Genomic DNA, 144,179 nt, shown 5'->3' with positions numbered 1-144,179 from the left:
GTACCTGAAAACCAATCCCATTTCTCATGTGACAACTGACCAGAACCTCATTTCAGCATATAAAACTACCTTCTGTGGTTTTTTCTCTCATCTCACAGAAACACTTGCAGAATTCACACCATGCATCCTAAACAGAGTTATTTCCACCTTCTTTGTACACTCGATTTTCCGCACAGTTGAATTTACATGTGTAGAGTCTTTGCAAATATAGAGACTTTGTTCACTACACATATGTGCTTTAATCAATTTATTGATCAGTTCAGGGATCCAGTAAGATTAGCAAGAGCAGAGGACATTCGTAGTTGGATAGCCGTGGGTTCAGGGTCATGATTTCCTGGGAGAGAATAAACGATGATTTCGAGGAAAAGGTCTACCGTCTTCATATGGATGATTGGGATACCTTAGTGCTTTGATGCTGCTCCATTCGTGCTTCATTTTTTTTTCTCTTTTAACATGAAAAAAAGTAAAACATTGTTGACCTGATTAGCACTAATATGGTGTTGTCTGAAGCATGATAGAAGCAGTTGCTGATGGAAGCAGTGGGGAAATTTTCCTACAAGACCCATTTCACAGAAGTTCCTCTGTGTGTGTACCCCTGGAGGTTCCATGGAATTACCATGTGGTGAAACTAGCTGTGAGCAGTCTGGTATGAGGTCTGATATCGAGAGACACTAAGTTACATGTTCACAGCTCTTTGAGATGTAGGAGATTATATGCTGTGTGCCCTGTGCCACTTACATCTTCTGTAATATCATTTATCATCACGCATGTGTTGTGGCTGCGGGCCCATTCATTCACAGTGGGACTCCCCAGCGATCATCATCACTCCCAGATCAGGCCTTCACACCACCTCCGTTGTCCTCAAAGCATCTCACAGTGGATTCTACACCAACGTCAGTGTTTAGATATTCTCATCCAAAGACTAAGGAAGCCCAACCCTTTGACACTTGGCAAGGTGAAGGGTTTGGTCATCCCAATCTTTTTTTAAAGTTAACTTTTATTGAAATGTAGTCAATGTTCAATGTTGCATTAGATTCAGGTACAGAGCAAAGTGACTCATTTATACGTTTGCTGCTGCTTTCTCGGCATGTTGTTGCTACTGTGACACTATGCACTATAGCTTCCCAGATTCCTGTGTCCGTTGGAATTTCCAGGCAAGGATACTGGTGTGGGGGTGCCATTTCCTATTCGAAGGACCTTCCTGACCCAGGGATAAATTCACGTTTCCTGTGTCTCCTGCATTGGCAGGCAGATTCTGGAACTCGGAGTCACCTGGGAAGCCCTCACTTACATATATGTGTAGGTAAATGTATACCTTTTTTCATTCTTCTTCTTAAAAGTTATTAGAAGACACTCAGTATAGGTCCCTGTTCTCTCCAGTTGGTCTTTGTCATTTATTTTATATATTTTAGTATCTATCTGCTCATCTGAAACTCAGAATTTCCCGCCTGCCTGCTTCCCCCTTAGTCATCATTCATATTATCTGTGTTTGAGTCGGCCTCCATTCTTTATTGGTTCATTTGAATGCTATTTTAGATTCCACGTGGAAGTGATGGCATATGATATTTGCCTTTCTCTTTCTGAGTTACTTTACTTAGTAACATCATCTCTAACTCCATCCAGGTTGCTGCAAATGGTATTTTTCATTCTTTTTGTTGGCTGAGTAATATTCCATTGTGTATGTACCCCATTCTTAAAGCATTAAAACCCCCTTCCCCCAAAGTGTTAAGCTACTGAGAAAAACAATATGTTGTAAGCGTCATATTTCTACTTACCCAACTGCTCTTCACTGTTCTTATGGAGGACAATTGTCTGTGAAAGAGAATGAATAAGAGGGAAAATGACTATTGACATGCCTCTATTTCAAAGGATTATTTCAAAACAGCTCTTATTCAAGATATCTCTGCCAATAGGTAATTTGAATGGGATGTTCTAGTAATGTGTTTTCATTTTGGAAACCTGTCGTCCTCTGGGGCTTTACCTGTTCCGATGACATTTTGTATATTTTCATTTGGAACCCCCCTTTCACTGTTCAGCTGCTGATACTTCTGAAGTTCTTCTTGAGTGAAACTGGTTCCTTTGGCTGGATTTCATAGCAGACAGGGCAGAAGAGGTGTGTGTTAGAATCCGTTATGGGTTGTAGAGAGTCACCTGGTCCGTACCTGTAGTGATGGGTAAGTCTCAGCAACACCACTGCCCTCCACCATCACCGAAACCCTGCTTTCCAGGTAGTTGTTTACAGAGGCGCCCGAGTGCACACAGGTCTTCAGATGTGTCCGTGGGGGTAGAGTCCACACGGCTAACACGTTATCCCCTTCCAGTTCAGAGAACTAGTCATTGAAGTGCTAACCATTCAGCTGAGACCTTAGGCAGCCCCCTGTGAGATGCAGGCTTTCATGGGACATCACAGAAGGTCATGGCGGTCTGAGACTCGGAATTCCTCCCAACTCCATCTCTTCCTGTCCACTTTGTTGACATTCTAAAAGTCCATTCCTGGTGTTTTCATAAACCCTTGTGAAATGAATGGGCGCGGGAATGATGGGGAAGTTTCGAAACCACACTAATCCTAGTGAGATGGAACAGAACCTTGTGTTCCTTGCCCCACGCACCCTGTTTTTTGGCCTGCCTTTTGTCTGTGAAATATTTAAGTCAAAGGTTAAGTTTAATCAGAGAAATGAGAATGCGGGAAAGCAAAGGGAAACAGTCAAAAGAGACCAAGGAAGAATAATGTAGTCATGAAGCAAAGGCAAGCACCTGTAGTTCCTCTCCAAGGACGATAGATACTGTTCTGGGTCATATCCTGCAAGCTGTTTGTTACCACATGGACTCTAGCCTGCCAGGCTCCTCTGCCCATGGGGATTTTCCAGGCGAGAATACTGGAGTGGGTTGTTATGCCCTCCTCCATGGAATCTTCCCTACCCAGGGATCAATCCCAGCTCTTCCACATGGGATGTGGGTTCTTTCCCAGCTGAGCCATTTGAAGCCCTATCGTAAGGTGTGTGGACCTCTCTCCTTAGCGTAAAAGTACTGATCATAGGAACTCATCTACATAAGCTCCAGTACTTACCAAGACCTTCAGTCATTTTTGTGATCCTCTCCCCATCATAATTTTCAACATAAGTTACCAGCATGCTTTCTGACACATGAATCACTTCCAAAGCATTGGTACCGTCGACTGTGACAGAAAAAAAAAAAAAAAAAAAAATCAAACCTCCGTATGATGAACTTCTTTCCTTTTGAGTTGAACATGTATTATTCTTCTCACTCTCTCTATCGTCTGTTTTCCCTCCGGTGGTAAACTTTGTCTCAAAGACATTTCTAGTGGTGTGTTGTTAGAATCTTTAAGAGAGCTAGTGAAGTAGGAAAGCTCTCTCCACAGCCCCCTCTCCTGAAGATCATCAAGAATCTCAGTCTTCTAAACTGAGCCCTCTGTGGACGATAGCAAAGTTGCTTGTTTGCAATTATAGTATATGTTGAACCTCAGCCATCTCATACCCGCTCACAAGAGCTGACTGTTACACTTTCAGGAATTTTGTGACCCAATTTGCAAGTACCATCGTGGTTAGAAAGCAACTCTAAAAAATTAGATGAATCTTAGTAAAAATGAGAGTTACTACATATCCAGAGTTATTTCCTAGCATAAGAGCTAACAAAAGGGGTATACATTAGTCTACTGTCTAATGTTGGATGTACATACTCTTGAACGATTGCAGATGAGATCCTGTGGCTGCATGTCCACAGTTCAAATTAAAATAGTTGCATCAGACCAAGATCAGAGTGCTCTGTTGTATACGTGGTCAATGGAAATGAAACCCGTGGACCTTGGATCACTTAATGTAATGTTACAGTGTTGATATTAATACTTGAGGATCATTTCCTGTTATTTTCAAATACAGAGATAGAAATCTGTTAGTGCCCCTTTCAGCTTCTGCATTGATATTATATTTGAGAAATATTTCTTGTTATTTCAGACTGTGGAGATAGAAGTCTATGCTAAACTCACTTTCAATACATGGAAAAATTCTTTGAAATTTTTGCTCTTGTTTTGAAGTGAAGTGAAAATCACTCAGTTGTGTCTGACATGTGCGAACCTCGGCCTGTCACCCATCAGACTCCCCTGTCCATGGGATTCTCCAGGCAAGAATACTAGAGTAGGTAGTCATTTTCTTCTCCAGGGTACTTCCAAACCCAGGAATAAAACGTGGGTCTCCTGCATTGCAGAGCTCTTATTTTAGCTGTTCTCATTTTGGGGCTTTAAATTAATCATGTTCTACTTACTACACTTACTAATAAAGAAAGTTAATATTTAAGAAATTTCTTCACTTTAAGCAAATTTGATCATGTAGATGAAATAAGAGGTAAAAACAACTTGGAAAGAGTCTTTATAATCTTAAAATAGTAATATATGCATAATCTTATGCCCTTCACCACGCCCAGGGAACATATATAGTCACCATTCTGGGACTTTTTCTCAGAGACCATCAATGGCCACATTCCATCCTTGGATCTCATGCTGGTGTTGTGGAACAGAATTGATTCCTGAAAAATTACATGGCTTTTCCAAGATTGCATTGGTAATGAGTAGTGGAAGCAGTCCACCCATCCAGACATCTAGTTTTCTTTGATGGAACCGAGGCTATCCAACTGAACATGTTGCATGGTTTTGGGAAGACAGCCCATCGGAAAAGCTGGAATACTCACATTCTATGACGTACACATATCCTTCTTTCCTCTTTGCCACTTCTGTGAGCAACAGACATGTGCCATCGTCCCTGAAAAACCAACAGACAAGACATTCCTTCTCACCATCCATTTCCCAGTGCTTGGGACACCCTTGAATAGAGTTCGCACCCTCAGCTTCACAGCCATGACTCACACCTTTCACTGCACATTGGAGCCCAGACCCTATCTCCAAAGTCAGCAGTCTCCTTGCTTTCCATTAAGGAAGATTGTGCTTACTTGAGATAAAATGTAATGGAGAGATATTCACAGTCATCGATGCATTCAATCCGACGATAGTAATTCCTCAGTGGGCCCCCTTCCACAATCTTGTCCTTGTTATCTGCAGCTGCGTAAATGGTATGCCACTCTCCTGGAATCTAAGAAGGAAGGTCTCCATCAGCATCAGTCAATATCTCTTTTGGTTACTCACCAGTACACGGCACCACCTTTGCTTCTGCCTTTCACACAGAAGAGAAGCAAATTCAACCTTATTAAGCAGAGTTCTACCCCTTACCTTGTTGAATAACATGACATGAATTCATGATTCCTGTTCGACCAGAAAGTGTAGAATTCAGGGTGTTTTTTTTTTTTAAATAAAACATGTCATGATTGGTCATGACTCTCTGAATGATAGCATGATAAATTGTTTCCTTTTTTATTTTTTTTCTTTTAGCCTATAGACTAATAAGATGAAGAAAAAATAAAAGACCAGATAGACAAATGGTTGTATTTTTCTCAGGTAGTTACATGGACCCTGGTATGTATACAATCTGATTCTACATATAAATGAGCTAATCTTTTACATGTACACAAAAACAAGCACACACACACACATGCACACACACACACACACACACACACTCAAACAAGCAAGGCCTTCTAGGAGATCACCTCATTCTGCGTACCTTTGAGGGGTCTATCTCAGCTGGAGTTTCCTGGGCAGCACCAACCAGACCACAGAGGAGAGTCAGGAACACGACCTTCATCTTGGGATTCTCGTGGCCCTTCTTCTAGAGAAGCTGAGGGCGTCCCAGCTGTTGGAGAGGTTGTGAATTGGTTGCACTTTTTATAGGATATGTCTCTTGGCAGAATACATAATGATCAAACAGTGGTCAATCACATCATGCGGTTACATAGATGTCATCTTCCCACATCCTGGATGGAAGCTGAGCTTTTTTCGTGGTTTTCTGTGGATCTTATAAAGCTATTTATTTTTAGACAAGCTGCAGTGGACCTGGACATTAAGTCTTCGCTGTAAATAAGAAATCACAGGACACTTGGGGTATTTCCAGGACAGTGATATTTATATTCTTGTCCATCCTCCAAGCGTCCAAGACACATATCCTCAACCTCTGTGTTATTTCTTTCACATTGAAGGAGTCTGTTTAAGCTTATTTTCTACAAGTGCAGATGGCACTGTCCAGTTTAAGAAGATAAATATGAGTTGTCTCTACCAGGAATCAGTTCTCAGGGCCTTCCTCAGAGGGGTCTGCATGTTTTTTTAATTGAAATTGAAATATAGTTGATGTACAATATTTTTTGTTACAGGTATACCATATAGGTATTCATAATTTTATTGCTCCTTTTGAAGTTACAAGTATGTAGGCTTTTTTTTATTGCCTATGTAGTACAGTATATATTTATACATTATTTATTTTAACATAGTAGTTTGTACCTCTTATTCCACTCCTCCTGTCTGAACCTACCACTTTCCTTCACCCCACTGGTTGCAAATAGTTTCTTCTCTGTATCTTTTTTTTTGGTTATATTCTGGAGTTTGTTTTATTTTTTATTTTGCACATATAATTGGGATGCAACACTTTGTCTCTCCATTCTTTTATTTTTTCTTCATCTTATTTTTCTGTAGGTTTATAAAAAACTTAGGTCACACCTGAATGGTCTGGTGGTTTTCCCTACTTTCTTCAATTTGAGTCTGAATTTGGCAATAAGGAGTTCATGATCTGAGCCACAGTCAGCTCCTGGTCTTGTTTTTGCTGCCTGTATAGAACTTCTCCATCTTTGGCTGCAAAGAATATAGTCAATCTGATTTCAATGTTGACCATCTGGTGATGTCCATGTGTAGAGTCTTCTCTTGTGTTGTTGGAAGAGGGTGTTTGCTAAGACCAGTGCATTCTCTTGGCAGAACTCTATTAGCTGTCAGGAACCAGCGTGAGGAATTCCACCCGTGACAAGGTCATGCGGCAGAGCTCTGATGGCAAGGCTAATCAGACCTCAGGTTTTCCCCCTGGAATTTCCTGAGCATCCACCCCTCCAAAAATAAGAATCTGCCTGCTTTTCCACTCTTCTAATATTCTCTGGAAAAAGTCAAATCAGGGCTTTAGTCTTCTGCATTTGAAAGGGATGTTTCAGTTAAAACCCCCTCTGATAGCTCTATAGCTGGCCTAACAGGTTCCCCCGGACCTCTTACAGCTTGTGAATTGTTTACAGCCCCCCAACTGCGAGAGGCACAAAGCTTAAAAGCATCTTAAAGATACAGAGCCTTTTCTAAAGAGTTAAAAATTATATTCGTAGAGGGTTTTCACTGTTGACTCAACGACTGCTGCCAGGCCTCCATATTCTTTATCTTTTAGGCACCTGGGAGGATGTTAATCAATGTAAACGGGGTATGGAAAAAGATATATAGTAGTTTTGATGTTAGCAACACTAGACTTTTGAGTTAATTACTTTTCTCTTTGTTATATATCACTGCACTCCTCTTGTGCCCTTGCTATGTAAGAATGTAACTTTATTTAGTGCTTTCTGAGAATGGCACCAGACTTTGGGAAGATCAACACAAATAAGTCTTCTGGTTGACAAACCCTTATCAGAAAAAAAGCTGTAAAATGTTAATTTGCCCTTTTTGTCCAGAAGATGATGTAAATCACCTAAGACTTGTGTATACAATTAGGTATGCAGAGAGAAAAGCCTGGTTTTGATAACAGTCTGGACTGCTAATGCTGCATAACTTTGTGTTAACCATTGATCTCCATGTTTTATCAAAAGTATAAAAGGCCTTCTGAACAATAGAGGACGGAGCCAGTGGCTGGACTGGTTTCCCCCGTGTCTCCTCTTTAATTTCTGGCTGAATTCCCATCTGGAGCGGGGCGGCTTGCCATGTCTACTTACTTGCCCTGGCTTTTAAGACCTGCGCAAAAGGGAGCCTAAGGAGGGGCACCCTTAGATATTCAAGTGGGCGCTGGTGGCCCAACGTAGATAGTGCAGGCTCCTTGTCTGGAACTTTATTGGCCTTCCCCGTAAGCCAAGTTATTCAGCCTTCTTTCTCCACTTAATTTTCCTACTATACTATTGTTTCTTAATCTAATCTTATATTAATAAACAAATAAGTCTTTCCTCGCCAACGCCGTCCTCACTTCGAATTCCCTGGATCCACCGGGGCTGGACCCCGGCAATTAGCCTTTGCCTTGCTTCATTCTGTACTTCAAGGCCAACTTTGCCTGTTACTCCATGTGTCTCTTGACTTTCTGCTTTTGCATTCCAGTCCTCTATAATGAAAAGGACATCTTTTTGGGGTGTTAGTTCTTGAAAGTCTATTAGGTCTTCATAGAACCATTCAACTTCGGCCTCTTCAGCATTACTGGTCAGTGCATAGACTTGGATTGCCATGAATTTGAATGGATTGCCTTGGAAACGAACAGAAACCATTTTGATGTTTTTGAACTGCATCCAAGTACTTCATTTGCAACTCTCTTGTTGACGATGATGGCTACTCCATGTCTTCTAAGACGGCAAGACAGTAAGTCTGGCGAGTTCGCATTTAGAATCAAACCCTGTTCCTGCCAGAGACTCTCAGAGGGCCCAAACAAACCTTGTGCTCACCAGGACCCAGAGATCCCACAGAGACTGAGGCAGAACTGTGTTTGGGCATCTCCTGTGGAGGTACATGTCAGCTGTGGTCCACCGCACCGACAGGGGCTCTGGGTGTAGCTATGACATAAATCGTCTTGGAGGAGGTCGCCATTAGCCCCACTATAGAGAAGCCAGAACTTACAAAGACTGGGAAATAGACTCAGAGGACACAACAGAACCTTGTTCACCGGGACCAAGGAGAAATGAACACTGACCCCATAGGAGACATGCCTGTAGGTGTCCGGGAGTCTCTGGCGACGGTGTGGGTCAGTGTTGGCCTGCTGCAGGGTTGGGGGTATGGACTGTGGCAGTGCATGCCTGGGATGTTTTGAGGGAGGTCACCATTTTCTTCATTACCGCCACCATAGTTTGAGTGAAGTGAAGTGAAGCCACTCAGTCGTGTCTGACTCTTTGGGACCCCATGGACTATAGCCCACCAGGCTCACCGGTCCATGGAATTTTCCAAGCAAGCACACTGGTGTGGGTTGCCGTTTCCTTCTCCAGGGGATCTTCCCGACCCAGGGATCGAACCTCGGTCTCCAGCATTGCAGGCGGATTCTTTACCATCTGAGCCACCAGGGAAGCCTCCATAGTTTGGCCCATCGGTTCGGCAGTGGTCACGCACACGGTCAGGGTCTTGGTATGGGAATGGCATTAATCCTCTTGGAGGATGTCACCATTAACCCCACTATAGAGAAGACAAAACTTACATAGGACTGGGAAATATACTCAGAGGGCACAACAGAACCTTGTGCACCAAGACTCAAGAGAAATGAACACTGACCCCATAGGAGACATGCCTGTGGGTGTCTGGGAGTCTCTGGCGATGGCCTGGGTCAGTATTGGCCTGCTTCAGGATTGGGGGCATGGACTGTGGCAGTACATGCCTGGGATGTTTTGAGGGAGGTCACCATTTTCTTTATTACCCCCACCATAGTTTGGCCCCAGGTAAATAGCAGGGAGAATCCCAGGGATGGGGGAGCCTGGTGGGCTGCCATCTATGGGATCGCACAGAGTCGGACATGACTGAAGGGACTTAGCAGCAGCAGCAAATAGCAGGGAGAGAACACAGCTCCACCCACCAACAGAAATTGGATTAAAGGTTTACAGAGCATGGCCCCGCCCGTCAGAGCAAGAGCCAGTATCCCCCTCAGTCAGTCTATGCCATCAGGAAACTTTCATAAGCCTCTTACCTTTCTCCATCAGAGGGCAGACAGACTGAAAACCAGCATCACAGAAAACTAACCCGTGTACTTGCATGGACCACAGCCTTATCTAACTCAGTGTAACTATGAGCCCTGGTGTGTAGGGCCACCCAAGACGGACGGATCATTGTGAAGAGTTCTGACAAAATGTGGTCCCCTGGAGAAGGGAATGGCAAGCCACTTCAGTATTCCTGCCTTGAGAACCCTATGAACAGTATGAAAAGGCAGAAAGATGGGACACTGAAAGAGGAACTCCCCAGGTTGGTAGGTGCCCAATATGCTACTGGAGGTCAGTGGAGAAATAACTCCAGCAAGAATGAAGAGATGTGTCTCTTTCAATTCTGGTTTCCTCGGTGTGTATGCCCAGCAGTGGGATTGCTGGGACATAAGGGAGTTCTATTTGCAACTTTTTGAGGAATCTCCACACTGTTCTCCATAGTGGCTGTACTAGTTTGCATTCCCACCAACAGTGTAGGAGGGTTCCCTTTTCTTCACACCCTCTCCAGCATTTATTGCTTGCAGATTTTTGGATCGCAGCCATTCTGACTGGTGTGAAGTGGTACCAGCACTGTTTATAATAGCCAGGACATGGAAACAACCTAGATGTCCATCAGCAGATGAATGGATAAGAAAGCTGTGGTACATGTACACAATGGAGTATTACTCAGCCGTTAAAAGGAATTCATTTGAATCAGTTCTGATGAGATGGATGAAACTGGAGCCGATTATACAGAGTGAAGTAAGCCAGAAAGAAAAACACCAATACAGTATACTAACACATATATATGGAATTTAGAAAGATGGCAATGACGACCCTGTATGCAAGACAGGAAAAAAGACACAGCTGTGTATAACGGACTTTTGGACTCAGAGGGAGAGGGAGAGGGTGGGATGATTTGGGAGAATGGCATTCTATCATGTATACTATCATGTAAGAATTGAATCGCCAGTCTATGTCTGACGCAGGATACAGCATGCTTGGGGCTGGTGCATGGGGATGACCCACAGAGATGTTATGGGGAGGGAGGTGGGAGGGGGGTTAATGTTTGGGAACACATGTAAGAATTAAAGATTTTAAAATTAAAAAAATAAAAAACTATTAAAAAAAAAAAAAAAAAAGAATGAAGAGATGGAGCCAAAGCAAAAACAACACCCAGTGGTGGATGTGACTGGTGATGGAAGCAAGGTCCGATGCTATAAAGAGCAATATTGCATAGGAACCTGGAATGTTAGGTCCATGAATCAAGGCAAATTGGAAGTGATCAAACAGGAGATGGCAAGAGTGAACGTCGACATTTGAGGAATCAACAAAGTAAAATGCACTGGAATGGATGAATTTAACTCAGATGACCATTATGTCTACTACTGTGGGCAGGAATCCCTCAGAAGAAATGATGATCATGGTAATAATAAAAAAAGCAAATACATGGATCCTGATTAGAGCCGTAAAATACAGAAATTAAACTAGACCTGTGTTACTGAACTGAGCTCTACAGCTGAACTGAAAGAAGAGTTGTTATAACTCTTGGTTGAGATGTAACTGACACAGAACAGAAACTCACATATTTCTGATTGTACAGTGGATAAACTTTGGATGAATAGAGGTGTGAAACCTTTTCCCCGGTTAGTATCTGAGTATATCTGTCAGCTTCAAAACTATCCTTGGGCTCCCTGATGATACCTACTTCTGCCCTTTTCAACCACCTCTCCCAGCCCAGACTTGGGAACCCACTCCTCAGTTTGCTGGCACAATAGGTTAATTGGTATTCTTTAGAATTTTTCAAACATTGAATCTGTGTGTGTGTTTCTGGCTTATTTCCCTCAGCATGTTTGTTTGAGTAAAACCTATATTTTTGTATTCCCATGGGCCCTGCATGGTGTCTTCAGGGTATGTCCCACTGTTATCCTTTGCAGTGTTGATGGATACATGTTCATAGGCAGGTTTTCTAAGGAACTAAGCTGCTCATCGGCTGGGTCATCATTTAGGGGTGGAACTGCTGGGTCTCAGTGACTTCTGAGTCTTGATTCCTGCCAACAGGAGATGAGAGTTGCCTTTGCTCCATCCTTGCCAGCATTCCTTGTGCCCAGTCGTGTTCCGTTTAGATAGTATAATAAGTGTGTGGTGGTATGCAGTTACATTTGTGATTTCCATTTCCTGAATGAATACAGAGGGGCGGCTGCCATTTGTCTATTCTCTTTGTGAAGTGTCTCTGCAAGTCATTTGTTCCTTCCTGAGTTTATTAAGGTTTTATTTTTTATGTAGTTTGTAGGTTTGTTAGATATTCTGGATATGAGTCCCTTTTCAGATAGAGATGTGTCAATATCTCTCCCCCATCGCTGGCTTCTCTTCTGTTTCCTTAAGGTTGTCCCCCAAAGATGCAAATATTTTGACTGAGGCCTGGTTATTAACATAGTGTTCCCAGTGTGGGATCCTGCTTGGTGTATATCCTAATCAGTAACCGTGTAAACTTTGGCCACAGAGTATCCACGTGTGTTTTGCCTCTAGAGTCTTTCTTGCTTTCTGTCTTACACAGGTCTGTGAGTCTCTCTGTGTTACTTGTGAAACATGTAGCAATGCATGGGCTGAAGTGACTATTATTATTATTTTTTTGGTCGTATGAATTTCCAATTTCCCTGACAGTTTTCCCTATACGATAATTATTTTACTGAATTTCCTTTGTTACTGTATCCAAAGTCTATTTGTCTGTACATTCCTGTCCCTTTCCCAGGAGCAGATTTGGTTGTGTTTTGGTTTATCTTTCCCCACTCTAGATTCCTTCTTTTGGGCAAGGTAAAGACAGTCAGAGGATGAAGGTCATATGGCTAGCCTTCAGCAAATCTGTGCCAAGAGCAAAATGTTCACGGTTCACAAGCTTGTGAAAATAGGATTTTCATCCATTTATGCATCTTAGAGTATTGCATGTATGTTTTGATTTTCACAAAGGGTGTCTGAAAGAGCAAGACATTAGTTTTGCTACATTTTGGAGCCAGAAGAAATAATCCTTGAGCTGCAGAGTTTTCAACAGAAGTAGATATTTGCTTTCAAACATAAGGCTTTAATTGACGTAAGTTCTACTTTCTTTCTTTCTTGTTTTTTTTGTATGTGTTTTTCTGTTTACTGTATTATCTGAAGAGCTCATGTGATTTAAAGAAAGATGTAATGAACAGCATGGTGACTATGATGAATAGGATTGCACATACACCTATCCATTGATTACAGCCGAAATTTAAGTGTTTTTATCTCTAACACACACACACACACACACACACACACACACACACGCACACACACATACACACGGGCTTACTACGTGAAGAGACCAATGTATTATTTAACTTGTGTCTTATGTAAATCACCAGCGACATTTTTTCTCTGACTCTACCTTCCTGCTCGTTAACTCCCTGGAAAGTCCTGAGTTCCTATATCCAGCGGATTAAATGTAATGCACTTGTGATAGAGGATCCCTCTTCCCCAGGATTTGCTATAGCCTCAACTGGATAAAGTTCCTTGAAAGTAATTTTTCAGATAAAATTTTTTAATGGTTCATGTTTCTGACCTGATTCCTACTGTTGTTTTCATTATTCAATCTGCACCTTTTACTGGTAGAATTTTTAAGACACTTAATGGTGTGTCTCAGTAGTGATACTGCTTATAACCTCTGCTCAGGTTTTTTTGTTTTTTTAAATTTAAAAACACAGACTGGGCCTCAGCGCTGTGCTCTGCTTTTCTCTATGTGCAGTTTGAGCACTTCTCATGGGGACAGTTCTCTCTTTCCAGCTCTTTAGCACAAACACAAGTCCATGGGCTTGTCATTCAGCACGTGGGATCTTCCCCGATGAGGAATTCAGTCTGTGTCCCCTGCATTGGCAGGTGGATTCTGAACTACTGGACCTCTAGAGAAGTCCCTCTGCTCAGATGTTTTTGTTTGTTTCTTAGAATTAGTTTAATTTTGTTGTTGTTGTTTTATTTTTTACGTTTTTTTTTTAATTTTTATTTTTACTTTATTTTACTTTACAATACTGTATTGGTTTTGCCATACATTGACAAGAATCCACCACGGATGTACATGCGATCCCAAACATGAACCCCCCTTCCACCTCCCTCCCCACAACATCCCTCTGGGTCATCCGCATGCACCAGCCCCAAGCATGCTGTATCCTGCATTTTAGGCTGGCTTCCTTGGGTGAGACCTAAATGAGCATAGCTTCACTCTTCCCAGGGCTATTAGCAGCTGCCTTCCACTCTTCCGCAGTAGCAATACTGGACACCTTCCAACCTGGAGGGCTCATCTTTCACTGTGATATCTGTATGCCATTTGACACAGCTCCTGCGGCTCTCCCAGCAAGAAAACTGGAGTTGGTTTGCCATGCGTTCCTCCGGGGATCACATTCACGTTCTGCCAGAACTCTTCACTGTGACACGTTTGTCATTGGTGGCCCTACACGAAATGGCTCATAGCTTCACTGAGTCATGCCTTTCAGCACACAGGCAGTAGTTCAGGAAGGGGGCACAGCTTATTCGTCAACCACTACTGTTCCATTTTCTGTCGACAACTTGAGTCAATGGACACAAACACCTGGACCTTGGAGAGCCGTGTGCGGTTGTAACATGCATTCAAGGTGCCTGCAGCTTACAGTGAGCCCTGGCAGGGAATATCCCCAGTGCCCTGTTTTGTCTTCCCTGTCACTTCTCAGCCTTTCAGCTGCACCCAGACTTCCACATCCTCAGGAGCCTACCAGGGGGCTCCAGAGTGGTGTAGGACTGCCTCATCTTTCCCATGCCCATTACAGATTTTTCTGATCTCTTGTCTGGTCCAGTGTCATGACCTGTGGGGGTACCCTTGATTCTCCTTTTGCCCATCAGTTGGCAGCAACCCACGCCTATCACTTTGACAAGTGTCTGATGAGGGGCTTTTATGCAGAACTGTAGGTAGCTCAGCACCTGCAGCAGCATCAAGGCCTCTGCCTCCAGGATTTGAGCTGGAGAGTGGCTGCCCCGAGTTAGACACTGCAGAGCCCGTGCTTTGTAAACACCACCCGAGCTCTTTCTCGGTAAACACTGTTCACGTCTGTTGTATGTGTGTGTGTGCTCAGCTGATAAATCAGGTCTGACTCTTGCAACCCCGTGGACTCTAGCCTGCCAGGCTCCTCTGTCCATGGGATTCTCCAGGCGAGAATTCTGGAGGGGGCTACCACTTCCTCTTCCAGTGCATCTCCTTGGCCCAGGGATTGAACCTGCGGCTCAGGTGTCTCCTCTCTTTGTAGGTGTATTTTTTTTTTCCCCACTGCATTTCCTGGAAGCCCATGTAAGACTGCATTCTGTGACATCCTTACCACCCCTGGCAACCCCACAGCAGATGAACGCTGCTTAACACCATAGTTCAGTTTTTATTTCAGGTGCCACTTGGAACAGCTCAGATTCTGTTTATAGTTGTCTGACTAACCAGTTCCATCTCTCACATGACATCTGGTCAGGAACTTATATCACCATATAAAAGTACCATCTGGGGTTTATTCTCCCTTCTCGAAAAGAGACTTGCGTGATTCACACCATGCGTCCTACCTAAACAGAGTTATCACCTCCTTCGTTGTACACTCGATCTTCTGCTTAATTTAATTTACATCTTTTGTGCATTTGCAAATAGAGCTCCTTTGTTCTCTACACATATGGGCGTTTATCAATTTATTGATCAGTTTAGGAATGCAGTAACATCAAGAAGAGCAGAGGACATGCTTAGATGGAAAGCCGTGGGTTCACAGTCTTGATTGCCTAGGAAAGAAGAAACGATGGTTTCAAGGAAAATGTCTCTTATCTTCATCTGGAAGATTGGGACAATATAAAGAAAGCCGAGTGCTGAAGAACTGATGCTTTTGAACTGTGGTGTTGGAGAAGACTGTTGAGAGTCCCTTGGACTGCAAGGAGATCCATCCAGTCCATCCTAAAGGAAATCAGTCCTGACTGTTCATTGGAAGGAGTGAAGCTGAAACTCCAATACTTTGGCCACCTGATACAAAGAGCTGTCTCATTTGAAAAGACCCCGATGCTGGGAAAGATTGAGGGTAGGAGAAGAAAGGGATGACAGAGGAAGAGATGGTTGGATGGCATCACCAACTCAATGGACATGGGTTTGGGTAAACTCTTGGGAGTTGGTGATGGACAGGGCGGCCTGGCATGCTGCGGTTCATGGGGTCGCAAAGATTCGGACATGACTGAGCGACTCAACTGAACTGAAATGAAGTGCTTCGAGGCCGCTCATGTTCTTTTTTTTTTTTTTTTTTCGTTCTTACTTTAAACATGAAAATAATGTAAACCATTGTTGCGCTGATTAGGATTAATACGATATTGGGCAGAGCAAGAAAGAAACTATAGGAGCAGTTGCTGATGGAAACAGTGGAGAACGTTTCTTACAGACCTGTTTCACAGAATTTTTTCTGTGTGTGTACCCCTGTGGGCTTGCATAGAATTTCTACCTGGTGAAACCAGCTGTGAGCAGTCCAGTGCCAGGTCTTCTGTTGAGAGTTACTAAGTTACATACTTCAAAGTCTGAGATGTAGGAAATAATATCCTATGTGCCCTGTGCCACTTACATCTTCTGCAGTCTCATTTATCATCGCGAAGGTGTTTTGGCTGCAAGGTTCTTCATTCACAGTGGGATTCCCCAACGATCATCATAACTCGCAGCTCAGGACTTCACCGTCTCCTCTGTTGTCCTCAAAGCATCTCACTGTGGAGGCTAGACCAGTGTCAGTGTTTTGATATTTAAATCAAAGCCTAAGGAACCCCGGGCCTTTGGCACATGGCAAGGTGAAGCATCTTGTTATCCCATAGTTTGTCAATTAATTTTTATCCTAATTTAGTTGATGAGCAATGCTTGTTCCTTTCAGGTATACAGCAAAGTGATTCGTTTATACTTTGGTTGTTGCTTTGTCACGAATTTGTTTCCAAATCTTCTCTGACGATATGGAGTATAGCTTCCCAGACTCCTCTGTCCTACGGATTTTCCAGAAAAGAATACTGGCATGGGTTACCATTTCCTACTCCAAGGGATCTTCCTGACCCAGGGATAGAACCCGCCTCTCCAGGGTCTCCTAGGAAGCCCTCATATATATATATATATATTATATATATATATATATATATATATATATATATGTAGATAAATGTATACCTTTTTAGATTCTTCCTCGTCAAGTTATTATAAGACGTTGGGTATAGTTCTCTCTGCTCTTCAGTAGGTCTTTGCTGTTTATTTTATATATTTTAGTGTGTATTTGCTGATCTCAACTCCTAATTTACCCCTTGCCTGCTTCCCCTTTGGTAACCATTAGTTTTTTCTCTGTTGAGAGTCTGTTTCTGTTTTATTAATGGTTCATTTGCATCGTAGTTTAGATTCCACATGGAAGTGATAAAATCATGTTTCACTTTCCTCTGTGACTTACTTAGGAAGATCATTTCTAGCTCCATGCATGTTGCTGCAAATGGCGTATTTCATTCCTTTTTTCATGGGTGGGCAATACTCCACTGTGTATGTATCTCATTGTGAAAGCAGTGAACCCCTCCCCCCGCCAAAGTGTTAACCTAGTGAAAAAAGAGCTCAGTGTTATACGTGGTATATTTCTACTCACCCAACTGATTTTCTCTGTTCTCATGGAGAACAACTGTCTGAGAAAGAGAATGAATATGGGGAATAATGACCGTTGACATGCCTTTATTTCCAAGAATTATTTCATAACAGCTCTTTACGAAGATGTCTGTGCCAAGGGGCATTTTGAATTGAATGTCCTAGGGATGTGTTTTCATCTCAGATACCTGTTGTCCTCTGGGGCTTTACCTGTTTCAATGACATTTTCTATATTTTCATTTGGAATCCCTCTTTCATTGTTTAGTTCCTGATACCTTTGAAGTTCTTGTTGAGTGAAACTGTCTCCTTCTGCCAGATTTCATAGCAAACAGGGCGGAAGAGGTGTGCCTTAGAATCTTTCGTAGGTTATAGAGAGTCACCTGGCTCGTACCTGTAGTGATGGGTAAGCCTCACCAACACCGCTGCCCTCCACCATCACCTAGACAGTGCTCTCCAGATAGTTTTCCACAGAGGTGCCCAAGTGTGCACACTGGTCTTCAGATGGGTCCGTGGCGGTAGAGTCCACACAGTTAACATGTTCCACTCCTCACAGCTCCCGAGTGAGCTACAGATCATTCAGCTCTGAGCTTAAGCATGCCCCAGGGAGATGCAGTCTTTTGTGGAACGTCAAAGAAGGCCATGAACAGTCTGAGACTCAGAACTCCCCCCAACTCTAACTCTTCCTGTCCATTTTGTCCACATCCTAGAAGTCCATCCCTGGGTTTTCATGATCCCTCCTGAAATGAATGCGGCAGGGGAATGATTTGCATTTTTCAGAAGCACACGGACCCCATTGAGACAGTGCAGGACCCTGTGATCCTTGCTCCACTCACCATGATATTGGCCTGCCTTTTGTCTGTGAAAGATTCTACTCAAAGAATAAGTTTAAGCAGAGCAGTGAGAACATGGGAAATAAGGAAGCCAGTCAAAGGAGAGCAAACAATGGTGTGTTCGTGAAGCAAAGACAAGGACCTCTATTTCCTCCCCAAGGGGCAATAGATACCGTTTGGGGCCATCCTGTGAGCTGTCTTATAGACAGTGAAAGCTGCACCCAGTGGACAGGTTAACTTCAGGATGACCAGACTGTAACCGTGACATAAGCTGCCACGATGCAGAGAACTGACGTCAAGGAGATGGGATTATAGCGACCCTGGAGCTGTCGATTAACTGTGCTTGAAACAGTCATGATGATGCTGGTCAGACCACTGATCAAGTTCAAAGTGACTGTCTGAGTTGAGTCTGTTGTTTCTGCAAGAAGCCCCTTCCCTCTGTCTATAGAGCTCTAACTTCCTGAATGTCAGTTGTGGGGTGGGGCATTCAGCCTTTGTACAGAAGTCTATCCTCCACCCAGTTGTCGGCATCTGAAAGAAAGAAGACTTTTCTTTCTATGAAGCTGGCATCTTATTTGGCTTTTGAAGGGTGGGCCGCAGGAATCCACTTTTGGTAACCACATCACAGATGCTACTGAGGAAAAAACTCACACTTTGTTATCCTCAAAGACCAGACACAACACCCACCCATCTCCAGTGAGGGTATAATATGAGAAAGGACAGAGGGACATGTCAGTGAATCCAGGGGATTGGCCAGATGGCAGAATGACTGCCATTCCAGACCACACTGCCTCTGCAGTCTTCAATGTGGTCCAGTGGTATATGCAGAGCTTTGGGTTCAGGTTCAGGCAGTACTTTCATGACTGTGATAAAGAAGAAAGTGTTTGTGGTGGAGATGAATGTAGTCATGGCCGGGACCTGTGAGTCTGCTAAACTCCGAGTTAAACCGTGGTTCTTTTTGGTGTCAGGACCCGGCAACTCTGTTGTGTGATACTTGGTGAGAAAGTCATGGAGCATCCTGGAATATTTCATTTGCAGTCTGGAATAAGTGTATCCCATTTTTTTTTTATAGTTCTTGAGCTCTGCTTTTATTTTTAAATTTATTTATTTTTTAATTGAATGAGCTCTGCTGTTATTATTTTTTAATTTTATTTTTTAATTCATTTTTAAAATTATTTTATTATTTTATTTTATTTTTTTTACTTTACAATACTGTATTGGTTTGGGAACTTATGTATCTCATTTTTAAAAGAGCCATCTGATAGAATCCCCAGTGGATACACTTCCTCATTTTTCTAGCAGACAACCTTTCTATATCCCTGACTCATGTCCTGTGAAGTCTGAATTCTCCATGTGAACACACATTTGTTCCAGTGTTTTCCATATAAGGTTCTGTGCTTAGTCACTCAGTCGTGTCCAACTCTTTGTGACCCCATGGACTGTAGCCTACCAGGCTCCTCTTTCCATGGGTATTTTCGAGGCAATAATAGTCGTGTGGGTTCCCATGCCCTCCTCCAGGGAATCTTCCCAACCCAAGGATCAAACCCAGGTGTCCCTCACTGCAGGTGGCTTCTTTCCCATCTGAACCACCAGTCAGGCCCTGATATAAGTTATGTGTGTACCTCTCTCCTTTCTGTAAAAACACTGATTGTATGAACTCATCTAGTTTATATTGGGTAAGCTACAGTAACTACCAGCACCTTCAGTTATTTTTGTGATCTTCTGTCCATCATCATTTTCAAAATAAGTTACCAGCATGTTGTCTGGTACATGAATCAGCTGCAAAACATTTATATCCATGTCTATAACAGAAGGAAAAAAAAATCAAACCTCAATATGATTAACTTCTTTTCTTTTCATTTGAGAGTGTCTTATTCTTCATATCCTCAGATGGTTGACTCTATCTCACTGAGATTTCCAGTGATGTGCTATTAGAACTGGTTAGTGAACTAGTTAGTAAACTAGGAAAGCTTTCTCCGCACCCCCTTCTCCTGAAGAGAATGAAGACTTCCTGTCTTCTAGACTGCGCAGTCGGTGGACGAGTCAAAGTTGCTTATTGCAGCTCTAGTAGGTTTGAATCTCAACCATCTCATGCGAGCTCACAAGAGCTGACTGTTAAATATTCAGGAATTTTGTGACCCAGTTTGCCAGTACAGTGATGGTTAGAAAGGAATTCAAAAATTTTAAATGAATGATATTTAAATCAAAGTTAGTACATCATCCAGAGTTATTTAGTAGTAGAAGAGCTAATTAAAGACGCACAGATGAGTCTATGGCAAAATGTCAGACACATAAACTCTGAAATGATCGCAGATTACTTCCTATGTCTGTGTTTCCACAGCTGAAAAATAAAATAAATGCATCAGACCAAGATTAGAGTGCTCTATTGTACATTTTTTTCCATCATCATGAAACATGGACATTTGATCACTGAATAGAATATTACAGTATTGATTTTAATATTTGAGATTTATTTCCTGTTATTTTATTACAGATAGAAATCTATGTTAATTACCCTTTCAAGTTATGTATTAATATTCATATTTAAGAATTATTTCTCCTTATTTTAAGCTATAGAGATAGAAGTCTATGCTAAAGTCCCTTTCAAATTATGTAAAATTTAGTTTGAAATTTTCTCTCTTATTTTAGCTGTTGTCGTTTTAGGGCTTTAAGTTAATTATGTTCTACGTACTAAACTTGCTAATGAAAAACTTTTAATATTTAAAGAATTTCTTTACTTAAAGCAAAATTCATCATGCAGGTCAAGTAAAAGAAAAAATTGTGAAAAAGTCGTTATTATCCTATGTAGGTTATTGCAGTTCTTCATGCCCAAGAAACGTGAGGAGTCAATGTTCTGGGGCTTTTTCTCAGAGACCATCAATGGCCACATTCGACCCTTCAACCTCATCCTGGTGTTGTGGGAAAGAATTGATTGTTAAAAAATTAAATGGCTTTTCCAAGGTTGCATTGGTAATGAGTAGAAGAAATAGTTCACCAATCTAGACATCTAGTTGTCTTGGATCAAACGGAGACTATCAATCTGAACACGTTCTTTGGTTTGGGGAAGACAAGCTGGAATACTCACATCCTATTTCGTAAACATCTCCTTCTCTCTTTAGCACTTCTGTGAATAACTGGCATCTCCCGTCAATCTTGAAAAGCCAACAGACAAGACATTCCTTCATCACCATTCACTCCCCAGGGCTTGAGGACACCCTTCTGGGAATAGAGTTTGCACACCCAACTTCACAGCCTTGACTCACACCTCTCACTGCACACGGAGACCAGACCCCATGTCAGAAGTCATGTTCTCCGTGGAGGCAGATTGTGCTTACTTGGCATACAATGTAAGGGAGACATATTCACAGTCATTGATACATTCAGTCTGAGGATAGTAACACCTCAGTGGGCCCCCTTCCACAACCTTCTCCTTGTTGTCTGCAGTACATAAATGGTGTGCCACTCTCCTGTAACCTAAGGAGGAAGTTGCTCATAAATGCCAGTCCATCCCTTCTCTGGTTACTCACCAATACACAGCACCACTATGCTCCTGCATTTAGCACAGAAAAGATGTAAATTAAATCTTATTAAGCAAAGAGGAGTTATACCCCCTACCTTGCTGAATACTACTACTACTAAGTCACTTCAGTCATGTCTGACTCTGTGCGACCCCATAGACGGCAGCCCACCAGGCTCCCCCGTCCCTGGGATTCTCCAGGCAAGAACACTGGAGTGGGTTGCCATTTCATCTTTCCTATTGGAGCAGAAAACATCAAATTCAGAGATTTTAGCAGAGAATTCAGAGTTATTTGAAATAAATGAAACAATGACAATAAAGATTGTCACAGTTAATAACTTTCTGAATGATAGCACTTTTTTTTTTTAACATACAGACAAGATTAAAAAAGAAAAAAAAGGAAAGAGCAGATAGACAGAGGGTGGCATTATGCTCATGTAGATAGTGGACCAAGTTATGTATACAAGCTGTTCATATATAGAAGCATATAAAAGAATATCTGTGTCACGTGCACACACAACCTCACAGACACACACATGCAAACACACACTCACACACTCAAACAAGCAAGACCTTCTAGCAGGTCAGCTCATGCTGGGTACCTTTGAGGGGTCTATCTCAGCTGGAGTTTCCTGGGCAGCACAAACCAGGACAAGGACAAGACTCAGCAACAGAACCTTCAACTTCTGACTCTCGTTGTCCTACAGAATCTGAGGGCGCCCAGTTACTGGAGAGAATGTGCATTGCTTCCACTTATTATAGGACCCGTCTCTTGGCAGAGTACATAGTGATCTAACAGTGTTTAATCACAAGATGTAGGTTACACAGATGTGGTCTTCTGACATCCTGGTTGGCAGCGGAGCATTTTGACATTCTGTGCTTCTTATACAACTCCTGTGTTATATCTTTCACATTGAAGAGGTCTGTTTAAGCTTATTTTCTAAAACTAATGATGGCACCTTCAGTTCAAGAAGATAAATATGTGGTGTCTTTCCCAGGAATCAGTTATCAGGGCATTCCTCAGAATGCCCTATATTATTTTAATATTGAAATTGAAATATAGTTGATGTACAATATTTTTTGTTACAGGTGTACCTTATAGGAGGTATTCATAATTTTATTCTATTTTTTAGGCTCTATATATTTTTATAGACTTTGTTCCCATTGCTCCTGAATAGTATCATCAGGATATGTCCCATTTTTATCCATGCCAGTGTGGATGGATGCATGTTCACAGACGAGTCTTTGTACGGAAGTGAGCCATCTTATCTTCTGGGGAGAGACTTGGGTGTGGAATTGCTGGATCTCAATGCTCTCTGATTTTCGATTCCTGCCAACAGGGAATGAGACTTTGCATTGCTCCATCCTTGCCAGGACTCAGTGGGGTCAGCCGTTTTCATTTTATTATTATAATAATGTGAGATTGTATCCAGTTTCCATGGTACTTTCCATTTCCTGAAAGAATAAAGAGGTGGAATTGCTGTTTGTCTATTTTCTCTGTTAAGTGTCTCTGCAAGTCACTTTTCATCACTGAGTGAATTATTTGTTTGTTTTCTATGAAGTTAGTACGTTTTTCAACACATTGTGCACACGAGTCTCTTCTCTTGTGTTTCCTTAAGCTTGTCCCTCAAAGATGTAAATATTTTGATTGAGGATTGATTATTCACGTTCTGTTCCCAGTGTGGGATCCTGGTTGGTGTATATTCTAATCAGTAACAACCTAATCTTTAGTCAGAGATTATCCACCTCTTCACCTCTAGAGTCTTTCTTGCTTTTGCTCTTAAATGTAGGTCTATGAGTTTCTGTGTAAATTGTCAAACATGGAGCAATGAAAGGATTGAGCTCTTGATATCTTTTTTGCATGTGCGTTTCCAATTTCTCCAATAGTTTTCCCTATAAAATTATTATCTTCTTCTGAATCTCCTTTGTATCTGTATCCAAAATCTGTTTGTCTCTATATTCCCGTCCCTTCCCCTAGAGCAGATTTGTTTGTGTTCTGGTTTGTGTTTCCCCATTCTTGCTTCATTTTTGGGGGGCAGTCTTAAAGACAGAATGGTAAAGCGTCTGTCTACAATGCGGAAGACTCGGGTTCAATCCCTGGGTTGAGAAGATCCACTGGAGAAGGAAATGGCAATCCACTCGAGTACTATTGCCTGGAAAATCCCATGTTCAGAGGAGCCTGGGGGTCCAGGCTGGGAGTCCATAGGGTCGCAAAGAGTTGGACATGACTGAGCAACTTCACTTACTTCCTAAAGACAGTTAGAACATGAAGATCACATGTGTGACCTTCAACAAGTTTGTCTCAAAAGCAAAGCTTTCATGGTTCACAAGCTTGAGAAGACAGAATTTCTCATCCATTTATGGATATTCGAAAGTGGAAGTAATTCAGTCACATTCAGCTCTTTGTGACCCCATGGACTATAGAGTCCCTGGAATTCTCTAGGCCAGAATACTGGAGTGGGTAACCATTCTCTTCGCCATGGGATCTTCTTAACCCAAGGACTGAACCCAAGACTCCTACACTGCAGGCAGATTCTTTGCCAGCTGAGGCACAAGGGAAGCCAGAGTAGTGTGTGTTTCATTTTACTGAGGGTGTCCGAAAGGGCAAGACATTAGCTTTGCTACGTTTTGGAGCCAAAATACATAACCTTTGAATAAATGCCAGCTGCAGATAAGGAAATGGCAACCCACTCCCGTGTTCTTGCCTGGAGAAATCCAGGGATGGAGGAGCCTGGTGGGGTACCATCTATGGGGTTGCACAGAGTCAGACACAATACTGAAGCGACTTAGCAGCAGCAGTAGCAGCAGAGTTCTCAACATAAGCAGATACTCGGTTTCAAACGTAAGACTTTAAGTGACTTAAGTTACTGGTTTTTTCCTATGTGTTTTTCTGTTTAGCTATCATTACCTAAAAGGAGGTCGTGTGATTTAAAGAAAGATGTAATGAACAGCATGGTGACGATGACTAGCAGTATTGCACAAATACCTGGTCAGTCGCTTAGAGTAGAACTTTTACGTGTTTTTATCTCACACACACACAGACACACATAATGTGTGAGGAGACAGATGTGTTAGTTTACTTGCGTCTTCAGTTCAGTTCAGTTCAGTCGCTCAGTCGTGTCCGACTCTTTGCGACCCCATGAATCGCAGCACGCCAGGCCTCCCTGTCCATCACCAACTCCCGGAGTTCACTCAGATTCACGTCCATCGAGTCAGTGATGCCATCCAGCCATCTCATCCTCTGTCGTCCCCTTCCCCTCCTGCCCCCAATCCCTCCCAGCATCAGAGTTTTTTCCAATGGGTCAACTCTTTGCATGAGGTGGCCAAAGTACTTGTGTCTTATGTATGTATAAATCACCAGTGACATTCATCCTTTGTCTCTACCTTCCTGCTCCTCAACACTCTGCAAAGTTCTAACAGTTCCTATGTCAACACCGATTCAACTCAGCACACTTGTCATAGATCCCTCTTCCCCAGGATTGGATATATTTTTAACTGGATATAAATGCTTGACAGTAACATTTCACATACATTGTTTTAATGGTTCGTATTTCCTGTCTCGTTTCTGATGTTGCTTTCATGACCCAAACTGCAGTTGTTTCTGTTAGAATTTTTAATACTATTTTGTGGTGTGTCAGAGTGGTCACACGTGTTGTAACTTCTGCTCAGTTTGTGTTGATTTTTTAAATTTTAAAACACACACTGGGTGTTGGTTGCTGTGCTCTGCTTTTCTCGACATGCGGTTGGAGGGCGTCTCATGCTGATGGTTCTGCAGCTGGGGCTCTAGATCTCAAGCACAGTTGATTAGGGATTCCATCTGTGTCCCCTGCATTGGCTGCTGGATTCTGAACCACTGGGCCTGAACGTCAGTTTTCTGTCTCTTTACTTTCCTTGTTTTAGGCAGCATCCTTGGCTGAGACCTAAGTGAGCATAGCCTCATCCTTTCCAGGGCTATTAGGAGGTGCCTTCCACTCTTCCCCAGCAGCAATATTGGACACCTTCCAACCTGGCGGGCTCATCTTTCAGTGTCATATCTGTTTGCCTTTTTATACAGCTCATGGGGTTCCCACAGCAATGATACCAGAGCAGTTGGCCACGCGCTCCTCCAGTGGGTCACATTCTGTCGGAACTCTTCACTATGATCTGTCCTGCCGTGGGTGGCCCTACACGAAAAGTCTCATAGCTTCATTGGGTTATGCCAGCCCCTTCAGCACACAAGACAGTGATCCAGGAGAGGGTATAGCTTAGTCGTCAACCACTATTGTTCCATTTTCTGTCAACAGTTCCAGTTAATGGAGACAAATATCTTGACCTTGGAGACCACAGTGTGGTTGTTACAAGCAATTAAATGCATCTAGCTTACAAAGAGCCCTGGCAAGGTGGGTGCCCGGTGCCCGATTTTGCCTTTCCTCTCACTCCTGCAGCACTTCAGGTGCACCCAGCCTTCCTTATCCTCAGGAGCCTATGACAGACGACTGAGTTGTCTAGGACTGCCTCATCTTTCCCATCTCCTTTAAACATTTTTCCCGGTCTCTTTTCTGGTCCCACCAAAGAATACTCAAACTGTTTTTTTTTTTTTTTTTTTTCTTGCATGGGAGGTCCTCCAAAATCACTGCAGATGGTGACTGCACCCATGAAATAAAAAGATGCTTACTCCTTGAAAGAAAAGTTATGACCAACCTAGACAGCATATTAAAAAGCAGAGACATTACTTTGCCAGCAAAGGTCCATCTAGGCAGGGCTATGGTTTTTCCAGTGGTCATGTACGGATGTGAGAGTTGGACTATAAAGAAAGCTGAGTGCCGAAGAATTGATGCTTTTGAACTGTGGTGTTGGAGAAGACACTTGAGAGTCCCTTGGATTACAAGGAGATCCAAGCAGTCCATCCTAAGGACATCAGTCCTTGGTATTCATTGAAAGGACTGATGCTGAAGCTGAAACTCCAGTCCTTTGGCCACCTGATGCAAAGAGCTGACTCTTTTGAAAAGACCCTGATGCTGGGAAAGATTGAAGGCACGAGGAGAAGGGGATGACAGAGGATGAGATGGTTGGATGGCATCACCGACTCAATGGACATGAGTTTTAGTAAACCCAGGGAGCTGGTGGTGGACAGGGAGGCCTAGAGTGCTGTAGTCCATGGAGTCGCAAAGAGTTGGATAGGACTGAGTGACTGAACTGAACAGAACTGTCTGGTCCAGTTGCATGATCTATTGGGTACCCATGATGCTCTTTTCTTCCCTTCAGTTGGCACCAATCAATGACTATTATTTTGAAAAATGTCTGATGAGGAACTTATATGCAGAGCTTTAGGTAATTCTGCACCTGCATCAGCATAAAGGCCTCTGCTTCTGAGGTTGAGCTGGATAGTAGCACCCCCTAGTTGGACACCACAGACCCCGTGCATTGTAAACACCATCAGGGCTCTTTCTTTAGTAAACACTGTTCAGTTTTGTTGTATGTGTGTGTGTGCTCAGTTGATAAATTGCATCTGACTCTTGCAACCCCATGGACAGTAGCCCACCAGGCTCCTCCATCTATAGGATTCACTGGGCAAGAATCCTGGAGTGGATTACCATTTCCTCCTCTGGGGCATCTTCTTGACTTAGGGATCAAAGTTTATCCTTGTGTCTCCTGCCTTAGTAGGTGTATTCTTTCCCACTGTGCCCCCTGGGAGACTGCATGCTGCAAAATCCTTACCAGCCCCTGCAACCTCACAGCCGATGAACACTGCTTAACCCCATACTTGAGTTGTTTTCATGTGTTACTCAGGACAGCTCAGATTCTTCTTGAAGTTGTCTGACTAAGCAATTCCATCTCTCCCGTGACATCTGATAGGAACCTTATGTCACCATATACAACTACCATCTGTGGGTTTTTCTCTCTTCTCGGAAACACACTTGAAGGACTCACACCATGTGTCCTAAACAGAGTTACCTCCTCCTTTGTTGTACAAAGGACGATTTTCTTCATAGTTGAATTTACATGTTGTGTGCATTTGCCAATGGAAGTTTGTTCACTACACATATATGCAGTAATGAATTTATTGATCAGATTAGGAATCCAGTAACATCAGGAAGAACAGAGGACATTCCTAGTTGGAAAACCGTGGGTTCTGGGTCATGATTTCCTGGGAGAGGAGGAATGATGATTTCAAGGAAAAGGTCTATTATCTTCATACGTATGATTGGGATACATTCCTGCTTCGGTGCTGCTCGTATTCTTCCTTTATTTGTTTCTTTGAGCCTGAAAGGAGAGTAAAAGGTTGTTGAGATTTCTAGGGTTAATATGATATTGCCCAGAGGGGGAATTATAAAAGAAAAACAGTTTCTGATGGAAACAGTGTAGAAATTTTCCTACAAGATTCATTCTGCAGAAGTTCATCTGTGTGTGTTTGCCCCTGTGTGGTTGCATAGAATTACCACCTGGTGAAATTGGTTGTGAGCAGTCTGGTATCAAGTCTTATGTTGAGAGGTACTACATTACGTATTCAGAGCTGTGAAATGTAGGAGATTGTAAACTAAGTGACTTCTGTAGGCTCATATTTCATCAGGGATGTGTAGTGGCTACCAAGTCATTCCCAGTGGGATTCCCCAGCAATCATCGTAACTCACAGCTCAGGGCATCACACCACCCCCGTTGTCCTCAAAGCATCTTTCTGTGGAGTCTAGACCATGTCAGTCTTTAGATATCTAATCCAAATACTTAACGAAGTCTGAGCTTTTGGCCAGTGGCAATGTGAAATGTTCTGTCATCCCATTCTTTTTGAAAATTGATTTTTATTGATGTGTAGTTGATGTGCAACAGGAACAAGAAAGTCACTCAGTCGTGTCCGACTCTTTGCGGCCCCATGGACTGTAGCCTACCAGGCTCCTCTGTCCATGGGATTTTCCAGGCAATAGTACTGGAGTGGATTGCCATTTCCTTCTCCAGGGGATCTTTGTGACCCAGGGATCGAACCCGGGTCTCCCTCATTGTAGACAGATGCTTTATGTTGTATTAGTGTCATGTATAGAGGAAAGTAATTCATCTAAACGTTTGTTGTTTCCGAGTCACTAAGGTGTGTCCCAAACTTTGTGTCTTGTGGACTATATCTTGCCAGACTCCTCTGTTCACTGGATTTTCCAGGCAAGAATATTGGATGGGGTTTCCATTTCCTACTCCAAGGGGTCTTCCTGAGCCACGGATAGAACCAGCCTCTCCTGTGTTTCCTGCATTGGCAGGCAGTTTCTTGACCTCTGAGTCACCTTGGAAACCCTCATTAATATATATATATATGTGTGTGTGTGTGTGTGTGTGTGTGTGTGTGTGTGAGTGTGTGTGTAGGTAAATGTATACCTTTTTATCGATTCTTCTTCTTTTATGTTATTAAAAGACATTGACTATAGTTCGTTGTGCTATCCAGTAGATCTCTTTAGTTTATTTTATATATTTTACTGTGTATCTGCTCATCTGAAACTCCTAATTTACCCTTTGGTAACCATTAATTTTCTCTATGTTTGAGAGTCTGATTCTGTTTTATTAATGGTTCGTTTGCATCATGCTTTAGACTCCGCATAGAAGTGATAGCATATATTTGTGTTTCTCTTTCTGACTTAACTTCTCCCAGTAAGACCATCTCTAGGTCCTTCCACGTTGCTGCAAATGACATTATTTCATTCTTTTTCATGACTGGGTAATATGATATTGTGTATGTATCCCATTCTTAAAGCAGTTAAAAATACCCTCCCGCCCCCCCCCCCCCAAATGTTAACCTACAGAAAAGAAACTCAGCCTTGCTATCTGTCACATGTCTACTCACCCAACTGATGTTCTCTGTTCTTGCAGAGGACAGTTGTCTGTGAAAGAGAATGAATAAGGGGAAAGATGACCACTGACATGCCTCTGTTTCCAAGGATTATTTCAAAGCAGCTTTTATAACAGATGTCTCTGCGAAAGGAAAATTTGATATGAATGTCCTAGTGATGTGTTTTCATTTCAGATACCTGCTGTCCTCTGGGGCTTTACCTGTTTCGATGACATTTTCTATATTTTCATTTGGAATCCCCCTTTTACTGTTCAGCTCCTGATACTTCTGAAGTTCTTCTTGAGTGAAGCTGTCTCCTCTGCCTGGATTTCATAGCAAACAGGGCAGAAGAGGTGTGCATGAGAATCCTTTATCATTATAGAGAGTCACCTGGCTCCTACCTGTAGTGTCCAGTAAGACTCAGCAGCACCATTGCTCTCCCCATCACCTAAACTCTGCTCTCCAGGTAGTGTTCCACAGACGTGCCTGAGTGTGCTCACAGGTCTTCCGGTTTTTCCATGGGGTGGAGTCCGCATGGTTAACATGTTATCATGTTCCCATTCTCACAACTACTGAGTGAGCTGCAGATCATTCACCTGTGAGCTTAAGCTCACAGTGAGATGCAATCCTTCGTGGTACACTGAAGAAGTTCATGGCTAGTCTGAGACTCAGAATTCCTCCCAACTCTAACTCTTCCTGTTCACTTTGTGTACATTCTAGAATTCCATCCCTGGGGTTTTCATGAACCCTCATGCAATGAATGGAGAGGGGAATGATTTGGAATTATCAAAAGCACACTGACCCCCCAATGAGATGGTGCAGGACCTTATGTTCCTTGCCCCACCCCTGACATTTTCTGCCTGCCTTTTGTCTGTGAAAGATATTAGTCAAAGAATACGTTTAATCAGAGAATTGAGGATGTAGATAGCAAAGGAAAACAGACAAAGGAGATGAAATAATAATAATGTAGTCATGAAGCAAAGACAAGGACTTGCGGTTCCTCCGCAAGGGCAGTAGATATTATTCTGGGTCATATCCTGCGAGCTGTCTTACAGACACTGAAACCCCCACCCAGTGGACAAGTTTACTACCTGATAACCAGACTGCAGCCACGACAGCAGCTGCCACGATTTAGAGAACTGACATCCAGGAGATGGGAACATAGCGACCCTGGAATTGAAGATTAACTGTACCGAATACATCAAGATAATGCTGGTCACCCGCTCATGGCCAATTTCAAAACGACTGTCAGAGCTGACTGCTGTTTCTACAAGAAGCCCCCTCCCTCTGTCTACAAGAGCAACTGCCCCACTGGTTGCCAGTTGTGGGGTGGGGCAGTCAGCCTTTGGACAGAAGTCGACCCTCCCACTTTGTTTTCAGCACATGAACGAAAGCAGGCATTCCTTCCTACGGAGCTGGGCTCTTTGTTGGCTTTTGAAAGGCAGGCAGCAAGAACCAAAATTTGGTAAAAACATCACATGGCCCACTCAGGGATTCGTTCAGGCTTTGTCATCCTCAAATGTGACACAGAATAGCCATCCACCTCCGATGCCCATATAATAGCAGAAACGATAATGGGATGTCAGAGAACCCAGGGGATTGCACGGATGGCAGAATGATTGACATGCCTGTCCACACTTCCTCTGCGGGATTCAGTGTCATCGAGAGGTATTTGCAGAGCTTTGCGTTCAAGTTCGGGCAGTATTTTAAATATTGTGACAAAGAAGAAAGAGTTTGTTGTAGAGATGAATGCAGCCATGGGCGTGACCTGTGAGCCAGCTAAACTCAGATGTAAACCTTGGTTCTCTTTGGCGTCAGGACCTGGCAACTCTGTTGTGTGATACTTGGTGAGAAACTCATGGAGCTTCCTGGAATATCTCACTTGGACAAGTGTATCTCATGTTTAAAAATGCCATCTGATAGAACTCCCAGTAGATACATGTCCTCATTTTTCTCGCAGACAAACTTTCTATATCCCTGACTCATGTCACATGAAGTCTGAATTCCCTGTGTAAACATACATCTGTTCTGGGGCTCTTCATATGGTGTGCTACGGTTAGTTGCTCAGCGCTATCTGACTCTCATCCCATGAACTCTTGCCTGCCAGGCTCCTCTGTCCATGGGATTCTCCAGCCAAGAATACTGGAGTGGGTTCATATGCTCTCCTCCAGGGATTTCCTGACCCAGGGAGAGAATCCAAGTGCCCTACATTGCAGGTGAGTTCTTTCCTGCCTGAACAGCAGTGAAGCCATAATATAAAGTATGTGTGTACTTCTCACATTAGTATAAAAATGCTGATCATAGGAACACATCTACTTTGTACTGGATAAACTACAGTATGTACCAACACCTTCAGTTATTTTTGTGATCTTCTCTCCATCGTCGTTTTCAAAATAAGTTACCACCATGTTGTCCGATACATAAATCAATTGCAAAACATTTGTACCCGTGACTGTAACAGAAAAAGAAGAAATCAAGCCTCAATATGATCAACTTCTTTTCTTTTCATTTGACCGCATCTTCTTCTTCACATGCTATCATCAGTCTTCCCTCGGATGGTGAACCTTATCTCACTGACATTTCTAGTGGTGTGTTGCTGAAACCAGTTCAGACAGCTGGTGAACTAGGAAAACTTTCTCCACACCCCTTTCTTCTGAAGATAAAAGACTTCCAGCCTTCTAGACTCAGCAGTCTGTGCACGAGTCAACGTTTCTCATTGCAGCTGTAGTAAGTGTTGCCCTCAGCCGTCTTATACCAGCTCACAAGCTCTAACTGTTAAATTTTCAAGAGTTTTGTGATCCAATATGGAGGCACAGTCATGGTTAGAAAGGAATTCTAATAATTTGAATGAATCATAGTAAAATAAAAGTTAATGCCCAATCCAGAGTTATTTCTAAGTACAAGAGCTTAAAAAGAGAGGTACAAATGAATCTATTGCAAACTGTGGGACATATACACTCTGCAGTGATTTCAGATTAGATCCTGTGGCTGTGTGTCCACAGCTGAAATTAGAAAACATTCATCAGACAGAGATTAGAATCCCCCGTTCTACATTTTTTCCATGAAAGTGAAATATATGGACACTTGATCACTTAATATGTTACAATATTGATATTAATATTTGAGAATTATTTTCTGTTATTTTCAACTACAGAGATAGAATCTCTGTTAATATGGCTTTCAAATTATAGATTGATACTTATATTTGGAATTGTTTCTCCTTATTTTAAGCTATAGAGATAGAAGCCTATGATATAAAGTCCCTTTCAATTCTGTAAAATTAGTTTAAACTTTTGGGCTCTTATTTTAGCGGTTGTAATTTTTGGGCTTTAAGTTAATCATGTTCTACTTACTAAACTTGCTAATGAAGAACCTTTAATATTTAAAGAATTTCTTTAGTTTTTGCAAATTTGATCGTGTAGGTCAAATGAAACTAAAAAATTTTGAGAGAGTTGTTACAGTCCTAAGTAGGTTATCACACTTCTCCATGCCCAAGGAACATGAGGAGTCAGTGTTCTGGAGCTTTTTCTCAGAGACCGTCAGTGGCCACATTCCAACCTTGCACCTCATCCTTGTGTTGTGGGACAGAATTGATTGCTGAAAAGTTAAATGGCTTTTCCAAGGTTGCATTGGTAATAAGTACAGGAAATAGTTCACCCATCCAGACATCTAGTTGTCTTGGATGAAACAGAGACTATCCATCTAAACATGTTCCATGGTTTTCTGTAAGACATCTCTTCTGAAAAGCTCAAACACTCACACTCTATGACGTAAACATCTCCTTCTTGTCTCTTTAGCACTTCTGTGAATAACTGGCATCTCCCGTCATCCCTGAAAACCAAACAGACAAGACATTCCTTCGGACTGTTCATTTCCCAGGGCTTGAGGACACCCTTCCGTGAATAGAGTTCACACACCCAACTTCACAGCCATAACTCACACCTCTCACTGCACATTGGAGACAGGACCCCATGTCAGAAGTCAACAGACTGTTTGTTTTCAGGTGGCTCAGATTGTGCTTACTTGGTGTAAAATGTAAGGGAGGGGTATTTGCAGTCGTTGATACATTCAATCTGATGATAGTAACACCTCAGCGGGCCCCCTTTCACAATCTTCTCCTTGTTATCTGCAGCTGCGTAAATGGTGTGCCACTCTCCTGTAACCTAACAAGGAAGGTGTCTGTTAACATCAGTCAATCTCTTTTCTGGTCCGCCACAAATACACAGCAGTGTCTTGGTTCTGCATTTACCACAGATGAGAAGTACATTGAATCTTATTAAGCACAAGATTGGAAAAGGTCAGTTTTCATTCCAATCCCAAAGAAAGGCAGTGCCAAAGAATGCTCTAACTACTCCACAATTGAACTCATCTCACACGCTAGTAAAGTAATGCTTAAAATTCTCCAAGTCAGGATTCAGCAATACATGAACCATGGAATTTCAGATGTTCAAGCTAGTTTTAGAGAAGGCAGAGGAACCAGAGATCAAATTACCAACATCTGCTGGATCATTGAAAAAGCAAGAGAGTTCCAGAGAAACATCTATTTCTGCTTTATTGACTATGCCAAAGCCTTTGACTTTGTGAATCACAAGAAACTGTGGAAAATTCTGAAAGAGATGGGAATACCAGACCACCTAACCTGCCTCTTGAGAAACCTATATGCAGGTCAGGAAGCAACAGTTAGAACTAGACATGGAACAACAGACTGGTTCCAAATAGGAAAAGGAGTACGTCAAGGTTGTATATTGTCATCCTCCTTATTTAACTTATATGCAGAGTACATCATGAGAAACGCTGGGCTGGAAGAAGCACAAGCTGGAATCAAGATTGCCGGGAGCAATATTAATAACCTCAGGTATGCAGATGACACCACCCTTACGGCAGAAAGTGAAGAAGCACTAAGGAGCCTCTTGATGAGAGTGAAAGAGGAGAGTGAAACAGTTGGCTTAAAGCTCAACATTCAGAAAAGTAAGATCATGGCATCCGGTCCCATCACTTCATGGGAAATAGATGGAGAAACAGTGGAAACAGTGTCAGACTTTATTTTTTTGGACTCCAAAATCACTGCAGATGGTGACTGCACCCATGAAATTAAAAGACACTTACTCCTTTGAAGAAAAGTTATGACCAACCTAGATAGCATATTGAAAATCAGAGACATTTGCCAACAAAGGTCCACCTAGTCATAGCTATTGTTTTTCCAGTAGTATGTATGGATGTGAGAGTTGGGCTATAAAGAACGCTGAGTGCCAAAGAATTAATGCTTTTGAACTGTGGTGTTGGAGAAGACTCTTGAGAGTCCCTTGGACTGCAAGGAGATCCAACCAGTCCCTCCTAAAGGAGATCAGTCCTGAATATTCATTGGAAGGACTGATGCTGAAGCTGAAACTCCAGTGCTTTCACCACATGATGTGGAGAACTGACTCATTGGAAAAGACCCTGATGCTGGGCAAGATTGAAGGTGGGAGGAGAAGGGGACGACAGATGATGATATGGTTGGGAGGCATCACAGACTCGATGGACATGAGTTTGAGCAAACTCTGGGAGTTGGTGATGGACAGGGAAGCTGGCTGTGCTGCAGTCCATGGGACTGCAAAGAGTCAGACACCACTGAGCGACTGAACTAATTGAAGCAAAGAAGAGTTCTACTTCCTACCTTGCTGAATCACACGACATGACATCATGATTTCTGTTGGAACAGAAAGCATAGAATTCATAGGTTTCGCACAGAATTCAGAGTTTTTTGTAATCACTAAAACAATTCCAGTAAAGACCATGATAGTTCTTAACTTTCTGAAGGTTAGCATGTTAGGCTCTTTTTGTTGTTGTTTTATTTTATTTTACCTATAGACAAGAAGAAAAATACCAAGAGCCGATAGACAGAGCATTGCATTGCGTTCATGTATATACGTGAACCATAATGTGTACAATCTGGTTGTACAAGTATGGCAAATGCAATACAATATTGTAAAGTAGTTAACCTCCAATTAAAATAAATAAATTTGTATTAAAAATAAAATAAAATCATAAAAAAAGAATATCTCTGTCATACGCACACACAACATCTGACACACACACATCACACACACACGCACAATAATGCAAGCAAGACCTGCTAGGAGATCAGCTCATTCTGGGTATCTTTGAGGGGTCTATCTCAGTTGCAGTTTCCAGGGCCCCACAAACCAGACCAAGGAGGAGAGTCAGGAATACAACCTTCATCTTTGGACTCTTGTCGTACTTCTAGACAAGCTGAGGGCACCCCAGTTGTTGGAGAGGTTGTGAATTGGTTTCACTTTTTATAGGATATGTCTCTTGGCGGAATACATATTGATCAAACAGTGGTTGATCTCAATACCTTGGATACATAGACGTTGTCTTCTGACATCCTGGTTGGCAGCTGAGCTTTTTGACATTGTGTGCTTCTTACATACACTTCCTGTCTAGATTGCTGGGAGAAATATCAATAACCTCAGATATGCAGATGACACCACCCTTATGGCAGAAAGTGAAGAGGACTAAAAAGCTTCATGATGAAAGTGAAGGAGGAGAGTGAAAATTAACTTAAAGCTCAACATTCAGAAAATGAAGATCATGGCATCTGGTCCCATCACTTCATGGGAAATAGATGGGGAAACAGTGGAAATAGTGTCAGACTTTATTTTTTGGGGCTCCAAAATTACTGCAGATTGTGACTGCAGCCATGAAATTAAAAGATGCTTACTCCTTGGAGGAAAAGTGGTGACCAACCTAGATAGCATATTGAAAAGCAGAGACATTACTTTGCCGACTCAGGTCCGTCTAGTCAAGGCTATGGTTTTTCCTGTGGTCATGTATGGCTGTGAGAGTTGGACCGTGAAGAAGGCTGAGCACCGAAGAATTGATGCTTTTGAACTGTGGTGTTGGAGAAGACTCTTGAGAGTCCCTTGGACTGCAAGGAGATCCAACCAGTCCATTCTGAAGGAGATCAACCCTGGGACTTCTTTGGAGGGAATGATGCTAAAGCTGAAACTCTAGCACTTTGGCCACCTCATGCGAAGAGTTGACTCATTGGAGAAGACCCTGATGCTGGGAGGGATTGGGGGCAGGAGAAGAAAGGGACGACCGAGGATGAGATGGCTGGATGGCATCACTGACTCGATGGACGTGAATCTGAGTGAACTCCGGGAGTTGGTGATGGACAGGGAGGCCTGGCGTGCTGCGATTCATGGGGTCTAAAGAGTCGGATACGACTGAGCGACTGAGCTGAACTGAACTGTGTTATTCCTTTCACACTGAAGAGATCTCTTTAAGTTTATTTTCTAAAACTAAAGATGATACTGTCCTGTTTAAGAAAATAAATATGTGGTATCTCTACCAGGAATCAGTTTTCAGGGAATTCCTCTGAGGGGACTATGTTTTTTTATGTTGAAATTGTAGTATAGTTGATGTACAATATATATTTTTTTTGTTACAGGTATACCGTATAGGTACTCATAATTTTATTTCTCCTTTTGAAGTTATAAAAATATTGGCTTTCCCCTCCTTTGTTGTGGAATCTTTATTTTTCGGACAATCTTTGTCCATTATTTATTTTTTGCATAGTACTGAGTGCGTGTTTCCGACTTCTTTCCCTCAGCATATTTGTTTGAATAAACATCTATATATCTTTATAGACTCCATTACCATTGCCCCTGCAAACTATTGTCAGGATATGTCCCATTGTTATCCATTCCAGTGTTGATGGATACATGTTCATAGACAAGTCTTTGTAAGGAACTGACCGTGTTGTCTCATGGGTAGAGACTTGGGTGTGGAACTGCTCAGTCTCAATGCCTTCTGATTTTCAACCTCTGCCAACAGGAGATGAGACTTTCCATTGCTCCATCCTTGCCAGGACTCAATATGGTCAGTTGTTTTCATTTCAGAGATTATAATAAGGGTGTGACTGTATCCAGTTACGGTAGTGACTTTCATTTCCTGAATGAATAAAGTGGTGGGATTGCCGTGTGTCTATTTTCTCTGTTAAGGATCTCTGCAAATCATCTGTTCATTCCTGAGTGAATTATGTTTTTTTTTTTTTTTTAATTTTTAGGTTTTTAATATACTCTGGATTGAGTCCTTTTTCAGATATGGATGTGCCAACATTTTTCCCCACTTGCTGGCTTCTCTTGTGCTTTCTTAAGGGTGTCTCTCAGGGATGTAAATATTTTGACTGAGGCTTAGTTACTAGCGTACTGTTCCCAGTGTGGGATCCTGGTTGGCATATATTCTAATCAGTAACCACCTAATGTTGGTCACAGAATATCTGCCTGTGTTTTGCCTCTAGAGTCTTTCTTGCTTTTGGTCTTACATACAGGTCTACGAGTCTCTCTGTGTCAGTTGTAAAGCAAGGAGCAGTGGGGGGTCGAAGCTTGTTTTTCTTTTTTTCTATTTGGCATATGAATTCACAATTTCTCCAAAAGTCTTCTCTATATGATTATTATTTTCTACTGAATATCTTTTGTAGGTATTCAGTTCAGTTCCGTCGCTCAGTCGTGTCCAACTCTTTGTGACCCCATGAACCGCAGCACGCCAGGTCTCCCTGTCCACCACCAACTCCTGGAGTCCACCCAAACCCAGGTCCATTGAGTCAGTGATGCCATCCAGCCATCTCATCCTCTGTCATCCCCTTCTCAGCCTGCCATCAATCTTTCCCAGCATCAGGGTCTTTTTAAATGAGTCAGCTGTTCACATGAGGTGGCCAAAGTATTGGAGTTTCAGCTTCAGCATCAGTCCTTCCAATGAACACCCAGAACTGATCTCCATTAGGATGGACTGGTTGGATCTCCTTGCAGTCCAAGGGACTCTCAAGAGTCTTCTCCAACACCACAGTTTGTAAGTATATCCAAAATCTATTTGTATATTCCTGTCCCTTCCACAAGAGCAGATTTGTGTGTGTGTTGGCTTGTGTTTCCCCATTCTTGGTGCCTTTATTTTTGGCAAGGTTAAAGATAGTTGGAACATGAAGATCATATGACTAGCCTTCAACATGTTTGTGTCCTAAACAAAGTGTTCATGGTTCAGAAGCTTGTGAAAATAGAATTTCTCATCCATTTATGGATCATTAGAATATTATATATTCTGTTGATTTTCACAAAGGATGTCTAAAATAGCAAGACATTAGTTTTGTTACATTTTGGAGCCAAAATAAATAATCACTGGGTAAATGCTGGCCACAGAGTCCTCAACATATGCCAATATCACATTAAAACATAAGGCTTTAGTTGACTGAAGTTCTACTGTTTTTTTTTTTCTTTTTGTATGCATTTTTCTGTTCAGTGGTAATTACCTGAAGACCTCCTATGGCTTATAGAAAGATGTAACGAACAGCATTTTGACTATGGAACTGAACTGAATAGTACTTCACACATACATGTCAATCACTTAGAGCAGAAATTTAAGTGTTTTTAATCTCATATACACACAAACACACACACACGTATATGGGATAGCTATGTGAGGAGACAGATGAGTTAGTTCTCTTGTTTCTTATGTCAATCAGCCGTGTCATTCATTCTTTCACTCTTCCTTACTACTCCTTAACCCCCTGCAAACTTCTAAGTGTTTGTACATCCACATTGGTTAAATGTGGTCCACTTGTCATATATCCCTATTCCCCAGGATCTGATATATCGTCAACTGGATAAAGATCCTTGAAAATGATTTTTTAACTGCTCTGTATAATAGGCTCCAGTTTCATCCACCTCATTAGAACTGATTCAAATGTATTCTTTTTAATGGCTGAGTAATACTCCATTGTGTATATGTACCACAGCTTTCTTATCCATTCATCTGCTGATGGACATCTAGGTTGTTTCCATGTCCTGGCTATTATAAACAGTGCTGCGATGAACATTGGGGTACACATGTCTCTTTCAACATTTCAATGTATGGCAAAACCGATACAGTATTGTAAAGCAAAATAAACTGAAAATAAAAATAAAAAAAAAATTTTAACCAAAATTTTTTTAATGGTTCGTATTTCATGCCTGGTTCGTAATGTTGCTTTCATTATTCAAACTGCAGCTTTTTCTGTTAGAAGTTTTAAACTCTTGTAGCGGTGTGGCTCGTGGTGACGGTTCTCTCTTTCAGGCTCTTGGCCTCAAGCACAGCTGATGGAGTGCATGGGTTTGTTTGTCGTACAGCATGAGGAATCTTCCCAGATGAGGAATTCAATCTGTGTCCCCTGCATTGGCAGGTGGATTCTGAACCACTGGACCCCTAGCGAAGTCCCTCTGCTCAGTTACTTTTTTCTGTTTCTTAGTTTTGCTTCTTGTTTTAGGCTGGCTTGCTCGGGTGAGACCTAAGTGAGCATAGCTTCCTTCTTTCCGGGGCTATTAGCAGTTGTCCTCCACACCTTCCCAGTAGCAATATTGGACACCTTCCAACCTGGGTGGGGGTGGGGGGGGCTCACGTTCAGTGTCATATCTCTTTGCCATTTGACGCAGCTCATGGGGATCTCACAGCAAGAATACTGGAGTGGTTTGACACTCTCCTCCTACAGTATAGCATGTTCTGTCAGAACTCTTCACAGTGACACGTTTGTCATTGGTGGCCCTACACGAAATGGCTCATAGCTTCACTGAGGCATGCAAGCCCCTTTAGCACACAAGGCAGTCATCCATGAAGGGAGTATAGCATAGACGTCAACCAACATTTTTCTGTATTCTGTCGACAACTTGAGTCAAAGGACACCAATATATTGACGTTGGAGAGCCGTGTGTGGTTGTAACATGCATTCAAGGTGCGTGCAGCTAACGATGAGCCCTGACAGGGAATGTGCCCAGTGCCTTGTTTTGTCTTCCCTTTCACTCCACAGCCTTTCAGCTGCACCCAGCCTTCCATGTCCTCAGGAGCCTACCAGAGGTCTCCAGAGTGGTCTAGGACTGCCTAACCTTTCCCATCCCCCTTACACATTTTTCCTGGTCTCTTGTCTGTTCGAGTGGCATGACCTATGTGATGCCAAAGATGTTCCTTTTTTAAAATCAGTTGGCACCCATCAATAGCTATTGCTTTGAAAGATGTCTGATGAGGATCTTTTATGCAGAGCTTTAGGTAACTCTGCACCTGCAGCAAGGCCTCTGCTTCTGGGGTTTGAGCTGGAGAATAGCCCCCTTAGTCGGACACCACAGACCCCATGCTTTGTAAACACCATCAGTGCTCTTTCTTTAGTAAACACTGTTCACTTTTGTTGTATGTGTGTGTGTGTGCTTGGTTGATAAATCGTGTCTGACCTTGCGATCCTGACCCCATGAACTGTAGCCCACCAGGCTCCTCTGTCCATAGGATTCTCCAGGCAAGAACACTGCCATTTCCTCCTCCAGGGCCCTTCTTGGCCTCAGGATTAACCTGACTCTCATGCAGCTCTTGCATTTGTAGGTATATTTTCTTTACCACTGCACCCCCAGGTAGCCCATGTAAGACTGCATGCAAAATCCTTTCCACCCCTGCAGCCCCACAGCAGATGAATGCCACTTAACCCCACAGTTGTGCTGTTTTCAGGGGCCACACTGAACAACTCAGATTCTGTTTGTAGTTGTCTTGACTAACCAATCCCGTCTCCCATGCGACATCTGGTTGGAATCTTATACTGCCATATACAACTACCATCCGTGGTATATTCACTCTTCTTGGAAAGACACTTGCATGATTCACACCATGCATCCTAAACAGAGTTATTTCCCCTTTCCTTGAACACTCGATTTGCTGCATAGTTGAAATTACATGTTTTGTGCATTTGGAAATATAGCACCTCTGTTCACTACACATATGTGCTTTAATTGATTTATTGATCAGTTTAGGAATCCAGTAACATCAGCAAGAACAGAGGACATTCATAGTTGGAAAGCTGTGGGTTCAGATTCTTGATTTCCTGGGAGAGAAGAAATGATGATTTCAAGGAAAAGGTCTATTATCTTCATCTGGATGATTGGGACACATTAGTGCTTCGGTGCTGCTGATATACTTATTTCATTTATTTCTTTAAACATAAAAAAAATGTAAAACGTTGTTGAGCTGATTAGGATGAACATGATGTTGGTGATAGCATGAAAGAGAAAAGAGAAGCCGTGTATGGTGGACCCAGTGGAGAATTTTCCCTGCACCTTTCACAGAAGTCCTTCTGTGAGTGGGGCCGTGTAGGATTATCTTACAAGACCCTTTTCACAGAAGTCCCTCTGTGTGTGTCCCTGTGGGCTTGCATACATTACCACCTGATGAAATTAGCGGTGAGCAGTCCTGCATCAGCTCGTCTGCTGAGAGTCGCTAGGTTACATATTCAGAGGCCTGAGATGTAGGAGACGATATCCTGTGTCACCCGTGCGGCTTACATCGTCTGTAGTCTCCTTTATCATCACGGATGTGTTGCAGCTGCAAGGTCCTTCATTCCCAGTGGGATTCACCGGGGGGTCATCACATCTCACAGCCCGGGGCTTCACACCGCCTCCTCCTCTGTCCTCAGAGCATCTCACCGTGGAGTCTAGACTGGTGTGAGTGTTTAGATATTTAATCCAAATACTAAGGAAGCCCGGAGTTGTTGCCACCTGGCAAGGTAGACTTCTTTGTTATCTTATTCTTTTTTTGTAAGTTAATTTTAATTGGCAAGTCCTTGGTTTGCAATACTGTGTTACTTTCTGCCATACAGCAACGTGATTTATTTATACCTTTGTTGTTGTTATTTAGTCACTAAATTGTGTCCCACTGTTTGTGTCCTATCGACTATAGCTTGCCAGACTCGTCTGTCTTTTGGATTTCCCGGGCAAGAATACTGGTGTGGTTTACCATTTCCTGCTCCGTGGGATCTTCCCCTCTCAAGGATAGAACTCACCTCTCCTGTGTCTCTTGCATTGGAAGGATGATTCTTGACCTCTGAGTCACCTGGAAAGCCCTCAGTAAATGCATAAATGTAGGTAAACGTATACCATTGTACATTCTTGTTCTTCTGACTTATTTCAAGACATTGAGTATAGTTCTTTCTGCTTCCCAGCAGGTCTTTGTCATTTATTTTATATATTTTACTGTCTATCTATTCATCTCAAACTCCAAATTTATCCCTTGCTACTTCCCCTTGGTAACTATTAATTTTGCCTGTGTTTGATAGTCTGCTTCTGTTTTATGTATGGTTATTTGCATCATATTTTAGATTCCACATGGAAGTGATAGCATATGATATTTGCCTTTCTTTTTCTGACTTCCTTCACGTAGTAAGATAATTTCTAGATCCATCCATGTTGCTGCAAATGGCATTATGTCATTCTTCTTCATGGCCAGGTAATATTCCACTGTATATGTATACCATTCTTAAAGCAGTACAATCCCACCCCCCACCAAAAAAAAAAAAAGTGTGAACCTAGTGAATAAAAGCTCAGTGTTGTTGGTTCACGTGTCTACTCACCCAACTGATGTTGTCTTTTCTTATGGAGGACAATTGTCTATGAAAGAGAATGAATAAGGGGAAAAGTTACCATTGACATGCCTATATTTCAAAGGATTATTTCAGAACAGCTTTTATAAAACGTGTCTCTGTCAATAGGAAATTTGACTTGAATGTCCTAGAGATGTGTTTCCATTTTGGGTAGCTCCTGTCCTCTGGGGCTTTACCTGTTTCAGTGGCATATTCTGTATTTTCATTTGGAGTCCCCCTTTCACTGTTCCATTCCTGACACTTCTGAAGTTCTTCTTGAGTGAAACTGTCCTCTTTGGATGGATTTCATAGCAAACAGGGCAGAAGAGGTGTGCATTAGAATCTTTTGTAGGTTATAGTTGGCGATGCCATCCAGCCATCTCATCCTCTGTCGTCCCCCTTCTCCTCCTGCCCCCAATCCCTCCCAGCATCAAAGTCTTTTCCAATGAATCTACTCTTCACATGAGGTGGCCAAAGTATTGGAGTTTCAGCCTCAGCATCAGTCCTTCTAATGAACATGCAGGACTGGGCTCCTTCAGAATGGACTTATTGGATCTCCTTGCAGTCCAAGGGACTCTCAAGAGTCTTCTCCAACACCACAGTTCAAAAGCATCAATTCTTCAGCACTCAGCTTTCTTCACAGACCAACTCTCACATCCATACATGACCACTGGAAAAACCATAGGCTTAACTAGACATACCATTGTTGGCAAGGTAATATCTCTGCTTTGGAATATGCTATCTAGGTTGCTCATAACTTTCCTTCCAAGGAGTAAGCGTCTTTTAATTTCATGGCTGCATTCACCATCTGCAGTGATTTTGGAGCCAAAATAAATAAATAAATAAATAAAACCTGACACCATTTCCACTGTTTCCCCATCTATTCACCATGAAGTGATGGGACCGGATGCCATGATCTTAGTTTTCTGAATGTTGAGCTTTAAGCCACCTTTTTCACTCTCCTCTTTCACTTTCATCAAGAGTCTCTAGTTCCTCTTCACTTTCTGCCATAAGGGTGGTGTCATCTTCATATCTGAGCTTATTGATATTTTTCCCGGCAATCTTGATTCCAGCTTGTGCTTCTTCCAGCCCAGTGTTTCTCATGATGTACTCTGCATATAAGATAAATAAGCAGGGTGACAATGTACAGCCTTGATGTCCTCCTTTTCCTATCTGGAACCAGTCTGTTGTTCCATGTTTAGTTCTAAATTTTGCTTCCTGACCTGCATACAGGTTTCTCAAGAAGCAGGTCAGGTGGTCTGGTATTCCCATTTCTTTGAGAAATTTCCACAGTTTATTGTGATCCATGAAGCCAAAGCCTTTGGCATAGTCAATCAAACAGAAATAGATGTTTTTCTGAAACTCTCTTGCTTTTTTGATGATCCAGTGAATGCTGGCCATTTGATCTCTGGTTCCTCTGCCTTTTCTAAAACCAGCTTGAACATCTGGAAGTCCACGTTTCACGTATCACTGAAGCCTGGCTTGGAGGATTTTGAGCATTACTTTACTAGCATGTGAGATGAATGCAGTTGTGTGGTAGTTTGAGCATTCTCTGGCATTGTTTGGCACTGCCTTTCATTTGGAATAAGTGAGCATACCTTCATTCTTTCTGGGATTATTAGTAGGGGTCCTTCACTCTTCCCAGTAGCAATAATGGATACCTTCTGACATGGTGGGGGTGGAACTCATCTTTCAACGTCATAACTTTTTGCCTTTTTATACAGTTCATGCAGTTCTCACTGTACGAATCCTAGAGGGGTTTGCCACTGCCTCCCCCAGTGATCACATTCGGACAGCACTCTCCAGGATGACACGTCTTTCTTGGGTGGCCCTACACGAAATTGCTCATACCTTCAACTAAGTTATGCATAGCCATTTGCCACACACGTCTGGAGAAGGGAATGGCAAATGGCAAACCACTTCAGTATTCTTGCCTTGGGAACCCCATGAACAGTATGGAAAAGGCAAAAAGATGTGACAATGATCACTGAACTTCCCGGGCCAGTAGGTGCCCGATATGCTGCTGGAGACGAGTGGAGAAACATTTCCAGAAAGAAGGAACAGGCGGAGCCAAAGCGAAGACAACGGTCAGTTGTGGATGTGTCTGGTGATGGAAGGCTGGTGTTCTGAGGAATAATATTGCATAGGAACCTGGAATGTTAGATCCGTGAGTCAAGGTAAATGAGAAGTGGTCAGACAGAATATGGCAAGACTGAACATCGACAATCTAGAGATGAGTGAACACGAGGGACCGGATAGGGCGAATTTAATTCAGATGACCCTTATATCTACTGCTGTGGGCAAGAATCCTTTAGACGATGTGGAGTAGCCCTCATAGTCAACAAAAGAGTCCACAAGGCAGTACTTGGATGCAGTCTCAAAAAAGACAGAATGATCTCTGTTCGTTTCCAAGGCAAACCATTCAATATCACAGTAATCCAAGTCTCCTCCCCAAATGCTAATGCTGAAGAAACTGAAGTCGAACACTTTTATAATGACCTAGAAGACCGTCTAGAACTAACACCAAAACAGATGTCCTTTTCCTTATAGGCGACTGGAATGCTAAAGTAGGCAGTCAAGAGATCCCAGGAGTAACAGGCAAGTTTTACTTTAGAGTACAAAATGAATGAGGGCTAAGGCTAACAGAATTTAGCAAAGAGAATGCACTGGTGCTAGCAAACACCCTCTTCCAGCAACACAAGAGACGACTGCATACAGGACATCATTAGATGGTCAATACAAAATGATATTGGTTATATTCTTTGCCACACGAGGCAGTGATCCATGCAGGAGGCATAGGCTAGTAGTCAACCACTATTGTTCCATGTTCTTGGAACAGTTCAAGTGATCAGGCACTAATATCTTATCCTTGGAGAGCTTCGTATGGGTGTAACATGCATTCAAAGTGCATGTAGCTTACAGTAAGCCCTGGGTGACCAGGGCTCTAGTCTGTCTTTCCTGCCCCTCCATTAGCTTTTCAGGTGGACACAGCCTTCCACATCCCCAGAAACCTACCAAATGTCTCCAGAGTGGTCTAGGCCTTCCTCATCTTTCCCATCTCCCTGAGACATTTTTTCACAGTTCCTTGGCTGGTCAGCCGCACGATCATTTTGGGTACCCACAATATTCCTTTTTTTCCCCCTTCAGTTGGCACCAATCAATGAATATTATTTTGAAAACATCCCTGATGAGGCACATTTATGCAGAACTGCAGGTTACTCAGGACCTGCGTCAGCAGCGAGGCCACTGCTTCTGGGGGTGGAGCTGGACTTAGCCGCCCCAAGTTGGACACAACAGACACCGCTCTTTCTAACTACCATCAGTGCTCTTTCTTGAGTAAATACTGTTCACTTTTTGTTGTACATATATCCATGGTCAGTCAGTAAATGGCATCTGACTCTTTGTGACCTCATGCACTGGAGCCCACTGGGCTCCTCTTTCCATGAGATTCTCAGGCAGGAGTACTGGAGTGGGTTGCCATTTCCTCCTCGAGGGGATTTTCCTGACCTAGGGGTCAAAACTGCATTTTTTACGTCTCCTACATTGCCAGGCAGGTTCCTTACCACTGTACCACCTTGCAAGGCCGCGTAACACTGTATTCTGCTAAATCTTTACCACTAGCAGCTCCCCTCATGGTTCTGCTGGTGAAGTATCCGCCTGCAATGCAGGAGACCTGGGCTCGATCCCCTGGAGAAGGGAATGGCTACCCATTCCAGTACTCTGGCCTGGAGAATTCCACGGACTGCATGGTTCATGAGGGTCACAAAAATTGGACACGACCGAGCGACTTTCACTTCACTTCACTTCACCCCGCAGCAGATGAACACTGCTTAACTGCATAATTGACTTGTTTTCAGGTGCCAGTCTGGACAGAACATATTCTATTTTGAAGTTGTTTGACTGACTAGTCCCATCTCTCACGTGACATCTGGTGGGAACCTTACGTCACTTTATAATAAACTACCAAATGTGGCTTATTCTCTCTTTCACCACAACACTTGCAGGATTCACACCGTGTGTCCTAAACAGAGTTATTTCCTCCTTCATTGTATACTTGATTTTCTGCCTGATTGGATTTACATGTTTTGTGCATTTTCAAATATGGCACATTTCCTTACTGACACATATGTATGTCAATCAATTCACTGAATAATTTAAGAATTCAGTAACATCAGCAAGAGCAGAGGAAATTCATTGTTGGAAAGCCATGGGTTGAGGGTCATGATATCCTGGGAGATAAGAAATGATGATTTCAAGGAAAGCGTCTGTTATATTCATATGGATGATTGGGACACATTAGTGCTTCTATGTTGCTCATATTCTTTTTTTTTTTCTTTAAACAAGAGAAAAAGTAAAACATTGTTGAGCTGATTAAAATTAATATGATATTGGCCACAGCATGAGAGGAAAAATAGGAGAGGTTACTGATGGAAGCTGTGGATAAATTTCCCTACAAGACCCATTTCACAGAAGTCCCTCCATGTGAATGCCCCTGTGGGTTTGTATAGAATCACCATCTGGTAGAGGTGAGCAGTTGTGCATCAGGTGTTATGTTGAGAGGCACTAAGTTACATGTGCACGTGTCCAGGATGTAGGAGATGATATAGCAGGTAACTTGTGCCACTTATATCATCTGTAATCTTATTTATCATCATGAAGGTGTTGTGGCTGCAAAGTCCTTCATTCACAGTGGGATTCCCCAGGGATCATCATATTTCCCAGCTCTTCTTCCCAGGTCTTCTCCTTTGACCTCAGAGCATCCCACTGTGGACTGTAGACCAATGTGAGTGATTGGACATTTAAATCCAAAGACTTAAGGAAGCCAGAGACTTTGTCACGTGGCAAGGTGCATGTTTTGTTATCTCAGTCTTTTTTAAAAATTAATTTATATTAAAATGTACATATTGCAGGCAATGTAATTCATTTGTGCATTTTTTGTTATTTAGTTGCTAAGTCACAACCCTTTTTTTGTGTCCCTGTGGACTGGACACTCTGGACTACTCTGTCCTTGGGATTTCCCATGGAAAAATATTGGAGTGGGTTGCCATTTCTTCCATCAGGGTATCTTTATGACCCAGAGATCAAACACATCTCCTGCATTGGAAAGCAGTCTTCACCATTGAGCCACCAGGGAAGCCCTCAGTTATACAGCTGTGTAGCTAAATATATACCTTTTTAGAATCTTTTTGTTTATAGGTGATTACAAGACAACTAGATTTCTGTGTTATATAATAGTTCCTGTATGGTAGGTCCTGTTATTTATTTTATGTATAGTAGTGTATATCTATTAATCTCAAACTCCTGATTTACCCCTCTGCCCAAATTTTCTCTCTGGTAATGATAAATTTGTTTCCTGTGTCTGTGAGTCTGTTTCTGTTTTATAAGTAGTTTATTTGCATTGCACTTTACGTTCCCCCTATAAGTGATGTCATGATATTTGCTATTCTCTTTCTGACTTCCTTCACTTAGTATGATCATCTGTAGGTCCAACCATGTCGCTGTACATGGAGTTATTTATTCTTTTTCTTAGCTGAGTAATAGTTCATTGTGTATCTACTGCATTTTTCAAGCAGTACGCAACAGAAGAAATATCTTCACTTACAAAGAAAACTCAGTATTGTATGTATCACTATTCTACTCACCCAGCGGAGGTTCTCAGTTCTTGTTTAGGACAGTTGTCTGTGAAAGAGAATGGATAAGGGGAAAAAAATGACCATTGACATGCCTCTATCTCAGAGGATTGTTTTATAGCAGCCTTTGTAAAAGATGGCTGTGCAAATGAGAAATTTGAATTGAGTGTCCTTGTGATGCGTTTTCATTTATGATACCTGTTGTCCTCTGGGATGTTACCCGTTTTGGCGGCATTTTTTCGGGAACCCCCCTTTCGTTGTTTTGTTCTTCATACTCCTGAATTTCTTCTGCAGTGAAACTGACTCCTTCGGCTGGATTTCATAGCAAACAGGGCGGAAGGTGTGTGCATTAGAATCTTTCATAGGTTGTAGAGTGTCACCTTGCTCCTACCTGTAGTGTCCAGTAAGCCTCACCAACACCACTGCCCTCCACCATCACATAAACGCTGCTCACGAGGTCATTCAGTACAGTGGTGCCTGAGTTGCGCACAAGTCTTCAGATGGGGGTCCATGGGGGTACAGTCCACACAGTTAACATTTTCTCACGTTCTACTTGTTACAACTACTGAGAGAACCACAGACCATTCACCTGTGAGCTTAAGCATCTCCGAGTCAGATGTACGCACTAATGGTATGCCAGAGAAGGTCCTGGTGGGACCTGAGGAGGTCCTGGTGGGCCCTGAGAAGGTCCTGGTGGGCCTTGAGACTCAGAAATCCTCCCAACTCTTAACTGTTTCTGTGCAACTTATCTAATTAATTAGTAAGTGAAAGTTTCTCAGTTGTTTCTGACTCTTTGTGACCACATGGCCTGTAGCCGGCCAGGCTCTTCTGTCCATGGAGTTCTCCAGGCCAGAATACTGGAGTGGTTTGCCATTTCCTTCTCAAGGGAATCTTTCCAACTCTGGGATCGAACTTGGTCTCCTGCATTGCAGGAGGATTCTTTACTATCAGCCACCAGGGAAGGCCAAGAATACTGGAGTGGGTAGGCTATCCTTTCTCCAGTGGATCTTCCCAACTCAGGAATCAACCTGGGGTCTCCTGCATTGCAGGCAGATTCTTTACCACTGTAATTCATCCTGTGGTTTCATGAACCCCAGACACATGAGATGGTTAGATAGTATCACCGAGGCAATGCACATATTTTGAGCAAACTCCGGGAGACAGTGAAGGACAGAGGAGCCTGGTGTGCTGGAGCCCATGGAGTCGCAGTGAATCAGGCAGGACTTAGCAACTGGAAAACAATATTCAAACGACTGGGGGAAAATGACTGGGACTTTTCACCAGGCACATTAATCCCATTACACATGCTACTGAGGGGAAAATATACACTTTTTCATTCTCAGAGAGCAGACACAATCCCCACCATCCACCAATGTGGATATATCAGAAAGGTTAAAGCTACCTGTCAGTGACCCCTGTGGGGTTGGCCAGATGCAGAATGATTAACATACCTGAACACATGACTCTGGATGTTCAGTAGGAACCAGTGATTTTTTTCAGAGCATTGGGTTCAGGTGTCAGGCATCCTTTAAGTGATTTTGACAAAAAATAGAGTATATGTGGTGTAGATGAACACAGTCAAGGGTGGGGCCTGTGAATCTGTTAAACTCAAATTTAAACCTTGGTTCACTTTGGTGTCAGAATTTGGCAACCCCAATATGTGATATTTGGCAAGAATCCTATGGACCATCTTGGAATATTTCATTGCATCTCCATGTTAAGTGTATCTGATGTTTTAAAATGCCATCTTATAGAATCCCCCATGGATACATCGGTTCAGTTTCCTATTAGACAACATTTCCGCCGCCCTGACTCATGTGATATAAAGTCTGAATTCTCTCGCTTGAACACATGTCTGCTGTAGTGTACTTAATATAATATAAGCTGTGTATGCACCTCTGTTCTTAATATAAAAATACTGATAATATGAACATGACTAGGTTGCATAGAATATGCTACATATGTACCGAGGCACAAGTCACTTTTGTGGTCTTCACTCTATCAAAGTTTTCAGCATAGAGTACCAACGTGTTGTCTGATACACGAATCAGTTCAGAAAAATTTTTACACATGTCTGTGACAAAAAAAAAAAAAAATTGAAACCTCAGTACAATTAACTTTTTTCCTTTTCAACTGGACATGTCTTGTTCTTCACACACTGTCTTCAGTCATCCCTCATGGTAAACTCTGTCTCACTGACATTTCTACAGGCTGTGTTGCTAGAATGAGTTAAGACAGCTAGTGAACTAGGAAAGCTTTTTCCACACACCTCTCTTCTTAAGACACCAAGGACTTCCGGTCTTCTAGACTGAACGGTCTGTGAATGATAGCAATGTCGTTTATTGCAGCAACTATCGTAGGTGGTGGGACTCAGCTGTCTCATACCAGCTCACAAGAGCTGACTGTTCAATCTTCAGGAAAGTGGTGATTGAATTTGCAAGTACAGTGGTGATTAAAAATTAATTCTATAAATTTTAATAAATCATATTAAAAGTTATAGAAAAATCAAAGTCATTTACTAGTATAAGAGGTGATAAAGGGGGTAGAAGTGAAGATACTACAAAATGTTGGACATGTGTACTTGAAATGATTCTTAGTTTCTGTGGCTACATGCCTACAGTGGAAATTATAAACGGCGCTTCAGGTGAAGATTAGGAAACTCTGTTGTACATTTTTCCTGTGAAAATCAAATATTTAGACATTTGATCCCTTATTATGATAATATTAAGTGATTACACTGTTAAGTATTGGATTTGAGAATTATTTCCCATATTTTATACTATAGAGATAGAACTCTGAAACGGTGTTCCTTTTGCTTTCAAATTATGCAAAAATTAGTTTGAAACTTTTTGGCATTTTACCTGTTTTCATACTTTTCTTTGAGATTTTAATTGATTAGTTTCTACCCCTTAAATACATCCATGAAGAACTTTCAAGATTTAAAGAATTTCTTTAGTTGAAGCAAATTTGATCATGAAGTTCAAACAAAGGGTGAAATAAATATCTGGGTCAGTTAGTGTTGCAGAGAATTTGCCTGCCAGTGCATTAAGTGGGAGTAGGAAATGACAACCCTCGTCCGTCTTCTTGCCTGGAAAATCCCATGGACAGAAGATCCTGGTGGGCTACAGTCCATGCAGTCACAAAGCGAGCAACTAACGTGCTTGAGAGGATGCACGCATCAGACACTCTGGAATACCTACACCCTTCGACATAAACATCCCCATCTTTCTTTGCAACTACATTGAGTAACATGCATGTCTCGTAACGCCTGAAAAACAAAGACATCCCTTCCTCACCATTCCCTCCCCATCTGTTCTGCAGCGCTTTGGGACACCTTTCCATCAATAGCGTCCACACACTCAACTTCACAGACATGACACACACCTTTCGGTGCACACTGAAGGCAGGACCCCATCTAGGTAGACAGCAGTCTCCTTGTTGTCATTTTAGGCAGATTGTACTTACTTGACATAAAAAGTAATGGAGAGTTGTTCTCAGATGTTAATACACTGAAGCCGAAGTATGTATCCCCTCAGTGGGCCTCCTTCCTCAATCATCTCATTACCCATGGCCGTGTAAACGGTGCAGCATTCTCCTGGTATCTAACAAGGATTGTTTCCATAACCATCAGGCAGTCTCTTTAGTTGTTTTGCACCAATACACAGCGCACTCTTTGCTTCTGCATTTACTTCAAAAAAGAAATACATTCAATCTTATCAGGTGAAGATGAGTTCTACCCCTCACCTTGCTGAACAACATGAAATGAAATAATGATTCATATTCAGTCACAAGCATAGAATTCAAGGGTTCTTGAAATAGCTGAATGAATGCCACTAAAAACCTTGGCCCTTCATAGCTGTCTAAATGATAACATGTTAGTTGTTTTTTTTTTTTAAACATACAGAAAAATAGAATGAAAGAAAAATGCAAAGCACGGAAAGACAGCTTTCTATTATGCTCTTGTACATACATTGCCCATGGTGCCTATAAAATCTGTTTGTACATGTAAACAAGACTCTTTCACACACTCACACACAGACACGCACACACACACACACATACTCACAGAACCAAGACCTTCTCCTGCTTCAGCTCGTTCTGGGTACCTCTCAGGAGTCTAGCTCAGCTGGAGTTTCCTGAGTGACACAAACTGCAACAAGGACAAGAGTCAGCAACAGAACTTTCATCTTATGATTCTCCTGGTCCTTCTTCTGGAGAAGCTGAGGACGTTGGAGAGGATATGAATTGGTGCCACTTTTTATAGGACAGGCCAACTGGCAGTATACATAATGATCAAACAGTGGTTAACCACATGACCTTGCTTATTTGCAGCTGGTTCTCTAATATCCTGGTTGGCAGATGTGCCTATGTAGCAATCTGCAGTTATTATAATGAGATTAATTGGAGGACCATCTACAGTGGATCTGGACGTTTGTCCTTCAGACTAAGTGAGAAATCCCAGGAGGTATGAGGTATTTCAAGGACAGTGATATTTTTATTCTTTCATATTCTCAGTTTCCAAATGGGACCCACAGTCCAAGACACATAGCCCCAAGTCCTGTGCTCTTTAACACTGAAGAGGTCTGTTAAGCTCTTCTAAAACAAACGATGGTCCTGTCCGGTTTAAGAAGATAAATATGGGGCATCTCTACCAGGAATCTGTTATCAGGGCATTCCTCAGAGGAGGCAATAAATATAGTTGATGGTCACAGTTTTTTATTTTGGTTACAGGTGTTCTGTGTAATGATTCACAATTTTGTATACTTCATTTATAGTGTAAAAATACTCTTATTCTCTATGTTGTTCAATACATCTTTTAACATTATTTTTTTCAGCTTAGCTTACACCTCGTACTCGGCTCATCATATATTACCTCCACCCCTTTCCTCCTCCCACTGGTTACCGTTACTTTGTTCTCTGTGAGTCTCCTCCTTTTTTGTTATATTCAATAGTTTGATTTATCGTTTAGATTGCACGATAAGTGATATGATACAGTCTTTGACTTTTCCCATCTGACTAATTTCATTTAGCCTAATGCCCTGGGTGCCATCCGCGTTGCTGCACATGGCAAAAGTTCAATGTTTTATGGTTGTGTGGTCTTCCACTGTGTTTGCGTATGGATACAGACACACTTGTGTGCGTCTATGTGTACACACAGAGACATCTGTACATGCATTCTATGGTGTCTTTGGGCTTCCCAGAAGGTACTAGTGGTAAAGGACCCACCTGCCAATGCAAGAGATGTAAGCGATGGGTCACGGTTCAATCCCTGACTCAGGAAGATCCCCTGAGGGAAGAAATGGCAACACGCTTCAGTGTTCTTACCTAGAGAATCCCACCAGCAGAGGAGCCGAGTTGGCTACCGTCCATGGGATCACGAGGGTTGGACATGCTTAGGGACTAAACCATCATCACCATGGCAGCTTTATATTTATATTTTAATATTTAAATTTAACAAAATATTTTCAACATGAGGCAAGTTCTTATCTTCTACCCCACTCAGAGATCCCTCCCAAATTTGTCTCTATCACTTCATTTTACCTTGAGGGTACAATCTTGTCACTAGAGCATATGAGATTTCTGCTTTACATGTATCCCCTAACACGAAAATCCATGTTCTCTTAACCACCGTTCTGACTGTTCATACATCAGGCAAACTAAAGAAACCATGGACAGCCACTGTCTAAGTAGCACTCACTTGGACAGTTTGCTCCCACCAGCCCTGTGATGAACCGTGGTGATAATAAAACAAGTGAATGAATGAATACTGATTAGAAGTATATTAAAAAAGAAGAAATTGAACTTGACCTCTGTAAATGAGATGACCTCTATAGCTGAACTGAGAGATGAGTTTTTAAAACTCTTTGTTGAGATGTAAATGATACACAGCAAAATTTCACATATTTAAGGTGGTACCATTGCTAAGCTGTGACTAAATAGAGCTGTGCAAACTTTTCCTCGGTCAGTGTGTGAGCATATCTGTTGAAGCAAACTATCCTTTGGCTTCTTGGTCATCCTTTCTCCTCTAGCCCCTTCTCCACCACCTCCCCAAAACTGGGCTGGGGAACCCCCTCCTCAGTTTTCTGGAACAATAGATTAGTTGGTCTTCTTTCAGTTCAGTTCAGTCACTGAGTCGTGTCTGACTCCTTGCGACCTCATGGACTGCAGCACGCCAGGCCTCCCTGTCCATTACCAACCCCCGGAGTCCACTGAAATCCATGTCCATCAAGTTAGTGATGCCATCCAGCCATCTCATCCTCTGTCATCCCCTTCTCCTCCTGACTCCAATCCCTCCCAGCATCACGGTCTTTTCCAATGAGTCAACTCTTCACATCAGGTGGCCAAAGTACTGGAGTTTCAGCTTCCACATCAGTCCTTCCAATGAACACCCAGGACTGGTCTCCTTTAGGATGGACTGGTTGGATCTCCTTGCAGTCCAAGGGCCTCTCAAGAGTCTTCTCCAACACCACAGTTCAAAAGCATCAATTTTTTAGATGGTTTCAAAAATTAAATCTGCGTGTGTTTCTTGCTTCTTTCACTTAGCATATTCGTTTGAATAAACATCTTTTTTTTTTTTTTAGACTTCATTCCCATTGCCTCTGCACAGTATCATCATGATATGTCCCGTTTTTATCCATCCAGATATTGATGGGTACATGTTCATAGAGAGGTCTTTGTGAGGAATGGAGCTGTCTTATCTCCTGGGCAGAGACTTCGTGGTGGAACTGCTGGATCTCACTGCCTTCTGATTTTCGATTCCTGCCAACAAGAGATGAGAATTTCTGTTGCTCCAGATCCTTGCCAGGACTCAGTGTGGCCAGTTGTTTTCATTTCAGAGATTGTCATAAGTGTTTGATGCTATCCAGATTTAGTAGTAATTTCCATTTCCTGAATAAATAAAGACTTGGGATTGCCATTCGTCTATTTTCTTTGGTACGTGTCTCTCCAGGTCCTTTGTTCAATACTGAGTCCATTATTTGTTAACTTTGTATGAAGTGTGTAGGTTTTTAATATATTTGAATATGAGTTTCTTTTCAGATGGAAGATGTGCCAATAATTTCCGCCCCCAGTCGCTGACTTCTCTTGTGCTTCCTTAAGGTTGTCCCTCAAAGATGTAAATATTTCCACATTGATTGAGGCCTGCTCACTATAATGCCCAATTCCCAGTGAAGTATCCTGCTTGGTGTATATTCTCATCAGTAACCACTTAATCTTTGGTCTTGGAATTTCCACCTGTAGTTTACCTGTCGAGTGTTCCTTGCTTTAGGTCTTACATGTAGGTTTACCAGTCTTTCTGTGTTAGCTGTAAAACATGGAGCAGTGAATGGATTAAAGCTCTTTTGTATTTTTTTGGCATATAGATTTCCAATTTCTCCAAGAAATTTACTCGTATTATTTTCTACTGAATTTCGTTTACAACTTTATCCAAAACCTATTTGTCCCTTCCTCAGGAGCAGATTTGGTTGTGTGTGTTTCCCCCCCCCCCCCCCCCATTATTGATTCCTGCTTTGGGCAATGTTAGACACAGTCAGAACATGATGGTTGCATGTCTAGCCTTCAACAAGTTTGTGTCAAAAGCAAAGTGTTCGCAGTTCACAACCTTGTGAAAATAAAATTTCTCAGCCATTTTTAGATCATTAGAGCATCATATATTTCTACTGACGTTCACAAGAGGTATCTGAAATAGCAAGACATTAGTTTTGCTATGTTTTGGAGCCAAAAACAAATGATCATATCAGGGCTTATGTTGAGAGGTAGTAAGTTACGTATTCACAGGTCCGAGATGTAGGAGATCATATATGTAACCTGTGCCACTTATATCCTCTGTAGTCTCATTTATCATCATGAAGGTGTGGCTGCAAGGTCATTCATTCAGAGTGGGATTCCCCGGGAATCGTCATATTTCAAGCTGAGGGCTTTACACAGCCTCCTCCTTTACCCTCAAAGTGTCTCACCGTGGAGTCAAGCCCAGTGTGTGTGTTTTTAGATTTAAATCCAAGGACTAAGGAAGCCCAAGCCCTTGGCTCGTGGCAAGGTGAAGTGTTTTGTTATCCCCTTCTTTCCTTAAATTATTTTTGTTCCAATGTAGTTGCTGTGCAGTGTTCTGTTAGTTTCAGTATAAAGCAAAGTGATTCATTTATACGTTTGTGGTTGTTTAGTTGCTAAGTCGTGTCCCATTCTCTTGTGAGCACATATATATATATAGCTTCCCAGACGCCTCTGTCCATTGGATTTTTCAGGCAAGAATACTGGTGTGGGGTACCATTTCCTACTCCAAGGGGTCTTCCCAACCCAGGGATAGAACCTGCATCTCCTGTGTCTCCTGCATTGGCAGGCAGATTCTTGACCATTGAGTCACCTGGGATGCTCTCAGTTATAAATATATGGAGGTAAATGTACACCTTTTAAAATTCTTTTTAGAAGTTATTACAAGACATTGAGTATAGTTCTCTGTGCTATCCAATAGGTCTTCAGTGTTTATTTTATATATTTTAGTGTGTATCTGTTCATCTCAAACTCCTAATTTATCCTTTGCCTGCTTCCCCTTAGCTCAGTTCAGTTTAGTCACTCACTCGTGTCCGACTCTTTGTGACCCCATGAATAGCAGCACACCAGGTCTCCCTGTCCATCACCAACTCCCGGAGTTCACTCAAACTCTCGTCCATCGAGTTGGTGATGCCATCCAGCCATCTCATCCTCTGTCGTCCCCTTCTCCTCCTGCCCCCAATCCCTCCCAGCATCAGAATCTTTTCCAATGAGTCAGCTCTTCCCATGAGGTGGCCAAAGAATTGGAGTTTCAGCTTTAGCATCATTCCTTCCAAAGAACACCCAGGGCTGATCTCTTTTAGAATGGACTGGTTGGATTTCCTTGCAGTCTTCCAGCCCAGTGTTTCTCATGATGTATTCTAACAGAAGCAGAAGATATTAAGAAGAGGTGGCAAGAATACATGGAAGAACTGTACAAAAAGATCTTCATGACCCAGATAATCACGATGGTGTGATCACTCACCTAGAGCCAGACATCCTGGAATGTGAAGTCAAGTGGGCCTTAGAAAGCATCATTATGAACAAAGCTAGTGGAGGTGATGGAATTCCAGTTGAGCTATTTCAAATTCTGAAAGATGATGCTGTGAAAGTGCTGCACTCAATATGCCAGCAAATTTGGAAAACTCAGCAGCGGCCGCAGGACTGGAAAAGGTCAGTTTTCATTCCAATTCCAAAGAAAGGCAATGCCAAAGAATGCTCAAACTACCGCACAGTTGTACTCATCTCACATGCTAGTAAAGTAATGCTCAAAATTCTCCAAGCCAGGCTTCAGTAATACGTGAACCATGAACTTCCAGATGTTCAAGCTAGTTTTCGAAAAGGCAGAGGAACCAGAGATCAAATTGCCAACATCCACTGGATCATGGAAAAAGCAAGAGAGTTCTAGAAAAAATATCTATTTCTGCTTTATTGACCTTGCCAAAGCTTTTGACTGTGTGGATCACAATAAACTGGAAAATTCTGAAAGAGATGGGAATACCAGACCACCTGACCTGCCTCTTGAGAAACCTATATGCAGGTCAGGAAGCAAAAATTAGAACTGGACATGGAACAACAGACTGGTTCCAAATAGGGAAAGAAGTACGTCAAGGCTGTATATTGCTTCCCCTTGGGTAACCATAAATTTTGTCTATGTTTGAGAGTATGTTTCTGTTTTATAAATGGTTCATTTGCATCAGATTTTAGATTCCATATGGAAGTGATAGCATAAGATATTTGTATTTCTTTTTCTGACTTACCTCACTTAGATAATCTCTAGGTCCATCCATGTTGCTGCATATGGCATTATTTCATTTTCCATGGCTGAGTAATTTTCCATTGTGTATGTATTCCATTTGTAGAGCAGATTAATCCCCCTAAAAAGGTGTTAACCTAGAGAAAAGAAACTCAGCCTTGTATTTGTCACATTTCTAGTCACCCAACTGATGTTCTCTCTCCTTATGGAGGACAACTGTCTGTGAAAGAGAATGAATAAGGCAAAAAGTGACCATTGACATGCCTCTATTTCCAAGGCTTATTTCATAACAGCTTTTCTAAAATCTGTCTGTGTGAATGGGAACTTTGAATTGAATGTCCTAGTGATATAAGTTCACTTCAGATACCGGTTTTCCTCTGGGGCTTTCCTTGTTTTGATGAGATTTTCTGTATTTTCATTTGGAACCCCATTTTCCTTGTTCAGTTCCTGATACTTTCGAATTTCTTCTTGAGTGAAACTGTTTCTTTGGCTGGATTTCATAGCAAACAGAGCCGAAGAGGTGTGCACTAGAAGCCTTTTTAGGTTATAGAGTGTCACCTGGATCGTACATATAGTGTCCCGTAAGTCTCACCATAATTACTGCCCTTCACCATCACCTAAATAGTGCTCACCACATAATTTTCTACAGAGGTGCCCAAGTGTGTAAACAGGTCTTCAGATGTGTCTGTGGGAGTAGAGTCCACATAATTAGCATGTCATCACATTCTAGTTCTCGCAACCTCTGAGACAACTACAAATCATTCACCCGTGAGCTTAAACATGCCCCAGTGACATGCAATCTTTCATGGCACATCGGAGAAGGTTGTGGCGAGTCTGAGACTCAGAATTTGCCCCAACTCTTTCTCTTCCTGTCCACTTTGTCTATATCCTAGAAGTCCATCCCTGGGATTTTCATGAACACTCATGGACTGAATGGGGTGTGGGGAATGATTTGGAATTTTCACCAAGCACACTAATCCCACTGATAAGGAACAGGACCCTGTGTTCCTTGCTGCACCCACCATGTTTTCAGCCTGCCTTTTCTCTGTGACAGATTTTAGTCAAAGAATAAGCTTAATCAGATAATGCAGAATGTGCGAAAGCAAAGGAAAACAGCTAAAGGAGACCAGATAATAATAATGCAATCATGAAGCAAAGTCAAGGAGCCTTAGTTCCTCCCTAAGGGCAATAGATTATAGTCTGGGTCATGTCCCATGAGCTATCTTAGAGACACTGAAACCCCTACCCAGGGGACAAGTTTACTACAGGATGACCAGACTATTGTCATGACATAAGCTGCCATGATTCAGAGAAGTGACGTCAAGGAGATAGGAACATAGCAACCCTGGAACTGACGATTCAGTCAGTTCAATCGCTCAGTCGCCTCTGACTCTTTGCGACCCCATGGACTGCAGCACGCCAGGCCTCCCTGTATATCACCATCTCCCAGAGTTTGCTCAAACTCATATCAATCGAGTTGGTGATGCCATTCAACCATCTCTTCCTCTGTCAATGCCTTCTCCTCCTGCCCTCATTTTTTTCCCAGCATCAGGGTCTTTTCCAATGAGTCAACTCTTCACATCAGGTGGCCAAAATATTGGAGTTTCAGATTCAACATCAGTTCTTCCAATGAACACCCAGGACTAATCCTTTTGGATGGACTGGTTGGATCTTGTTGCATTTCAAAGGACTCTCAAGAGTCTTCTCCAACACCACAGTTCAAAAGTATCAATTCCTCGGCACTCAGCTTTCTTTTTAGTCCAACTCTCACATCCATACATGACTACTGGAAAAACCATAGCCTTGACTACATGGACCTTTGTTGGCAAACTAATGTCTCTGCTTTTTTATGTTGTCTAGGTTGGTCATAACTTTTCTTCCAAGGAGTAAGCAGTGTTTAATTTCATGGCTGCAGGCATCATGTACAGTGATTTTGGAGATCAATCAAAAATAAAATCTGTCACTGTTTCCATTGTTTCCCAATCTTTTTGCAAAGAAGTAATGGGACCAGATGCCATGATCTTAGTTTTCTGAATGCTGAGTTTTAAGGCAACTTTTTCACTCTCTTTCACTTTCATCAAGAGGCTCTTTAGTTCTTGTCACTTTCTGACATAAGGGTGTATATGCCAATAAAATGGACAACTTGGAAGAAATGGACAAATTCTTAGAAAAGTATAACTTTCCAAAACTGAACCAGGAAGAAATAGAAAATCTTAACAGACCCATCACAAGCACAGAAATCAAAACTGTAATCAGAAATCTTCCAGCAAACAAAAGCCCAGGACCAGAAAAGTGAAAGTGAAGTCACTCAGTCGTGTCGGACTCTTTGCAACCCCATGGACTGTAGCTTACCAGGCTCCTCCCTCCATGGGATTCTCCAGGCAAGAGTACTGGAATGGGTTGCCATTTCCTTCTTCAGGGGATCTTCCTAGCCCAGGACCAGATGGCTTCACAACTGAATTCTATCAAAAATTTAGAGAGGAGCTAATGCGTATCCTACTCAAACACTTCCAGAAAATTGCAGAGGAAGGTAAACTTCCAAACCCATTCTATGAGGCCACCATCACCCTAATACCAAAGCCAGACAAATATGCCACAAAAAAAGAAAACTATAGGCCAATATTACTGATGAACATAGATGCAAAAATCCTTAACACAATCCTAGCAAACAGAATCCAACAACATTTTAAAAAGATCATATATCATGACCAAGTGGGCTTTATCCCAGGGATGCAAGGATTCCTCAATATTTGCAAATCAATCAGTGTGATACACTACCATAACATATTGAAAGATAAAAGCCATATGATTATCTCAATAGATGCAGAGAAAGCCTTTGGCATATTAAACATCCATTTATGAAAAAAACCCTCCAGCAAGCAGGCATAGAAGGAACATACTTCAAAATAATAAAAGCCATAATTGATAAACCTGAGCAAACATTATCCTCAATGGTGAAAAATTGAAAGCATTTTCCCTAAAGTCAGGTACAAGACAAAGGTCCCCACTCTCACCATTACTATTCAACATAGTTTAGGAAGTTTTAACTACAGCAATCAGAGAAGAGAAAGAAATAAAAGAAATCCAGATTGGAAAAGAAGAATTAAAACTCTCACTGTTTGCAGATGACATGATCCTCTACATAGGAAACCCTAAAGACTCCACCAGAAAATTACTAGAGCTAATCAATCAATATAGTAAAGTTGCAGGATATAAAATTAACACACAGAAATCCCTTGCATTCCTACACACTAACAATGAGAAAACAGAACGAGAAATTAAGGAAACAATTCCATTCACCATCGCAACGAAAAGAATAAAATACTTAGGAATAAATTTCCCTGAAGAAACAAAAGGTCTATATATAGAAAGTTATAAAACACTGATGAAAGAAATCAAAGAGAACACAAATAGATGGAGAAATATACCATGTTCATGGATTGGGAGAATCAAGATTGTGAAAGTGAGTATGCTACTCAAAGTGATCTATAGATTTAATGCACTCCTTATCAAGCTACTAACGGTATTTTTCACAGAGCTTGAACAAATAATTTCACAATTTGTATGGAAATCCAAAAACCTCAAGTAGCCAAAGCAATCTTGAGAAAGAGGAATGGAACTGGAGGAATCAACCTGCCTGACTTCAGGCTCTACTACAAAGCCACAGTCATCAAGACGGTATGGTACTGGCACAAAGACAGAAATATAGATCAGTGAAACAAAATAGAAAGCCCAGAGATAAACCCACTCACCTATGGACACCTTATCTTTGACAAAAGAGGCAAGAATATACAATGGAGTAAAGACAATCTCTTTTACAAGTGGTGCTGGGAAAACTGGTCAACCACTTGTAAAAGAATGAAACCAGGACACTTTCTAACAGCATACACAAAAATAAACTCAAAATGGATGAAAGAACTAAATGTAAGACCAGAAACTTATACAACTCCTAGAGGAAAACATAGGCAAAACAGTTTCTGACGTAAATCATAGAAGGATCCTCTATGACTCACCTCCCAGAGTAATAGAAATAAAAGCAGACATAAACAAATGGGACCTAATTATTATTTTTTTTAAAAAAAAGCTTTTGTACAATGAAGGAAACTATGAGCAAGGTGAAAAGAATGCCTTCAGAATGGGAGAAAATAATAGCAAACGAAGCAACTGACAAACAATTACTCTCAAAAATATGTGAGCAACTCCTGCAGCTCAACTCCAGAAAAATAGACGGCCCAATCAAAAAATGGGCCAAAGATCTAAACAGACACTTCTCCAGAGAAGACATACAGATGTTTGTTTGTTTCAACACACACTTGAAAAGATGCTCAACATCACTCATTACCAGAGAAATGCAAATCAAAACCACAATGAGGTACCATCTCACGTCAGTCAGAATGGCTGCTATCAAAATGTCTACGAACAATAAATGCTGGAGAGGGTGTGGAGAAAAAGGAACCTTCTTACACTGTTGGTGGGAATGCAAACTAGTACAGCCACTGTGGAGAACAGTGTGGAGACTCTGTTAAAAATTGAAAATAGAACTGCCTTATGACCCAGCAATCCCACTGCTGGGCATACACACTGAGGAAACCAGAATTGAAAGAGACACGTGTACCCCAGTGTTCATTGCAGCACTGTTTACAATAGCCAGGATATGGAAGCAACCTAGATGTCCATCAGCAGATGAATGGATAAGGAAGCTGTGGTACATATACACAACAGAATATTACTCAGCTATTAAAGAGAATGCATTTGAATCAGTTCTAATGAGGTGGATGAAACTGGAGCCTATTATACAGAGTGAAGTCAGTCAGAAAGAAAGAGAACAATACAGTATAGTAAAGCATATATATGGAATTTAGAAAGATGGTAACAATGATCCTATATGCAAGACAGCAAAAGAGACACAGATGTAAAGAACAGACTTTTTAAAAATTATTATTTCTAAATTAGATTTTGCCACACATTGACATGAATCAGCCATGGGTGTACATGTCTTCCCCATCCTGAGTATATTAGCAGATATATATATGGAATTTAGAACAATAGTAATGATGAATCACTGCAGATGGTGACTGCAGCCATGAAATTAAAAAACGCTTATTCCTTGGAAGGAAAGTTATAACCAACCCAGATAGCATATTGAAAAGCAGAGACATTAGTTTGCCAACAAAGGTCTGTCTAGTCAAGGCTATGGTTTTTCCAGTGGTCATGCATGGATGTTAGAGTTGGACTGTGAAGAAAGCTGAGCGCCGAAGAATTGATGCTTTTGAACTGTGGTGTTGGAGAAGACTCTTGAGAGTCCCTTGGACTGCAAGGAAATCCAACCAGTCCATTCTAAAGGAGATCAGCCCTGGGTGTTCTTTGGAAGGAATGATGCTAAAGCTGAAACTCCAGTACTTTGGCCGCTCTTGCAAAGAGTTGACTCATTGGGAAAGACTCTGATGTTGGGAATGATTGGGGGCAGGAAGAGAAGGGGGATGACAGAGGATGAGACGGCTGGATGGCACCACTGACTCGATGGACATGGTCTGAGTGAACTCCGGGAGATGGTGATGGACAGGGAGGCCTGGTGTGCTGTGATTCATGGGGTTGCAAATAGTTGGACATGACTGAGCGACTGAACTGAACTGAACTGAACTGAATGATGGCCCTATATGCAAGACAGAAAATGAGACACAGATGTACAAAATAGTCTTTTGGGCTCTGTGGGAGAAAGCGAGGGTAGGATGATTTGAAAGAATACCTTTGAAACATGTATATTTCCATATGTGAAACAGATCGCCAGTCCAGGTTCCATGCATGAGACAGGGTGCTCTGGGCTGGTGCACTGGGATGACTCAGAGGGATGGGATGGGGAGGGAGGTGGGAGGGATGGTCAGGATGGCGAACACATGTACACCCATGGCTGATTCATGTCAATGTATGGCAAAAACCACCACAATATTGTAGAGCAATTAGCCTCCAGTTAAGAAAAAGATGAAGAAGCTCTATACACTTAGAATAAACAAGACTAGGAGCTGACTGTGGCTTAGATCATGAACTCCTTATTGCAAAATTGAGACTTACATTAAAGAAGGTAGCTGATGATTAAGTGCACCTTAATCAGTCATCAAGTGTACCTTTAAGTGTACCTAAAACAATCATAGTTACACAGTTCAGACCACCAGTGACCAATTTCAAAATGGTTGTTGAGGGTACCTGTGCTGTTTCTTCATGGAGCCCCCTCCATCTGTCTATAGAGATCTTACCCACTGAGTATCAGTAGTTGAGATAGACAGCCTTTGAACAGAAGTCTAACCTTCCCCCGGTTGTTGGCACCTGAACGAAAGCAGACCTTACTTTCAAAAAGGTGGATTCTTGGTTGGCTTTTGAAGGGTGGGCAGCAGGATCCCAATTTTGGTAACAGCATCACACATGCTACTGAGGGAAAAATTCATGCATTGTCATCCTCAATGACCAGACACAACCCCCTCCCCACCCCAATGAGGATATAATATCAGGAAGGATAAAGGGACATGTCAGTGAACCCAGGGGCTGGCTGGATGGCAGAATGACTGACATGCCTGTCCACACTGCCTCTGCAGGATTCAATATGATTCAGTGGTATTTGCAGAGCATTGGGTTCAGGTCTCAGGAAATGTTTTAACGATTGAGACAAAGAAGAAAGCATTTGTGTTGGAGATGAATGCAGTCATGGCTGGGACCTGTGAGTCTGCTAAACTCAGATTTAGCAGATTTGGTTCACTTTTGTGTCGGGACCCAGCAACTCCATCGCGTGATATTTGACAGGAAACCGATAGACCGTTTTGGAATATTTCACTGGATCTCTGGGATAAATGTATCTCATTTTTCTAAAAAAGCCATCTGATAGAATCCCCAGTGGATTCATTTCCTCATTTTTCTAGCAGACTCTACCATTCTGCGGCACTGACCCATGTCACATGGAGTCTGAATTCTCTGTGTGAACACATCTCTGCTCCAGCGTTCTTCACGTGAGGTGCTGAGGTTACATATCCAGCATTTTGCTACCTCATGGACTGTAGTCCACCAGACTTCTCTGTCCATGGGGATTTTCCAGGCAAGAATACTGGAGTGGAATGTTATGCCCTCCCCCAGGGTATCTTTCCATCCCAGTGATCAAACCCAGGTCTCCCACATTGCAGGCAGATTCTTTCCCGTCTGAGCCACCAGCGAAACCCTAATATAAAGTACACGTGTACATCTCTCCATAGCATAAAAATACTGATCCTATGAACAGATCTACCTTGTATCGGGTAATCTACAATATATGCCAACACCTCGATGTGATTAACTTCTTTCCTTTTCAATTGAATGTGTCTTATTCTTCACACGCTATCTTCTGTCTTCCTTCTGATGGTGAACTCTGTCTCAATGACATTTCCAGTGGTGTGTTTTTAGAACTAGTTATGACAGCTTGAAGTAGGAAAACTTTCTCCACACACCCCTCTCCTGAAGATCATTAAGACTTCCAATGTTCTAGACTGAGCAGTCTGTGAAGGATAGCAAAGTTGCTTATTGCATCCATAGTAGGTGTTGAAGCTCAACCATCTCATATCAGCTCACAAGAGCTGACTGTTAAATTTTTTGGAATTTTGTGACCCAGTTCACACATACAGTCATGGTGGGCAAGGAATTCTAAAAATGTAAATGAATCATATTACAAGTTTGTGCATCAACCAGAATTATTTCCTAGGACAAGAGGTCATAAAAGAGGTACCGATTAGTCTATTGTAAAATGTTGACATATATACTCCTTATTGATTGCATATTAGATCCTGTGGCTGCATGTCCACAGCTGAAATTAAAATAAATGCATCAGACCAAGATTAGAGTGCTCTGTTATACCTTTTTTTTTCCCATGAAAATAAAGCAGATGGACATTTGATCACTGAATTGAATATTACAGTATTGATATTACGATTTGAGAATATTTTTGCTGTTATTTTCAACTACTGAGATAGAAGTCCGTGTTAATTCCCCTTTTGAATTATGTATTGATATTCATATTTGAGAATTGTTTATCATTATTTTAAATTATAGAGATAGAAGTTTATGCTAAAGTTGCTTTCAAATTATGTAAAAATTAGTTTTAAAGTTTGACTCTTATTTTAGCTGTTCTCATCTTTGGGCTTTAAATTAATCATGTTCTACTTACTAAACCTGCTAGCGAAGAACTTTTATTTATTTACTTTAGGTACTAAACTGAATTTGTTTATTTATTTATTTTTCTCCTCCAACATCACAGTTTATTTTTTAAAATATAAATTTATTTATTTTAATTGGAGGCTAATAACAATATTGTATTGAACTTTTAATATTTAAAGAATTTCTTGAGTTAAAGAAAGTTTGATCATGTAGGTCAAATAAAAGTTAGGAAAAAAATTCATGGGAGTCATTGTAATCTTAATTAGCTTTACACAGTTCTCCATGCCCAGGGAACACGAGGCGTCAGCGTTCTGGGGATTCTTCTCAGATACCGTCAAAGGCCACGTTCCAACCTTGGATCTCATCCTGGTGTTTTGGGACAGAATTGATTGCTGAAAAATTAAATGGCTTTTCCAAGATTGCATTGGTAATGAGTAGAGGAGATAGTCCACCAATCCAGACATCTAGTTGTTTTGTGTGGAACCAAGGTTTTGGGAATACATCGGAAAAGCTCGAACGCTGCATTTTGTGACATAACGCATCTCCTTCTTGTCTCTTTGCCACTTCTGTGAATAACAGGCATGTCCTGTCAACCCTGAAAAGGCAACAGACGAAACATTCCTTCCTCACCACCCAATCCCCAGGGCTTGAAGACACCCTTTCGAGAATAGAGTTCACATACTCAACGTCACAGCCATGACCCACACATTTCACTCACATTGGAGACCAGACCCCATTCAGAAGTTCACAGTCTCCTTGTTTGCAGTTGGGTCCGATTGTGCTTACTTGACATAAAATGTAAAGCAGATGCATTCGCAGCAGTTGATACATTTTGATCTGACCATAGTAACCCCTCAGTGGGCCCCCTTCCGCAATCTTGTTATCTCTGGCCACGTAAATGGTATGCCAGTCTCCAGTAATCAAAGAAGGAAAGTCTCTATAAACGTCAGTGAACTCCATTTCTGGTTACTCACCAATACACAGCAATATATCTGCTTCTGTATTGTCCATTGTAAAGGAGATCAACCCTGATATTTCTTTGGAGGGAATGATGCTAAAGCTGAAACTCCAATGCTTTGGCCACCTCATGCAAAGAGTTGACTCATTGGAAAAGACCGATGCTGGGAGGGACTGGGGGCAGGAGGAGAAGGGGACGACAGAGGATGAGCTGGCTGGATGGCATCACTGACTCAATGGACATGAGTTTGAGTGAACTTTTGGTGATGGACAGGGGGCCTGGCGTGCTGCAATTCATGAGGTTGCAAAGAGTCGGACACGACTGAGTGACTGAACTGAACTGAACTTATCACAGAGGAGAAGCAAATTGAGTCTTATTAAGCAAAGAAGTGTTCTACCCCCTACTTTGCCAAATAACATGAAATGAAATCATGATTCATATTTGCGTAGACAGCATAGCATTCAGAGTTTTTTGAAACAGTGAAAACAACATCACTAATGACCATGACATTTCATAACTCTCTGAATGATAGCATGTTAAGTTTTTTTTTTCTTTTATGAAAAAAAAATAAAAGAGTGGATACATAGAGGGCTTTATAAGTAGAGATATTATGCTCGTGCAGATACACAGACCAAGGTACCCATTCAGTGTGTCCTTCATACAAACAAGAATATCTCTGTCACATACACACACCAACAACCTCACACACAAACACAGACACAGACACAGACACACACACACACTCAAACAAGCAAGACCTCCTAGCAGATCAGCTCATTCTGGGTACCTGTGAGAGGTCTATCTCAGCTGGAGTTTCCTGGGCAGCGCAAACCAGGACAAGGATAAGAGTCAGCAACAGAACCTTTATCTTGTGACTCACATGGTCCTTCTTCCAGAGAAGGTGAGAGTGTGCTACTTGTTGGATAGGCTGTGAATTGGTTTCACTTTTTATAGGATATGTCTCTGGCTCAATATGTAATGATCAAGCAGTGATTAATCACAAGGCCTTGGTTGCATAGCCGTAATCTTCTGACAGCTTGGTTTGCAGCTGAGCTCTTTTAGCATTCTGTGCTTCTTATAGTGATATTAATTTTAAGAGAAGCTACAGTGGATCTGGATGTTGTGCCTTCAGAGTAAATAAGAAATCACAGAACTCAAGAGTTATTTCAAAGACAGTGATTTTTATATTCTTTTCTGTCCTCAGATTTCAAAATGGGACAAACAGCCCACATCAAATATCCTCAACTCCTATCTTATTTCTTTCACATTGAAGAGGCCTGTTTAAGCTTATTTAGGTGGCTCAGACGGTAAAGCGTCTGTCTACAATGCGGGAGACCCGGGTTCGATGCGTGTGTCAGGAAGATCCCCTGGAGAAGGAAATGGCAATCTACTCCAGTACTCTTGCCTGGAAAATCCCATGGACAGAGGAGCCTGGTAGGCTACAGTCCATGGGGTCGCAAAGAGTCAAACACGACTGAGCGACTTCACTTTCACTTTCTAAAACTAAAGATGGCACTGTCTGGTTTAAGAAGATAAATCTGTGGTGTCTCTACCAGGAGTCATTTATCAGGGCATTCTTCAGAGGGGTATTATTGATGTACAGTTTTGTTGTTGTTATTATGGGGTATGATGTAGATATTCATAATTTTATTTCTTTCTAATGTTATAAAAATATTGGCTTTTTTATTCCCTACGTTATACAGTGTATTTTTGTACATTATTTTGTACATAGTAACTTGTACTTCTTATTGCACGCCTCCTGTCTTAACCCAGCACTTTCCACCATCCCACTCATCACCACTGGTTTGTTCTCTCTGTGCCTGCTCCTTTTTTGTTATATTCAAACGCTTGTTTCATTTTTTTTTCAATTCCACATATGAGTGATATTATACAGTACTTGTCTTTCTGCATCTGACTTATCTCACTTAGCATAATGCCCTCCAAGTCCATCCATGCCGTTGCAAATTTCACATTTTTATGGTTGCCCAATGTTCCACTGATTTGTGTATGATACACACAGATGTGTGTGTGTGTGTGTGTGTGTATACCCACCCCCACACACATATATATATACATATGCACAGGTATTCCACTGATTTGTGTATGATACACGCACATATACATGTGTGTATATATACACCTATATATGTATTTACAGATGCACAAATATTCCATGTATTTGTATATGGATACACATAGATATGTGTGTGTATATACATATATATATATGTATAAACATATATATATGCACAAGTATTCCACTGTATTTGTGTATGATACACACACATATGTGTGTGTGTGTGTGTGTGTGTACATATATATATCTATACACACATATACACATACATTTTGTGGCTTCTTTGGGCTCCTCAGGTGGCACTAAATGTAAAGAATCCACCTGCCAATGCAAGAGATGGGTGCAGATTCGATCCCTGAATTGGGAAGATCCCCTGGAGAAGGAAGTGGCAACCCACTGCAGCATTCTTGCCTGGAGAATCCCATGGACAGAGGGATCTGGCGATCTGCAGTTCCTGGGGTCACAAGTGTTGGACAGGACTTACTGCATAAACCATCATTACCATGCCCTCTGTATATTTTTATTTAAATTTAATGAAATATTTTCAACAGGAGCAAACTCTCATCTTCTACCCTACTCAAGGATCCTTCGCAAAGTTGTCATTATGATTTCATTTTGCCTTTAGTGTCTCACCTAGTCGGACTACAGCGGATCAGATTGCTCTTTTACATGTAGGCCCGACACTGAGATTCAGGCTCCTCCAACCATCATCCTGTCTGTCCATGAATCAGGCAAACTAGATGAAAGAAACCAAGGGCATTCGCTCTCTAAATGACACTCACTTGGGCAGTTTGCTCCCATGATGTCACCAGCACTATGATGATCGTGTTCATAATAAGAAAGTCACTTTCACAGCATCATCTTTTAGGGTTTGAAATGGTTCAACTGGAATTCCATCACCTCCACTAGCTTTGTTCATAGTGATGCTTCCTAAGGCCCACTTGACTTCACATTCCAGGATGTCTGGCTCTAGGTGAGTGATCACACCATTGTGATTATCTGAGTCGTGAAGATCTTTTTTTGTACAGTTCTTCTGTATATTCTCACCACCTCTTCTTAATATCTTCTATTTCTGTTAGGTCCATATCATTTATTTCACTTATTGTGCCCATCTTGGCATGAAATATTCCCTTGGTATCTCTAATTTTCTTAAAGAAATCTCTAGTCTTTCCCATTCTAATGTTTTCCTCTGTCTTTACATTGATCACTGAGGAAGGCTTTCTTATCTCTCCTTTCTATTCTTTGGAACTCTGCATTCAAATGGGTATGTCTTTCCTTTTCTCCTTTGCTTTTGACTCCTCTTCTTTTCATAGCTATTTGTAAGGCCTCTTCAGACAGCAGTTTTGCTTTTTTGCATTTCTTTTTCTTGGGGATGATCTTGCTCCCTGTCTCTTGTACAATGTCACGAACCTCTGTCCATAGTTCATCAGGTAGGCCCTTAAATCTGTTTCTCACTTTCACTGTATAATCATAAGGGATTTGATTTAGGTCATACCTGAATGGTCTAGTGATTTTTCCTACTTTCTTTAATTTAAGTCTGAATTTGTCAATAAAGAGTTCATGATCTGAGCCACAGTCAGCTCCCAGTCTTGTTTTTGCTGACTGTATAGAGCTTCTCCATCTTTGGCTGCAAAAAATATAATCAATCTGATTTCGGTGTTGGCCATCTGGTGATGTCCATGTATAGAGTCTTCTCTTGTGTTGTTGGAAGGGGATGTTTGCTCTGACCAGTGCATTCTCTTGGCAGAACTCTATTACCCTGCTTCATTCTGTACCATACGACAATTTGCCTTTTACTCCAGGTTTTTCTTGTCTTCCTACTTTTGCATTCCAGTCACCTATAATGAAAAGGACATCTTTTTGGGGGGGGGGTGTTAGTTCTAGAAGGTCTTGTAGGTCTTCCTAAAACTGTTCCACTTCAGCTTCTTCAGCATTGGTGCTTGCGGCATAGCCTTGGGTTACCGTGATACTGAATGGTTTGCCTTGGAAACGAACAGAAATCATTCTGTCGTTTTTGAGACTGCATCCAAGTACTGCATTTTGGACTCTTTCATTGACTATGACGGCTACTCCATTTCTTTTAAGGGATTCTTGCCCACAGTAGTAGATATAATGGTCATCTGATTTAAATTCACCCATTCCAGTACATTTTAGTTCACTGATTCCTAAAATGTCAACGCTCACTCTTGCCATCTCCTGTTTGATCACTGCCAATTTGCCTTGATTCATGGACCTGACATTCCAAGTTTCCATGCAATATTGCTCTTTACAGCATCAGACCATGCTTCCATCACCAGTCACATCCACAGCTGGGTGTTGTTTTTGCTTTGGCTCCGTCTCTTCATTCTTTCTGGAGTTATTTCTCCACTGATCTCCAGTAGCATACTGGGCACTTATCGACCTGGGGAGTTCCTCTTTCAGTGTCCTATCTTCTTGCCTTTTCATACTGTTCTTGGGGTTCTCAAGGCAAGAATACTGAAGTGGTTTGCCGTTGCCTTCTCCAGTGGACCCCATTCTGTCAGAACTCTCCCCCATGACCCGTCCATCCTGGGTGGCCCCACAGGGCATGGATCATAGTTTCATTTAGTTAGACAAGGCTGTGGTCCATGTGATCAGACTGGTTTGTTTTCTGTGATTGGGGTTTTCAGTCTATCCTCTGATGGAGCAGAGAAGAAGCTTATGGAAGCTTCCTAATGGGAGAGAATGACTGAGCAGGGAAACTGGGTCTTGCTCTGATGGGAGGACCATACTCAGTAAGTCTTTAATCCAATTTTCTGTTGATGGGTTGAGCTGTGTTACCTCCCTGCTATTTACTTTGGGGCCAAACTATGGTGGAGATAATGAAGATAACGGTGACCTCCCTGAAAATATCCCAGGCATGTACTGCCACAGTCCATGCCCCCAACCCTGCAGCAGGCCACCACCGACCCACACCTTCACTGGAGATTCCTGGACACCCACAGGTGAGTCTACTGGGGGGGGGGTCACTTCCTTTCTCCTGGGTCCTAGGGCACAAGGTTCTGATGTGCCCTCCAAGGTTCTATTTCCCAGTCCTATGTAAGTTCTGGCAGCTCTATGGTGGGGTTAATGGTGACCTCCTCCAAGAGGACTTATGCCATACCCACAACCAGAGCCCCTGTCCCTGCAGCAGACCACTGTCGACCCGTACCTCCACAGGGGGTGCTCAAACACAGTTCTGTCTCAGACTCTGTGGCGTCCCTGGGTCCTGGTGCACACAAGGTTTGTTTGAGCCCCCTGAGTGTCTCTGACAGGAACAGAGTTTGATGCTAATTTGCCCTTCCTACCGTCTTGCTGGGTCTTCTCTTTTGCCTTTGGGCATGGAGTATCTCCTCACAGTGCTCCAGTGTCTACCATTTTACTGAGTTCTTTTTTCTGTGTGTCTGCATGGCACTGGAGCAGCAAGCTGCCGAGAGAAGATACACTACATCCAAGGTCAGGAGCGGTGGCTGCACTTCGCTGGACTGGCCACAACAAATTGTGGAAAATTCTTCAAGAGATGGGAATACCAGACCACCTGACCTGCCTTCTGAGAAACCTGTATTCAGGTCAGGAAGCAACAGTTAGAACTGGACATGGAACAACAGACTGGTTGGTTCCAAACCGGGAAAGGAGTCCATCAAGGCTGTATATTGTCACGCTGCTCATTTAACTTATATGTAGAGTACTTCATGAGAAACACTGGGCTGGAAGAAGCACAAGCTGGAATCAAAACTGCCAAGAGAAACATCAGTAACCTCAGCTATGCAGATGACACCACCCTTATGGCAGAAAGTGAGAAGAACTAAAAAGCCTCTTGATGAACTGAAAGAGGAGAGTGAAAAAGTTGGCTTAAAACTCAACGTTCAGAAAACTAAGATCATGACATCTGGTCCCACTGCTTCATGGGAAATAGATAGGGAAACAATGGAAATAGTGAGAGACTTTATTTTTGGGGGATCCAAAATCACTGCAGATGGTGACTGCAGCCATGAAATTAAAAGACGCTTGCTCCTTTGAAGAAAAGTTATGACCAGCCTAGACAGCATATTAAAAAAGCAGAGAGACTTCTTTGCCAACAGAGGTCCAGCTACTCAAAGCTATGGTTTTTCCACTAGTCATGTATGGATGTGAGAGTTGGATTATAAAGAAAGCTGAGTGTTGCAAAATTGATGCTTTTGAACTATGGTGATGGAGAAGACTCTTGAGTGTCCCTTGGACTGCTGGAGATCCAACCTGTCCACCCTACAGGAAATCAGTCCTAAACGTTCATTGGAAGGACTGAGGCTGAAGCTGAAACTCCAGTCCTCTGCCCACCTGATGTGAAGAAGTGACTCATTAGAAAAGACCCTGATGCTGGGAAAGATTGAAGGCAGGAGGAGAAGGGGATGACAGAGGATGAGATGGCATCACTGTCTCAATGGACTTGAGTTTGAGTGAACTCCAGGAGTTGCTTTCATTATTCTAACTGCAGGTCTTTCTCTGAGAATTTTCTAAGCTGTTTTAGCAGTGTGTCTCCGTGGTCACACTTCTTATAACCTTTGCTAAGTTCTTTTTTTTTTAAATGCACGGTGGGTGTTAGTTGCTGTGCTCTGCGTTTCTCTATTTGTGGTTCGAGGGCTTCTCCTGGTGATGGTTCTCTTGCTGGGGCTCTAGAGCACAAGCATATCTGATGCAGCACATAGACTTGGTTTCCTCCAGCGTGTGGGATCTTCCAGGATCAGGAATTCAGTCCGCATTGCCTGCACTGGCAGATGGATTGAGAAGCACTGGACCCCGAGGAAAGTGCCTCTGGTCAGTTTTTTATTTTTTTTTTATTTTTGCAGTTAAGTCAGCACAGCTTCATTCTTTCTGGGGTCATTAGTAGGTGTCCTCCACTCTTCCCCCATAGCAACATTGGACACCTTCTGACATGGTGAGGGGAGGGCTCCTTTTTCAGTGTCATATCTTTGTGCTTTTTTTATACAGTTCATGCCAAACTCACGGCAAGCATCCTGGAGTGGCTGGCCACTCCCTCCTCCAGTGGCTCACATTCTGTCACAGCTCTCCGCTATGGCACGTCTTTCTTGGGTGGCCCTATATGAAACTGCTCATAGCCTTACTGAGCTATGCATACACCTTTGCCACACATCTCTGGAGAAGGAAATGGCAAACCCCACTGGTATTCTTGCCATGAACAGTATGAAGAGGCAAAAAGATATGACGATGAACGATGAACTTCCCAGGTCAGTAGGTGCCCAGTATGCTACTGGGGAAGAGTGGAGGAATAACTCCAGAAAGAATGAAGACACAGAGCCAAAGAGAAGGCAGCACCCAGGTGCGGATGTGCCTGGAATGGAAGTGAAATTCGACGCTGTAAAGAATAAAATTGCATAAGAGTCTGCAATGTTAAATCCATGCATCAAGGTAAATTGCAAATGGTCAAACAGTAAATGGCAAGAGTGGACGCTGACATTTTAGGAATCAGTGAACTAAAATGGACCGGAATAGGTGAATTTAATTCAGATTAATTAAATAATTAATTAAAGTTTTAATTAATTAATTGACTACTGTGGGAAAGAATACTGCCCACAGTATTTATTGGGGGCAAGAATACTGTGGGCAAGAATACCTTAGACAATATGGAGTAGCCCTCATAGTCAACAAAAGAGTCTGAAATGCAGTACTGGGGTGCAATCTCAAACATGACAGAATGATCTCTGTTCGTTTCAAAGGCAAACCATTCAGTATCACAGTAATCTAAATCTCTGCCTCAACCACTAATGCGGAAGAACTTGAACAGTTCTACGATGCCCTAAAAGATTGTCTAGAACTAACACCAAAACAGATGTCCTTTTCCTTATAGGGGACTGGAATGCTAAAGTAGGCAGTCAAGAGATCCTAGGAGTAACAGGTAAGTTTGACCTTAGAGTACAAAATGAAGGAGGGCTAAGGCTAACACAATTTAGCAAAGAGAACGTACTGGTCATAGCAAACACCCTCTTCCAACAACACAAGAGATGACTCTACACAGGACATCGTTAGATGATCAATACAAAATGATATTGGTTATATTCTTTGCCACACGAGGCAGTGATCCATGCAGGAGGCATAGGCTAGTAGTCAACCACTATTGTTCCACGTTCTTTGAACAGTTCAAGTGATCAGGCACTAATATCTTATCCTTGGAGAGCTTCGTATGGGTGTAACATGCATTCAAAGTGCATGTAGTTTACAGTAAGCCCTGGGTGACCAGAGCTCTATTCCGTCTTTCCTGCCCCTCCATTAGCTTTTCAGGTGGACACAACCCGGGAATTGCACTGAGGTCTCCTGCATTGCAGGCAGATTCTTTAGCAGCTGTAATTCCTTCCTGTGGTTTTCATGAACCTCGGGCAAATGAGATGGTTGGATAACATTACCGAGTCACTGGACATGCTTTGAGCAAACTCCAGGAGACAGTGGAGGACAGAGGAGCCTGGCGTGCTGGAGTCCATGGAGTCACAGTGAGTCAGGCAGGACTTGGTGACTGAACAACGATATTCAAGAGATGGGGAAGAAAACGATTTGGACTTTTCACCTGGCACATTAATGTCATCATGCATGCTACCAGTGGAAAAATACATGCTTATTCCTTCTCAGAGAGCAGACACAGCCGCCACCTTCTGCCAATGTGGATAGTAATAGCAGCAAGGTAAAGCTACCTGTCAGAGAGCCCGTGGGGTTGGCTGGATGCACAGTGATTGACATACCTTACTATATGCCTCTGGAGGATCAGTAGGAACAGGGGTTATTTTCAGAGCATTGGGTTCAGGTGTCAGGCATCTTTTAAGTGATTTTGACAAAAAATAGAGTGTATGTAGTGTAGATGGCTTCCCGGGTGGCTCAGATGGTAAAGTGTCTGCCTACAATGCAGGAGACCCAGGCTTGATCCCTGAGTCAGGAAGATCCCGTGGAGAAGGAAATGGCAACCCACTCCAGTACTCTTGCCTGGAAAATCCCATGGACAGAGGAGCATGGGGTCGCAAAGAATCAGACATGACTAAGCGACTTCACTTTCATGTGGTGTAGATAAATGCAGTCAAGGACAGGAGCTGTGAGTCTGTTAAACTCAAATTTAAACCTTGGTTCATTTTGGTGTCAGAACCCAGCAATGCCAATATATGATGTTTGGCAAGAATACAACTCACCATCACGGAATATTTCATTGCTCCTCCATGATAAGTGTATCTAATTTTTAAAAAGTCATCTGATTGAACCCCCAGTGGGTAGATTTGTTCATTTTTCTAGTAGACACAACCTTTCCGCAGTCCTGATTATGTCACATGAATTCTGAATTCTCTGTGTGAACACATACCTGCCGCAGTGTCTTTAATACAAGATGTATACGCACTTCTGTCCTTAGTATGAAAATACGGATAATATGAATATGACTAGTTTGCATAGCAGAGAAGGTGATGGTACCCCACTCCAGTACTGTTGCCTGAGAAATCCCATCGACAGAGGAGCCTGGTAGGCTGTGGTCCATGGGGTCGCGAAGAGTTGGACATGACTGAGCGACTTCCCTTTCACTTTTCACTTTCATGCATTGGAGAAGGAAATTGCACTCCAGTGTTCTTGCCTGGAGAATCCCAGGGACGGGGGAGCCTGGTGGGCTGCCGTCTATGGGGTCACACAGAGTCGGACACGACTGAAGTGACTTAGTACTGGCAGCAGCAGCAGTTTGCATAGGATAAGCTACAGTACATACCGAGGGCATAAGTCAGTTTTGTGGTCAAAAACTCCATCAAAGTTTTCAGCATAGAGTACCAACGTGTTGTCCGACACAGGAATCAGCTCGGAAAATATTTTTTACCCATGTCTGTGACAAAAAAAAAAAAAAAAATTGAAACCTAAGTATTATTGACTACTTTCCTTTTCAGTTGGACTTTTCTTATTCTTCACATGCTATCTTCAGTCTTCCTTCCCATGGTGAACTCTGTTACACTGACATTTCTAGAGGCTGTGTTGCTAGAATGAGTTAAGACAGCTAGTGAACTAGGAAAGCTTTTTCCGCACACCCCTCTTCTGACTTCCAGTCTTCTAGACTGAACAGTGTGTGAATGAGAGAAACATTGCTTATTGCAACTATAGCAGGAGGTGCATCTCAACCATCTCATACCAGCTCACAAGAGCTGACTGTTAAAAGTTTTAGGAATGGTGTGACCAGATTTTCAAGCACGGTCATGAGTGAAAAAAAAGTAATTCTATAAATAAGCCATATTAAAATAAAATTTTATAGAAAACCCAAAGTCATTTAGTAGTACAAGAGGTAGTCAAGAGGTACAAATGAGGATATTACAAAATGTTGCACATGTGTACTCAAACCGGTTCTTAGTTCCTGTGGCTGCATGTCCACAGTGGAAATTATAAAAGATGCTTCAGGAGAATATTAGAATGCTCTGTTGTACATTTTTTCCCCATGAAAATCAAATATGTAGACATTTGATCACTCACTATTATGATATTAAGTGATTACACTAAGTATTGAATTTGATAATTATTTCCACTATTTTAAACTATAGAGATAGAAGTCTGAAACAGTGTTCCTTTGCTTTCAAGTTATGCAAAAATTTAGCAGAATTTTTTGGTCATTTTACCTCTTTTCATAGTTTTCTGTTAGATTTTAAAGATGCTACATCTTAAATACATATGTAAGTAACTTTTAGTTATACCGTTTCTTTAGTTAAAGCAGATTTTCTCAATCACGTGGGTCAGATAAATAATTGGGTGGGTCAGTGTTGCAGAGAATCTGCCGGCCAGTGCTGTAGATGTGCGTTCGATTCCTGGTTGTTGAAGACCCCCTGGAGGAGGAAATGGCAACTCACTCCAGTCTTCTTGCCTGGGATGATCTCCCATGGACAGAGAATCCTGGTGGGCTGCAGTCCACGGGGTCGCAAAGATTCAGAGAAGACAGTGCAGCTAATACACTTGAGAAGATGCAGGCGTCAGAAACTCTGGAATACGCACATCCTACGACATAAACACCCCCGTCTTGCTTTGCAACTACATTGAGCGACATGCATGCCTCGCAGCGCCTGAAAAAGGAAGACATTCCTTCCTCACCATTCCTTCCCCGTCTGATCTCCAGCACTTTAGGACACCTTTGTGTCAATAGTGTTTACACACTCAACTTCGCAGCCGTGACTCATGTCTTTCACTGCACATCGATAACAGGACCCCATCTAGGTAGACAGCGGTCTTGCCATTTTCAGTTTAGGCAGATTGTGCTTCAGTTCCGTTGAGTTCAGTTCAATCGCTCAGTTGTGTCCAACTCTTTGCGACCCCATGAATCGCAGCACGCCAGGCCTCCCTGTCCATCACCAACTCCCAGAGTTCACTCAGACTCACATACATCGAGTCAGTGATGCCATCCAGCCATCTCATCCTCTGTTGTCCCCTTCTCCTCCTGCCCCCAATCCCTCCCAGCATCAGAGTCTTTTCCAATGAGTCAACTCTTTGCATGAGGTGGCCAAAGGACTGGAGTTTCAGCTTTAGCATCAGTCCTTCCAAAGAACACCCAGGACTGATCTCCTTCAGAATGGACTGGTTGGATCTCCTTGCAGGCCAAGGGACTCTCAAGAGTCTTCTCCTACACCACATTTCAGAAGCATCAATTCTTCGGCGCTCAGCCTTCTTCACAGTCCAACTCTCACATCCGTACATGACCACAGGAAAAACCATAGCCTTGACTAGACGGACCTGAGTCGGCAAAGTAATATCTCTGCTTTTGAATATACTATCTAGGTTGGTCATAACTTTTCTTCCAAGGAGTAAGCGTCTTTTTTTATTTTTTATAATAATGATATTTCATGGCTGCAGTCACCATCTGCAGTGATTTTGGAGCCCCCCCAAATAAAGTCTGACACTGTTTCCACTGTTTCCCCATCTATTTCCCATGAAGTGATGGGACCAGATGCCATGATCTGAATGTTGAGCTTTAAGCCAGCAGTCTTGCCATTTTCAGTTTAGGCAGATTGTGCTTACTTGACATAAAAAGTAGTGAAGAGATGTTTGAGTTGGTCCCACTTTTTATGGGATGGGTCTCTTGGTGGAATACATAAGGATCAAACAGTGGATAATCACACAACCTTGGTTATTTGCAACTCCTTTTCTTTTATCTTGGTTGGCAGGCAAGCTTTCCTGGCAGTCTGTTCTTATTATTATGAGGTTAATTTGAAGAGAATCTACAGTGGATCTCGACATTTGTCCTTCAGACTAAGTGAGGAATCACAGGACATACGAGGGTATTTCAAGGACAGTGATATTCATATTCTTTTATATCCTCAGTTTCCAAATGGGACAGACAGTCCAAGACACATAGCCCCGAGTCCTGTGTTGTTTAACATTGAAGAGGTCTGTTAAGCTTCTTTTCTAAAACAAAGGATGGTCCTGTCCCGTTTAAGAAGATACATATGTGGCTTCTCTATCAGGAATCAGTTGTAAGGGCATTCCTCAGTGGAGGAAATAAGTATAGTTGATGTGTATTGGTTTTTGTTGTTGTTGTTGTTGTTGTTACAGGTGTTCCATATAATAATTCACAATTTTGTATACACCATTAATAGTATAAAAATATTGTCTTATTCTCATTTTGTTCAATATATCTTTTTACATTATTTATTTTATTCAAATTAGTTTATACCTCTTACTCTGCTCCTCATATGTTATGCTCACCACTTCCCCCCACCCGTTGGTCTCCACTGATTTGTGCTCTGTATCTACGCTGCTGCTGCTAAGGTGCTTCAGTCGTGTCTGACTCTGTGCGACCCCCTAGATGGCAGCCCACCAGGCTCCTCCTTCCCTGGGATTCTCCAGGCAAGAACACTGGAGTGAGTTGCCATTTCCTTCTCTGATGCATGAAAGTGAACGGTGAAAGTGAAGTCGTTCAGTCGTGTCTGAGCCTTCGTGACCCCACGGACTGCAGCCCACCAGGCTTCTCTGCCCATGGGATTTTCCAGGCAAGAGCACTGGAGTAGGTCTCCATTGTCTTTTCCCTGTGTGTATGAGTCTCCCATATTTTGTTATATACAATAGTTTGTTTTGTCTTTTAGATTCCACATTAAGTGATATAATTGGAGAAGGAAATGGCAACCCACTCCAGTATTCTTGCCTGGAGAATCCTGTTGAGAGAAGAGCCTGGGGGTCTACAGTCCATGGGGTTTGCAAAGAGTAGGACACGACTGAGCAACCAACACACTATATAATGCAGTGTTTGTCCTTGTCCATCTGACTTCTTTTACTTAGTGTCATATCCTGGAAGTCCATCCACATTGCTGCAAATGGCAAAATTTCACCGTTTCATGGTTGCGTAGTATTCCATGGCTACAGTCCATGTGGTCTCAAGAGTTGGGACATGTTTAGTGACTAAAGCATCATTACCACCACCGTGGCTTCTTTATATTTATATATATTTTAGATTTACTGAAATGTTTTGAACAAGAGCACATTCTCATCTTCTCCCCTACTCCAAGATCCCTCCCAAATTCCTCTCTACAATTTCATTTGGCCTTGAGGCTATAACTAGCATATGCGATTTCTGCCTTATATACAGCTCTTGAAACTACATGTAAGTCCAAAACGATATCCTTCAGCTTCTCGGTCACCCTGCCTCCTGTCCCTTTTGCAGCTGCCTCCGCAAGCTAGACTTGGGAACCTACCCCTCAGTTTTCTAGCATGATAGATTAATTGGTATTCTTTAGAATTTTTCAAAAATTGAACCTGTGTGTGTTTCTTGCGGGTTCCACTTAGCATATTTGTTTGAATAAATATCTATATATTTTTTTGTAGATTCCATTCCCATTTCCCCTGCATATTATCTTCAGGATATATCCCACTTTCATCCATTCAGATGTTCATAGATACATGTTCACACACAAATCTTTGTATGAATCTGAGCTGTCTTATCTCCTAGGTACATGCTTAGGGGTGGAAATGCTGGATCTCACTGCCTTCTGATTTTTGAGTCCTGCCAACAGGAGATGAGAATTTCCATTACCCCATCCTTGCCAGGACTCTGTATGGGCAGTCATCTTCATTTCAGACATTATAATAAGTGTGTGATGCTATCCAGTTACACTTGTAATTTCTATTTCCTGAATGAATGAAGAGGTGGGATTGCCATTTGTCTATTTTCTTTGGTGTCTCTCCAAGTCCTTGGTTCATTACTGAGTGAATTATTTATTTTTTTAAATGAAGTTTGTAGGCTTTTAATACATTCTGCATACCACTTCCTTCTCAGATGAAAATAACATTGCTCAATCATGTCCACCTCTTTCTGACTGCATGGTATGTAGCCTTCCAGGCTCCTCTGCCCATGGAATTTTCCAGGCAGGAATACTTTAGTGCGTTGCCATTTGCTTCACCAGAAGATCGTACTGACCCAGGGAGTGAACCCAGGTCACCTCCATTCCACTCTTCCCCAGTAGCATGTTGAACATTGGAGGGGGTGTTGTCTCAGCTTGCAGTGTCATATCTGTTAGCCCTTTCACACAGCTCGTGGGGTTCTCATGGCGAGAATACTGGAGCGGTTTCCCACTCAATCCTCCAGCGGATCTCGTTCTGTCAGACTCTCCACTATTCTCGTGTATGGCTGGCGCTACACGAAATGGCTCATAGCTTCACTGAGTTATGCAAGCCCCTTCACCACACAAGTCAGTGATCCATGAAGGGGGAAATAGCTTAGTCCTCAAGCACTCTTGTTCCATTCTCTTACAACACAATTCAAGTGACCAGGCTCAAACGTCTTGCCTTTGGAGACCTTCATATGCGTGGAACAGACAAAGTGTGTGTAGCTCCCAGTGAGCCCTGGGTGACCAGTGTTCTGTTCTCTCTTTCCTGTCACTCCTGTTGAATTTCAGGTGCACACAGCCTTCCACATCCCCAGGAGTCTACTCAAGACCTCCAGAGTGTTCTAGGACTGCCTCATCTTTCCCATCTCCCTTAACCACTTTCCTGATCTCTCGACTGCTCCAGTGGCATGACCGTTTGGGGGACGCACAATGCTCCTTTTTTGCCATCAGGTAGGCCCACTCCAGTACTCTTGCCTGGAGAATCCCATGGATGGAGGAGGCTGGTAGACTGCAGTCCGTGGGGTCGCTAGGAGTCGGACACAACTGAGTGATGTCACTTTCACTTTTCACTTTCATGCATTGGAGAAGGAAATGGCAACCTACTGCAGTGTTCTTGCCTGGAGAATCCCAGGGGCGGGGAGCCTGGTGGGCTGCCGTCTATGGGGTCACGCAGAGTTGGACACGACTGAAGCGACTTAGCAGCAGCAGCAGCAGCAGCAGCAGGCACCAAGCAATGACTATTATCTTAACACACCCCTTGTGAGGGACTTTTCTGCAGAGTGGAGGTAACCCAGCACCTGTATCAGCAGGAAGATCACTGCTTCCGTGGTTGGGGCTGGACAATAGCCCTGAGTTGGATACCAGAGACCTGGTGCTTTGTCTCGATCGTGATTGCTCTTTCTTGAGTAAGTACTGTTCAGTTTGGTTGTATGTGTCTGTGTGTTCAGTTGATAAATCGTGTCTGACTCTTTGCCACCTCATGGAATGTATAGCCCACCAGATTCCTCTGTTCATGGGATTCTTCAGGCAAGATGACTTGACTGGGTTTCCAGTTCCTCTTCCAGGACATCTTCTCGACCCAGGGATCGGACCTGAATCTCTTGCATCTCCTGCCTTTCTAGGTGTATTTTTTTTTTTTTTAACCAGTGCATCTCTGGAAGCCCATGGAAGACTGCATTCTGCTAAATCCTTACACCCCCTGCAACCCCACAGCAGGTGAATACTGCTTTACTTCATAGTTGAGTGAATTTCAGCTGCTACTTAGGACAGCTTCCATTCTACTCGAAGTTATCTGACTGACCAACCCCATCTCTCTCATGACTTCTGGTGGGCACGTTATACAACCCTACAAAACTACCACCTGTGGTTTATTCTCTTCTCAACAACACCCTTGCAGGATTTACACCATGCGTCCTAAACAGAGTTCCCCTGCTTTATTGTTGCTAGATTTTCTGAAGAGTTGAATTTACATGTTTTGTGTGGTTGCAGTTATGCACATTTGATCACTACACATCTGTGCATTCATAAATTTATTGATCAGTTTAGGAATCCAATAACATCAGCAAGGGCAGAGGAGATTCATAGTGAAAGCCATGTTTCCAGGATCACGACTTCCTGGAAGAGAAGAAATGAGGATTTCAAGGAAAATATCTTTTATCTTCATGTGGCTGATTGTGACTTATTAGTGCTGTGGTGCAACACATATTCTCTCTTTGTTCACTTCTATAAATAGAAAAAAAAATGTAAAACGTAGTTGAGCTGATTAGGATTAACATGATATTGGTCAGAGAATGAAACAGAGAATAAAAGCACTTGTGGTTGAAAGCACTGGAGAAATTTCCCTACAAGACGCATTTTGCAGAAGTCTCTCTGTGTGCATGCCCATAGGGGGTTGCCTAGAACTGCCACCTGATGAAACTATTTGTGAGCAGTCGTGGGTCAGCTGGTATGTTGAGAGTTGCTGAGTTGCATCTCCACAGCTCCCTGGTGTAGGAGAATACTGTGTAACCTGTTCCTCCTACGTGTCCTATAAATCTTATTTTTTCATCATGAAGGTGTTGCGGCTGTAAGGTCATTCACTCGCATTGGTATTCACCAGGGATCATCGTATTTCACAGCTCAGGGCTTCACACAATCTCCTCTTTGGTCCTCAGAGCATCTCACTGTGCAGTCTAGACCAGTGTGATTGTTTAGATATTTAATTCCTAACACTTAACGGAATCCCCAGCCCTTACCCTGTGGAAAGGTAAAGAGCTTTGTGTTTCCTTTTCCTTTGTAAAACTAATTTTTATTGGAATGCAGTTGATATGCAATGTTGAGTTAGTTTCAAGTGTATAGTGACATGATGGTTTGTGCATTTTGTTGTTTGTTGTTTAGGCACCAATCCTGTCCCACACCTTTGTGTTCCTGTGGACTTTAGCTTGCCAGACTCCTCTGTCCATGGGATTTCCCAGGCAAGCCTACTGGAGTGGGTTGCCATTTCTTACCCACCCAGGGATCAAACCCAGATTTTCTGCATTGGCAGGTGGATTCTTTATCACTGAACCACCAGGAAGCCCTCAGTTAGACATGCATGTATATACAAGCCATGAGTGTATATCTCTTAAACCCAAACTCCTAGTATATCCCTCTCTCCATTTTCTCTTTAGGAACCATCAAGTTTTTTTGGACTCTGAGCCTGTTTCTGTTTCGTAAATAATACATTTGTGCCCTATTTTTTTGGTTCCACATGGAAGTGAAATCAAGCTTGCCTTTCTCTTTCTTACTCCCCTTAGCATGACCGTCTCTAGATCTGCCCTTCTTACTGCAAATGGTATTATTTCATGCTTTTACATAGTTGAGTAATATAGTCCCTTGTGTATATATCCCATGGTTAAAGTGGGATGCCCCAGAAAAAAGTCTTTACCTTAGAAAGAAAACTCAGTGTTGTGTATGTCATTAATCTACTCACCCAGAAGAGGCTGTCAGATCTTATTGAGGACAGTCGTCTGCAAAAGAGAATGAATAGGTGGAATAATAATCACGGGCATGCCTCTATTTCAAAGGATTCTTTCATAACAGCCTTTGTAAAAGATGACTGTGCAAATAGGAAATTTGAATCGAGTGTCCTCGTGATATGGTTTAGGAAATTTGAATCGAGTATCCTCGTGATATGGTTTCATTTTGGATTCCCTGTTGTCCTCTTGGCTTTACCTGTTTGAGTGAGGTCTTCTATATGTTCTGGTGGAATCCCCCTTTCTTTGTTGAGTTCCTTATACTGCTGAATTTCTTCTTCAGTGGCGCCATCTCCTTTGGCTGGGTTTAATAACAAAGAGGGCAGAAGAGGTGTGCATTAGAATCCTTGGCAGCTTATAGAGTGTCACCCAATCCGAGTGTCCAATCGGTCTCATCATCACCATTGCCCTCTTCCATCACCTAAACCCTGCTCACGAGGACAGTTTCTACAGAGGTGCCTGAGTGTTCACATCAGGTCTTCAGATGTGTCCAGGGGGCAGAGTCCACATAGTGAACATTTTATCATATTCCAGTTCTTACAACTACTGGGTGAACTACAGACCATTCGCCTGTGAGCCTATGCATCTCTGAGTCAGATGCATGCTGGAATGGTCCATTAGAGAAGGTCACAGTGGGTCCTGAGACTCAGATATCCTCCCAAGTCTAACTCCTCAATCGACATGAGTTTGAGCAAACTCTGGGAGATAGTGGAGGTCAGAGGAGCTTTGTATGCTGCGGTCCATGAAGCCACAATGAGTCAGACACGACGTATGACTGAACAGCAATGTTGAAATAAATGGGGGATACATTTTTTGGAGTTTTCACCAAGCACACTAATCTCATCGCACATGTGAGTCAGAGAAAAACTCAGGCTCTGTCATCCTCTGAAAAGAGACACAAGCTTCACCCACCCACAATTTGGATATAATATCAGAAGGGATAAACGGTCATGTAAAATGCACCTTTTGGTTGGCCGGTTGTCAGAAAGATTGACATGACTGAGCACGCTGCTTCTGAAGGATTCTATATGATCCAGGGTTGATTTGCAGAGGTTTGGGTTCAGATTTTAGGTGTTATTTTAATGATTGTGGCCAAAAAAAAAAAAAAAAGAGAGAGAGAGAGAAAGCATTTGTATTCAAGAGGAATCAGTCATGGCCAGGACCTGCGAGTCTCTGAACTCCAAGTTCCAACCTTGGTTTACTTTGGTGTCCAAACCCGGCAACTCCAATATGTGATATTTATCAAGAAACGCATGGGGCATTATGGAATATTTCATTGCACCTCCTGGCTAAGTGTATCTATTGTTTTTTAAAATGTCATCCAGTAGAATCCCCAGTGGACGCATCTCTTCAGTTTTCTAGCAGACAACCTTTCTTCAGCCCTGGATCATGGCGCATGAAGTCTGAATTCTCCCGTGTGAACTCATGTCTGCTCTAGTGCGCGTAATAAAATATAAGGTGTCCATGCACTCCTGTCCTTAAACGAAATGATGATAATATGAGCATTGTTAATTTTCTCAGAGTAAGCTTCAATAACGTACCAAGGAGTTGAGTCACTTTTGTAACCTTCACATCATCAAAGTTTTCACCGTAGATTGCTAATGAGTTCTCTGACACAGGAATCAGTTCGAAAAAGTTTGAACCCATATCTGTGACAGGAAAAAAAAAAGAAATCAAATCTCAATGTGATTAACGTCTTTACATTTGGACATGTCACATTCTTCACGTTTATCATCAGTCCTCACTTTGCTCGTGAGATGCCACCATTTCCCTGGCATTTCCTGTGGTCTGTGGTTAGAACCTGCTGGAAAAGTTAGTGAGCTTGGAAGGCTTTCTCCACACACCCCTCATCTTAAGACAGTAAAGACTTCCAGTCTTCTAGGCCAAACAGTGTGTGAACAATAGCAAAGCTGCTTATCGCAACTATCGTAGGAGTTGGACCTCAGTCATCTCATATGAGTTCACCAGAGCTGACTGTGAGAGTTTCAGGATTTTTTTTGACCAAATTCACAAGTACAGTCATGATTACAAAGATACCCTGTGAATTTAAGGAAATCATGTGAAAATAAAACTTAATAGATAAAACAAAGGGACCTTCTGGTATAGAGGTAATCAGAGAGGTATAAATGAACGTATTGCCAAATGTTAGAGATAAATACTCTGAAATGTTTCCTAATTAGGTCCTGTGTCCAGTATCCACAGATGAAAAAAAAAAAAAAAATCTGACCAAGATTAGAATGTTCCATTGTACATTTTCCCCATGAAAATCAAATAGGTATTTTTCATTATTTAACATTACAATATTGGTATTTGAGGTTTCTTAAATAGAGGTCTGTGCCAGTGCCCGTTTTGATTTCACATTAGGTAAAACTTAGTGTGAAAGTTTTTGCTGTCATTTTGACTATTCTCATACTTATCTGTGAGATTTAAATGAATCGGGTTCTACTTCTTCAACATGCTGAAAAAGAACTCTTCATGTTTAAAGGATTTCTTTAGCTAAAGAAAATTTGATCTTGACAGTTAAATAAGGGGTTTCTCAGGTGGCTCAGCAATAAAGAATCCACTTGCCATTGCTGGAGATACAGGAGACTTGAGCTCAATCCCTGGGTCAGGAAGATGCCCTGGAGGAGGAAATGACAACCCATTCTAGTGTTCTTGCCTGCAGCATCCCATGGACAGAGGAGCCTGGTGGGCTAGAGTCCATGGGGTCACAAATAGTCGGACACAGCTGAGCAACTATCATAGTTGGAAAGACACACACATTGGCAGAGCTCGAATACTCACATCCTACTTGATAAACATCCCTTTCTCTCTCTGCAACTACATTGAGGACTGTGCATTGCTTGGAAAACCTGAGAAGCAAACAGACAAGAGGTTCCTTTGTCATCATCTGTTCCCCAGAGCTTGAGGGCACCCTCCCATCGATAGAGTTCACACACTCATCTTCACAACCATGACTCACACCATTCACTGCACATTGTCGACCGGACCCCATGTCAGAAGTCAGCAGGCTCATTGTTTTCAGCTTAGGCAGATGTTGCTTACTTGGCATAAAATTTAATGGATAGTGAGGAACAGCTATCAATACATTCAAGCTGACGGACGTATGCCCTCAGGGGGCCTTCTTCCTCAATCTTCTCCTTGTTATCTGCAGCTGTAAGAATGCTGCGCCAGTCTCCTGTAATCTAAGATAGAAGGTCTCCATAAATATCACTCAGCCTTTTCACTGGATTCTAACCATACCCAACCCAATCATTGCCTCTGCATTTACCTCAGACGAGAAAAAAAATTCAATCTTATTAAACAAATTAGGATTCTACCCCCTGCCTTGCAGAATAACATGAAATGAAATAATCATTCATATTCAAGCAGAAAGCATAGAGTGTGAGTCTCTTAAAATAGCTAAAAGAGCAACATTAAAGACCATGGCAGCTCATCGATCTCTAAAAGATAGCATGGTAGGCTTTTTTCTTTTATTTTTTCACACAGAGACAAATAATTGGGGGGTGGGGAGAAATGCAAAGAGCAGAAAGATGCAGGGTTTTATTATTCTCGTGTAGATAGGTGGACCATGGCACGTCTATACAATCTGGTCATACATATAAACAAGGCTGTCTCTCTCTCTCTCTCTCACACACACACACACACACACACACACACACACACACACACACACTCTCTCACAGACCAACAAAGACGTTCTCCCAGATCAGCTAAATTTGGGTACCTGTGAGGGGTCTAGCTTAGCTGGAGCTTCCTGGGCAGCACAAACCAGACCAAGGAGAAGAGTCAGGAACACAGTCTTCATCTTGTGACTCTTGCGGTCCTTCTTCTACAGAAGCTGAGGGCGTCCCAGGTGTTGGAGAGGTTGTGAATTCATCCCTCTTCTTATAGGATGGATCTCTTGGCAGAATACATAATGATCAAACCATGGTTAATCACAAGATCTTAGTTACATAGACATCATCTTCTGATATCCTGGTTGGCAGGTGAGCTTATTTTATAATCTGTGGTTTTTATAAAGAGATAAATTTTAAGGGAAGCTTAGGTGTGGACAATTCCCTTCACATTAAATGAGAAATTAGAGAACATACGAGGTATTTCAAAGACACTGATACTTATATTCTTTAGTATCTGGGACAAACAGTCCAAGACTCATAGCCCCAACTCTTGTGTTATTTATTTAGCACTGAAAGGTCAGTTTAAACTTATACCCTAAAACTAAAGACAGTATAATCTGGTTTAAAAGATTAATATGTGGCTTCTTTACCAGGAATTTGTTGTCAGGGCATCCCTCAGAGAAGTCTGTATTTTTTTGTTTTGAAATTGATATATAGTTGATGTACCAAATTATATAAGTTAGAGATGAACCATATAGTGATTGTAATTTTTATGTACTCCATTTATAGCTATAAAATATAGGCTTTGTTCCCTATGCTGTACCATATATCTTTGTACACTGTTTATTTTATAGATAGTAGTTTGTACCTCTTATTCCCCTCCTGTTACATTACCCCTGCACCCATTCCCACACTTCTAAACTCTAGTTAAATGTTTGGATAGAGGCCTGGTTACTGTTCCCACTGAAGGATCCTTCTTGGTGTGTATTCTAATCAGTAACCACCTAATCTTTGGTCACAGAGTATCCACCTGTGTTTTACTGCCAGAGTCTGAGTTGCTTTCGGTCTTACATATAGGTATGTGAGTTTCTCTGTGTTAGTTGTAAAACATGGGGTAATGAATGGGATGAAGTTCTTTTTTTTGGGGGGGGGGGTGCATATGGATTTCTAATTTCTCTAGCAACTTATCTCTATCAGTTCAGTTCAGTTCAGTAGTTCAGTCTTGTCTGACTCTTTGTGACCCCATGGACTGCAGCACGCCAGGCCTCCCGGTCCATCACCTACTCCCGTAGTTTACTCAAACTCATGTCCACTGATTTGGTGATGCCATCCAACCATCTCATCCTCTGTTGTCCCTTTCTCCTCCTGCCTTCAATCTTTCCCAGCATCAGGGTCTTTTCCAATAAGTCAGTTCTTCCCATCAGGTGGCCAAAGGATTGGAGTTTCAGCTTCAGCATCAGTCTTTCCAATGAATATTCAGGACTGATGTCCTTTAGGATGGACTGGTTGGATCTCCTTGCAGTCCAAGGGACTCTCAAGAGTCTTCTCCAACACCACAGTTCAAAAGCATCAATTCTTTGGTGCTCTGTATTCTTCATAGTCCAACTCTCACATCCATTCATGACTACTGGAAAAGCCCTAGCCTTAATTAGATGGGACTTGTTGGCAAAGTAATGTCTCTGCTTTTGAATATGCTCTCTAGGTTGGTCATAGCTTTTCTTCCAAGCAGTGAGCATCTTTTAATTTCATTGCTGAGCCATCATCTGCACTGATTTTGGAGCACTCCAAAAATAAAGTCTCTCACTGTTTCTATTGCTTCCATGTCTATTTCTCATGAAGTGAAGGGACAGATTTGCCATGATCTTAGTTTTCTGAATGTTAACTTTTAAGCCAACATATTCACTCTCCTCTTTCACTTTCATCAAGAGCCTCTTTAGTTCCTCTTCACTTTCTGCCATAAGGGTGGTGTCATCTGCATATCTGAAGTTATTGATATTTCTTCTGGCAATCTTGATTCCAGCTTTTGCTTCATCCACCCCAGCATTTCTCATGATGTACTCTGCATATAATTTAGATAAGCAGGGTGACAATATACAACCTTGACACATCCTTTCCCAATTGGGAGCCAGTCTGTTGTTCCATGTCCAGTTCTAACTGTTGCTTCCTGACCTGCATACAGATTTCTCAAGAGGCAGGTCAGGTGGTCTGGTATTCCCATGTCTTGAAGAATTTTCCTCAGTTTGTTGTGACCCATACAATCAAAGGCTTTGGCATAGTCAATAAAGCAGAAGTAGATGTTTTTCTGGAACTCTCTTGCTTTTGTGATTATTCAATGGATGTTGGCAATTTGATCTTTGGTTCCTCTGCCATTTTTAAATCCAGGCTTGAACATCTGGGAGTTCACAGTTCACATACTCTTGAAGCCTAGCTTGGGGAATTTTGAGCATTACTTTGATAGCATGTGAGATGAGTGCAATTGTATAAGTTTGAACATTTTTTGGCATTGCCTTTCTTTAGGATTGGAAAGAAAACTGACATTTTACATGCCTGTGTCCACTGCTGACTTTTCCAAATTTGCTAGCATATTGAGTGCATCACTTTTACAGCATCCTCTTTTAGGATTTTAAATAGTTCAACTGGAATACCATCGCCTTCACTAGCTTTGTTTATAATAATGCTTCCTTGGGCCGAGTTGAATTTGTATTCCAGAAAGTCTGGCTCTAGGTGAGTGATCACACCATCGTGATTATCTGGGTCATGAACATCTTTTTTGTGTAGTTCTGTGTATTCTTACCAGCTCTTCTTAACATCTTCTGCTTCTGTTAGGTCCATACCATTTCTGTCTTTTATTAAGCCCATATTTGCATGAAATGTTCCCTTGGTATCTTCAATTTTCTTGAAAATATCTTTCGTCTTTCCCCTTCTATTGTTTTCCTATATTTCTTTGCATTGATCACTGAGGAAGGCTTTCTTTTCTCTTCTTGCTATTCTCTGAGTCTCTGCATTCAAGTGGGTATATCTTTCCTTTTCTCCTTTGCCTAATCCAACTAATCAAACTGATCACATGGACCATAGCCTTGTCTAACTCAATGAAACTATGAGCCATGCCATGTAGGGCCATCCAAGATGGGCGGGCATGATGGAGAGTTCTGACAGTGTGTGATCCACTGGAGAAGGGAATGGCAAACCCCTTCCGTGTTCTTGCCTTAAGAAGCCCATGAATGGTATGAAAAGGCAAAAATATAAGACAATGAAAGATGAGCTCCCCATGTTGGCAGGTGTCCAATATTCTACTGAAGAAGTGAGTAGATAAAACTCCAGAAAGAACGAAGAGATGGAGTCAAAGCCAAAACAATGCCCAGTTGTGGATATGACTGGTGATGGAATTAAAGTCCAAAGCTGTAAAGGACAATATTGCATATGAAACTGGAATGTTAGGTCCAGGAATCAAGGCAAATTGGGAGTGGTCAAACAGGAGATGGCAAGAGTGAATATCGTCATTAAGAATCAGTGAACTGAAATGGACCAGAATTGGTAATTTCATTCAGATGACCATTATATCTACTACCACGGGCAAGAGTCACTTAGAAGAAGTGGAGTAGCACTCACAGTCAACAAAACAGTCTGAAATGCAGTACTTGGATGCAACCTCAAAACAACAGAATGATCTCTGTTCTTTTCCAAGGCAAACTATTCAATGTCACAGTCATCCAAGTCTAATGCTGAAGTCGTCCAAGTAATGTTGACGAAGCTGAAGTTAAACATTTTTATGAAGACCTACAAGACCTTCTAGAACTAACACCCTAAAAAGATGTCCTTTTCATTATAGGGGACTGGAATGCAAAGTTGGAAGTCAAGAAATAACCTGGAGTAAAAGGCAAATTTGGCCTTGGAGATCAAAATCAAGCAGGGCAAAAGCTAACAGAGTTTTACCAAGAGAACACACAGGTCATAGCAAACACCTTCTTCTGACAACGCAAGAGAAGATTCTATGCATGGGCATCACCAGATGGTCAATTCCAAAATCAGATTGATTATATTCTTTGCAGCCAAAGATGGAGAAGTTCTGTAAAATCAGCAAAAACAAGACCGGGAGCTCAGATCATGAATTCCTTATTGCAAAATTCAGACTTAAATGGAAGAAATAGGGAAAACCACTAGACCATCCAGGTATGACTTAAAACAAGTTCCTTACGTTTATATAGTGAAGTGAGACTCAGAATTCCTCCCAAGCCTAACTCTTCTGTCCATGTTGTCTATATCATAGATTTCTGTCTCTGGGATTTTCCTTGACCTTAATCAATTAAGATGGATAGATAGCATCAGTGCCTCAATGTACATGAGTTTGAGCAATCTCTGGGAGATAGTGGAGGGTAGAGGAACCTTGCATGCTGTAGTCTATGGAGCCGTAATAGTCAGACACAACGTAGCAACTGAAAGCAATGTTGAAATGAATGGGGGAAAAATATTTGGAGTTTTCACCAAGCACGCTTATCTCATTGTACATGCTACTCAGAGAATAACTCAGGCTCTGTCATCATCAGAGACCAGATACAAGCCCCATCCATCCCAAATATACATATAATATCAGAAGGGATAAAAAGTCATGTTATTGAACTTTGTGGTTGGCCAGATGGCAGAGTGAGTGACATGCTTGACCACAGTGCACTTGAAGGATTCTATGTGATCCAGTTGTTATTTGCGGTTCGGGTTCAGGTGTCTGGAGAAGGCAATGACACCGTACTCCAGTACTCTTGCCTGGAAAATCCCATGGACGGAGGAGCCTGGTGGGCTGCAGTCCATGGGGTCACTAAGAGTTGGACATGACTGAGCGACTTCACTTTCACTTTTCACTTTCATGCATTGGAGAAGGAGATGGCAACCCACTCCAGTGTCCTTGCCTGGAGAATCCCAGAGACAGCAGAGCCTGGTGGGCTGCTGTCTATGGGGTCACACAGAGTCAGACATGACTGAAGCAACTTAGCAGCAGCAGGGTTCAGGTGTCAGGTGTTATTTTAGTGATGGTGACCAAAAAAAAAAAAAAAGTTAAGCATTTATATTCAAAATGAATGCAGTCATGGCCGGGACCTGTGAGTCTGGGAACTCAAAGTTTAAACCTTAGTTCACTTTAGTGTCCATACCCGGCAACTCCAATATGTGATATTTAGCAAGAAACCCATGAAACATCCTGGAATATTTCATTCCACCCCCTGGGTAAGTGTATCTAATTTTTAAAAAAAGTCATCTGGTAGAATCCCCAGTGGATGCATTTCTTAAGTTTTCTAGTAGACAAGCTTTCTGCGTTCCTGGTTCAGGTCACATCATGTCTGAATTCTCGCATATAAACTCATGTCTTCTGTACTGTGCCTAATAAACGATAATGTGTCCTTAGTATAAGGACTTGTGTCCTTAGTATAAAAATATTGATAATATGAACATAGTTAATTTGCATAGAATAAGCTCCAATAATCATAAGGGATTTGATTTAGGTCATACCTGAATGGTCTAGCGGTTTTCCCTATTTTCTTCAATTTGAGTCTGAATTTGGTAATAAGGAGTTCATGATCTGAGCCAGTCAGTTCCTGGTCTTGTTTTTGTTGACTGTATAGAGCTTCTCCATCTTTGGGTGCAAAGAATATAATCAATCTGATTTCGGTGTTGACCATCTGGTGATGTCCATGTGTAGAGTCTTCTCTTGTGTTGTTGGAAGAGGGTGTTTGCTATGACCAGTGCATTTTCTTGGCAAAACTCACTAGACCATTCAGGTATGACCTAAATTAAATCCCTTATGATTATACAGTGGAAATGAGAAATAGATTTAAGGGCCTAGATGTGATAGAGTGCCTGATGAATTATGGAATGAAGTTCGTGACATTGTACAGGAGACAGGGATCAAGATCATCCCAATGGAAAAGAAATGCAAAAAAGCAAAATGGCTGCCTGGGGAGGGCTTACAAATAGCTGTGAAAAGAAGAGAGGCAAAAAGCAAAGGAGAAAAGGAAAGATACAAGCATCTGAATGCAGAGCTCCAAACAGAAGCAAGAAGAGACAAGAAAGCCTTCTCTAGTGATCAATGCAAAGAAATAGAGGAAAACAACAGAATGGGAAAGACTAGAGATAGCCTTAAGAAAATTACAGATACCAAGGGAACATTTCATGCAAAGATGGGCTCGATAAAGGACAGAAATGGTATGGACCTAATAGAAGCAAAAGATATTAAGAAGAGGTGGCAAGAATACATGGAAGAACTGTACAAAAAAGATCTTCACGACCAAGATAATCATGATGATGTGATCACTAATCTAGAGCCAGACACCTTGGAATGTGAAGTCAAGTGGGCCTTAGAAAGCATCACTACAAACAAAGCTAGTGGAGGTGATGGAATTCCAGTTGAACTGTTTCAAGTCCTGAAAGATGATGCTGTGAAAGTGCTGCACTCAATATGCCAGCAAATTTGGAAAACTCAGCAGTGGCCACAGGACTGGAAAAGGTCAGTTTTCATTCCAATTCCAAAGAAAGGCAATGCCAAAGAATGCTCAAACTACCGCACAATTGCACTCATCTCACATGCTAGTAAAGTAATGCTCAAAATTCTCCAAGCCAGGCTTCAGCAGTACGTGAACCGTGAACTCCCTGATGTTCAAGCTGGCTTTAGAAAAGGCAGAGGAACCAGAGATCAAATTGCCAACATCCACTGGATCATGGAAAAAGCAAGAGAGTTCCAGAAAAACATCTATTTCTGCTTTATTGACTATGCCAAAGTCTTTGACTGTGTGGATCACAATAAACTGGAAAATTCAGAAAGAGATGGGAATATCAGACCACCTGAGCTGCCTCTTGAGAAATCTGTATTCAGGTCAGGAAGCAACAGTTAGAACTGGACATGGAACAAGAGACTGGTTCCAAACAGGAAAAGGAGTACGTCAAGGCTGTATATTGTCACCCTGCTTATTTAACTTCTATGCAGAGTACATCATGAGAAACTCTGGACTGGAAGAAACACAAGCTAGAATCAAGATTGCCAGGAGAAATATCAATAACCTCAGATATGCAGATGACACCACCCTTATGGCAGAAAGTGAAGAGGAGCTAAAAAGCCTCTTGATGAAAGTGAAAGAGGAGAGTGAAAAAGTTGGCTTAAAGCTCAACATTCAGAAAACGAAGATCATGGCATCTGGTCCCATCACTTCATGAGAAATAGATGAGGAAACAGTGGAAACAGTGTCAGACTTTATTTTTCTGGGCTCAAAAATCACTGCAGATGCTAACTGCAGCCATGAAACTAAAAGACACTTACTCCTTAGAAGAAAAGTTAGGACCAACCTAGATAGTATATTCAAAAGCAGAGACATTACTTTGCTGACTAAGGTCCGTCTAGTCAAGGCTATGGTTTTTCCTGTGGTCATGTATGGATGTGAGAGTTGGACTGTGAAGAAGGCTGGGCGCTGAAGAGTTGATGCTTTTGAACTGTGGTGTTGGAGAAGACTCTTGAGAGTCCTTGGACTGCAAGGGGATCCAACCAGTCCATTCTGAAGGAGATCAGCCCTGGGATTTCTTTGGAAGGACTGATGCTGAAGCTGAAACTCCAGTCCTTTGGCCACCTCATGCGAAGAGTTGACTCATTGGAAAAGACTCTGATGCTGGGAGGGATTGGGGGCAGGAGGAGAAGGGAACGACAAAGGATGAGATGGCTGGGTGGCATCACTGACTTGATGGACGTGAGTCTGAGTGAACGCTGGGAGTTGGTGATGAACAGGGAGGCCTGGTGTGCTGCGATTCATGGGGTCATAAAGAGTCGAACACGCCTGAGCAACTGAACTGAACTGAACTGAACTGAACCAACAGTCAATGGAACTATGTTTGCTCCAGATTTTTGCCAGGACTTGGTGTAACCAGTTGCTTTCCTTTCAGATAGCATAATAAGTGCATAATGGGATCTAGTTACAGTTGTAATTTCCATCTCTTAAAGAAATAAAGATGTGGGACATCTTACAATGTCAGTACTTCCTGTTTGTCTATCTTCTCCGGTTAAGCGTCTCTGCACGTTATTTGGTCATTACCCAGTAGGTAATGTGTTTCCTTATTTTAAAGGTTGGAGATTGTTAATGTATTTTGGATACAAGTCCTTTTTTTCAGATGAAGATGTGCAAATATTTTTCCCCCTTCCGGCCACAGGCTTCTCTTATCTTTCCTTGAGGGCATTCCTGAAGTTTGTAAACATTTCTGTGTTGATCAAGATCAGGTTACTATCGTACTGTTCCCAGTGAGTGAATCTGCCTAGGTGTATTTTCTAATCAGTAACCTTAGTTTTGGGTCACAGAGCTTCCACCGTGCTTCACCTCTAGAGTACTTCTTGCTCTAGGTCTTACATATAGGTCTATAAATCTCTCTGTGCTAGTTCTAAAACACGGAGTGATGAATGAAGTTCTTTTTTATATTTTTTTCTGGCAAATGGCTATCCAGTTTTCACAACAACTTTGCTCCACAAATTTATTATTTTCCACTGAATTTCCTTTGTACTTTTATGCAAAATCCATCTGTGTGTATATTTCTGTCTCTTTTTCCTGGCACAGGTTTCATTTTTGTTTTCATTTGTTGCCCCCCATTCTTTATTTGTGCTTGAGACAGCAGTAAATTAGACAATTGAAAAATGAGGGTCATATGACTAGCCTTCAACAAGTTCGTGTCATAAGCGTTAAGTGTTCACGGTTCACAAACCTGTAAATATAAGATTGCTCATCCATGTATAGATCCTTACAGTATTATGTTTTTCTACTGATTTTCCCAGGGAGCTATCTTAAGAGCAAGGCATTATGTTTGCTACGTTTTGAACCTAAAACAAATAATCACTGAGAAAATGCTTGAGACTTGCAGAGTCCTCAACATAAGCAGATACCCAGTTTCAAACACAAAGCTTTATTGACTTAAATGAATCCTTTGTTGTTTTTATTTAGCTGCTCAGTAGTGTCCGACTATTGCAACCCCATGGACTGTAACCCACAACCCACAGGGCTCCTCTGTCCATTGGATTTTCTGAGAAGGCATACTGGAATGGGTTGCTATTCCCTTCTCCAGGGGATCTTCCTGATCCAGAAATTGAACCCGGGTCTCCTGTATTGCAGGCAGATTCTTTCCCGACTGAGCTATCAGGTGTTTTTGTTTAGTTACAATTCCCTGAAGAGATCCTGTGATTTAAACAAAGAAGTAATGAACAGTATGGTGACTATAATTAATAATATATTACGTATACTTGTCATTCACTTAGAACATAGCTTTTAAATGTTTTTATTTCACTCCCAACACACGCACAGGGTAACTATGTGATGAGACAGATGTGTTCCTTCACTTGTTTATTATTAAAATCGCAAGTGGCTTTTACTTTTCGATTGCACCTTCCTACTCCTTAACTCCTGGAAAACTTCAAGAGTACACTGATCCACAATGATTAAACTCAGTCCTGTTGCTATTGTATTGTTCAGGCCCTCGGTGGTGTCCAATTTTTTGCAACCTCATGGAATTCAGCACCCCAGGCTTTCCTGTCCTTCACCATCGCCCAGAGGCTGCTCGTACTCATGTCCGTTGAGTCGGTGATGCCATCCAACCATCTCATCCTCTGTTGTCCCCTTTTCCTCCTGCCTTCAATCTTTCCAAGCATCAGGGTCGCTTCCAATGAGTTGGCTCTTCGCATACAGTGGCCAAAGTTTTGGAGCTTCAGTGTTGGCATCAGTCCTTCCAATGACTATTCAGGATTGATTTCCTTTAGGATGGGCTGGTTGGATCTCCTTGCAGTTGCAGGGACTCTGAAGAGTCTTCTCCAACACTGCAGTTCAGAAGTATCAATTCTTCAGTGCTCAGCTTTCTTTTTGGTCCAACTCTCACAACCATACTGGAAAAAACCATAGCGTTGATTACACAGACGTTTGTTGGCAAAGTAATGTGTCTCCTTTTTAACACACTACCTACACTTGTCATAGCTCTTCTTTGAAGGAGAAAGTGTCTTTTAATTTCATGGCTGTAGTCACCATGCCATAGATCCCTCTTCTCTAGTATCAGATGGATACATTGACAACTGGGAGAAAGACCTTGAAAATAGCTTTTGAAGATAAAATATTTTTTAGTGGCTCAACGTTTCCTGTTTGCTGACTGACACTTTCATTATGTATACTGCAGCTATTTCACTTTAAATTCTTGAAACTTTTAGTGGTCTGTCTCCCTGGTCACACTTTTTATTGGTCACACTTTTTATTATTATATTTAAGAGCATTTGTGTAAACCTTCCTTTCATTCAATAAGAAGCCTGTTTGTATTGCAAAGGCTTTGAGTAACGTCTCTTCCATTAGTCTTGTGCGCAAAATGGAAGAGGGTTTTATAATTAACACCTGAACTTGTGTCTGTCCACACAATACTGTCTACTTCAGTCAGCAAAGCTGCATTGTCATTTAGTAAGTTTTGATTTTGGCTGCATTTCTCCTGTGACCTGCCACCTATCCATACTCAGCTTTTTATTTCATTTTCATGTGGTGCAGATACCTGAGAGCTCAGAGTTATAGAGAGTGCCAGGTACACATGTTCCCATAGACTCTTCTAGCAAAATAACTTGGGGAATAGGAACCCACATAGGCACCTAAATGAAATTATTATCATTATTATTTACAGTAGTTTGGAGTTGATGTGTAGCAGGCCATGAAACAGTTCCTATTGCCAAATTTTCAAAATGTATTTATGAACTGCTCCTGTTAGACCAGAGCAAATGAAAGAATGATGTTAGAACCAGGCATACATTCAGAGAATGGAGCTGAGGGCTGGAGTCCCTGAAAATAAATGAGGTGCTCACAGCAGTGGTGGTGAACGGTGACAGAGAAGACAAATTCTATTCTGTCCCACATAAAGACCAAAAATTACCATTTTCCTTGTCAGCATAATGTCAGTTCAGGTCAGTTCAGTCGCTCAGTTGTGTCCAACTCTTTGCCACCCCATGAACCACAGCACACCAGGCATCCCTGCCCAACACCAACTCCTGGAGTTTACCCAAACTCATGTCCATTGAGTTGGTGATGCCCTCTAACCATCTCATCCTCTGTCGAGCATAACATACGTGCTTTGAAATATTTCAACTAACTGAGAAATGCTTTATTTCAGATAAACTGTCCTTGGGCTTGCATCATAGCTCAGTTGGTAAAGAATCTGCCTGCAATGCAGGAGGCCCTGGTTTGATTCCTGGGTTGGGAAGATCCCCTGGAGAAGGGAAAGGCTACCCACTCCAGTATTCTGGCCTGGAGAATTCCACGGACACAGTCCATGGTGTCACAAATAGTCGGACAGATCTGAGCAACTTTGAGTTACTTACTTACTATGAACTTTGCTCAAGGGATCTGTAGTCTATTTATGAAACAATTGAGAAAATTGTATTATAAAATGTTATGAGGTAGATAAATGTAGAACACAAAGATGAATACATTACCAAAAGCCGGAAAGTAAAGAGGAAGAAACCGTTTGGATTAATTAAAAAACTATTTGGAGTAAGCGGAAGAAGCTATTTGGATTAAACTATTTGAAGGATGAAAATAAATAAATGGATAAATAAATACGGAAGGATGAACAGTGTGGCCTTAAGCAGAAATGTGGTTATTTGGCCTGAAAGTTAGGTTGGCATCAGGTTTTTTTTTGTTTGTTTTTTTTTTTTTTTTGCTGTGTCGACTCAGTTGCTCCAGGCCACCCTTGATCTTGGTTCTCCGACCGTGGATGGAACTCAACATTCTCTGCTTTAGAAGCTGGAGTCTTAACTGCTGAACCACGGAGACAGTTCCTGAGTCAGTATTGTTGAATTTCAAGACAACAATCATGCAGGATTTGTTTGTTTTTTTTTACTCCTTGGAGATTGCTAAAAATGTTGAAGCAGGAAGTGACATGGTGAAGCATGTTTACCTGGATTCTGAACAAAGGGCGCCTTGGGCATGGTATGAGCTGTGTTGCTAAGCTTCCGGGTGGTGGTAGACTTGTGTCTCGAGAATACCGACTTCTGATGAGACACAGCAGGGAAGTGGTGTTTCATCTGAGACAAAAACTAGCAGGAGGAATGCACTGTGGTGGTTCTGGACTCCAGTTTTGCACCCCTGCCCCTGGTTCCCTGCAGGGTGAGAGTGCCCGCTGACCTCAGGTTGCCGCGTGTCTTGCTGACATGGCTGGCGGGATCCTGAGGGGTGTGTGTGTGTGGCAGGGAGACACACCGTGCTGGGAGCTGAGCCCTGCAGTTCTTTTCATTGTATTGAGATTTACTGGTGCCCTCCTGGCTTCCTCTTACCGCTTTATAAAAACAAAATGGAAGTATCATTGATTTCTACTGTTGTGTTAGTTTCTGCCATGCAGCAGTGATTCAGTTACACATATAGACAACGTCTAGTGTTTTTCAGAGTCTGTTCTGTTACAGATAGGTATGCCATTGAATATAGTTCCCTGTGCTGTGCAGAAGCACCTTGTTGTTCCTCTCACTGCTTCTGGCTCATCTTTAGAATGTTCTAGAACCCTGCTTGTCCTAGGACCTCGTTATCTGTTGGCCTGATGCTCCTGCAGTGACAAGGAAAGCGTCTCTCAGCATCCCTCTGTCTCCTTTAGGAGATTCGGAGGAAATAGCTCAATATCTATGTACAGCGTAAGGTGTGACAGGTCACGGCAGTGTTCATGTGCCCTAGGCAGTATTCCATATGTGTAAAGTTATGTACAGCTGCCTGTAATATATTGATACATTCAGGTATGTGACACATGAGTGGATGTCCATGGGATTTTCCAGGCAATAGTACTGGAGTGGGTTGCCATTTCCTTCTCCAGCAGATCTTCCCAACCCAGGGATCAAACCCAGGTCTCCCGTGCTGTAGACAGATGCTTTACTGTCTGAGCCACCAGGGAAGTACTTGGAAACTATATAAACATGTACTTGTTCACACCCGGCAGCTCTGGGTCTTTGTTGAGCATGCGGGCCTTCTGTACTTGCAGTGAGTGGGGTCTTCTCTCTAGTTGTGGTGCACTGGCTGTTCATTGTGTAGCTTAGCTTGCTGTGGAGGCTGGGCTCCAAATTGTGGAATTCAGTAGTTGCTGCACTTGGGCTCAGTATTGATGGCATACGGGCTGAGGTGTCCCAAGGTATGCGGAGTTTTCTTGGGCTTGGGATGAAACCCACGTTCCCTGCATTGGAAGGTGGAATCTTTTACCACTGGGCCCTCACAGAAGTCCTAGTATTTATTCATAAATTAGATAAGTCAAGTAAATAACTTGTATACTTGTGTACATCCTATAATGTCAATCTCACAACTATACATGATTCAGTTCAGTTCAGTTCAGTGACTCAGTCGTGTCCGACTCTTTGCGACCCCATGAATCACAGCTCGCTAGGCCTCCCTGTCTATCACCAACTCCCGGAGTTCACCCAAACTCATGTCCATCCAGTCAGTGATGCCATCCAGCCATCTCATCCTCTGTTGTCCCCTTCTCCTCCTGCCCCCAGTCCCTCCCAGCATCACGGTCTTTTCCAACTCTTTGAATAAGGTGGCCAAAGTATTGGAGTTTCAGCTTTAGCATCAGTCTTTCCAATGAACACCCAAGACTGATCTCCTTTAGGATGGACTGGTTAGATCTCCTTGCAGTCCGAGGGACTCCCAAGAGTCTTCTCCAACACCACAGTTCAAAAGCATCAATACTTTGGCGATCAGCTTTCTTCACAGTCGAACTCTCACATCCATAAACGACCACTGAAAAAGCCATAGCCTTGACTAGACGGACCTTTGTTGGCAAAGTATTGTCTCTGCTTTTCAATATGCTGTCTAGGTGGGTCATAACTTCCAAGGCATAAGCTTCTTTTAATTTCATGGTTGCAAGATTAATTAAACATTAAATATATATATAAGTACAACTACACACTGTTATTACAGTAGCTATTGATAACACTCAACCATGTATCCATTTATAATGATATAATATTGATAAGTTTATATTGCAAGTTTTATGGAAATTTATTTCTGTATTTATAAATAAATAAAACATAAAGTTACATTTCTATTTGTGATATATTGCAGTTCAGTTTAGTCACTCAGTCGTGTTTGACTTTGTGACCCCATGAATCGCAGCATGCCAGGCCTCCCTGTTCATCACCAACTCCTGGAGTTCACTCAGACTCGCATCCGTCGCGAGTCAGTGATGTCATCCAGCCATCTCATCCTCTGTTGTCCCCTTCTCCTCCTGCCCCCAATCCCTCCCAGCATCAGAGTCTTTTCCAATGAGTCAGCTCTTCGCATGAGGTGGCCAAAGGACTGGAGTTTCAGCTTCAGCATCAGTCCTTCCAAAGAAATCCCAGGGTTGATCTCCTTCAGGATGGACTGGCTGGATCTCCTTGCAGTCCAAGGGACTCTCAAGAGCCTTCTCCAACACCACAGGTCAAAAGCATCAGTTCTTTGGCACTCAGCCTTCTTCACAGTCCAACTCTCACATCCATACATGACCACTGGAAAAACCATAGCCTTGACTGGACAGACCTTAGTTGGCAAAGTAATGTCTCTGCTTTTGAATATACTATCTAGGTGGGTCATAACTTTTCCTCCAAGGAGTAAGCGTCTTTTAATTTCATGGGTGCAGTCACCATCTGCAGTGATTTTGGAGCCCCCCAAAATAAAGTCTGACACTGTTTCCACTGTTAGGAAATGGTATAGTTATTAAATTCGTCTCGTGTAATACAAACATACATATGAACCTGTGTCTTTCTTATATTCTTATTCCCTGTGAAGAAGAATTACAGAGTCAGGAAATGTGGGCCCACCATCCCATGAGTGAATCCTTAAATATGTTTTGGAATTTAAAAAATTTTGAATTTCAACTAATTAATGTACCTTACTTAGTTTAAAAAAATTGATCTTACTTTGCACAATAATGGAAGAAATGGCTCCCCTTTCCACAGTCTCCAAAGGATCTAGTGTGTTGGGAACTGTCATGAGGTGCTTACTGCCTGGTAATGTTTTCTCAAGAATTAAATGGCAGCAACTGTTTCCCTGGCTCAGCGAGTCATACACCTCCCATCTCCTGACCACACCCCCACTTCTGCTGGCCTTATGAGAGAGTTATGGAAACTCTGAATCCTTCTGTGTTCGAGAAGAGTCACCCCTTCACTCGTCAGGTATTAGAGAAACGTCAGTAAAGTGTAGCACGTGTGGTGTCTGTGTGCAATCTTGGAGCATTCTATTCTCATCAGCTACAGAGTTGTCCCCATGGATTTCAGTCCAGAACAAAGAAAAATGGCATGCATGCGCACACACACACACACACACACACACACACACACAGAAACACAGACACACAAACACATAAACACACACACACACAAAGAGACACACAGACACAAACACGGACACGCAGAAACAGACGCACACGCACACACACAGACACACGCACATGGACGCACAGAAACACAGACACACAAATACATAAACACACACAGACACACACAGACACAAACACAGACAGAAACACAGACACACAGACACACACATATACACACAGAGACACACAGACACACAAACACATAGACACACTCAGACACAAACTAACACCCATACACTCAAACACATGCACATACACAGACACATACAGACACACACAAAAACACACACAGACACACACACACACACTATTTTCATCATTGTAATTCTAGGCATTACAGGCCTGTAAAATAAAATGAGTTTATTAGAGAGTTTGTTCCTCCAAGACATATACAGGCAGTTTCAAACCATGAAAAGTATTTGATGCTTTCATATAATTAATTAGCATATAACACATATAATTTATTATAAATATAATTTATGATAGGTATAACTCATTATAGATATGGTTTACTGTATATGGGGAGAAGGAAATAGCAACCCACTGCAGTATTCCTGCCCGGAGAACTCCATGGACAGAGGAGCCTAGTGGGTCCATGGGGTGGCAAAGAGTCAGACACAATTGAATGACTAACACATGTTATATATGGAGTATCTATATAAGGTATATAATTAATATAGAATCAGCTGAGAGACGTCAGGCAGATGTCTGCAGTGAAATGAAGCCCACAGCACAGAGCAAAAATACCAACAGGCACTTAGAGACCGGAGAAATACCAGACTTAAGCCCAGCCATGCAGTGAACTGCATTAAGCATGAATGAACTATACACCTGAATGAAGCGGAAGGCAGATTGTCTGTTGTGTTCGTGAAGGAAGACAGGACTACATGTATTCTTTTCTTTTTTTTTTTTTACTTTGCCTTTATTATTCTAGACTTCTCTACAAACATCTTAGGATTGGCCTGGTCATGACTATCCAAGCTCTGAATATGACCTGAACTACCTGCGTTCTCATCTCAGTGCACGGCAACCCTTCCTGCACAGAATCCACTTCCGATGGATCTTAGTGAAACTGAGCAGGACCCCATGGCCCTTTCCCCCATGTCCTCCACCTGTCTTTTGTCTGGGGAAACACTTGAGCCAGAGAATCAGTTTAATCAGAGAAGGGAGAAACACAGAAGCAAAGGAAAAACAACCACCCATACTAAACACTAATAGTTTAGTGAGTAAGCAAATTCAAGGCCTTTAGTTTGTCCTCAAAGGTTGTAGACAGTATTCTGAGCCACGTCCTGGGAGCTGTCTTACAGACACTGAAACCCCCACCAAGTGGACAAGGTAACTACAGGATAACCAGACTGTAGTCATGACCTGCTGCTGCTGCTGCTAAGTCGCTCAGTCGTGTCTGACTCTGTGCAACCCCATAGTCAGCAGCCCACCAGGCTCCACCGTCCCTGGGATTCTCCAGGCAAGAACAAAGGAGTGGGGTGCCATTTCCTTCTCCAATGCATGAAAGTGAAAAGTGAAAGTGAAGTCGCTCAGTCGTGTCTGACTCTTGGCGACCTCATAGACGGCAGCCCACCAGGCTCCCCCATCTCTGGGATTCTCCAGGCAAGAACACTGGAGTGGGTTGCCATTTCCTTCTCCAATGCATGAAAGTGAAAAGTGAAAGTGAAGTCGCTCAGTCGTGTCCGACTCTTGGCGACCCCATGGACGGCAGCCCACCAGGCTCCTCCGTCCGTGGGATTTTCCAAGCAAGAGTACTGGAGTGGGGTGCCATTGGCTTCTCTGAGTCATGACCTAAGTTGTCATAATTCTGAGAACTTGCCTCATGGGACAAGGGAAAGAAAATGACCCTGAAACTGATGATTGTTTTTGAGTCGCTCAGGCGTGTTCTGAGTCTTTTCCAGGCCATAGACTGCAGCCCACCAAGCTCCTCTGTCCATGGGATTCTCCAGGCCAGAATACTGGAGTGGGCTATCATTTCCTTCTCCAGGGGATCTTCCTGACCCAGGGATCAAACCCACATCTCCTGAATTGCCAGGTGGGTTCTTTACCACTGAGTCACCTTGGAAGCCCCATTTTATATCAGCACAGCAGTACAGAATAACAGATGTAAATTCTCATTTTTTTATCTCTCTGGGGGCAGTTGTTTCCACTATTGTTTTGAATGTAGGGCTGAGCACACTGTTTTGTTTTTTTTTTAATTTTAATTTACTGAGTCACTGGTAATAAATTTATAGAGTCTTAGTTTGATGCAGTGTGCAGCCACTGAAGCTGCTGCTCAGTATATGTTTAATTTTAAAACACACCCTGGGTATTTGTTGTATTCTCTGCATTTCTCTGCTCTGATTTGAGGCCTTCTCATTGTGGTGGTTATTGAGTCTCACGGGCTATAGAGAAGGTGATTCCCAACCTCTGGGCCCCTAGGGAAGTACCTCTGCTCAGTTTTTTGGTTTTACTTTTTGGTCTGGTTTAACTCTTGCTGTCATTTTAAGTCTGGCTTACAAAACTAGACAGCATATTAAAAAGCAGAGACAGTATCTTGCCAATAAAGGTCCATATAGTCAAAGCTATTGTGTTCTAGTAGTCATGTAAGGATATGAGAGTTGGACTCTAAAGCTGACAGTGAAAGTGAAGTCACTCAGTTGTCCGACTCTTTGCGAGCCCATCAACTATAGCCTGCAGGCTTCTCCATCCATGGGATTTTCCAGGCAAGAGTACTGGAGTGGGGTGCCATTGCCTTCTCCAGGGGATCTTCCTGACCCAGGGATCAAACCCAGGTCTCAGGGACTGAACCCAGGTCTTCCACCTTGTGGGCAGACGCTTTACCCTCTGAGCCATTTTTCAGTCAATGCTAAAGAAAGTTGAGTGCCAGAGAATTGATGCTTTTGAACTGTAGTGTTGGAGAAAACTCTTGAGAGTCCCTTGGACTGCAAGGAGAGCAACCCGGTCAATCCTAAGGAAAATAAACCCTGAATATTCCTAGGAAGGACTGATGCTGAAGCTGAAACTCCAATACTTTGGCCACCTAATGGGAAGAACTGACTCATTGGAAAAGACCCTGATGCCTGGAAAGATTGGATAAGATGGTTGGATGGCATCACCAACTCAACAGACATGAGTTTGAGCAAGCTCCAGGAGTTGGTGATGGACAGGGAGGCCTGGCATGCTGCAGTCTGTGGGGCTGCAAAGAGCTGGATACGACTGAGCGACTGAACTGAACTGAAATGGGCTGAATCTCTTGTCTGGTCCAGTGGCGTGACCATTGTGTGTTCCCACATGGCTCCTTTGTTCCCTATCATTAGGCACCAATGAATGACTATTATTTTAAAACACCCCTGATGAGTTACTGAAGAGCTACAGATAACTCATCACCGCCATCAGCAGCAAAGCCACTGTTTCCAGGAGTGGAGCTGAATGCTAGCAGCCCCAAATAGGACACCACATACCTAGTACCTTGTATCCAACCTCAGTGCTCTTTCTTGAGTAGTTACTGTTCACTTTTGTTGTGTGTGTGTGTGTGTGTGTGTGTGTGTGTGTGTGTGTTCAATCAATAAATCGTATCTGGTTCTTTGAGACCCCATTGACCCCATAGCCTGACAGGTTCCCCTGTCCATGGGAATCTTCAGGCAAGAATGCTGGAGTGGGTTTCCATTCCCTTTGCCAGGGGATCTGTCCAACCCAGGGAAGGGTCCCATGTGTCTTGTGTGACCTGAATCAGTCAGCATATTCTAAACCAGTGAACCACCTGGGAAACTCGTGTAACACTGCATTCTGCCAAATCCTTACCACTACCGGCAACCCCACAGCAGGTGAGCACTGCTTAAAAACAGAATTGAGTTGTTTTCCAATGCCAGTTCAGAAAGCACAGGTTCTATTTGAAGTTCTCTAACTAACCATCCCCATCGCTCACATGACCTCAGGTGGAAACCTCATATCACTGTATAAAACTGTTGAAAGGGAAAGTCACTCAGTCATGGAGGACCTTTGGGACCCCATGGACTATACAGTCCATAAGGCCAGAATATTGGAGTGGGTGCACATGGCCTTCTCTGGTGTTCTTCCCAGCCCAGGGATCTCACCCAGGTTTCCTGCATTGCAGGCGGATTCTGTACAAGTTGAGCCATAAGGGAAGCTCAGAGAAAATTAGTATCTGTGGTTTATTCTCTCTTCTCACCAAAACACTTGCAGTGTTCACACCATGTGTCCTAAACAGAGTTACCTCCTTCCACATGCTATACTCAATTTTCTACATAGTTGGATTTACACATTTTTTTGTATTTGTAAATATGGCATCTTTATGGACACGTATGTGTATTAACCATTTTATTGAACAGTTTAAAAATTCAGTAACATCAGCAAGGGCAGAGGAGATTTGCAGCAGAAAGCCATGGGTCCAGAATCATGATTTCCTGGGAGAGAAGAATGGACGATTTCAAGGAAAAGGTCTATGATCTTCATATGGATGGATGGGACACATTAGTGATGCGATGCTTCTCATAGCCTTACTTCATTTTCTTTAACCATGAAAAAATTGAAGACGTTGTTGAGATGATTACGATTAACATGATGTTAGAGAATGAAAGATAGAACAGTTACTGCTGGAAGTAGTGAGAAATTCCCTTACAAGACCCATTGCACAGAAGTCCCTCTGTGTGACTGCCCATGGGGTTTGCATAGAATTGCTACTTTGTGTCCATCTGGTAAAGCTATGGTTTGTTTTTTTTTTCAGTAGTCATGTATGGATGTGAGGATTAGACTGTAAAGAAAGTTGAGCACCAAAGAACTGATGATTTTGAACTGTGGTGTTGAAGAAGACTCTTGAGAGTTCCTTGGACTGCAAGGACATCCAACCAGGCCATCCTAAAGGAAATAGGTCCTGAATTGGAAGGACTGATGCTGAAGCTGAAACTCCAATACTTTGGCCACCTGATGCAAAGAACTGACTCATTTGAAAAGACCCTGATTGTGGGAAAGATTGAAGGTGGGAGGAGAAGGGGATGACAGAGGATGAGATGGTTGAATGGCATCACCGACTTGATGGCCGTGAGTTCGAGCAGGCTCAGGGAATTGGTTTTGGACAAGGAGGCCTGGTGTGCTGCAGTCCATGGGGTACCAAAGAGTCAGACATGACTGAGCGACAGAACTGAACTAAAATCAGCTGTGAGCAATCCAGTATCAGGTCTTACGATGAGAGTTATTAAGTTACATATGTACATGTCTGAGATGTAGGAGAATATGTACTGGGTCACCTATGCTGCTTAACATCTTCTATAAATCTTCCTTACAGTCATAAAGATGTGGCTGCAAGATCATTCATTCACACTGTGGTTCCCCAGAGTTCACCATGTTTCACAGCTCAGGGCTTCACACAGTCTTCTTTGTCTGCAGAACATGTCACTGTGGGGTCTAGACCAGTGTGTGCATTTAGATACTTAAGTCCAAACCCATGTGTGAGCCCTAGCCTTTGCCACTTAGCAAGGTGGACAGTATTGTGATCGTTTTTTTTTTTTTAAAATAAAGTTTTATTGAAATTTAGTTGATGTGCAACGTTGTGTTAGTTTCCGGTGCATGGCAAAGTGCTTTATGCATACATTTGTTGTTTTTATTTAGTTGCCAAGTCATATCCCACTCTTTTGTCCCTATGGTACGTTGCCAGGTTCCTCTGTCTTTGGCATCTTCTAGGCTATTGGAGAAGGCGATGGCACCCCACTCCAGTACTCTTGCCTGGAAAATCCCATGGATGGAGGAGCCTGGTAGGCTGCAGTCCATGGGGTCGCTTTGTCGGACTCGACTGAGCGACTTCACTTTCACTTTTCACTTTCATGCATTGGAGAAGGAAATGGCAACCCACTCCATTGTTCTTGGCTGGAGAATCCCAGGGACGGGGGAGCCTGGTGGGCTGCCGTCTCTGGGGTCACAGAGTAGGACACAACTGAAGCGACTTAGCAAAAGTAGCAGCAGCAGGCAAGAATATTGGAGTGGCTACTCATTAACTATCCCATGACCCGTGTCTCCTGCATTAGCAGGCAGATTTCTTTATACTGAGCTACCAGGGAAGCCCTCAGTTATACACATATGTATGTAAATATATACCTTTTTACATTATTCTCTTTACAGGTTATTACAAGTCATTGAGTACAGATATCTGTGCTCCACAGCAGATTCTAGTTGTTTATTTTGTGTTTAGTAGTATGTGTCTCTTAAACCCAAACTCCCAAATCATCGCTTCCCCCAGTTATCACTTTGGTAACCATATTTTGTTTTCTGGGCCTTGAGTTTGTTTCTATGTTGCAAATAGTTTATTTCTGTTGTATTTTACATTCCCCATGTAAGGGATATCGTATGATATGTGCTTTTCTATTTGTGACTTTTTGATTATCTCTGGGCCCATCCATGTTGCTGCAGATGGCATTATTTCAGTCTTTGTCAGGGTTGAGTTATAGCCAATTGTGTATATATCCCATTCTTAAAGCAGTATGCCCCCGAGTGGGGGTGGCGGGGGGTGGGGGGAGCCTTAACATGCTAAAGAAGACTCAGTGTTGTTAGGTATCATGTGCTACTCACCCGACAGATGTTCTCAGTTCTTATTTAGGACAGTTGTCTGTGAAAGAGAATGAATAAAGGAAAAATTGACTATTGGTAAGGCTACGGTTTTTCCAGTAGTCATGTATGGATATGAGAGTTGGACTGTGAAGAAGGCTGAGCGCCAAAGAATTGATGGTTTTGAACTGTGGTATTGGAGAAGACTCTTGAGAGTCCCTTGGACTGCAAGGAGATCCAACCAGTCCATCCTAAAGGAGCTCAGTCCTGGGTGTTTATTGGAAGGACTGATGCTGAAGCTGAAACTCCAGTCCTTTGGCCACCTCATGCGAAGAGTTGACTCATTGGAAAAGACTGATGCTGGGAGGGATTGGGGGCAGGAGGAGAAGGGGACAACAGAGGATGAGATGCCTGGATGGCATCACTGACTCGATGGACGTGGGTCTGAGTGAACTCTGGGAGTTGGTGATGAACAGGGAGGCCTGGAGTGCTGCGATTCATGGGGTTGCAAAGAGTTGGACACGACTGAGCAACTGAACTGAACTGAACTGATCTTCATGATGTGTTTTCATTTCTGATATCTGCTGTCCTCAGGGCCTTTACCTGTGTTGGAGCCATCTTCTCTATTTTCATTTGGAATACCCCTTTCATTGTTTATTTCCTCATACTTCTGAATATCTTCTTGACTCAAACTGTCTCCTTTGCCTAGATTTCATAGCAAACAGGGCAGATAGGTGTGCGTTAGAATCCTTCATTTGTTATAGAGTGTCCCCTGGCTGGTATCTGTAGTGTCCAGTAAGTCTCACCGTGACCACTCCCCTCCCCCATCACCTGAACCCTGCTCAGCAGGGAATTTTCTACAGAGGTGCCCGTGTGTGCACACAGGTCTTCAGATGGGTCTGTGGTGGGGGTAGAATCCACACAGTTTCCATTTTCTCACATTCCAGTTCTCACAACTACTGGGAGAACTACAGACCGTTCACCTGTGAGCTTAAGCAGCCCCGAGTCAGCGCTGACTCTAGTGGAACATCCGAGAAGGTGATGGTGGCGTTTGAAACTCAGAATTTCTCCTAACTCCAACTCTTCCTGTCCACTTTGTCTGCATCCTAGAATTCCTTCCCTGGGGTTTTCATGGTCTCCAGTCAAAGGAGTGGCTATATAGCAGCACTGACTCAATGAGCATACGTTTGCACAAACGCTGGGAAAGAGTGGAAGACAGAGGAGCCTGGCGTGCTGCAGTCCATGAAGTCACAAAGAGCCAGGCAGACGTTAGTGCCTGAACAGCAGCATTCAAATGAAGGGGGAGGAGTGATTTGAACATTCACCAAGCACCAATCTCATCACACATGAGGGGAAAACCTCAGGCTTTGTCTTCCTCAGAGACCAGACACTCCCCCACCCAGCCACAACGTGGATTTAATATCAGAAAGGATAAACGGGCCAGGCAGTGACCCTGTGGGGTTGGCCGCATGGCACATGATTCCCATGCCTGACCACATTGCCTCTGAAGGATTCAATATGATCGAGTGGTTATTTGGAGAGCATTGAGTTCAGGTCTCAGAATTTATTTTAACGATCGTGACAAAGAATAAAGCATTTGTGGTAGAGATGAATGCACTCATGATCTGAAACTGTGAATCTGCTAAACTCAAATTTAAACCTTGGTTCAATTTGGTTTCAGAATCTGGCAACTCCAATATGTGATATTTGACAAGAATCCCATGGACCATCCTGGAATATTTCATTGCACCTACAGGATAAGTGTATCTAATTATTTTAAAAGCCACATGATAGAATCACCACTGGGTACATTTGCTCAGTTTCCTATATAACAACCTTTGGGCACAACCCTAACTCATGTCACTGAGGTCTGAGTTCTCCTGTGTGAGTACATGTCTGCCCCAGTATGCTTAATAAAATATACCGTCTGTAATGCTTCTGTCCTCAATACAAAAATCCTGATAATATGAACATGACCAGTTTGTATAGAATGAGTTTTACAGTACATACCGAGGGCATAAGTCACTTTTGTGGTCTTCTCGCCATCAAAGTTTTCAGCATAGAATACCAACATGCTTTCTGATGCAGGGATCAGTTGCACAGAATTTTTACCCATGTCTGTGACAGAAAAACATAAATTCAAACCTCAATACAATTAACTCCTTTCCTTTTCATTTGGGCATCTCTTATTCTTCACATGCCTTTGATGGTGACCTTTGTCTCATTGACATTTATGGTGGGTGTGTTGTAAGTAACAGTTAAAACAGCTAGTGAAGTAGGAAAGCTTTCTCCACAGGACTCTCTTCTGAACATAGTAAAGTCGTCCGGTCTTCTGGACTGAACAGTCTATGAACGATAGTGAACTTGCTTATTTCAACTGTATTAGGTGGTGGAGCTGAACCATCTCATACCAGCTCATAAGATGACCATTAACTTTTCAGGAATTTTGTGACCGAATTTACAAGGACAGTCCTGATTACAAAGGTATTCTCGAAATTTAAGCGAATCATGTTAAAGTAAAAGTTAATAGATAAAGTAAAGTTTTTTCCTAGTACAGAGGGTGGTAAAAGCTAGAAATGAGGCGATTGCCAAATGCTGGAGATACTTTCTCTGAAATGATTCTCATTTACTTCCTGTGACGCATGTCGACATTGGAAATTTAAAAACATGCAGGAGACCAAAGTAGAATGTTCCATTGCACATTTCTCCTTGAAAATCAAATATGTATACATTTAGTCACTCAGTGTTACAGCATTGGTATATGAGAATTCTTTCCAGTATAGCAAACCACACAGATAGAAATCTGTGGTAAGCCCCCTTTTTTTCTATATCATAAAAATTATATTGAAATTTTTCTGTTACATTATTCCCATACTTTTTCTGTGGCATTTAATTTAAGCAGTTTCTACTTCTTAATCAGGCTAGTAAAAAACTTTTAATATTTAAAAAATTTCTTTAGTTAAAGCAATTTTTATCTTGTAAGCTTAAATAAGTGGTTTCCCAGGGGGCTCAGCTGTAAGCAATCTCCCTGCTAGTGCTAAAGAGGCCTGAGATGTCCCTGTGATCCCCAGGTCAGGAATATCCCTGGAGGAGGAAATTGCAACCCCCTCTGGTATTCTTGCCTGAAATATCCCATGAACAAAGGAACCTGTAGCCTATAGTCCATGGGGTCGTTAAGAGTCAGTCAAGACTGAGCGTCTGAGCACAGACACATGCGTGTCAAATAAAAGGAAATAATTTTTTAATGGATTGTTGCAATCTTAGGTAGCTGTATACACTTGCCCATGTCTGAAGAATAAGGGGAATCTGAGTTCTGGGGCTTTTTCTCAGATGCGATCAATGACACCTTCCAAATTGGACCTTATCCTAGTCTTCTGGTGCCTGGAAAATTTAATGTCTTTCCCAAGGTGGCCTTTGTAATGAATAGAGAAAATAGTACACCAGTCCAGACATCTAGTTGTCTTAGATGGAGCCAAAACCATCGATCTCACCAAGGCCCATGGTTTTGGGCTTTCTTGGTGGCTCAGACGGTAAAGAATCTGCCTGCAATGCAAGAGACCTGGCTTCCCTTCTTGGGTTGGCAGGATTCTCCGGAGAAGGAAACGACTACCCACTTCTCAATTGCAAGGATATCAAAGTAGTCAGTCTTCTAGGAAACCAACCCTGAATATTCATTGGAAGGACTGATTCTTTAGTTGAAGCTCCAACTCTTTGGCCACCTGATGGGACAAGGTGACTCTTTGGAAAAGGCCCTGATGAGGGAAAGTTTGAGGGCTTCAGGAGAAGGGGGTGACAGAGGACGAGATAGTCGGATGGCATCACTCAATGGACATGAGTCTAGCAAACTCTGGGACGTGGTGGGGTCACAAAGAGCAGGACACGACTGAGTGACTCACATACTTGCAGAGAGGCACACATTGACAAAGCTCGCCTACTCACAATCTACGTGGTACACATTTCCTTCTTCTCTCTGTGCCACTACTGTGATTAAGGTGCAACTATAGTAATTCCTGGAAAAAAAAAACAAAAAACAGACAAGACATTCCTTCATCACTATCCGTTCCCCAGTGCCGGAGGTCACCCTTCCATGAACAGGGTTCACACACTCATCTTCACTTGCATCACCCCCACCGTTCACTGCCCATTGGAGACTGAACCCCACGATAGAACTCAACAACCTAGTTGTGTTCAGTTGGGGCAGATTGTGCTTACGTGAGAATAAAAGTAATGGACATTTTTTCACAGTTGTCAATGCATTCAAATTGGCAGAAGTATGTCCGCAGGGGGCCTCCTTCCTCAATCTTCTCCTTGTGATCTGCGGCCATGTAAATGGTGCACCAGTTTGCTGTAATCTAACAAGGAAGGTCTCCACAAACATCAGTCAATCTGGGTACATGTTTTTCACCAATACCCAGCACAATCTTTGCTTCTGTGTTTCCCTCAGAAGAGAAGTAAAGTCAGTCTTATCAAGCAGACTAGTGTTCTACCTCCCTTTGCCGAATAATGCAATAATAATAAGGCAATAATGATTGTGAAATGCAATAATGATTCATATTCAAGCAGAAATAATAGAATTTAGAGTTCCTTGAAATAGCTAAAACACCACCATTAAAAACCATGACAGTTCGTGACTCCCCAAATGATAGAATATTTGCTTGTTTTTTTTTTTTCTTATGTACAGACAAATAAGATGAAAAACAGATACAATGAGCAGGAAGATAGGGGGTTGTGTTATGATCATGTAGATATGTGTATGTGTGTCGTACATACACAAGCTGGTCATCCATGTAACCAACACTGTCTCTCTCTTGTCACACTCACAGAACCAAGACCTTCTCTCAGATCAGCAGAATTTGGGTACCTCTGAGGATTCTGGCTGAGCTGGAGCTTCCTGGGCAGCACAGACCAGACCAAGGAGAAGAGTCAGGAACACAGCCTTCATCTTGTGACTCTAGTGATTCTTCCTCTACAGAATCTGAAGGTTTCTCAGTTGTTGGAGAGGTTGTGAATTGTTTCTGCTTTTTATAGCATACATCTCTTGGCAGATTACGTAATGATCAAACAGTGGTTAATGAGAAAACCTTGGTTACAGAGATATCATCTTCTGATATCCTGGTTGGCAGCTGAGCTTTTTCTGCAGTCTCTGGTTTTTATAAATGTATTAGTTTTAAGAGAAGCCATAAGTAAATTTGGACATTTGGCCTTCAGACTAGATGAGAAATCACAGCACATATGAAGTATTTCAAGCACAGTGGTATTTATATTACTTTGTATGTTGGAGATTACGAGTGAAATTACACAAAAGAAGACACACACACAAGAGAGACACTCTGGCCAGAGGAAATATAATAACTGCACAAGCAAGCAGCCTTGCGGTTTACTTTTATATAGCCCCCCCGGGCAGAGTTCCAGACAGTATGACCAAGCCTTTTCAGTATAGCGCATGTGCATAAATGTTATCGTACAGCAAAAAGGAGTGAAATTCCGGCCTACTGCAGAGTCTGTCCAGAGCCCTTATCACAAGAAGGGAATGTTCCCTCGTATGCAAGGGACCATTAATCTCAAGGCTGTGTCTGTCTCCTTGGCAGAACATCTTGTCTGCAAGCAGCACATCTCCACTTTCCCTACTGTGGCTGCATTAACCCTTCATTGTATCCTCAGATTCCAAAATGGGACACACAGTCCTAGACACATAACCCCAAATTCTGTGTTATTCCTTTAGCATTGAAGCAGTCAGCTTAAGCTTATTTTTCAAAAATAAAGATGGTACTGTCTGGTGTGGCTTAGTCACTCAATTGTGCCCCACTCTGGTGCCCATGGACTGTAGCCCCCCAGGCTCCTCTTGTCAATGGGATTTCCCATGCAAAGCGATTGGATTGAGTTGCCATTTCTCTCTCCAAGGGATCCTCCCGACCAGAGATTGTACCCGGGTCACCTGCATGCAGGCAGCCTCTTGTATTGCAGGTGAATTCTCTACTGACTGAGGCATGAGGGAAGCCCCTGTCTGGTGTAAGGGCACTCATATGCGGCGTCTGTCCCAGGAACCGGTTATGAGGGCATTTCTCAGAGGAGTCTTTATGTTTTATTTGAAATTGAAGTATCAGTTGATGTACAGTTAGTTCAGTCACTCAACTGGGTCCGATTCTTTGCAATCTCATGGACAGCCTTTGCTGTCCATCACCAACTCCCAAAGCTTGCTCAAAGTCATGTCCATCGAGTTGGTGATGCCATCCAACCATCTCATTCTCTGTCATCCACTTTTCCTCCTGCCTTCAATCTTTCCCAGCATGAGGGTCTTTTCCATTTTTAATGGTACAGTATGATATAAACATATCATGTAGTGATTCATAATTTTTTATGTACATAATTTTTTATCATTATAAGAATATTGACTTTATTCTCTGTGTTGTACAATATAGTTTTGTACACTGTTGATTTTATACTGAATAGCTAATACCTCTTACTCCCCTCCTGTTACCTTACCCCAACCTCTTTGCTCTCCACACTAGTAACCATTAGTTGATTGTGTGTATCTGTTGGTTTGCTGCTTTTTTATATTGACCTGTTGGATTTATTTTTTAGATTTAACATATAAGTAATATCAGGAGAAGGCAATTGTACCCCACTCCAGTACTCTTGCCTGGAAAATCCCATGGATGGATGAGCCTGGTAGGCTGCAGTCCATGGGTTGCAAAGAGTTGGACACGACTGAGCGACTTCACTTTCACTTTTCACGTTCATGCATTGGGGGAGGAAATGGCAACCCACTCCAGTGTTCTTGCCTGGAGAATCCCAGGGACAGAGGAGCCTGGTGGGCTGCCATCTATGGGGTCACACAGAGTTGGACACGGCTGAAGTGACTTAGCAGCAGCAGCAGCAGCAGCATAAGCAATATCATACAGTATTTGTCTTTCTCTGTTTAAATTCTTTCACTTAGCCTATACCCTCAGTGTCCATCCAAGTTGCTACGGATGGAAGAACTTCAACTTTGTGATGGTTGTGTAGTATTCTATTGTGTGTGTGTGTGTGTGTGTGTGTGTGTGTATACATTATGGCTTCTTTTAGTTTAGATTGTTATATGTAAATTTAATGAATTAGTTTCAACAAGAGAAAATTCTTATTTCCTACCCTACTCAAGGATTCCTCCCAAGTTCATCACCACAATTTTGGTTTGCCTTGTGGATATAACCTAGTCTCACTACAGTGGGTAAGATTTCTGCTTTATTTTTAGCTCCTGATACTAAGATGTGTGTTCTTTCAGCCTTCCTCCTGATCTGTTCATGCGTCAGGGAACCCAGATTAAACAAATCATGGGCAACTACTCTGTAAATAATACTCAGACAGTTTGTTCTCAGGATGACACCAGCTCTGTGATGATCTTGTTAATAATAAAGAAAAAAAAAGGGGGGGGATAATGATTAGAGATATAAAATTATAGAAATTGAACTGAACCTCTGTAACTGAACCAAGCAAACTCCAGGAGTTGCTGATGGACAGAGAAGCCTGGTGTGGTGTAGTTCACAAGATTGTAAAGAGTCAGATGTGGCTGAGCGACTGAACTGAACTGAACTCTATAGCTGAAGCGAAAGATGAGATGTTAAAACTCATCTACTTGAGATTCAACAAAAGTTCACGTATTTGAGGTGCACCGCTGATAAGCTCTGGATGAAGTGAGCTGTGAAAACCTTTCCTCAATCAGCAGGGTGAGCTTATCTGTCAAGTTCAGAACTATGCTTGGGCTCCTAGCTCATCCTTTCTTCTGACCCTTCTCAGTCACCTCCCACCCGGTCCTGGCAACCCCCTCTTCAATTTTCTGGCACAATAAGTCAATTGACATCCTTTAGAATTTTCCAAAAATTGAATCTGTGGGTGTGTTTCTAGCTTCTTTCCCTTAGCATGTTTATTTTAATAATTGTCTGTATTCTTTGTAGACTCCATTCCTATTGACCCCTGCATTGCATTATCTTGGGACTTCCCTGATAGCTTAGTTGGTAAAGAATCCACGTGCAATGCCGAGACCACAGTTTGCTTCCTGGGTTGGGAAGATTCCCTGGAGAAAGGATATGCTACCCGCTCCAGTATTCCTGTTCTTCCCTTGTGGCTCAGGTGGTAAAGAATCTGCCTGCAATGCAGGAGGTCCTGGGTTCAATCCCTGGGTTGGGAAGATCAACCTTTTGGTCTTCCCTGATAACTCAGTTGGTAAAGTATTATCTTGCTTGGGCACAGTGATGTGTGTGGGCTCACTTGCTAAGTGTGTCCAACTGTTTTGAAGCCCCGTGGACTGTAGACTTTGTCCATGGACAGACTCCTCTGTGGGGATTTCCCAGGGAAGAATACTGGAGTGGGTACCATTTTCTCCTCCAGTTTGTCTTCCCAATCCAAGAATGGAACCAGCGTCTCCTGCACTGGCTGCTGCTGCTGCTGCTAAGTCGCTTCAATCGTGTCCAACGCTGTGCGACCCCACAGATGGTAGCCCATCAGGCTCTTCCATCTCTGGGATTCTCCAGGCAAGAACACTGGAGTGGGTTGCCGTTTCCTCCTCCAATGCATGAAAATGAAAAGTGAAAGGGAAGTCACTCGGTCGTGTCCGACTCTTAGCGACCCCATGGACTGCAGCTTACCAGGCTCCTACTTTCATGGGATTTTCCAGGCAGGAGTACTGGAGTGGGGTGCCATTGCCTTCTCCACCTGTCAGGTTCTTTACTCCTGAGCCACCAAGGAAGTATGGATATATCCCATTTTACCCATTCACATGTTTATGAATGGAAGTTAATAGACAAGCCTCTATAAGAAACTGAGCCATCGTATCTCCTAGGTGTACACTTGGGGTGGAAATACTGGATCTCAGTATATTCTGATTTTAGAGTACTGCCAACAGTCATTGAGACTTTCCTTTGCTTCAGATCCTTGCCAGGACTGTGTGATCAGTTGTTTTCATCGCAGACGTTAAAGTAAGTGTGTGAGTGTATCTAGTTACCGTCGTAACTCATTTCCCGAGGGAATAAAGCCATGGGACAACTTTTTAGGTCTCTACTTCCCATTTGTCTATTTTCTTTGCTAACTGTCTCTTTGAATTATTTGGTCATTATGGAGTGAATTATTTGTTTCCTCATTATGAAGGTTGGAGGTTGTTTATGTAGTCTGGGAAGAAGTCCTTTTCGAGATAGAAGAGTAAATATTTTTCCTTAGCCCCAGGCTTCTTTTGTACTTTCTTAAGAGTGTTCCTCAATTTGGTAAACATTTTCATGTTGATCTAGGCCTGGTTAGTAACACAGTACCCCTGTGAATGAATCTGCCTTGGTATATTTTCCAATCAGTAACCTCTTGGTCTTTGATCACAGAGCTTCCTCCCATGTTTTACCTCTTGAGTCTTCTTTGCTTTGGAAGCGAAAGTCACTCAGTCGTGTCCGACTCTTTGCGACCCCATGGACTATACAGTCTTTGGAATTGTCCAGCCCAGAATACTGGAGTGGATAGCCTTTCCCTTCTCCAGGGATCTTCCCAACCCAGGGATTAAATCCAGGTCTCCGGCATTGAAGCCGAATTCTTTACCAGCTGAGCCACAAGGGTGTTTTAGGTCTTACATATAGGTCTATGACTCTCTCTGTTATTTCTAAAACATGAAGCAGTGAATGCATTCAATTATTTGTTTTGGGCATATGGATATCCCACTTTTTCAGCAACTTTACTCCATAAATTTCTTATTTTCCACTGAATTTCTTTTGTATTTTAATGCAAAATTTGATTGGATGTATATTCCTGTCTCTTTTCCTGGTGCAGGTTTCATTTTGTTTTGTCCCCCACCTCCATTCTTTATTTGTGTCTGAGACAGAATTTAATTAAAGACAATTAGAAAATGAAGCTCATATTTCTAACCTTCAACACGTTTGTGTCAAAAGCATGAAGTGTTCATGGTTCACAAACTTGTGAGTATAGGATTGCTCGTCCATTTATACTAGATTACAGTATTATGTTTTTCTCCTGATTTTCCCACAGAGCTATCTAAACCAGCGAGACAATATGTTTGAACCAAATTTTGGTTTGAGCTAAATTTTGAACCAAAACCAAATAATATTGAATAAATGCTTGAGACTTGCAAAGCCCTCAACATAATCAGATACTCAGTCTCAGACATAAAGCTTTAATTGACTTAAATAAGTTGTTGTTATTGTTTAGCCACTAGGTGCTGTCTGACTATTGCGACCCCACAGACTGTAACCCACCAGGCTCCTCTGTCCCTGGGACTTCCCAGACAAGAATACTGGAGTGGGGTTTCCATTCTCTTCTCCATGGGATCTTCCTGACCCAGGATTTGAACCTGGGTCTCCTGCATTGCAGGCAAATTCTTTCCCAACTGAGCTACAAGGTGTTTTTGTTTAGTTATAATTACTTGAAAAACTCCTGTGATTTATTGTTGTTTAGTTATAATTACCTGAAGAACTTCTGTGATTTATTGAACGAGGTAATGAACAGTATGATGACTATAATGAGTATTGCCCGTATACTTGTCACTCACTTAGAGCATAGCTTTTAAGTGTTCTTATCTCACCCATGTAACCCACAGACAGGGTAAGTGTGTGAGGAGGTAAATATGTTTATTTACTCATTTCTTATTAAAATCACAATGGTATTTACCCCTTGAGTATACCTTCCTGCTTCTTGTTCAGTTGCTAATTCGTGTCCAACACTTTGCGACCCCATGGACTGCAGGGAGTCCAGGCTTCCCTGTCCATCACCAACTCCCGGAGCTTGCACAAACTCAAGTCTATTGAGTCGGTGATTCCATCCTACCATAGCCTCCTCTGTCATCCCCTTCTCTTGCCTTCAACCTTTCCCAGAATCAGGGTCCTTTCTATTGAGTCCTGCTCCTTAACTCCCTGCAAAGTTCATTGATGCACACTGATTAAACTCAACCCAAGACTGAGATTAAATTTGCCATAGATTCCTCTTTTCCAGGATTTTATATATTGTTACCTGGAGAAGATCCTTGAAAATAATTTCTGAAGATAAAAATTTTGCAATGGCTGCCTGTGACTAAGTCATTATTTAAACTGCCAAAATTTCACGTAAAATTCTTCACACTTATTTTACTGGCCTGTTTCCCTGGTCATTTTTTAAAATTGTATCTCATGACTATTTTTAATAGCAACTGTATGAACCTTGCTTTCATTCAGTATGAAGTCTGTTTACATTGCAAAAACTTGGAGTAATGTCTCTTCTCGTTAGCCTTACATGCAAAATGAAAGAACGTAGTATCATTAAGACACGAATTTGGGTCTGTCCACCCAGTAAAATCTACTCAGTCAGGATAGCCTCATTGTCATTTAGCAAATGCTGCAATTTCTGGCTGCATTTGTCCTGTGACTTTCTGCCTCCTATGTTCACTCAGTCCTTGATTTCATTTTCATCGGGTGCTAATAACCAAGAGCTTAGAGATACAGAGAGGGCAAGGTACACATGTTCCCATAGACCTTACCAGCAAAATGCATTGGGGTATAGGAACCCACATAGACCCCTAAATGAAATCCATTTTTTTTGTTGTTGTTTCCTAAAGTAGTTTGTACTCGATGAGGAGCAGACCTTGAAACAGTTCCTATTGCCAAGTTTCAACATGTATTTAAGGATTTCCCCCTTTTAGATCAGGAAAATTGAGAGAATGACATTGGTGTTCAGATAAGGCACAGATTCAGAGAAGGACATTGAGGACTGCTGTCCCCAGTAATTAATCAGGTGCCCACAGCCATGTGGTGGATAGTGACTGAGAGGACAGATTCTTCTGTCCCAGTTAAAGACCTAAAGTGTTCTTGTTTTCCCTGTACAAAATAATGTAGATGCTTTGCAATATGTAGTCTGAGAAATTCTTAAGTAAAGAATTCTTTACGCCATATGTAAAATAGATGACTAATGCAAATTCAGTGCATGAAGCAGGGCACCCAAAGCTGGTGTTCTGGGACAACTCAGAGAGATGGGGTGGGAGAGAGGTGGGAGGAGGGGTTCAGGATGGGGGGGACCCATGTACACCCAAGGCTGATTCATGTCAATGTATGGTAAAGCCAACCACAATATTGTAAAGTAATTAGTCTCTGATTAAAATAAATTAATTAAAAATAAATAAACAACACTTGAGCTTCCCTAGTGGCTCAGACAGTAAAGCGTCTGTCTGCAATGCAGGAGACCCAGGTTCAATCCCTGGGTTGGGAAGATCCTGTGGAGAAGGAAATGGTGGCCCGCTCCAGTATTCTTGCCTGGAAGATCCCATGGACCGTGGAGCCTGGTAGGTTACCCTCCGTGGGGTCGCAGAGAGTTGGACACGACTGAGTCACTTTACTTTCACTTTCAAAATTAATTAATTAGAAAAACTAAAGAATTATTTAGTACCATAACTCATATCAAGGCATGTGTAGTCTTATTTATGAAACAATGTAGAAAATTATAAAATAAAATGTGGTAGATAAATAAAGAACACAAAGATGAATACATTACCAAGATCGAAAAAGTGAAAAAAAAAAAAGATGAAGAAACTATTTGGATTAAATACAGATAGATGAACAGTGTGTCTTTAACAGAAGTGTGGGTGTTTGGCCTGAAAGTTAGGTTGGCATTAGTATTGTTTGTTTTTTGTTTTTTTTGGCTGTGTCAGCAGCTCCAGGACATGCATGATCTTTGTTCTCCGACCGTGCGTGGAACCCAACATTCTGCGTTTTGGAAGGTGGAGTCTTAACCGCTGGACCGCCAAGACGGTCCCTGCGTCAGTACTGTTGAATTTCAAGTCAAGACTCATGTAAGATTTAGTTCTTTACTCCCTGGAGATTGCTAAAAATGTTGAAGCAGGAAGTGACATGATGAGGCATGTTTACATGGGTTCTGAACGAAAGGCACCTTGGGCACGGTGTGAGCCATGTTGCTAAGCTTCCGGGCGACGGTGGACTTGTGTCTTGAGAATATTCACTTCTGACAAGGCACGGTAGGGGAGTGGTGTTTCATCTGAGACATAAAGTAGCAGAAGGAAGTCACTGCTTCTGGGCTCCATTTCTGCACCCCAACCCTGGCCTGCTGACCCTCAGGTTACTGCGTGTCCTACGAGGACAGGTCAGCACGTGGCTGGTGGGATCCTGGGAATGGAAGTGGGTGGAGACGCACCCTTCTGGGAGCCAAGCCCTGCAGTTCTTTTCTTTTCTTTTTTTTTTTTAATTTTTATTTTTACTTTATTTTACTTTACAATACTGTATAGGTTTTGCCATACATTGACATGAATCTACCATGGGTGTACATGTAACCCCAAACATGAACCCCCCTCAGAGCTTTCTGTGATTTGATTCCCTCCTGCCTTCGTTACCTCTTTTTAGAACAGTGAGATATCCTTGATTTATGGTGTTGAGTTAGTTTCTGGTGTGCAGCAGTGATTCAGTTATACATATATTTATATCTAGTGTTTTTCACAGAGAAGAATATGGCAACCCACTTAAGTATTCTTGCCTGGAAAATCCCATGGATGGAGGAGCCTCGTGGGCTGCAGTCCATGGGGTCGTGAAGAGTCGGACACAACTGAGCGATTTCGCTTTCACTTTTCACTTTCATGCATTGGAGAAGGAAATGGCAGCCCACTCCAGCGTTCTTGCCTGGAGGATCCCAGGGACGGGGGAGCCTGGTGGGCTGCCGTCTATGGGGTTGCACAGAGTCGGACACGACTGAAGCGACTTAGCAGCAGCAGTGTTTTCAGATTCTGTTCCACTATAGATTGAGATGAGATATTCATTATACTTCCCTTGTTGCTCGTCTCACTGCTTCTGGCTTACCCCTAGAGTGTACTAGAACCCTGGTTGTCCCAGGATTCCATTATCTGGTAGCCTACCTGCTCCCGTACTGACAAAAAAATGGATGGTCAGCATCTTTCTGCTTCCTTTAGAAGACTCAGAGCAAATAGCTCCATATCTCTCTACAGTACCAGGATGTGCTATCAGCCGTAATCTATTTATGTACTATTATCTGCAGCCACATTTATTATATTCATATGGTCAGCCAAGGAAGACATGAGTGAGAAGTATATAAGCATTTCATGCATTTATTTATGTTTAGCTGTGTTGGGTCTTTGTTGAGCATGCAGGCTTCCTGTACGTGCAGCGAGTGGGGGTTACTCTCTAGTTGTGGCAAACAGACTTTTCGCTCCAGTGGCTTCTGTTGTTTTGGAGGCCGGGCTCCTGAGCACGGGCTTCAGGAGTTGCATCACATGGGCTCATTAGTTGTGGTGCGAGAGCTTTCCTGCCCCGTGGCACATGGAATCTTCCTGGAGCAGGGATCAAACACGTGTCCTTTGCACTGGCAGATGGATTCTTTCCCATGAGGACACTAGGGACTTCCAATATTTATTTATAAATTATGTAAACCATGTAAACATTTTTGTATTTTGGTATTTTATTACATGAAACTCATACATGATTAAACAGTAAATATATATCCTCAGTTATACATTGCTATCACCTTATACATTGATAGCACACAAACAGCCCTGCATCCATTTATAATGATATATTATTGATAACTATATTGCAAATTTTATGGAAATTAATCCTTGGAAGGAAAGCTATGACAAACCTAGACTGCATATTACTTTTCCAACAAAGGTCCATCTAGTCAAGGCTATGGTTTTTCCAGCCATCGTATATAGATGTGAGAATCAGACCATAAAGAAAGCTGAGCACCTAAGAATTGATGCTTTTGAACTGTGGTGTTGGAGAAGACTCTTGAGAGTTCCTTGGACTGCAAGGAGATCCAACCAGTCCATCCTAAAGGAGATCAGACCTGAATATTCACTGGAAGGATTGATGCGGAAACGGAAGCTGCAATCATTTGGCCACCTGATTTGAAGACCCGACTCATTAGAAAAGACCCTGACGCTGGGAAAGATTGAGGGCAGGAGGAGAAGGGGACGGCAGAGGATGAGATGGTCGGATGGCATCACGGACTCAATGGACATGGGTGTGAGCAAACTCTGGGAGTTGGTGATGGACAGGAAAGCCTGGCGTGCTGCAGTGCATGGGGTTACAGAGTCGGACACGACTGGACTGAACTGAACTGATTTATTTATAAGTAAATATGCAAGCAAGAGTTACATTTATATTTATTGTATATTTATGAAATGGCATATTTATTACATTCTTCTGGTACAGTACACACGTGCAGTATAAACATTTGTCCTCCTACACGTTATGTTCTCATTCCTTGTGAAGAATTACAGAGTCAGGAAATGTGGGCCCACCATCCCATGAGTGAATCCTTAAATACATTTTAGAATTCAAAACCCTTTGTTTCAATTAACTAATGTACATGGAGGCACTTTAAACAATTCTTGTTTGTTTGCACAATATTAATGGAAGAAATGGCTCCCCCTTTCCAGATGCACAGTCTCCAAAGGATCTAGTGAGTTGGGAACAGTCATGAGGTGTTTACTGCCTGGTAATGTTTTCTCAAGAATTAAATGGCAGCAGCTGTCTCCCTGACTCAGCGATTCATGCACCTCCCATCTCCTGACCACACCCCCACTCCCTGCTGGCCTTATGAGTCAGTTAGGGAAACTCTGGATCCCTCTGTGCTCGAGAAAAGTCACCCCTTCACTCGTCAGATTATTAGAGAAACGTCTGTAAAGTGTAGCACATGTGGTGTCTGTGTGCAATCTCTCAGTGACCTCTTCCCATTAACTACAGAGCTGTCCCTGTGGTTTTCACTCCAGAACCAAGAAAAATGGGGCACATAGACACATGCAAACACAGACACACACAAACACACACACACTCACTCATAGACACACAGACACACACACATACAAACACACACACGGACACACGCACACACAGACACACACACACAGACACTCACACACAGAGACATATACACACACACTCATAGACACACACACAAACACACAGACACAGACACACACATACATACACAGAGACACATACACACAGATACACAGACACACACACTCATAGACACACACACACAAACACACACACAGAGACATATACACACACACTCACAGACACAGACACACACATACAAACACAGACACACACACACCCAGACACTCACTCATAGACACAAACACACACAGACACACACACACACATAGACACAAACACAGAGACATATACACACACTCATAGACACACACACACACACACAGACACAGACACATATACAAACACACACACGGACACGTGCACACACAGACACACACAGACACACACACAGAGACATATACACACACACTCATTGACACACACACAAACACACAGACACAGACACACATATACAAACACAGAGACACATACACACAGATACACAGACACAGACACATACAAACTCACACACAGACACGCGCGCACACACAAACATGCAGACACACACAAACACACAGAGAAACACACGTACAGACACAGAAACACACAGACATACATGCTATTTTCATTATTGTAACTCTAGGAATTATAGTCTTATTAAATTAAAAGAGTTTATTAAAGAGTTGGGACCTCCCAACTGATTGTACAGGAAATTACAAATCATGAAATGTATTTGATGCTTTAATATAATTAAATGTAATTAGTTAATATGTAATATGTATATAATTTGATGTGTATATAATTTATTTTATATAATTTACTATAGTTATAATGCATTATATATAGAGTATATATATATATATATATATAAGACATATAATTGATATAGAACCATCTGACAGGCCTGAGGAAGACATCTGCAGGGAGATGAAATCCATGGGACACAAGAGGAGAACCAACAGGCAGTTAGAGACTTGAGAAATGCCAGACTTAAACCCAGCCATGCAATGAGCTGCATTAAATACAAATGAAATGAACAGTATAATAAGGAAAAAGGCAGAAATTGTCATTTTGGATTTTCAAAGGAAGACTGATGTACATGAATTCTTTTTTTCCTTTTTTTTCCCCTTTGATTTTATGATTAAGATTTCTCTAAGAAGCTGCTAAGTCGCTTCAGTTGTGTCCGACTCTGTGCGACCCCGTAGACGGTAGCCCACCAGTCTCCTCTGTCCCTGGGATTCTCCAGGCAAGAACACTGGAGTGGGTTGCCATTTCCTTCTCCAATGCATGAAAGTGAAAAGGGAAAGTGAAGTCGCTCAGTCATGCCCAACTCATAGCGACCCCATGGACTGCAGCCTACCAGGCTCCTCCCTCCATGGGATTTTCCAGGCAAGAGTACTGGAGTGGGTTGCCATTGCCTTCTCTGCTACAAACACCTTATAATCCCCTTGATCATGACCTTTGGAAATCTTAATATAAACAGAACTGCATGTATTCTAATCACAATGCATGGCATCTCTTTGTGGACAAAACCCCCTTCCCAGGTATCTTACTGAAATGGAGCGGTACCCTATGGTCCTTGCCCCTCACGTCCTCCACCTGCCTTTGGTCTGTGGAAAAACTTTGGCCAAAGAATCAGTTTAATCAGAGAAGTTAGAACATGCAGACAAAGGAAAACAGTCCAAGTCTAAACAGTAATAGTATAGCATCAAGGCCCTTTAGTTTTTCCTGAAGCTCTATAGACAATATTCTGAGCCATGTCCTGTGAGCTGTCCTGTATTTACTGAAACCTCCACTAGGTGGAGAAGTTAGCTAGACTGTAGCCAGGATGAATGCTGTCACAGTTCAAGAACTAGCCTCAAGAAAATGGGAAGGAACGGACCCTGGAACTGAAGATTGCTGTTGTTCAGTCGCTAAGTCATGTCCACCTGTCCACTCTTCTCACCACATAGACTGTAGCCCACCTGGCTCCTCTGTCCCTGCGATGCTCTGGGCAAAAACACTGGAGCAGGTTGCCATTCCCTTCTCTAGGGGATCTTCCCAACCCAGGAATCAAACCCATGTCTCCTGCATTGGAGGCGGATTCTTTACCAGGTGAGCCACCTTGAAGCCCTTTTTGTTATACACCTTTAAATAACTTCCAGAACTCTAAAACAGTCATCTTTGATAACGTCATAGTTTTGTGAGCTTCATAGTTGTCTTGGTTGTTGGAAGAGAGAATTTTCCAAGTTCCTCTTTCAGTCTTTCCAGAAGTTCTATAACAAGCTTTGGATGTTTTGTTCGCTGAAACCGCTCAATAGATCTTCCCATCGGTGAATTTTTGTTAAGAAAACAAGGGTCTCCTGCATGCTAAGTGTATTGTTCATTGCCAGTAGGTAAGTGGAAATTTCGTTTACCTAAAATAGGTCCTGGCTTCGTGTGTGTGCCATGCTGGTGTGGTGTCCTAGTCAAACTGGATTCTGTAAGTATTGGGGGTTTGTGCATTATAGCCACAAGTTCTTCATCTTCCATCTGCATTGTCTTCCTGCAACTTAAACTTCTCAGATTTCAGCTCATCTTTAATGGCTAGTCATTATAGTCTATTGGAGAAGGAAATGGCAACCCACTCCAGTGATCTTGCCTGGAGAATCCCAGGGACAGGGAAGCCTGGTGGGCTGCTGTCTATGGGGTCGCACAGAGTCGAACATGACTGAAGCGACTTAGCAGCAGCAGCAGCAGCAGCGATATAGTCTATAGGAGCTTCCCTGATAGCTCAGTTGGTAAAGAATCCGCCTGCAATACAGGAGACCCTGGTTCAATTCCTGGATGGGGAAGATCCCATGGAGAAGGGATAGGCTACCCATTCCAGTATTCTTGGACTTCTCTGGTGGCTCAGACAATAAAGGATTCGCCCACAATGTGGGATTCCTGAGTTTGATCCCTGGGTTGGAAAGATCGCCTAGAGAAGGGAAAGGCTACCCACTCCAGTATTCTGGCCTGGAGCATTCCATGGAGTGTATAGGGTTTCATAGGGTTGCAAAGAGTCGGACACAACTGAGGGACTTTCACTTTCATCATAGTCTAAGGGAAATGATATCTCTCATTTTTAGGAAAGAATTATAAGTAGATGAGGTGTGGAGAGAGTATACCAGTTGAAGCTTTCTCTAAATTACAGCACTGGTCATTTTGTCTTGACATGTGTGTATGTGTGAGCTCAGTCTTTGTGACCCCATGGATTGTAGCCCCAAACACAGAATGGTATTTTGAAACAGTCCCATCTCTCACTGACATCTGGTGGGAACTTCATGTCAAAGTTAGTCACTCAGTTTTGTCTGACTCTTTGGGACCCCCATGGATTATAGACCACCAGACTCCTCTGTCCATGGGATTCTCCAGGCAAGAATACTGGAGTGGGTTGCCATTCCCTTCTCCAGGGGATCTTCCCAACTCAGGGATTGAACCCAGGTCTCTCTCATTGCAGGTGGATTCTTTACAGCCTGAGTCCCCAGGGAAGCCCTGGGCAATATTTTATTAAAATGTAAAACTACCATCTGTGATTAATTCTCTCTTCTCACCAAGACACTTGCAGGATTCACACCCTGTGTCCTAAGCAGAGTTACCCTCCTGTCACATTCTTTACTCAATTTCCTGCATACTTGCATTTACATGAATTGTGCATTTGGAAACATGGCACCTTTCTTCACTGACACATTTGTGTGTTGATCAGTTTATTGATCAGCTTAGAAATTCAGTAACATCAACAAGAGCAGAGGAGATTCATGGCAAGAAAGCCACGGGTCCAAGATCATAAATTCTTGAGAAAGAAGAAATGATGATTTCGAGGAAAAGGCCCTTTATCTTCATATGGATGATTGTGACTCATTATTGATGATGATCGGTCTTATATTCTTGCTTCCTTTTCTTCTTTAAACATGAAAAAGATGTAAAACATTGTTGAGTTGATTAGGATTAACACGATATTGGTCAGAGCATGAAAGAAAAAATGGAGGCAGCGGCTAGTGGAAGCAGTGGAGAAATTTCCTGACAAGGCCCATTTCACAGAAGTCCCTCTGTGTGTGTGCCCATGTGGGGTTGCCTAGAACCACCACCTGGTGAAACTAACTGAGCAGTGCTGCATCAACTCTTATCTGATAGTTCCTAAGTCACATGTTCACAGGTCCATGATGCAGGGGATCGTATATGATGTAACCTGTGTCACTTACATCTTCTGCAATCTTATTTGTCATCATGCATGTGTTGTAGCTACAAGGGCCTTCATTCTCAGGGGGATTCCATATCCCCTGATATGGATGTCCATATCCCCTGAGCGATCGTCATATCTCACAGCTCGGGGCTTCACACCGTCTCCACCTTTGTCTTCCAAGCATCTCACTGTGGAGTCTAGACCAGCGTGACTGTTTGCACGAAGTTTAAATCCAAACACTTATGGGAGCTCCCGCCTTTGTCACCTGGCAAGGTGCAGTGTTTGGTTGTCCTATTGTTTTCTAAATCATTTTTTATGGAACAGAGGATGAGATGTTTGGATGGCATCACCAACTCAACGGACGTGAGTTTGGGCAAGCTTTTGGAGTTGGTGATGGACAGGGAAGCCTGGCGTGCTGCAGTCCGTGGGGTCGGAAACAATGAGACGTGACTAACAGACTGAACGGAACTGATACTGAGATGTAGTTGATTTGCAATGTTGTGTTAGTTTCAAGTATGCAGCCAAGTGATTCCTTTATACATTTCTTATTGTTTAGTCACTAAGTTGTCTCCCACTCTTTTGTATCCTACTGACTGTAGCCCACCGGCCTCCTCTGTCCCTGAGATTCTCCAGGCAAGAATACAGGACTGGGTTGCCATTTCCTTCTCTAGGGGATCTTCCCGACCAAGGGACAGAATCTGCATCTCCTGCATTGGAAGAGGGATTCTTTATCCTGAGCTTCCAGGGAAGCCCTCAGTTACACACATATGTAGGTAAATGTATACCTTTTTAGATTTTTTTTTCTTTATATGTTATTTCAAGACATTGAGTATAAATATCTTTGCTCTAGAGCACATTCTAGTTGTTTATTTTATGTTTGGTAGTATGTCTCTCTTAATCCCAAACTCCTATTTTATCCCTCCCTTCCCCCGACATTTCCCTTTGGTAACCATCAGCTTGTTTGCTGTGTCCGAGAGTTTCTGTTTTGTAGATATTTGCATCATATTTTATGTTCCACATGTAAGAGATATCATATGATATTTGACTTCCTCTTTGCGATGTATTTCACTCAATATGATCATTTCTTGGTCCATCCATGTTTTTGAAACGGCATGATTTCAGCCTTTGTTATGTTAGACTAAGAGTCCACTGTGTCTATAACCCATTCTTAAAGCAGTATGCCCCAGAAAAAAAACTCTTAACCTGCTAAAAAATACTCAGCATTGTTCTACTCACCCAACGGAGGTTCTCCATTCTTATTTAGGACAGCTGTTTGTGAAAGAGAATGAAAAAGGGGGGAAATGACCATTGATATGCCTCTATTTCCAATAATTATTTCATAACAGCCTTTATAAAAGATGAATGAGTGAATACGAAGTTTGAATCAAGAATCCTCATGCTGTGTTTTCATTTCTGATCCCTGCTGTCCTCCGGGGCTTTACCTGTTTTGGTGGCATCATCTATATTTTCATTTGGAATCCCCCTTTCACTGTTCAGCTCCTCATACTTCTGAATATCTTCTTGAGTCAAACTGTCTCCTTTGCCTGGATGTTATAACAGAGTGGAAGAGGTGTGCGTTAGAATCCTTCCCAAGGTACAGAGTGTCCTCTGGCTCTTACCTGTAGTGATCGCTAAGTCTCACTGTCATCACTGCCCTCCCCCATCAACTAGACCCGGCTCACCTGGGAATTTTCTACAGAGGTGCCAGAGTGTGCACACAGGTCTTCAGGCGGGTCCATGGGGTGGAGTCCTCATAGTTAACATGTTACTTCTCCACGTGCACACAGGTCTTCAGGTGGGTCGTTAGCTCTCCACATTCCAGTTCTCACAACTACTGAGAGAACTGCACACCACTAACCTGTAAGATTAAGCAGCCCCAAGTCAACCTGTCTCTAATGGTACAGCCCAGATGGTCATGGTGGGACTTGAGACGTAGAATTCCTCCCAGCTCTAACTCTTGCTGTCCACTTTGTCTGCATCCTAGAATTCCATCCCTGGGGTTTTGATGTACTCCAGTCAAATGTGGTGGGTGAGATAGCCTCATGGACTCAGTGGACATGATCTTGAGCAAACTCTGGGAGATAGTGGAGGACAGAGGAGCCTTGTGTACTGCAGTCCATGGGGTCGCAAAGAGTCAGGCAGGACTTAGTGACTGGATGACAATATTCAAACAATGGGGGAGAAATGATTTGAACTTTTGCCAGGCACACTAATTTCATCACACATGCTACTGAGAGAAAATCTCACGTTTGTCATTCTTAGGGACCAGACACAACCCCCACCCACCCCAATGCACATGTAATACTATAAAAACTAATGGGACTTAGCAGTGGCCCCATGGGGTTGTCTGGACGGCAGAGTGATTGACATAACTGACCAAATGCCTCTGAAGGAGTCAATATGAAGGAGTGATTATTTGAAGAGCATTGATTTCAGGTCTCAGGATTCATTTTAACAGTTGTGACAAAGAACAAAGCATTTGTGGTGGAGACGAATGCATTCATGATGGGGAAATACATTCATGATGGGGAACTGTGAGTCTGCTAAACTCAAAATTCAAGCTTTGGTTCACTTCGGTGTCAGAATCTGGCAGCTCCAATATGGGATATTTGAGAAGAAATGCGTGGACCATCCTGGACTATTTCATTGCACCTCCAGGTCAAGTGTATCTACTTTTTGTAAAAGCCACATGATAGAATTGCCAGTGGATACATTTGTTCAGTTTCTTAGTAGACAACCTTTCCTCTGCTTTAACTCATGTCACATGAAGTCAGTTCTCCCGTGTGAACACGTCTGCTTCAGTGTGCTTAATAAAATATAACGTTGGTGTGCACTTCTGTCCTTTGTATAAAAATACTGATAATATGGACATGATTGGTTTCCATAGAATAAGCTACAGTACATACCAAGGGCACGAGTCACTTTTGTCTTCCTGACTCCGTCAAAGTTTTCAGCATAGAATAGTATCAAGTTTTCTGATGCACGATTAACTTCAAAAGAATTTTCACCCATGTCTGTAACAGAAAAAAAACTCAAACCTCAATGCAATCCACTACTTTCCTTTTCAGCTGGACATGTCCTGTTCTTCTCAAGCTATCATTAGTCTTCCCTCCGATGGTGACCTTTCTCACTGACATTTCTAGGAGTATGTTGTTAGAACCAGTTAAGACAGGTAATGAACTAGGAAAGCTTTCTCCAAAGACTCCTCCTCTTGCTAAGACAGCAAAACGTTCCAGTTTTCTAGACTGTACAGTCTGTGAACGATAGCAAAGTTACTTTTCACTGTAATAGTAGGAAGTGGACTTCAGCGACCTCATACCAGCTTCTAAGACCTGACAGTTAAATTTTCAGGAATTTTGGAACCGAATTCTTAAGTACGGTCATGATTTAAAAAGCAGTGCTACAAATTTATGTACATCATATCAACTCATAATTTAACTCAGATGACTATTACATCTACTACTGTGGGCAAGAATCCCTTAGCAGAAATGGGGTAGCCATCATAGTTAACGAGAGTCCAGAAAGCAGTATTTGGATACAATCTCAAAAATGACAGAATGAACTTTGCTCATTCCTAAGGAAAACCATTCAGTATCACAGTAGTCCAAGTCTATGCCCCAACCAGTAATGTTGAAGAAGCTGACGTTGAACAGTTCTATGAAGACCTACAAGACCTTCTAGAACTAACACCCTAAAAAGATGTCCTGTTCATTATAGGGGACTGGAATGCATAAGTAGGAAATCAAGCAATACCTGGAGTAACAGGCAAAAATGTCTTTAGAGTACATAATAAAGCAAGGAAAACGCTAATAGAGCTTTACAAAGAGAACACATTGGTCATAGCCAAACTCTCTTGCAACAATAAGAGAGAAGACTCATGGAGATCACCAGATGGTCAATACTGCAATTAGATGCATTAGATTCTTTGCAGCCAAAGATGAGGAAGCTCTATAGAGTCAGCAAAAACGAGACTGGGAGCTGACTATGGCTCAGATCATGAACCCCTTATTGCCAAATTCAGACTTAAATGGAAGAAACTTGGGAAAACCACAAGACCATTCAGGTATGACCTAAATCACACCCCGTATGATTATACAGTGGGAGTGGCAAATAGATTCAAGGGGCTAGATCTGTTAGGCAGAGTGCCTGAAGAATGATGGATGGAGGTTCTTGCCATTGTACAGGAGGCAGGGACCAAGATCATCCCCAAGAAAAGGAATTGCAAAAAGGCAAAATGGTTGTCTGAGGAGGCCTTACAAATAGCTGAGGAAAAAAAAAAAAAGAGAGAGAGAAGTTAAAGGTATAAGAGAAAAGGAAAGATAAACCCAATTGATTGAAGAGTTTCAAAGAATAGCAAGGAGAGACAAGAAAGTCTTCCTCACTGATCAATGTGATGAAATAGAGGAAAACAATAGAATGGGAAAGACTAGAGATCTCTTCAAGAAAATTAGAGATACCAAGGGGACATTTCATACAAGATGGGCTCAAAAAAGGACAGAAATGGCATGGACCTAACAGAAGCAGAAGATATGAAGAAGAGATGGCAAGAATACATGGAAGACCTATAGAAAAATATCTCCATCACCCAGATAATCACGAGATTGTGATTACTCACCTACAGCCAAACATCCTGGAATGCAAAGTCAAGTAGGCCTTAGGAAGCATCACTACGAGCAAAGCTAGTGGAGGTGATTGGATTCCACTTGAGCTATTTCAAATCCTAAAAGATGATGCTGTGAAAGTGCTGCACTCAATATGCCAGCAAATTTGGAAAACTCGGCAGTGGCCACAGGACTGGAAAAGGTCAGTTTTCGTTCCAATCCTTAAGAAAGGCAATGCCAAATAGTGATCAAACTACCACACAATTGCACTCATCTCACATGCTAGCAAAGTAATGCTTAACATTCTCCCAGCCAGGCTTCAGCAGTGCATGATCCGTGAACTTCCAGATGTTCAAGCTGGATTTAGAAAAGGCAGAGGAGCCAGAAATCAAATGCCAACATCCGCTGGATCATGGAAAGAGCAGGAGAGTTCCAGGAAAACATATACTTCTGCTTTATTGACTATGCCAAAGCCTTTCACTTTGTGGATCACAAAAACCTGTCAAAAATTCCTAAAAGATGGGAATATCAGACCACCTGAGCTGCCTCCTGAGAAATCAATAGGCAGGTCAACATGCAACAGTTAGAACTTGACATGGAACAACAGACTGGTTCCCAACTGGGAAAGGAGTACATCAAGACTGTATATTGTCACCCTGCTTATATACAGAGTACATCATGAGAAATGCTGGACTGGATGAGGCATAAGATGGAATCAAGATTGCTTGGAGAAATGTCAATAGCCTCTGATACACAGATGACACTACCTTTATGGCAGAAAGTGAAGAAGAACTAAAGAGCCTCTTGATGAAAGTGAAAGAGGAGAGTGAAAAAGTTGGCTTAAAATTCAACATTCAGAAAACAAAGATCATGTCATCTGGTCCCATCAATTCATGACAAATAGATGGGGAAGCAATGAAAACACTGACAGAATTTATTTTGGGGGCTAAGAAATCACTGCAGATGGTGACTGCAGCCATGAAGTTAAAAGACACTTACTCCTTGAAAGAAAAGTTATGACCAACTTAGACAACACATGAAAAAGTAGAGACTTTACTTTGCCAACAAGGGTCCATCTAGTCAAAGCTATATTTTTTCCAGTAGTCATGTATGCACATGAGAGTTGGACTATAAAGAAAGCTGAGCACCAAAGAATTGATGCTTCCGAACTGTGGTGTTGGAGAAAACTCTTTAGAATTCCTTGAACAGCAAGGAGATCCAACCAGACCATCCTAAAGAGATCAGTCCTGAATATTCATTGGATGGACAGATGCTGAAGGTGAAACTCCAAGTCACCTGATGGGAAAAACTGACTCATTTGAAAAGACTCTGACTGGGAAAGATCGAAGGCTGGAGGAGAAGGGGATGACAGATGATGAGATGGTTGGATCATTGACTCAATGGATATGCGTTTGAGTAAGCTCTGGGAGTTGGTGATGGACAGGGATTCATGGCCTGCTGCAGTCCATCCAGTTGCAAAGAGTTGGACATGACTGAGTGACTGGACTGAACATCAAATTAAAATAAAAGTTAAGTTAAGCCAAAGTTGTTTAATAGTACAAGAGGTTACAAAATGGGAAGAAATAAGGTTATTGCCAAATGTTGGAGATATATTCTCTGAAATGATTCTTATTTAGTTCCTGTGGCTGCATGGCCATTTTGCAAATTTTTTAAAAAAATGCAGGAGACATGGTTAGAATGCTCCATTGTACTTTTTCTCCTTGGAAATCATATATGGAGACATTAGATCACTCAGCACTACCGGATTTGTATTTGAGAATTATTTCCAGTTTCATAAACTATAGAGATTTTCTTGGCAAAACTCTATTAGTCTTTGCCTTGCTTCATTCTGCATCCCAAGGCCAAATTTGCCTGTTACTCCAGGTGTTTCTTGACTTCCTACTTTTGCATTACAGTCCTCTATAATGAAAAGGACATCTTTTGGGGGTGTTAGTTCTAAAAGGTCTTGTAGGTCTTCATAAAACCATTCAACTTCAGTTTCTTCCACGTTACTGGTTGGGGCATAGACTTGGATTACCGTGACATTGAATGGTTTGCCTTGGAAACGAACAGAGATCATTCTGTCTTTTTTGAGATTGCATCCAAGTACTGCATTTCAGACTCTTTTGTTGACCATGATGGCTACTCCATTTCTTCTGAGGGATTCCTGCCCATGGTAGTAGATATAATGGTCATCTGAGTTAAATTCACTCAATCCAGTCCATTTTAGTTCGCTGATTCCTAGAATGTCGACGTTCACTCTTGCCATCTCCTGTTTGACCACTTCCAATTTGCCTTGATTCATGGACCTGACATTCCAGGTTCCTATGCAATATTGCTCTTTACAGCATCGGACCTTGCTTCTATCACCAGTCACATCCACAACTGGGTATTGTTTTGCTTTGTCTCCATCCCTTCATTCTTTCTGGAGTTATTTCTTCACTGATCTCCAGTAGCATATTGGGCACCTACTGACCTGGGGAGTTCCTCTTTCAGTGTCCTATCATTCTGCCTTTTCATATTGTTCGTGGGGTTCTCAAGGCAAGAATACTGAAGTGGTTTTCCATTCCCTTCTCCAGTGGACCACATTCTGTCAGACCTCTCCACCATGCTTGCCCGTCTTGAGTGGCCCCATAGGGCATGGCTTAGCTTCATTGAGTTAAACAATGTTGTGGTCCCTGTGATTAGATTGACTAGTTTTCTGTGAGTATCGTTTCAGTGTGTCTGCCCTCTTGCAACACCTACTGTCTTACTTGGGTTTCTCTTACCTTGGATGTGGGATATATCTTCAGGGCTGCTCCAGCAAAGAGCAGCCGCTGCTCCTTACCCTGGACGAAGGGTATCTCCTCACCCTCGCCCCCCACCCTGACCTTGAACGTGGGATAGCTCCTCTAGGCCCTCGGGGGCCGCGCAGCCACAGCTCCTTGGACGTGGTGTAGCTCTTCCTCGCCGCTGCTGCTGGCCTTGGGCGTGGAGCACCTCCTCACGGCCGCCACCCATGGCCCCGGGCGGGGGCAGCTCCTCTTCACTGCTCCTGCGCTGTCACAGCCTAGCACTCTTGGTGCCACCGCTGACCTAGGACACGGCTTAGACCCTCTCTGCTGCCACCCCTGACCTCGGAGGCGGGATAACTCCTTTCGGCTGCAGCCCCTGACATCGGACGTGGGGTAGCTCCTCTCCGCCACCGCCCAGTGTGGGGTCCTCCCGACTTCTGCCCCTGACCTTGGACTTGGGGTACCTCCTCTCACCCATGCTGTGTACATTGTCACAGCAGCCCATGCTCTGCACGTCTAATTCTTCTGAAAATGCACTGGTCATAGCAAACACCCTCTTCCAACAACACAAGAGAAGACTCTACACATGGGCATCACCAGATGGTCAACACCGAAATCAGACTGATTATATTCTTTGCAGCCAAAGATGGAGAAGCTCTATACAGTCAACAAAAACAAGACCAGGAGCTGACTGTGGCTCAGATGATGGACTCCTTATTGCCAAATTCAGGCTTAAATTGAAGAAAGTAGGGAAAACTGCTAGACCATTCAGGTATGACCTAAATCAAATCCCTTATGATTATACAGTGGAAGTGAGAAATAGATTTAAGGGACTAGACCTGATAGAGAGAGTACCTGATGAACAATGGATGGAGGTGCATGACATTGTACAGGAGACAGAGATCAAGACCATCCCCATGGAAAAGAAATGCAAAAAAGCAAAATGGCTGTCTGAGGAGGCCTTACAAATAGCTGTGAAAAGTAGATAAGTGAAAAGCAAAGGAGAAAAGGAAAGATACAAGCATCTGAATGCAGAGTTCCAAAGAACAGCAAGGAGAGATAAGAAAGCCTTCCTCAGCGATCAATGCAAAGAAATAGAGGAAAACAACAGAAAGGGAAAGATTAGAGATCTCTTCAAGAAAATTAGAGACACCAAGGGAACATTTCATGCAAAGATGGGCTCGATAAAGGACAGAAATGGTAGGGACATAACAGAAGCAGAAGATGTTAAGAAGAGGTGGCAAGAATACATGGAAGAACTGTACAAAAAAGATCGCCATGACCAAGATAATCATGATGGTGTGATCACTCATCTAGAGCCATACATCCTGGAATGCAAAGTCAAGTGGACCTTAGAAAGCATCGCTATGAACAAAGCTAGTGGAGGTGATGGAATTCCAGTTGAGTTATTTCAAATTCTGAAGGATGATGCTGTGAAAGTGCTGCACTCAATATGCCAGCGAATTTGGAAAACTCAGCAGTGGCCACAGGACTGGAAAAGGTCAGGTTTCATTCCAATCCCCAAAAAAAGCAATGCCAAAGAATGATCAAACTACCGCACGATTGCACTCATCTCACACACTAGTAAAGTAATGCTCAAAGTTTGCCAAGCCGGGCTTCAGCAATACGTGAACCGTGAACTTCCAGATGTTCAAGCTGGTTTTCGAAAAGGCAGAGGAACCAGAGATCAAATTGCCAACATCCCGTGGATCATTGAAAAAGCAAAAGAGCTCCAGAAAAAACATCTATTTCTGCTTTATTGACTATGCCAAAGCCTTTGACTGTGTGGATCACAAGAAACTGTGGAAAATTCTGAAAGAGATGTGAATACCAGACCACCTGACCTGCCCCTTGAGAAACCTATATGCAGGTCAGGAAGGAACAGTTAGAACTGGACATGGAACAACAGACTGGTTCCAAATAGGAAAAGAAGTACATCAAGGCTGTATATTGTCACCCTGCTTCTTTAACTTCTATGCAGAGTACATCATGAGAAAAGCTGGGCTGGAAGAAGCACAAGCTGGAATGCAGATTGCCAGGAGAAATATCACTAACCTCAGATATGCAGATGACACCACCCTTATGGCAGGAAGTGAAGAGGAACTCAAAACCCTCTTGATGAAAGTGAAAGAGGAGAGTGAAAAAGTTGGCTTAAAGCTCAACATTCAGAAAACGAAGATCATGGCATCTGGCCCAATCACTTCATGGGAAATAGATGCAGAAACAGTGGAAACAGTGTCAGACTTTATTTTGGGGGACTCCAAAATCACTGCAGATGGTGATTGCAGCCATGAAATTAAAAGACGCTTGCTCCTTGGAAGAAAAGTTATGACCAACCTAGATAGCATATTCAAAAGCAGAGACATTACTTTTCCAACAAAGGTCCGTCTAGCCAAGGCTGTGGTTTTTCCAGTGGATGTATGGATGTGAGAGTTGGATTGTGAAGAAAGCTGAGTGCCGAAGAATTGATGCTTTTGAACTGTGGTGTTGGAGAAGACTCTTGAGAGTCCCTTGGACTGCAAGGGGATCCAACCAGTCCATTCTGAAGGAGATCAGCCCTGGGTGTTCATTGGAAGGAATGATGCTAAAGCTGAAACTCCAGTACTTTGGCCACATCATGTGAAGAGTTGACTCATTGGAAAAGACTCTGATGCTGGGAGGGATTGGGGGCAGGAGGAAGAGGGGACGACAGAGGATGAGATGGCTGGATGGCATCACTGACTCGATGGACGTGAGTCTGAGTGAACTCTGGGAGCTGGTGATGGACAGGGAGGCCTGGCATGCTGCGATTCATGGGGTCACAAAGAGTCAGACACGACTGAGTGACTGAACTGAAGTAGACTATAGAGATAATAGTTTTTGCCAGTCCTCCTTTTCTTTTCAAATTACATAAGATTAGTTTGAAATTTGTCTGTGATTTTCACTAATCTCATCCTTATCTATGGGATTTAAATCAACCAGTTTCTACTGCTTAAACGTGCTAATAAAAAACGTTTAATACTTAAAGAAGTTCTTCAGTTAAACCAAATTTGATCCTGTAAGCTTCAATACAGGGCTTCTCGGGGGCTCCACTGTAAACAATCTGCCTACCAGCACTGGAGATGCCAGAGATGTGGATTTGGTCGCTGGATTGGGAAGATTCCCCTGGAGGAGGAAATGGCAACCCACTCCAGTATTCTTGCCTGAAGAATCCCATGGACAGAGGAGCCTGGCAGATGACGGTCCACAGGGTTGATTAGAATTGGGCAAGACTGAGTGACTTTGCATACACACATGCAGGTCAAATCAGAGAGAGAAATTTTTTAAAAGATTGTTGTACTCTTAGTTTTCAACACTTCCCCATGTCTGAGGAACATGGGGAATCCACGTCCAGGGCTTCTTTTCAGATGCCATCAATGGCACCTTCCAAATTGGACCTTATCTTGATTTTCTGGTGCAGAATTAATTCCTGGACAATTAAGTGTCATTTCCAAGGTTGCTTTTGTAATGAGTAGAAGAAATAGTTCACAGTTCCAGACATCTACTTGTCTTGGATTGAGTCAAGACCATAAATCTGAACACATTCTGTGATTTTGCCCTCCCCTGGTGGCTCTGAGTGTAAAGAAATCTGCCTGTAATGCTGGAGACCCAGGTTCAATCCTTGGGTGGGGAAGATCCTCTGGAGAAGGAAATGGCTACCCACTCCTACAGCCCCTTAGAAAGCAAGGAGATCAAATCAGTCACCCCTAACGGAAATATTCATTGGAAAGACTGATGCTGAAATGAAGTTCCAATATTTTGGCCACCTGATGAGAAGAGCTAACTAACTGAAAAAAGCCCTTTTGCTGAGAGAAGTTGAGGCCTGCAGGAGAAGGGGATGACAGAGGATAAGATTGTTAGATGGCATCAATGAGTCAATAAACATGAGTTTGAGTACTCTCCAGGTGCTAGTGAAGGACAGTGGAGCCTGGGGCTATGCAGTCCACGGTATCACAAAGAGTTGGACACAACTGAGTGACTATCAAACTTGAGAAGAGGCACATCTCTGCAGAACTTACATGCTCACAGTTTACGACATAAACATCTCCTTATTCTCTGGTTCCCACTACTGTGAGTAATGTGCAGTTATAGTAAGCCCTGAAAAACAAACAAACATAATGTTCCTTCCTCACCATCCATTCACCAGCGCTTGAGCTCACCCTTCCATGAATAGATCTCACAACTCACACCCTCACAGCCATGACTCACACCTTTCTTGCACATCGGAGACTGGACTCCATGTCGGAAGTCAACAGTCTCATTGTTCTCAGTTTAGGCAGATTGGGCTTACTTGATGTAAAAAGTCACGGAGAGTTGTTCGCAGTTGTTGACACATTCAAAGTGACGGATATATGCCCACAGTGGGCCTCCTTGCTGAATCTTCTCCTTGTTATCTGCAGCAATGTAAATGGTGTTCCAGTCCCCTGTAATCTAAGAAGGAAAATCTTTGTAGTGTCGTTCACTCATTCACTCTGCACCAACACACAGCACCATCTTTGTTACTGCATTTATCTCAGAAGAGAAGTAAATTCAATCTTATTAAGTAAAGAGTCGGGTTCACCTCCCTCCCTTGCTGAATAGCATGAAAGGAAAGCATGCTCCGTATTTGAGCAGAAAGCCTAGAATACAGAGTTTTTTGAAATGGCTAAAACAATGCCAGTAAAGACCATGACAGTTCATAGGTCTCTGAATGATAGCATAATAGGTTTTTATTTCACCTACAGACAAATAAGATGAAAAAAAAAATACAAAGGGCAGAAAGACAGAGGGTTGCATTGTGCACATGTAGATAGATGGACCATGGTATATCTATACAATCTGGTCATAGATATAGTCAAGAAATACAGCAGAAGAAAAAAGATCTACAAAATCAACCCCAAACAATTAAGAAAATGGAAATAGGATGATAATATCAATACTTACTTTCAATGTAAATGGATTAAATGCTCCAACCAAAAGACACAGACTGGCTGAATGGATACAAAAACAAAACCATATATATGCTGCCTACAAGAAACCCCCTGGAGACCTCAAGACACATATAGACTGAAAGTGAGAGGATGGAAAAATATGTTCCATGCAAATGGGATGCAAAAGAAAGCTGGAGTGCATATCAGACAAAATAGACCTTAAAATACAAAAAGATTGCAAGAGATAAGGAAGGACACTACATAATGATCAAGGGATCCATCCAAGAGGAAGACATAACAATTGTAAATGTCTATGCACCCAATACAGGAGCACCTCAATACACAAAGCAAACACTAACAGACATAAAAGGAGGAGTTGACAATACTGCAATAATAGCAGGAGACTTTAACACCCCACTCACACCAATGGACAGATCATCAAAACAGAAAATTCATAAGGAAACACAAGTCTTAAATGATACATTAGATGAGAGGGATCTCATTGATATCTTCAGGACATGCCATCCAAATGCAGACGAATGCGCCTTCTTCTCAAGGGCACATGGAACATTCTCCAGGATAGACCTCATCTTGGGTCACAAATCAAACTTCAGGAAATTTAAGGAAACGGAAATCGGATCAAGCATCTTCTTCAACCATGTTGCAATGAGACTATTTATCAATTACAAGAAAAAAAGTGTAAGAAACACAAACATATGGAGATAAAACAACACATTTATAAAAAACACATTTATAAATAACCAAGAGGTTACTGAATAAACAACACATTTATAAACTACCATGAGGTTACCGAATAAACAACACATTTATAAACTACCAAGAGGTTACTGAAATCAAAAGAGAAATTAAAGAATTTCTAGAAACAATTGACAATGAAAAAACGACAACTCAAACCCTAGGGGATTCAGCAAAAGCAGTTCTAAGAGGGAAGTTTATAGCAATACAATCCTACCGTAAGAAAGAAGAAAAACATCAAATAGAAAGGCTAACTTTACACCTAAAACAACTGGGAAAAGAACAACAGCAAAAACAAAAAAGAAAAACCCAAAATTAGTAGAAGGAAAGAAATCATAAAGATCTGAGCAGAAATATGAAAAAGAGATGAAAGAAACAATAGTAAACATTAATAAAACTAAAAGCTGGTTCTTTGAG

General features: G+C 42.3%; 3 protein-coding genes and 1 pseudogene across 3 annotated transcripts in view; all 4 read right to left on the bottom strand.

Annotated features, from left to right (window-relative positions):
* LOC128069689 (allergen Bos d 2-like) overlaps positions 1-5,708 on the bottom strand; it is a 6,484-nt gene extending 776 nt beyond the window's left edge. The window contains exons 1-5 of the mRNA XM_052662798.1: positions 5,628-5,708; positions 4,960-5,099; positions 4,702-4,772; positions 3,068-3,175; positions 1,982-2,083 (exon numbers count right to left, since the gene is read on the bottom strand). Coding sequence (XP_052518758.1) covers positions 1,982-2,083; positions 3,068-3,175; positions 4,702-4,772; positions 4,960-5,099; positions 5,628-5,708 — 502 coding nt within the window. The remainder of the gene's footprint in view (positions 1-1,981; positions 2,084-3,067; positions 3,176-4,701; positions 4,773-4,959; positions 5,100-5,627) is intronic.
* Positions 5,709-27,935: 22,227 nt separating this feature from the next.
* Positions 27,936-88,136, bottom strand: LOC128069688 (allergen Bos d 2-like). Its single transcript, XM_052662797.1, has 9 exons — positions 88,121-88,136; positions 86,700-86,807; positions 85,358-85,459; positions 68,295-68,470; positions 33,570-33,709; positions 33,307-33,377; positions 31,891-31,998; positions 29,768-29,869; positions 27,936-28,006 (listed from the first exon to the last, which is right to left on the bottom strand). The coding sequence occupies exons 1-9, from the start codon at positions 88,134-88,136 to the stop codon at positions 27,936-27,938; spliced, it is 894 nt and encodes a 297-aa protein (XP_052518757.1).
* Positions 88,137-88,199: 63 nt separating this feature from the next.
* LOC128069687 (allergen Bos d 2-like) lies at positions 88,200-115,623 on the bottom strand. Its single transcript, XM_052662795.1, has 6 exons — positions 115,543-115,623; positions 114,894-115,033; positions 114,621-114,691; positions 112,692-112,799; positions 111,285-111,386; positions 88,200-88,336 (listed from the first exon to the last, which is right to left on the bottom strand). Exons 1-6 carry the CDS (start codon positions 115,621-115,623, stop codon positions 88,200-88,202), a joined length of 639 nt encoding a protein of 212 aa, XP_052518755.1.
* A 15,122-nt stretch (positions 115,624-130,745) lies between these two features.
* LOC128069686 (allergen Bos d 2-like) overlaps positions 130,746-144,179 on the bottom strand; it is a 19,195-nt pseudogene continuing 5,761 nt past the window's right edge.

This window comes from Budorcas taxicolor, chromosome X (genome assembly GCF_023091745.1).
Source record: "Budorcas taxicolor isolate Tak-1 chromosome X, Takin1.1, whole genome shotgun sequence".
NCBI lineage: Eukaryota > Metazoa > Chordata > Mammalia > Artiodactyla > Bovidae > Budorcas > Budorcas taxicolor.
The sequence above is the reverse complement of the archived record's forward strand: the minus strand, read 5'-3'. Positions and strand labels throughout refer to the sequence as shown.

What these genes read in the sequence shown, in the direction of transcription:
- LOC128069688 (XM_052662797.1), bottom strand. An exon ending in AGAAGACCTCACTCAAACAG is followed by an intron (nt 68,471 to 85,357) that starts GTAAAGCCAAGA and finishes ATATTGAGCCAG; the next exon opens with AGACATATCCTATAAAAAGT. An exon ending in CTGAGATAGACCTCTCACAG is followed by an intron (nt 33,710 to 68,294) that starts GTACCCAGAATG and finishes CTTCCTTGTTAG; the next exon opens with GTTACAGGAGAGTGGCACAC.
- LOC128069687 (XM_052662795.1), bottom strand. Translation starts at nt 115,623, where the DNA reads ATGAAGGCTGTGTTCCTGACTCTTCTCCTTGGTCTGGTCTGTGCTGCC. An exon ending in CTCAGCCAGAATCCTCAGAG is followed by an intron (nt 115,034 to 115,542) that starts GTACCCAAATTC and finishes CTTCCTTGTTAG; the next exon opens with ATTACAGCAAACTGGTGCAC. An exon ending in TCCATTACTTTTATTCTCAC is followed by an intron (nt 114,692 to 114,893) that starts GTAAGCACAATC and finishes TTTTTTTTCCAG; the next exon opens with GAATTACTATAGTTGCACCT.